Source organism: Amblyraja radiata, chromosome 2 (assembly GCF_010909765.2).
Source record: "Amblyraja radiata isolate CabotCenter1 chromosome 2, sAmbRad1.1.pri, whole genome shotgun sequence".
Classification (NCBI taxonomy): domain Eukaryota; kingdom Metazoa; phylum Chordata; class Chondrichthyes; order Rajiformes; family Rajidae; genus Amblyraja; species Amblyraja radiata.
Genome location: NC_045957.1, coordinates 129452997 through 129597175, shown reverse-complemented (window position 1 = coordinate 129597175; position 144179 = coordinate 129452997). Strand labels below are relative to the sequence as shown.

General features: G+C 43.6%; 3 protein-coding genes across 6 annotated transcripts; 1 reads left to right on the top strand and 2 right to left on the bottom strand.

The window, feature by feature from the left end:
• The first annotated feature begins 30979 nt into the window (after window positions 1-30979).
• Window positions 30980-38105, top strand: LOC116984678 (uncharacterized protein C17orf98-like). Its single transcript, XM_033038981.1, has 3 exons — window positions 30980-31253; window positions 32621-32720; window positions 37787-38105. Exons 1-3 carry the CDS (start codon window positions 31014-31016, stop codon window positions 37942-37944), a joined length of 498 nt encoding a protein of 165 aa, XP_032894872.1. The 5' UTR covers window positions 30980-31013; the 3' UTR covers window positions 37945-38105.
• A 3558-nt stretch (window positions 38106-41663) lies between these two features.
• On the bottom strand, window positions 41664-68369 carry msrb2 (methionine sulfoxide reductase B2). Its single transcript, XM_033015588.1, has 5 exons — window positions 68187-68369; window positions 63646-63752; window positions 51986-52062; window positions 43163-43310; window positions 41664-42577 (listed from the first exon to the last, which is right to left on the bottom strand). Exons 1-5 carry the CDS (start codon window positions 68296-68298, stop codon window positions 42470-42472), a joined length of 552 nt encoding a protein of 183 aa, XP_032871479.1. The 5' UTR covers window positions 68299-68369; the 3' UTR covers window positions 41664-42469.
• Window positions 68370-74435: 6066 nt separating this feature from the next.
• Window positions 74436-142867, bottom strand: armc3 (armadillo repeat containing 3). 4 transcript variants are annotated; one of them, XM_033015550.1, is made up of 18 exons: window positions 142511-142867; window positions 133975-134023; window positions 126088-126205; window positions 122879-123004; window positions 120944-121012; window positions 118533-118708; window positions 117237-117431; window positions 114681-114864; window positions 111750-111902; window positions 111527-111632; window positions 109063-109312; window positions 105665-105801; window positions 102167-102335; window positions 101081-101181; window positions 98123-98230; window positions 81496-81693; window positions 75015-75177; window positions 74436-74893 (listed from the first exon to the last, which is right to left on the bottom strand). In XM_033015550.1, the coding sequence occupies exons 1-18, from the start codon at window positions 142528-142530 to the stop codon at window positions 74609-74611; spliced, it is 2607 nt and encodes an 868-aa protein (XP_032871441.1). In that variant the 5' UTR covers window positions 142531-142867; the 3' UTR covers window positions 74436-74608. The 4 variants fall into 4 exon arrangements, with proteins under 4 accessions (XP_032871441.1, XP_032871449.1, XP_032871465.1 ...); XM_033015558.1 differs by having other exon boundaries at window positions 81496-81695; window positions 98128-98230; XM_033015574.1 differs by lacking the exon at window positions 111750-111902.
• Window positions 142868-144179: the final 1312 nt, after the last annotated feature.

Sequence of the window (144179 nt, the reverse complement as noted above, 5' to 3'; positions counted from 1 at the left end):
CCAGAGAGTTGTGAATTTGTGGAATTCCCTGCCACAGAGGGCAGTGGAGGCCAAGTCACTGGATGGATTTAAGAGAGAGTTAGATATAGCTCTAGGGGCTAGTGGAGTCAAGGGATATGGGGAGAAGGCAGGCACGGGTTATTGATAGGGGACGATCAGCCATGAACACAATGAATGGCGGTGCTGGCTCGAAGGGCCGAATGTACTCCTCCCGCAACTATTTTCTATGTTAATATACGTGTCTCTGACAATGACTCTCTAAACACGCCCAGTGGGGCGGCGTTGGCACCTTTGCTCTTTCCACTGTCCGCTAGGCGTGTAGTGTAACCCGGTGTGGGGCTGTGGTGGAGAGTGTTCTTTTCCTACAAGCAACTTTCTCCTTTTGTGATGTTACATTCTTTTTTTTCCTTTTTCTCTGGAACACTCCTTTATTTTCTTCATGCCCTCACAATGACAGCAACAAGTACACTCCAGACCTGTTGCAATCCTGTTGCCGCCGTTTGCTTTCAACAAACCTAACGCGACGCGCTTGCTCAGCTGACCTGTGCCAACGGGAGTATATGACCTCCAGTTAATTGCTGGTAATTCCCACCTATTTAACGCTACCCAGGGTACATATATTTTACAACAAACATTTGTAACCTACTGACCCAAATGAACTGTAAAGTTTTCATAGCAGTGCAGAGATAGCAGGAGTGAGATCATCAATCACAGTGGCCACAGCTCTGATCAATATTGTGTCGGTGATAACCGGCTGATGGTAAACAGTCAATGAGGCTGTTCACGCAGTAATGGGTGTAGAATGGGTATGCATTTCATTAACAAAGAAGGGCGTTCTTCGTCTTTCAAACGGAACTAGTTCCCAACCCGAAACATCTTTGTACAAAATGAGATATCCTCCCTTTCCCATTAAAATGTTGATGTAACATATGTAGAGATTTAACAAGAGGGAATCTAACAGCAAAGCCGACAATCCGGGCAGATGGTCAGAAATGAAAAGCCGAGTCAGATCCGACTGAAAAAAGCGGAGCATTCTTCGGATTACTGGTTAACCCTTTATCGCCGTCCCTGGTTATTCAGTCGCCAGGATGGTTAATGGCTTCGAACCCCGTTCTTATTTAACAAAGTAGTTTAGTTACAGCTGAATACAATCTTTGCAATTGTCGAATTTGGCCAACTTTTATTTTCGGGTTTGAACGAACTGAAGTATTTTAAATTGGGGATTATTTAAAAGTGAGCATTTTACTTACAGTGAATTGTGGAATTATTGGTAAGTATCAGCGGGTTTTTTTAAATATACACTCTTGAACAGTAATACCAAGGCCTGTGTTATTTCTGCGTCCGAACTTTCTCTGCTGTATCAGAGGAACTCGCGTTTGTTTCCTGAAATTGCTACCTTTTTTATTAATATGGAATAATCACAAAAGAAACAGTGCATCACAAAATTAATTAGGTAGTCTTCCGACACATTGTGGCAGTGATGTTTCAGACTGGAGCCCCTATCTGGCCTAACGGTAGGTGGAAATGACACAAAATGCTGGAGAAATTCAAGGGGTCAGACAGTATCGATGGAGAACCTGGATAGGTGACGGTAGACAAAAATGCTGGAGAAATTCAGCGGGTGAGCGAAGGAAATAGGCAACGTTTCGGGTCGAAACCGTTCTTCAGACCTTACGTGTCTGAACCCTTCTTCGGACCAACAGTAAGCGGACCTTACTGAATAGAATACAAACTTTCAAAAAGGAATAACTGCACGAATTCATTAATCACATCGGGCGATTATCATCACCAGGAATTTGCAGTGAGCTTTTTTCCCCCTTTATATTTCAATTAATTTCTCCGAACTTTCATTGCTGTTCCACTACATGTCCTACTCAAGAGTCAGGAGTGTGAAATTGTCGCATGTACAGACAACGGGACATTTTCACTTGATCCTAGATTGGCTTCTCCTCTATCTCGTTCACCGTAACTAAGTTTTACATTTTTATGTTTAAGAAGGAACTGCAGATGCGGGAAAATGGAAGGTAGACAAAAATGCTGGAGAAACTCAGCGGGTGCAGCAGCATCTATGGAGCGAAGGAAATAGGCGACGTTTCGGGTCGAAACTCTTCTTCAGACCAAAGATCCTATCGCAGGAGTGGACTATCTTGCTCGCTATAGGATCTTTGCTTCAGACTGATGTGAGTTTGGGGTTGGGGGGGAGAAGGAAGAAAGGAAGAGGTGGAGCCAGTGGGCTGAGGGAGAGCTGACAAGGGGATGAGAAAGTAAGGACTACCTGAAATTAGAGAAGTCAATGTTAATGCCGCTGGGGTGCAGACTGCCCAAGCGGTATATGAGGAGCTGCTCCTCCAATTTACGGTGGTCCTCACTGTAGCCATGGAGGAGGCCCAGGACAGAGAGGTCGGATTCGGAATGAGAGGGGGAGTTGAAGTGCTGAGCCACCGGGAGATCAGGTTGTTCGGCGAAACGATCGCCAAGCCTGCGCTTGGTCTCACCGATGTAGAAGAGTCAGGAGTGTTGTCTACCTTGACATTTTTATGTCTTTATTAACCTGATCTCATTGTTGGCACATGTAACTTTCATATCAAGGGAGTTCAGCGTTTATGTCCATCCCAACTTCCGTTGCCTGATGTTTCTGCTTTTCACACTTGCTACGCGTTCCCTTCTCGCCTCGTAGCTGAACATCCCGGATTTCCAATCTCTACGCTCACCGTTACCCCTTCATTGATTTGTAAACTGCTCACCTCGTTTCTTTAAGTCCACTTTGCATTCCGCGCTGGGGAGGTGGGTGGGTGGTACTGGGGTATTGGCGGGGTATAGTGTTGAAACAGCTGAGAATTATTCGAGAAGTGTTTACAACGTGGGAACGGGCCCCTCGGCCCACCGCGCCCAGGCAGGGTATCCATCACTTCTATTGTCATCATCGTCTCGCACAATAGCGGCAATTTACAGGAGTACAACTTTGCACGTCTTTTGAAAGTGAGAGTCGAACCAAAGGAAGGGTGCAGGCGGGAGGAACCTACTCACCCCGCACATACAGCAGTGTGTGGATTGAACCCGGGTCTCTGGAGCTGTAGAGGCAACAACTCTACCGCTGCACCACTACAGTATCCCACCGCATACGGGGAGGAAACCAACAGAATTGGCATTAGCAAGGACAATGAAACGGCTAAAATTCAGCAGGTTTGCGTAGAAGAATGGCAACGTTGGTTGAAAGTTTTAGCGCGAGAAGCTTTGGCAACAAACAAACATGCGGAGTGCTGGAGTAACTCGGCAGGTCAGGCAGTATCTCTGGAGAACACGGATAGACCATATTTCAGGGCGGGACACTTCAGACTGATTGTAGTAGAGAGAAAAAGCTGGAAGAGAGGTAGAGGTGGTCCCACCTCCCTTCCTGCTTTTTACCCTCAAAGTCTGAGAGATGCCACATTGGCTGCAGAATTACTCCAACACTTTGTGTCGTTTTTGGTAAACCAGCATCAGCTGTTCCTTGTGCCACCTTTGGCAAATGTAGAGGCTAGAAGGGGGGTAAGAGGGTGAAGGGTTAGGAGGAGAAAGCACCACCAGTCCATGGGGAGATTTGTCAAATCTTGCAATATAGGGTGTTGAGAAAGAAAACTATGAATGATGTAATGTAAAGATTATGAACCATTATAATTTATAAGCAGAGTATGACCAGTGGGATACTCAGCTGGTCATAGTGTCATACAGCATGGAAACAGGCCCTTCAGCCCAACTTGCCTACCACGAAAATGTGCCCCATCTACACTAGTCACGCCTACCTGCGTTTAGCTCATATTCCTTTAAACCTACCCTATTGATGTACATGTCCAAATGTCTTTTAAATGTTGAGATGGCGTCTGCCTCAACCACCACTTCTGGCAGCTTGTCCATATAACCTGTGAAAAGGTTATCCCTCAGATTCCTATTAAATCTTTCCCCTCTCACCTTAAACCTATGTCCTCTGGTTCTTGATTTCTCTACCCTGGGTAAAGAATGCATGTATCCTATCTGTTCCCCTCATTAATGTATAGCCCTCTATAAGATCACTCCTTATTCTCCTGCTCGCCAGGGAATAAAGTCCTAGCCTCCTCAACCTCTTCCTATCGCTGAGGCCCTTCTCTGCACCCTTTCCAACTGAACACCATTTCCCCTATAACAGGGTGGCCAAAACTGAACACAATACCCCAAATGTGGCCTCACAAATGTCTTGTGCAAGTGTGGCATTACATTCCAACTTCTCTACTCAGTACTCCGACTGATGAAGGCCAATGTGCCAAAAACCTTCTTGACCGCCCTATTTTCATGTGATGCCATGTTCAAGGAACTATGCAACGATGCCCAACTGATCAAGATCCTGCTGCTATTTTTAATAACCCTCTTCACTCTATATGGTGCTCCCCACTTTTGTGTCAACTGCAAACTTACAAATCAGGCCTTGCTTATTCTCATCCAAATCATTGATATAAACCACAATAGGCCCAGCACTGATCCCTAAAGGACATCACTAGTCACAGGCCCCCAGACTGAAAAACAACCTTCCACCATCACCCTTTGCTTCCATTCATGAAGAAAATTATCTATCTAGTCGGCTAGGTCTCGCTGCATCCCATACAATACAATATTTATTCATTGTCATTTGAACCTCAAATGAGGCCCAAATGAAACTCTGTTTCTACAGCCATACAAACAGAACAATTTCTACAAGACAAACAAACAATTCAATTGACACAAACATCCATCACAGCGAATCTCCTCCTCACTGTGATGGAAGGCAAAGTCTTTTCTCTCCCCTGTGTTCCATTTTTCTACCGATGTTGAAGCCCCAGGCGGGCGATGGTAAGTCCCACGGCTGTTAAGGCTGCGCCGGGCGATGTACGGCCCCGCCCCAGGTCTTAATGTCTCAATGTGGGAACCCCCGGCGGGTGTTGGCAGGTCCCGCGACCGTTAAAGCCGTGCCGGGCGATGTAAGGCTCCGCTCCGGGTCGTCCCAACCCCGCGACACGGGCTAGAGAAGTTGCGTTGCGGGAGCTCTGAAACGCGGTCTCCCACCAGAGACCCACGAGCTCCCGATGTCACCGTCCGCCGGGCCTGTGGCTGGAGCCTCCGAGCTCCGAGCAGCAGCGAGCCACCACCGCTCCCCACGCCCCGAGGCCGGCCAGCCCCACGATAGTGAGTAGTCTGCAGGCTCCGCGACTGGAGCCCCCAGGTCGTTCCGGTTGGAGGCCGCTCCACGGTGCTAGGTCATATCGACAACGGAGATCCGACAGGAAAAAGGTCGGGTCTCCCGTGCAGGGAAAAGATTTTAAAAGTCCCCGCCCCCCACATATACACAGCCAAAAACAGTAATAAAAGAACACAACAACTACATTTAACTGGACAAAAAAAGACAGACAGATATGCTGCAGGGGCCGCTGCAACAGTGTCGCACCGCCACCCAGTTCTGACAGTTTTTGCAACCCATGCAACCTAAAGGGAATATGATCTGAGTGATGGAAGGATAGAGGACTGGCAACTGATAAGTTGATGAAAAAGAGGAAATAGTACAGAAGTCCAGAAGATTTGAAGAGGCAGATTTTGTCTAAACAGAACCTCTGTTTCAAGAGATCACTTTACTGCATGTAATAAATAAGAACTGCTGATGCTGGTCTAAACAGTGGGTCAGACAACATCTCTGGAGAAAACTTCACCTATCTTTTTTCTCGAGAGATGCTGCCTGACCCGCTGAGTTACTCCAGCATTTTGTGTCCAACACTTTGCAGTATATCTATACACTATATCTTGTGCCCCTCTCCCTTGGGTATCACAAAATACTGTGTAAACATGTGAAGGACACCAGTGGCTCCTGAAGGAATGAATGTACGCAAGTGTTCTGTACATATAGTAGGCGTAGACCGGGTAATCTCAGCAGGAGCAGATGGTGAAGATGTTCTGCCCCCAATGTGTTTGCTTGTTTGTGCTGTCATTTCAGAGACATGGTGTAGGTTACTTTCTAAACCAAACAGGACTGTGCGGAGATAGAGTATCACATATCATAGGGGTGAAATTAAATGCATTCCAAATTTTATTGAGAAGGACCTCTTGTGGCCAGGAGAAGTTGATTTTCTATCTCCCCTAAATGTTATTTCCCTCTGCTGCGTGAAGGACTCCTGATCCCTCTCCTTCATAAATCTTATAAAAGACATAACCACCAGCTTCAACACAATGGGCTCTGCTGGGTATATCATGAAGAATTCCTCAAGGTCATTCCGGGGCTATGAATATTACCTTGCTCTGTCGCACATGTAGTACAATGGCCAATCGTCCAGAGGAATGTGTCCCTCAGCTGCTCCTCTGACAGTTTGCATAGGGTAACAGGGTGAATGCAGTTCATGAATCTCCATGCATGAATGCATTGTGGCAACTTCCAGGAACTCTGTCATTCTGAATCGGGTAAATCTGGTGGTGGGATTTCTATATATGTTGTCATCTTCTGTTCAGAAAGCTTCTGGGGATAAGCATACAAGAATACATATATATACTATCTACTGTGACAAAACTTCTGAAACTTCCTGCCTTATTCATCAGCTGAGATGTTTTTTTCTTACAGTAGCAATTATGTTGACATTAATTTGAATAGCAATAACTTGCCTATCGTTCTCCCCATTACTGTTCCTGATCAAATATACCATATTATGCCCATCATAAAACTGGGATAAAAATTAGCATTTTAGAGGTCTGAGAGTCATCAGCTATATTGCTGTTACATTCCTATATTTATCTCTATTTTAGATTTCCTATCAACATTTATCATTTTCACTCCTTATTATAGAAACATAGAAAATAGGTGCAGGAATAGGCCATTTGGCCCTTCGAGCCTGTACGAAGGGCCAATATGATCATTCAATATGATCATGGCTGATCATCCAACTCAGTATCCTGTACCTGCCTTCGCTCCATACCCACTGATCCCTTTAGCCACAAGGGCCACATCTAATTCCCTCTTAAATATAGCCAATGAACTGGCCTCAACTACCTTCTGTGGCAGAGAATTCCACAGATTCACCACTCTCTGTGTAAAAAATGATTTTCAACTATATTCTAATCAAATATTTTCTTTGCCCACCTCTTCACCCTCCAACTATAGCTTTTGCTTGACCTGTCCAACTCTTTGCATTAAATGTTGCACCCTTCACCTTTATCTGTGCACTCCGGACAACTTGATTGTATTAATGCATAATCGTATCTTTGACTGGATAGCACAAAAAACAAAAACTTTTCATGGGACCTCGGTACACGTGACAATAATAAACTAAGCAAGATTCCTATCAAAGATGTTTCTGTTTTTCTTTGAGTCCTATTCAACCAGACAGGACTGTTTAACGTGGTACCTTTGCTTTGCAGAGATATCCATCGGCCATTTCAATTAAAATAACATCCTTGCTGGAACTTCATGGCTGTGGCACTCTCTTTGGTTGTGGGTGATCCTCACTGGTAGATTACTGCCCAAGCAATGAAAAGTGAAATCTATCATTTGACATCATACAGTAACAACATGCATTTATTAAGCAGGAAATGTCCAAATCATTTCCTGAAGCAGGAAAATGTCCCAAGTAGCTTAATTGAAACATTTTTGGTCAAAATCAGACAAACCAATTCAGGCAGGTGACAAAAACATGGTCAAAGAGATGGATTTAAGAATGAGGATGGAAAGGTATAGGCATAAAGTGGTTATAAAGAGATTTCTGGAGTGTAAGACACTTGCAACTGAGGATGTCGTCTTAATGGTAGAATTTATTAATTTGGTGACACACAAGTAGAAATATAGTAGAGAGAGGTGTGTTGTTTCCACGGCAAGCAGACCCTGAGGTCCTGCAGGGCATTGATTATAAGGATGAGAATGGAGTTAGAAATGAGGAACTGCAGATGCTGGTTTACTAAAAAAGACACAAGCAGTTGGAGTAGCTCAGCGGGTCATGCAGCATCTCTGGAGAACATGGATAGGTGATGAAGGGTCCTGCCCTGAAACATAAGGCATACAGGTTCTCCAGAGATGCTGCTGACTGGCTAAGTTACTCAGAAACTTTGTGTCGTTTTTGATGAGAATGGAGGTGTTGCTGGAAGGATATCAACATCGGTCAGTGAGTGCAAGGATGGAGAACAATGTTGTAAAAAAATACTTGCTCCCCACTTCATGGAGTTTGGAAATGGGAGGGCAACCAGGAGATCATTGTGTTCATTGAGACCGGTGGTATGTTACAGAGAAAGAGAATGGAAGCCAGAGACGACTGTAAATATAATGGCATCTAGGAATAGACTGGGTGACAACCAAGAATAGTTTGGTGATTACTGGAGAGACAGTTGAAAGACGGCACCCGGGACAGGCTGGGTTAGCACCCCAGTCTGTGTCTTTCGTGAGAAAGTCACCCAACAAAGCTACGGAAAGGCCTAATGAACCACCGTGGCCTAAAAATCCATCAGGCGAGAATGAAATGCTCGGAGAAGGAGAAAGAGGTGCATCGCACAGGCCTTGAACCTGGTGAGACGCAGGATGAGCCCGGCCAGGACTCACCCCACAGAGCCCAGTCCCTCCACGCACTAGAATCTCCCAACCCCTGCAGAGTAGTTATTAAGTTGGCTGATCCGTGGGTGGTTGCTGCTGGGAAGCAAGTCGGGGCCTGATCAACCCCGGCTGGGTCGCCTGGGTGAGGGTGTCTGATGTTGTGAGACCCGAAACCCCTGATGACCCCAGGTCACATCACTGAGGATGTGTCCCAGCTCATCTAGAAGATGGATATTTTTTCACAGAAGTGCAGATTAGAAGTCTGGGGGATTGGGAAGAATTGGTGTGCTACAGAAGTGACAATTCTACCTGATCTATTCCTCCCATGTTCATGAGGCAGCAGAGTTTCAAATTGACTAAAGCCTGAATGCTTGCACCAACAGCATATGGCAGCGGTCAGCATGGAAACGAGTGACAGAGGTGGAAGTAAGTTGACTAGATAATGATGAGAATATGAAGATGGAAACTTGGCCGAGGGTTAAACGTAGCAAACATTCGGGGTCAGACTCAGTGATCAGAGAGTAACATACGAGGGTGTTGGTGACCAGGGAACAGCATTGTAACCATACTGAAAACAAGGTGTTTTAATTGAAAGAAATGTCCACTGTGTAAAATTGAATGTGAGGGAAACTGTTTAGCAAATCTCAGTTATAGAATCATGAAGTCATACAGCGTGGCAACAGGCCCTTCAGCCCAACTTGGCCACATTAACCAACATTTCCCATCTACATTAGTCCCACTATGTTTGGCCATATCCCTCTAAACCTTTCCTATCCATGTACCTGTTAACGTTTATTCAACGTTGCGATCGTAAAATGCTGCAATTAAATCTTTCCCCCCTCACCTTAAATCTATGTCTTCTGATTCTCAATTCCCCCATTCTGGGCAAGAGATGCTGTACCTGATCTATTCCTCTCATTATTTGTACACTTATATAAGATCTCCTCATCCCCTCATCCTCCTGCGCTCCAAGGAGTAGAGTCCAAGCCTGCTCTACCCCTCCCTGTAGCTCAGGCCCTCAAGGCCTGAAGGTTAGGCCCTCGACAGTTCATTTGAAGCCTCCGTGTGGAATCCAAGACTTTCAGATGATCCTAATGCGGAGGTCGGTGTAGTCCTGGAATGTCTAACATTTAGTTTTAACCATAATCCTTGCCACATGAACTATATCATTGTGAAAGGCAAATGATTGCCACATTACTATAGCAGCATGCTATCCATGGCTTGGATATTCGAACATGCAAACAAGGGCAGCAACATGATAATCAGCTATAACTATCCGTCACCTTTAAGGTGAAGGGGAAAAGATTTAATAGGAAGCCAAGGGGCAATCTTTGCACACAAAGGGTGGTGGGTGTATGGAAGGAGATGTCAGAGGAGGCAGGGACTAACCCAACGTTCAAGAAACAGCCAGGTACATGGATCGGACAGGTTTGGAGGGATATGGGCCAAAGGCGGGACTAGTGGAGTTGGCTGGTGTGGGAAAGTTGGGCAGAAGGGCCTGTTTCTACCCTGTATGACTCCATAGCAACGAGTGTGGGCATTAGTTGTGTGGTTTTTGGCACAGGGGATCGATCATACAACAGTAGTGCAGATCACTGCCCAATTCCTGCACGCAAGATCTTCCATTGAACACTTGCAGGAGCGATTCAAACGTGGTGTCCATGGCAGAATAGTCCACACTACCCACTGCTGAGCTGAAAGCTGGAGCAAAGAATGACAATACCCAGAATTTTGCTGCTAAATGTCACGGCATTTAACTGCATTAACCCCCACCCCTCTTCAGTGCCAAACCACCAAATATCCAAGGTACACAAAAATGCTGGAGAAACTGGACTTGAGAATCAAGGGACAGAAGTTTAGGGGCAACATGAGGGGGAACATCTTTACTCAGAGAGTGGTAGCTGTGTGGAATGAGCTTCCAGTGGAAATGGTGGAGGCAGGTTTGATTTTATCATTTAAAAATAAATTGGATAGTTATATGGACGGGAAAGGAATGGAGGGTTATGGTCTGAGTGCAGGTAGATGGGACTAGGGGAGAATAAGTGTTCGGCACGGACTAGAAGGGTCGAGATGGCCTGTTTCCGTGCTGTAATTGTTATATGGTTAACTCAGCGGGTGCAGCAGCATCTATGGAGTGAAGGAAATAGGCAACGTTTCGGGCCGAAACGTTGCCTATTTCCTTCGCTCCATAGATGCTGCTGCACCCGCTGAGTTTCTCCAGCATTTTTGTGTACCTTCGATTTTCCAGCATCTGCAGTTCCTTCTTAAACACCAAATACCTAATCCTCACAACCTACACTGATCCATCCTCTTGAGCTGGGCTCGCACGTTATGTCCGTTTGGTGACTTACAGGGGGGGGGGGGGGGGGGGGGGGTGACAGAGGAGGAAGGAGTTTGTCAGAGTCGAGTTTGGCTTTGTGTGGTCCGAGTCGGTGGTGCCTGAGGGCGACACCTGCCGGAGGCATTGACAGATTGCACAGTGCCCAAAGCTGGTACCCAGCATCTTCTGCCGGTTCTCACAACCAATGACGTGCTGCTCCACTCTCGTTCTGTCCGGAATCATGAAGGTCACGTTGTTAAAAACATGAAAACCCCTTTCAACCCAGCCTGGCAATGCCTGGAGAGAGGCAGGGAGAAGCGCTGGGAACCCCAACACATGCGCTCTTTCAAACCAGCAAGGGGGCTGGACGCTATTCACATCCAGAAAACCGGGACCGTACATCTGAATATTATGAATTATGCAGTCATTTCATATCGCTTCAGAGAGCGCCCAGCAATTAAATTAAATGTTTAGATGGCATGATTTCCACGCTGTGCAATCTTTAGAAGGTAACATGTTTAAAACTGTGAACAATTAACTTCCATTTCTTGGCGTCTCTCGGTTTCCGCATTATTAGCTTTAAGCGTTGTCCAGGGAATTCCCCATTTACACCGATTTTTTGCAACATTGCATTTGTCTAGACAATAGAAATCAACAATGAGTCTCCGGATTACTCAATATTGAAAATCAGCGTTTAATGCCGCCTGTGATCATGTCTTTTTTTTTTATTCCAATTTTTTTTTGAATTATCACGTTTTATTACCTTTATGTTTTGAGTCTTGAGGTTTTACAATTGGAGATATGTAATATAAAATTATTCCATAAATCTACCTCTGGATATTTAATTTGAACTAATTTAATCTCTTTACAGATTACAGTAACACTGACAACACATTTTATGTCGCCATTCATTAAAATCATAATTTGTAAAAAATCATATGTTCACCGAGCCGTGACGCCATACAGTACGTGAATATGGTCCGCTTTGTTTTTGCCTCGAATGACTTAATTGTATCATAACTTCTCCCCCTGTTCTCTTCCACTCATCGGACTTAATTACTCCACACACTATCTGTTGAAAAGGCAGATTTATTGCAAGTCGACCCTAACCCAAGGATAAGCGCGGACAACAGAGACTCAGCGGGCCGAACAGCACATGTGGAGAATGAAACGGAGTTCGCTGAACATTTTTGACCAGATGGATAATTATTCGACCCAAGTTAATGCTTACTCATAACTCTTATTCGATGATTTATAATTGACCTCGGACTATGATTTTTTTTTTAATTGAAATGATTGAGCTTTGAAAGATTCTCTGAATCAAATTAGCAAAAAAAAACCTATTAGTGCTAAATGGTGTTTCAAACAATATTACCGAAAGAGCAACATTTGCACAATAGCACCGATTTTGAAATACTCAGAATATGAACATCGAATCCCTCTATTAAAGGATCACCATTGATCAGGAGATAAAAATATCTTTGGTGTGAAACTCAGTGAATAAATCAATAAAATCAAGGCGAGGAATTTTATTCCGAACAAAGCATCCTTAATTAGTACAACATCCGATCAGGTTTCAGACAATTATAAGTTGTACACATCGACATGCACAGGCGGATTGAAAATTAAGTCGTTGTAATTTTATACGAACAAAGTCAGGTGCAATAAAATCAGAAATGAAGTTGTATGAAAATAAAACTTGAGTTGTGAGGCTATGTATTTGCTGTTGACGATTGAAGCGTCCTAGCGTGGCGAGTGTCTCCCCCTAGTGAACTGTCCGGGGACACTCAGGTTTCAGATTCAGGTTCAGATTCAATCTTTATTGTCATTGTGCAGTGTACAGTACAGAGACAACGAAATGCAATTAGCATCTTACCCAGAAGAGCAAACATAGAATAATGGAACAGTAAAATATTTATATGTACAACTCAAACAACTGAAAGTCAGTTGATACAAGTGATTACTCTGCAGAAAAAAAATTGCTTACATTGTAAACACAAAACTGTCACTATCCCGTTTCAAATCCACACTCACAAGGATCGCAGAATAGTTATGAATAATAGTGTGGGTTTTTTTAATGCGTGATAGTGGAAAATATGCGAACAGGAAAATATTTTTCAAAACTCCTATTTTAAGATATGTGTGTTACTCATTAATGAGACTTTTGAGTGGGCGATGATGGTTTGCACTCCATCACCATACTCAAGATGTACCCCGTAACCTGAAACAAACATTTTAACGCTGTTAGTTGGACATTCGTCATCATTACAAGTCGTAGAGGACAGGAATAACTGGATTGGGAGTGAGAATACGAGAATCAAGGAAACGTGTTATTTATCATTGCATGTTGTCAGGATTGCATCGACACTATTGGGCAAATATAAATTAATTCGTATTTTCAACAGGATTTTCTGATTCTGATATTAAGAGCCCCCCCCCCCCTCCCCATCTCCTATTGTTTGAACTGCACTTGGGTCAATAACCACATTATCCATATAAGAAATGATCAAATTTCTGTGAAAACTTCCTCACCAGGACTAGAGGGTCTGAGCTATTGGGAGAGGTTGAGTAGACTATTCATTGGCGTGCAGGAAGATGAGGGGTGATCTTATAAGGGTGTACAAGTCTCTTGGGAGTTTCTTTGTATTGCTTTTCATGGAAACATAGAAACATAGAAAATAAGTGCAGGAGTAGGCCATTCGGCCCTTCGAGCCTGCACCGCCATTCAATATGATCATGGTTGATCATCCAACTCACTATCCTGTACCTGCCTTCTCTCCATACCCCTTGATCCCTTTAGCCACAAGGGCCACATCTAACTCCCTCTTAAATATAGCCAATGAACTGGCCTCAACTACCTTCTGTGGCAGAGAATTCCACAGATTCACCACTCTCTGTGTGAAAAATGTTTTTCTCATCTCGGTCCTAAAAGATTTCCCCCTTATCCTTAAACTGTGACCCCTTGTTCTGGACTTCCCCAAAATCGGGAACAATCTTCCTGCATCTAGCCTGTCCAACCCCTTAAGAATTTTGTAAGTTTCTATAAGATCTTCCCTCAATCTTCTAAATTCTAGCGAGTACAAGCCGAGTCTGTCCAGTCTTTCTTCATATGAAAGTCCTGACATTCCAGGAATCAGTCTGGTGAACCTTCTCTGTACTCCCTCTATGGCAAGAATGTCTTTCCTCAGATTAGGAGACCAAAACTGTACGGAATACTCCAGGTGTGGTCTCACCAAGACCCTGTACAACTGCAGTAGAACCTCCCTGCTCCTATACTCAAATCCTTTTGCTATGAATGCTAACATACCATTCGCTTTCTTCACTGCCTGCTGCACCTGCATGCCTACTTTCAATGAGTGGTGTACCATGACACCCAGGTCTCGTTGCATCTCCCCTTTTCCTAATCGGCCACCATTCAGATAACAGTCTACTTTCCTGTTTTTGCCACCAAAGTGGATAACCTCACATTTATCCACATTATACTGCATCTGCCACGCATTTGCCCACTCACCCAGCCTATCCAAGTCACCTTGCAGCCTCCTAGCATCCTCCTCACAGCTAACATTGCCCCCCAGCTTCGTGTCATCCGCAAACTTAGAGATGTTGCATTCAATTCCCTCGTCCAAATCATTAATATATGTTGTAAATAGCTGGGGTCCCAGCACTGAGCCTTGCGGTACCCCACTAGTCACTGCCTGCCATTCTGAAAAGGACCCGTTTACTCCTACTCTTTGCTTCCTGTCTGCCAGCCAGTTCTCTATCCACATCAATACTGAACCCCTAATACCGTGTGCTTTAAATTTGTATACTAATCTCTTATGTGGGACCATAACCATATAACAATTACAGCACGGAAACAGGCCATCTCGACCCCTCTAGTCCGTGCCGAACACATAATCTCCCCTAGTCCCATATACCTGCGCTCAGACCATAACCCTCCATTCCTTTCCCATCCATATAACTATCCAATTTATTTTGAAATGATAAAAACGAACCTGCCTCCACCACCTTCACTGGAAGCTCATTCCACACAGCTACCACTCTCTGAGTAAAGAAGTTCCCCCTCATGTTACCCCTAAACTTCAGTCCCTTAATTCTCAAGTCATGTCCCCTTGTTTGAATCTTCCCTACTCTCAGTGGGAAAAGCTTTTCCACGTCAACTCTGTAAACTCGACAAGGGACCTTGTCGAAAGCCTTCTGAAAGTCCAGATATAACACATCCACTGGTTCTCCCTTATCCACTCTACTAGTTACATCCTCGAAAAAGTCTATAAGATTTGTCAGACATGATTTACCTTTCATAAATCCATGCTGACTTTGTCCAATGATTTCACCACTTTCCAAATGTGCTGCTGTCCCATCTTTAATAACTGACTCTAGCAGTTTCCCCACTACCGTTTTCTCTCTCCCTCTCTTTTTAAAAAGTGGTGTTACATTAGCTACCCTCCAATCCTCAGGAATTACTCCAGAATCTAAAGAGTTTTGAAAAATTATCACTAATGCATCCACTATTTCTGGGGCTATTTCCTTAAGTACGCTGGGATGTAGCCTATCTGGCCCTGGGGATTTATCGGCCTTTAATCCATTCAATTTACCTAACACCGCTTCCCGGCTAACCTGGATTTCACTCAGTTCCTCCATCTCATTTGACCCCCGGTCCCCTGCTATTTCCGGCAGATTATTTATGCCTTCCTTAGTGAAGACAGAACCAAAGTAGTTATTCATTTGGTCTGCCATGTCCTTGTTCCCCATGATCAATTCACCTGTTTCTGACTGCAAGGGACCTACATTTGTTTTAACTCATCTTTCAGGAGTGGTTAGTTTAAAACCAGGCGCGATCAGCTAAGAACAGGAGTTCAAGTTCAGGAGCAGCAGGAGGGAGTTCGGTGATTGAGGAATTCAATTCGCAAATTGGTTAAGTGGCAAATTGGGCAATTTGTCAGCCAATATAAGCGAGGTTTACTGTCGGGGAGCGACCAGTCGAGGGAAGTGCCTTGTGAGAAAAGTGCGAGTCTTTGGCTCGAGAGTCTTCCTGGAGGAGGCTGAGGAGAGGAGGCTACGCAAAAAGCTAGAGAGGACGGGACACGTTGAACACACGACGGTAAGATGATTCAGTGTCAGGCTTGCAGGATGTGGGAGGCCAGGGACACCGATGGAGCCTCTGGCTGCTATTACTGTGGTATGTGTGTCCAGGTTCAGCTCCTGGACAATGTTGGGGCACTGGAGAAGCAGCTGGATGACCTCAGGGCCATCCGGGATGATGAGAGTTTCCTGGACAGGACCGACAGTGAGGTTGTCACGCCAAGGATGCAGGAAGAACGAAGGTGAGTGACTGAGAGAAAGGGGAGTAACCGTGGAGTGCAGGAGACCCAGGTAGCTGTGCCTAATGAAAACAGGTACGCCCTCTTGGGAACTGTCGAGGCAGACGACACTTCCAGTCCGAGCGGCGGACACATCGGTGGCTCCAATCCTAGAGATGGGACTCGACCGGCGAGACCGACGTCGGGCAGAGCCCTAGTGGTGGGTGACTACATTGTCTGAGGTGCAGACTGGAGATTCTGTGGCGGCAGACGAGACGCGAGGATGGTCTGTTGCCTCCCTGGAGCCAGGGTTCAGGATGTCACAAACCAAATTCAGAACAATCTCACGAGGGAAACCGGCAGTAGTTGTGCACGTAGTCACAAACAACATCGGGAAGAAGAGGAAGGAGGTTCTCCAATGCGAGTTCAGAGAGTTATGAAGAAGACTGAAAAGCAGGACTTCTAGGGTGGTTATCTCTGGATTGCTTTCAGTACCTCGTGCTAGTGAGGACAGGAACAGGGAGATAGGGGATCTGAATGTGTGGCTGAGGGGCTGGTACAGGGAGCAAGGATTTAGATTTATAGACCACTGGGATCTCTTCTGTGGTAGGGGTGACCTGTACAAAAGGGATGGGTTACACCTTAACTGGTGGGGGACTGACGTTCTGGCAGGCAGGTTTGCTAAGGCTACTCGTGTGGGTTTAAACTAAATAGTGAGGGGAAGGGATTGACAAATTGGGAGTATAAAGATGGAGTTAAATGGGGAAGCGAGTGCAGGAAAAATTACAAAAGATTCTCGAATTAATGGGAAGGAAAGTTCGAGAAGGGATAACAGAGTAAGGTCAGGGCCAATTGTGAGTGGTGTGAGAGGGGAGGTGAATACCGATCAAAGTGCTGTATATGAATGTGCGAAGTATAAGAGAGAAAGTGGACGAGTTTGAGGCTCAGTATGATGCTGTGGAAATTACAAAGCATTACAGAGAATTATAGGCTGCAAGAGGGCCAGGGCTGGGAACTGAATATCCAAGGGTATACCTCCTATTAAAAAGACAGACAGGTGGGCAGAGGGGGTGGGGCAGCTCTGTTGGTGAGGAACGAAATTCAGTCCCTTGCAAGGGGTGACATTGAAACAGGAGATGTGGAGTCAGTATGGATAGAACTAAGGAATTGTGAGGGTAAAAAGACCCTAATGGGACTTATCTACAGGCCCCCAAACAGTAGCCTGGATATAGGGTGCAAGTTGAATCAAGAGTTAAAATTGGCATGTAGCAAAGGTAATGCTACGGTTGTTATGGGAGATTTCAACATGCAGGTAAACTGGGAAAATCAGGTTGGTACTGGACCCCAAGAAAGAGAGTTGTGGAGTGCCTCCGTGATGGATTCTTAGAGCAGCTTGTATTGGAGCCTACCAGGGAGAAGGCAATTCTGGATTTAGTGTTGTGTAATGAACTGGATTTGATAAGGGAACTTGAGGTTAAGGAGCCATTAGGAGATTAGGAGGTAGTGACCATACAATTTGAGAGGGAGAAGGGTAAATCGGAGGTGCCAGTGTTACAGTTGAACAAAGGGGACTATGAGGGAGGAACTGGTCAAAGTTGACTGGAAAGATACACTAGCAGGGATGACAGTGGAGCAACAATGGCAGGTATTTCTGGGATTAATACAGAAGGTGCAGGATCAGTTCATTCCAAAGAGGAAGAAAGATTCCAAGGGGAGTAAGGGGCGACCGTGGCTGACAAGGGACGTCAGGGACAGTATAAAAATAAAAGAGAAGAAGTACAACGTAGCAAAGATGAGCGGGAAACAAGAGGATTGAGTGATATTTAAAGAGCAACAGGAGATAACTAAAAAGGCAATACGGGGAGAAAAGATGAGGTGCGAAGGTAAGCTAGTCAAGAATATAAAGGAGGATAGTAAAAGCTTTAAGTATGTGAAGAGGGCCAAAGTTGGACCCTTGAAGAGTGAAATAGGTGAGTTTATTATGGGGAACAACGAAATGACAGATGAGTTGAACAGGTATTTTGGATCTGTCTTCACAAAGGAGGACACAAACAATCTCTCTGATATACTAGTGGCCAGAGGATCTGGGGTGACAGAGGAACTGAATGAAATCCACATTAGGCAGGAAATGGTGTTGGATAGACTGATGGGATTGAAGGCTGATAAATCCCCAGGGCCTGATGGTCTGCATCCCAGGGTACGTAAGGAAGTGGCTCTAGAAATCGTGGCTGCATTGGTGATAATTTTCCAATGTTCTATAGATTCAGGATCAGTTCCTGTGGATTGGAGGGTAGCTAATGTTATCCCACTTTTTAAGAAAGGCAGGATAGAGAAAACAGGGAATTATAGACCAGTTAGCCTGACATCGGTGGTGGGAAGATGCTGGAATCAGTCATAAAAGATGAAATAGCAGCACATTTGGATAGCAGTACCAGGATCAGTCTGAGTCAGCATGGATTTACGAAGGGGAAATCATGCTTGACTAATCTTCTGGAATGTTTTGAGGATGTAACTAAGAAAATGGACAAGGGAGAGCCAGTGGATGTAGTGTACCTGGACTTTCAGAAAGCATTTGATAAGGTCCCATATAGGAGATTAGTGGGCAAAATTAGGGCACATGGTATTAGGGGTAGAGTGCTGACATGGATAGAGAGGTGGTTGGCAGACAGGAAACAAAGAGTAGGGATTAACGGGCCCCTTTCAGAATGGCAGGCAGTGACTAGTGGGGTACCGCAAGGCTTGGTGCTTGGACTACAGCTATTTACAATATTCATCAATGATTTAGATGAAGGGATTCAAAGTAACATTAGCAAATTTGCAGATGACACAAAGCTGGGCGACAGTGTGAACTGTGAGGAGGATGCTATGAGAATGCAGGGTGACTGGGACAGGTTGGGGGAGTGGGCAGATGCATGGCAGATGCAGTTTAATGTGGATAAATGTGAGGTTATCCACTTTGGTAGCCAAAACAGGAAGGCAGATTATTATCGAAATGGTGTCAAGTTGGGAAAAGGGGAAGTACAACGGGATCTGGGGGTCCTTGTCCATCATCAATGAAAATAAACATGCAGGTACAACAGGCAGTGAAGAAAGCGAATGGCATGTTGGCCTTCATAACAAGAGTAGTTGAGTATAGGAGCAAAGAGGTCCTTCTGCAGTTGTACAAGGCCCTAGTGAGACCACACCTGGAGTATTGTGTGCAGTTTTGTACCCTAATTTGAGGAAGGACATTCTTGCTATTGAGGGAGTGCAGCGTAGGTTCACAAGTTTAATCCCTGGGATGGTGGGACTATCATATGCTGAGAGATTGGAGCGGCTGGGCTTGTATACTCTGGAATTTAGAAGGATCAGAGGGGATCTTATTGAGACATATAAGATTATTAAGGATTTGGACACGCTAGAGGCATGAAAAATGTTCCCGATGTTGGGGGAGTCCAGAGCCAGGGGCCACAGTTTAAGAATAAGGGGTAAGCCATTTAGAACGGAGATGAGGAAACACTTTTTCACACAGAGTTGTGGTCTGTGGAATTCTCTGCCTCAGAGGGCTGTGGAAGTTGGTTCTCTGGATACTTTCAACAGTGAGCTAGGTAGGGCTCTTGAAGATAGCGGAGTCAGGGGATATGGGGAGAAGGCAGAAACAGGGTACTTATTGGGGATGATCAGTCATGATCACATTGAATGGCGGTGCTGGCTCGAAGGACCTGCACCTTTTGTCTATTGTCTATCATGAGTGGAATAAATCGGGTAGATGCACAGAATCGCTTGCCTAGAGTAGGGGAATCGAGAACCTGAGGACATAGGCACAAGGTGAAAGGGATAGGAATAGGAATCTGAGGGGTAACGTTTTCATACAAAGTGTGGTGGGTGTTTGGAACAAGTTGCCAGAGGAGGTAGTTGAGGCTGGGACTATCCCAACGTTTAAGGAACAGTTAGACAGGTACATGGATAGGCCAAGTTTGGAGGGATATGGACCAAACGCAGGCAGATGGGACTAGTGTAGCTGGGCAAGTTGGCCGGTGTGGGCAAGTTGGGCCAAAGGGCCTGTTTCCATGTCACTGTGACTCTATGACTCTAATAAAGGCCATTTCACATTCCGTTATCTGAAAAGTCACCCATTCCTCGTCTCCAGAGATGCTGCCTGACCCGCTGAGTTGCTCCAGTAAATTATGTCTATCTGTGGTATTTTACATTTCTTAAGGATATGGGGGATAGCAGAGTGGTGCATCTGGTTGAGGTGCTGTCTTACAGGACCAGAAACCGGGGATCAACTGACCTCGGGTACTGTCTGTGTAGAGTTTTCCTGTTCTCGCTGTGGCAATGGGTTTGCTCGGGGTTCACCAGTTTCCTCCCACATTCTAAAGATGTGTAGGTCTATAGATTAATTTTCCGCTATAAGATTGGCCCAAATGTGTAGCTGAGTGATAGAATCTGGGGAGAGCTGACCACAATGTGGAGTGAATGAAAATGGTTTAGATTAGCGTGGATTAAGTGTAAAAGGGTGGTTGAAGGTTACTGTGGACTCACTGGGACTCAGGGCCTGTTTCCACGCCATTTCGTGGACGCACTGGAAAGAAAAAGAAAGATTTAACAGGATCTTGGAGTCATATTGATTAGTAAAATAAGAATCAATGGCTCATTTCTCTTGAAAAGAAAAAATTAAAGGGACACCCAATAAAAACCTCTTTAAAATCATGTTTGATTCTGACAAATAGATGGGAGAAAAGCGTTTCCATTTGCAGGGAGAGGAAAATTAGATGTCATCAATTTATAATTGCCAAAAAGTAATGACGGAAAAGTAAATGAGGAAAATAACTTTGCAAAAAATAGTGGAAATTGAGAACTTGGAAGCTTTAGAAACGGTAGGTGTAACAGTATAATCGTAGGTACACATCACCATTTCCTAAGGGTGTCATGTTCTTTATTCTAGGATTAACTATGATTATAACATTAAAATCGTAGCTAAGCAAATAAACAAAAACCTGAGTTACATGTGAAAATGTCAGAAAAAGCTTGGATCAAAATCAGAGAGGCGCTGGAAGAACATCTGTGGAGGGAAATGGGCAGTCAACGTTTCAGCTCAGAATCCTTCTGGTGTGGCCTGCTTTGTGGTCATATGTAGTTCTATGTGAAGTCTGTTATGGTGCAGTGAAGTCTGAGTGTGTGTATATATTTTTCATTTTGAATACTTACACAATTAGAGCAGATGAATGTTGCTGTTTTTAATGGGTTTGTATCATTTAAAAATCTGTGAACATTTTACAACTTATATTTGCAATATATTTTTAATTAGGAGTTGGTGCAATTGATATGCAGACACATGCCAGGCTGGTCCATCACGGGCACAGATCTCCCTTCGACTTAAAGCATCCACATGAGGTGCTGCCTCAAGAAGGCAGCATGTATCACCAAGGATTCTCACCACCCGGGGTCATGACCTCGCCTTGCATCTACCATCGGCAGGAGGTACAGACATCTTAAGTCCCACAGCACAAGATTCAAGAACAATACTTTCCTACAATTATCAAGTTCTTGAACTGACCTGCACAACCCTAATCTTACCTCAGCAGAGAAATAATTCCACTGATCGCCTTTGCACTACCATGGACTTGATTCTAATTATGTTTTGCACTGATCTTTTGTTTTGCAGTCTTTTCATTTTACTGTCTTATAAAATTTGTTCAATATATGCATAATTTATAGTCTGAAGAAGGGTTTTGACTGGAAACGTTGCCTATTTCCTTCGCTCCATAGATGCTGCCTCACCCGCTGAGTTTCTCCAGCATTTTTGTCTGCCTTCGATTTTCCAGCATCTGCAGTTCCTTCTTAAACATAATTTATTTTTTGCGTGTTTATACAAATGTGTGTGCCAGTGACGCCGCTGCAGACATGATTTTCATTCAACTTATGCATGCGACAATAAGTTTGTGTTGAGAGTGTTACAGTCATTTGTTTTGCTAATTTACTTCTAATTTTGCAGCGATCGCTTTGGTGTGTGGTGACCTCTGGTGGATTATAGGCAGCATTGCCGAATGAACAGAAACCTGCCTCAGCATAAATACAGTACTTCAAACGTCAAGAGTGTTTAATTGTCATATGTATTAACGACAGTACAATGAAATACTTGCTGCCGCTTAACAGGTCCTTAAACGCAATGTCACACCGAAAAATATATGACAATAGAAAATAACCATAATAGTGCAAAAACCAAAGTCTGATGGTTGCTGGGAAGAAACAGTTCTTGAACCCATCAGTCACAGTTTATCAGGTTCCTTTACTATCTTTCTGATGGTAGTAACAATATGAGAGTGTGAGCAGTAGGGTGGGTCTTGCTGAACCAGACCATGATGCAACCAGTCAGTATGTTCACTGACGTACACATGCACAAATTTGATAGATTATGCACCGAGCTACCGAATCTCACCCATCTTTAAAGGAAGTAGGGGCATTAATGAGATTACTTTGTGATTGCATCAATGTGCTGGGTCCAGGATAAATCTTCAATGGTAGGAATGCCATGGAGTATGAATGAGATAGGTATTGACTCCACCGCCGTTCCTTCAAAGTCAACAATCAGCTTCTTAGTTTTACTAATGTTGGTAAAGAAAGCTTCTTGTTGTGGCACCATCAATCAGATTTTCAATGTTGGGGGAGTCCAGAACCAGGGGTCACAGTTTAAGAATAAGGGGTAGCCATTTAGGACTGAGATGAGAAAATGTTTTTCACCCAGAGAGTTGTGAATCTGTGGAATTCTCTGCCACAGAAGGCAGTGGAGGCCAATTCACTGGATGTTTTCAAGAGATAGTTAGATTTAATACTTAGGTCTAAAGGATTCAAGGGATATGGGGAGAAAGTTGGATGATCAGCCATGATCATATTGAATGGCGGTGCAGGCTCGAAGGGCCGAATGGCCTACTCCTGCACCTGTTTTCTATGTTTCTATAAAGCAGGAATGGGGTACTGATTTTAGATGATCAGCCATGATCATATTGAATGACGGTGTTGGCTCAAAGGGCCGAATGGCCTACTCCTGCGCCTATTTTTCTATGCTTCTATTCTTCTAATCTCCCTCCTGTATTGTATGTGTTGTTGACGTCCACATTGTCCAGTGCAGAGTGGAGAGTCAGTAAGATTACATCCCTTGATGATATGTTGTGGCGGTAGGCGAATTAGAGTGGGTTCAGGTCCTTACTAAGGTAAGAGTGAATATGCGTCATAACCAACTTTTCAAATTATTTCATCACCACGGGTGATAGTGCAACTGGTTGGTGGTCATTTGGGCATATCGTCTTCCTCTTCTTGGGCACTGGTATTATTGATGTCCTTTTAAAGCAGATGAGAACCTTGAACATTCATCATGAAAGTTTGAAGATGTCCGCCAAGGTTTTAAGAATGCAGCCTGGTACACCAATAGGGCCAAATGCATTGCGAGGTTCACCCTCATGAAGAATCTTTTGATAGCGGCCTTGCTAAATGGGATTATAGTGTCAGTACTAATATGGGGGGGGCCTGAAGCAAATGTAGAAAGTATTGTGTTTGTCCAGGAGTGATGCCTCGCTGTCACTTGAGTTACTGCCACAGCTGGTTAACATCTGCCTCATCCTCCAGTTTAGACCAAAAGTGTCTCTTTGGTTTTCAGCATTATCATGGTCATAGCATCATAGAGTCTTACTGAGTGGAAACAGGCCCTTCGGCCCAACTTGCCCACACTGTCAGCATGTTCCATCTACATTAATCCCACCTGCCTGCATTTGGCCCGGACCCCTCTAAACCTGTCCTGTCCAGGTACTGTACCTGTCTAAATGTTTCTTAAACGTTGTGATAGTACCTGTCTGAACTACCTCCTCCGGCAGCTCGTTCCATACACCTAACACCCTTTGCGTGAAAAAGTTGCTCCTCAGGTTCCTATTAAAAGCTTCCTCCCTCACCTTAAACCAATGCCCCCTGGTTTTCGATTCACCTACTCTGGGTAAGAGACTCGTACAACATAGAAACAGGCTCTTTGGCCCAAATTGTCCATACTGACCAAGATGTCCATCTACACTACTCCCACTTGCCTGCCTACATTTCCTCTCCATATACTTGTCCAAATGTCTTTTAAATGTTGTAGTACCTGCCTCAACTACCTCCTGAGGCAGCTCATTCAATGTGTGAAAAAGTTGCCCATCAAGTTTCCATTAAATCATTCCCCTCTCACCTTAAACCTATCTATATTCTGGTTCTAGATTCGCTACTCTTCATAAAAGACTATACATTGACCCTATCTCACAGTTAAAGAGTCATAAAGTCATAGAGTGATATGGTGTGGAAACATGCCCTTCAGCCCAACTTGCCCACATCGGCCAACATGTCCCAGCTACACTAGTCCCACCTGCCTGTGCTTGGTCCATATCCCTCCAAACCTGTCCTATCCATGTACCTGTCTAACTGTTTCTTAAACATTGGGATAGTCCCAGTCTCAACTACCTCCTCTGGCAGCTTGTTCCATACACCCACCACCCTTTGTGTGAAAAAGTTACCCCTCAGATTCCTATTAAATCTTTTCCCCTTCACCTTGAACCTATCTCCTCTGGTCCTCAATTCCCCTACTCTGGGCAAGAGACTCTGTGAATCTACCCGATCTATTCCTCTCATGATTTTGTATGCCTCTATAAGGTCACCTCTCATCCTCCTGCGCTTCATGGAATAGAGACCCAGCCTACACAACCTCTCCCTATAGCTCACACCCTCTAGTCCTGGCAACATCCTAGTAAATCTTCTCTGAACCCTTTCAAGCTTGACAATGTCTTTTCTATAGCATGGTGCCCAGAACTGAACACAACATTCTAAATGCGGTCTCACCAACGTCTTATACAACTGCAACATGACCTCCCAACTTCTATACTCTGACTGACGAAAGCCAATGTCCGAAAAGCCTTTTTGACCACCTAATCTACCTGCGGCTAAGCCTTCAAGGAACCATGCACCTGCACTCCTAGATCCCTCTGCTCTACAACACTCCCCAGAGACCTACCATTCACTGTATTGATCCTGCCCTTGTTAGACGTCCAAAAATGCAACACCTCACACTTCTCTGTATTAGATTCCATCAACCATTTCTCAACCGATCTGGCCAATCGATCCAGATCCTGCTGCAATCTTTCACAACCACCTTCACTATCTGTAAAACCACCCACTTTAGTTTCATCAGCAAACTTGCTAATCTTGCCCTGTAGATGTAGATGACAAACAGCAACGGGCCCAGCACCGAACCCTGAGGCAAACCACTAGTCACAAGCCTCCAGTCGGAGATGCAACCTTCCACCATCACCCTCTGCTTCCTTCCATTGAGCCAATTTATTCAGCCATTTCACCTTGTATCCCATGCGATCTAACTTTCCAGAGCAGCCTACCATGAAAAACTTTGTCAAATGCCTTACTGACATCATGTATACAACATCTACAGCTCTGCCCTCATCGACCTTTTTGGTCATGTCTTCAAAAATCCAATCAGATTTGTGAGACATAACCTCCCACGTACAAAACCACGCTGACCAACCCTAATCAGCCCTTTCCCGTCCAAATGCCTGTATAACCTATCCTTCAGAATACTCTAGTAACTTTCCAACTACAGATGTTAAGCTAATCTATTCCCGTCATGATCTTATACACCTCTTTATGTTAGCCCCTCAGCCTCTTGCGCGCCAAGGAATAAAGTCCTAGGCTGCCCAAATGCTCTCTATAGCTCAGACTCTCGTCCTAGCAAACGCCTTGTAAATCTTCTCTGCACACTTTCCAGCTTAATGACATCCTTCTTATAGTAGCACCGCCACTCTCTGCAGCCTCTTGCATTCCTGTGCATGAGAATTGCCATACCAGGTCACAATGCCCTGAGTCAGGATACGTTGCACAGTGCATCTATAGAGATTTGTTAATGTCATTGGTGACATGCTGAATCTCTGTAAGAAAAGAGAGGCGCTGATGCGCTTTCTTCATGATTCAAAAACAGCAAGCGGGAAGTTTTTTGACATCTGAAGACGTCTCCAGTTGATGAAGTATTGGGAAAGCAGGCATCTGATACAGACCAACTGGCGAGTTTTATTTAGTTTAGTTTAGAGATACAGCATGCAAACATGCCCTTCGGCCCACCAAACCCATGCTGACCAACAATCACCATGCACTAGGTAAATGCTGCACACTGGGGACAATTTACAAACTTACAGGTCCCAATTAACCTACAGACTTGAACGTCTGTGGAGTCTGGGAGGAAACTAGAGCACCCAGTGAAAGACTGGCGATCACAGGGAGAATGTACACTCTGTACAGGCAGCATCCGCTGTCTCTGGCACTGAAAGGCAGCATCTGCTTCACCACTGTGCCGTCCTAGGTGTCAGCCATTGCACAAATGGTCACATTTAGAGTCAGGGAATCATAGTCATACAGCACAGAAACGGGTCCTTTGGTCCAATTCATCTCTGCTGACCAAGATGCCCATCCAAGCTTGTTCCAGTTATCCATTTGCATCAGTCTGAAGAAGGGTCCCGGCACAAAATATTGCCTGTCCATTCTTTCCGCGGGTGCTGCCTGAACAGCTAGATTCCACCAGCAATGTGTGTTTTGCCAAAGATTCCAGCATCAACAGTTTCTTGTATCCCCATTTGCCCGTGTTTGGCCCATATCCCCTTAATGCTTGTCTATCCACGTACCTGTTCAAATGTCTGTTTAAATGTTGTGATTGTATCTATCTCTACTATTTCCTCCAGCATATTCCACATACAAACCCTCCCTGTGTGAAAAAGTTGCTCCACAGGTTGCTCTTAAATCCTTTCCCTCCTACCTTAAACCTACGCACTCTAGTTTTAGACTCCCTTATCCTAGGGGGAGGGGGGGGGGAGTGACATTTTCACGGGTGGCATGACGACGCAGGCTGCCTTACAGCTCCAGAGACCCGGGTTCGATTCTGACTGCGGCTGCTTGTCTGTACTGAAAATCTCATGATGCTGCTTGAGAATAAGGTCTTACAGAATAGGAGAATATTCTCCCCCTGGTGTCCCAGTCGACATCTCTTCTCCAGGCATCAGCTGATTGTAGGAACTTGGCGTGCACAAAGTGATTGCTACATTTCCTGCATTTACAACAGTGAGCACATTCAACCCGATTCCACTGGCCTTGAGGCTCTTTGGGGAAAGTTGATATCAACACAATGATACTAAAGTCTTTCTTTTCTGTTTTTGAGGAGCTGAGGAGTGTATCCTTGTTAAATTGTGGAGATTACAGAGGGATGTGCTGGTAACAATGAACACTACAAAAGTAAAAGGTTGGGCACTAAGCAGAAACATGAAACAGTAAACCCTGGCTAAGATCAGTGAAGAATAGCATGGCATGAAACATAAAGCTGCTGGCAGTACAGTGACCAGAAATACACAGAACATGCCCTGCAATTGCACAAAGGATGTAGCTGCCACACAAAATCACCTAACCTGTAAATAAATGTGGAGTCAAAAGGAACTACAGATGTTGGAGTTTTCAGCTAAACACAAAATACTGGAGCAACTCAGTGGGTCAGGCAGCATTTTTGGAGGGAATCAACAGACAACAGCAACAATCTGCTGGAAGAGCTTTACTGAATCATCATTATCTGTGGGAGAAAAGGATGGCCAGCATTTCTGATGCAGGGATTCGACCCGAAACATTGACAGACTTTTGATTTCCTTCAGTAGATTGTTAGTTGCTCCAGATTCCTGCATTTCCAGCCTCTTACAAATGGCACCAAAACCTGGTAATTCTTGCACACTGTTTCCGTGTACTATTCCTATACCATATATATAACCATATAACAATTACAGCACGGAAACAGGCCATCTCGACCCTTCTAGTCCGTGCCGAACACGTATTCTCCCCTAGTCCCATATACCTGCGCTCAGACCATAACCCTCCATTCCTTTCCCGTCCATATAACTATCCAATTTATTTTTAAATGATAAAAACGAACCTGCCTCCACCACCTTCCCTGGAAGCTCATTCCACACAGCCACCACTCTCTGAGTAAAGACGTTCCCCCTCATGTTACCCCTAAACTTCTGTCCCTTAATTCTCAAGTCATGTCCCCTTGTTTGAATCTTCCCTACTCTCAGTGGGAAAAGCTTATCCACGTCAACTCTGTCTATCCCTCTCATCATTTTAAAGACCTCTATCAAGTACCCCCTTAACCTTCTGCGCTCCAAAGAATAAAGCCCTAACTTGTTCAACCTTTCTCTGTAACTTAGTTGCTGAAACCCAGGCAACATTCTAGTAAAACTCCTCTGTACGCTCTCTATTTTGTTGACATCCTTCCTATAATTAGGCGACCAAAATTGTACACCATACTCCAGAATTGGCCTCACCAATGCCTTGTACACTTTTAACATTACATCCCAACTTCTATACTCAATGCTCTGATTTATAAAGGCCAGCACACCAAAAGCTTTCTTTACCACCCTATCTACATGAGATTCCATTTTCAGGGAACTACGCACAGTTATTCCCAGATCCCTCTGTTCACCTGCATTCTTCAATTCCCTACCATTTACCATGTATACACTGGTACTTAATCTAAGATTGTGGCTATGTATAGTAATACGTTTACTGTATGCAAAAAATAATTTCACTGAACCTCGGTACATGTGACAAAAGTACCAATGAATCATTGAACTTGTGTCTCCATTAAAGAGAGTCCATTTCATGATAAGTTTTAGAACGCCCACATTTTGGTTCAGGATTTTGTTGTCTATGGTGAATAGACAATGGACAATAGACAATAGGTGCAGGAGTAGGCCATTCAGCCCTTCGAGCCAGCACCACCATTCAATGTGATCATGGCTGATCATCCCCAATCAGTACCCCGTTCCTGCCTTCTCCCCATATCCCCTGACTCCGCTATTTTTAAGAGCCCTATCTAGCTCTCTCTTGAAAGCATCCAGAGAACCGGCCTCCACCGCCCTCTGAGGCAGAGAATTCCACAGACTCACCACTCTCTGTGAGAAAAAGTGTTTCCTCGTCTCCGTTCTCAATCCTTATTCTTAAACAGTGGCCCCTGGTTCTGGACTCCCCCAACATCGGGAACATGTTTCCTGCCTCCAGCGTGTCCAAGCCCTTAACAATCTTATATGTTTCAATGAGATGCCCTCTCATCCTTCTAAACTCCAGAGTGTACAAGCCCAGCTGCTCCATTCTCTCAGCATATGACAGTTCCGCCATCCCGGGAATTAACCTTGTAAACCTACGCTGCACTCCCTCAATAACAAGAATGTCCTTCCTCAAATTAGGGGACCAAAACTGCACACGATACTCCAGGTGTGGTCTCACTAGGGCTCTGTACAACTGCAGAAGGACCTCTTTGCTCCTACATTCGATTCCTCTTGTTATAAATGGGGTGCCATTTAATGTGCACTGGTGTAGAAATGACTTCTGCTAACCAGAAAATATCATGAGGACCAACTGAATGGAAAATGAATGCTGACCATTTATGATCAGTTCTCCTTGCTGCAGGGTTCAAAAATAATTGTTGAGTATATCTAGACAAGAACAACGTAGAGAGAGTAAGTAAGGAGGATCCAGTTAACCTGGAATGCACAAGATGAACCAATTCGTCTGAATAAGAATCGAGAATGAAAGAATGGAGACCCGAGGAACTGGAGATGCTGGAATCTTGAGTAAAATACAAAGTGCTGGAGTAAATCAGTGGGCCAGGCAGCATCTGTGAAAGGAATGGACGGGCAAGAAACATCATCTATCCTTTCCCTCCAGAGATGCCGCCTGTGTTTTTTTGTTTTAATTTATTATTGTCACATGTACCGATGTACAGTGATAAGTTTTTTGTTGCATGCTATCCAGTTAAAAACAAACTATATACATGATAAAGGATAAAGGGTTCAACATTTAGTGTGAGATAAAATCCGATTAAAAATAGTTCAAATGTCTCCAATGAGGTAGACTGTGTTCAGGACCACACTCTAGCTGATGAGAAGATGGTTCAGTTGCCTGATGACAGATGGAAAGAAACTGTCCCTGAATCTGGAGGTATGCATTTTCGACCCTCTGTACCCTGGTGGGAGAGGGGAGAAGATGGTGAAACTAATCTATGATGGTGCTGCTGGCCTTGCCGAGGCAGCGTGAAGTGTGGATGGAGTCAATGGAAGGGAGATGGGTTTGTGTGACGCTCTCGGCTGTGTCACTCCTTGCGGTCTTGAATGGAGCTGTTCCCAAACCAGGCTTTGATGCATCCCGATAAAATGCTTTCTGCAGCGCACCTGCAAATGTTGGTGAGGGTTGTTGCGGACAGATTGACCAGATGAATGTCACCACCACCTTTATGAATGCAGGGCTGAAGGACGGGCTGTTACCCTGTTGAGGTCATTCGAGGACCGTGAAATCACAGTGGCGAAGTGTGCACAACACCCTTTTCCAATGGGCAATACTCCTGTCAGCATCCCTGTTACACCCCTTGCCTATAGTCGGGTCTGCATCTGCCCCCCTCCCTTATCTCTTTTCCAGCTTTCTCCCCCCTACTACAATCAGTACAAACATCGCCTGTCTATGTTCTCCAGATAAGTTGCATGACCCCACTGAGTTCCTCCAGTGGGTTTTTGTTGTTGTGAACCAGCATCTGCAAATCCTTGTGTCTTCATGTTTCAGCTCGACGTTGGCTTCCCAATGTGTTGGTTTACCAATCTCTACCTGTCTCTACAGCAACGCAAACAAAACCCTCTCCGGTTGCAGAATAGTTTCTAAGAAACTCTGCGCGGTGCCTCTGCTAATTCCCCTGCTCCCTCCCCCTGGCTCCCTGGACCGGCTCCCCGGCTCCCCGCGGCTGAGGGAAAGACCGGTGCCGAGGGCAATGTGGTTCGGTGGATGCCTCTCTCGTTTCGCCCCCTGTCCCCCGGCCGAGGAGCTGCGGCGGAGGGAGCAGGCTTTCCTGCTGGACTGCGTGGCCGTCAGCTCCATCTCCAGGGGCCACAGTCGCTCTGCGCCCCGAGCTGGAAGTGTCATCCCACCCTACAATCCGCAGAGAGACCGCCACGCCGCCGCCTACTTCACCACCAGACCCCTGTTGCCACTGTTGAGAAAAACCGGCCAAGTAAGTGGGCCACAGATTAGGGGGGCGGGGGGGGGGGTTGGATGTTGCTCAAGTTTTGCAAAAGGCCATTCAGCCAATCGAGCCCGTACCGCCGGCTGTTCCAATATTCCTGCCCCCTTCTCCTGCCCTCATAACACTCGGTTCCCTGAACAAAACACAAAGCGGGTCAGGCAGCATCTGGATAGGGAATGGACAGGCGACGTTTCGGGTTGGGACCCTCCTTCAGAGTGATCCTGGCTCGAAACGTCGCCCATCTATTTCCTCCACAAATGCCGCCTGACCCGCCGAGTTCCTGAGTCCAGCACTTTGTGTTTTGCTCAAGATCCCAGCGTCTGCAGTTTCACATGTTCCCCTCCCCTCCCCTCCCCTCCCCTCCCCTCGATTCTCTGGCTTTTTTATGATCCCGGCAATATTTGGGATAACGTATGATGATTGTTGAACGGCACTGGGCCTGTACTGACTGGAGTTCAGAAGCTAACCGAATAGAGTGGATGTGGAGAGGACATTTCACTCGTGGGAGAGTCGAGAACCAGAGGCTTCAGCCATATAACCATATAACCATATAACAATTACAGCACGGAAACAGGCCATCTCGGCCCTACAGGTCCGTGCCGAACAACTTTTTTCCCTTAGTCCCACCTGCCTGCACTCATACCATAACCCTCCATTCCCTTCTCATCCATATGCCTATCCAATTTATTTTTAAATGATACCAACGAACCTGCCGCCACCACTTCCACTGGAAGCTCATTCCACACCGCTACCACACTCTGAGTAAAGAAGTTCCCCCAGAATAGCCTCAGAATAAAAGGACGTACCATTGGAAAGATGAGGATGAATTCCTTTAGTAAAAGGGGGGTGAACCTGTGGCATTCATTGCCACAGACGGCCATAGAGGCCAGGTCGCAGGTTTTTTTTTAAGGCAGAGATTCTTGATTAGTACGTGTGTCAAGGGTTACGTGTAGTAGGCAGGAGAATGGGGTTATAGGGAGGAAAGATGGATCGGCCACAATTGAATGGCGGAGTAGACTTGATGGGTCGAATGTCCTAATTCTGCTCCTATAAATCTATCTCGGCTCTCAATACAACCGTTCAATTTTGGTTTTTAAAAAACCCACCCAGATTGGCGAGGCGGATTTGAAGGACGGCTCCAGCAGCGAACTTGTGGCCAGAGCTCCCCGATCCACCACCGCAGCTCAGGGCGGCGTTGCCTCACATTGCAGCATTTCCCGGGATATTTAACAAAGAGCCTCGAAAGCGATCACAAGAGCTGCATTAAAAAAGCAGTCTGCAGAGTAACTGCACTGCGCTTTATTGCACATTATATGATAGTTCTATTATATATTAATTGATGATTTTGTCCCAAGGCGGGCGGAGGGACCTCTGTCCACGGCGCGGTGGTCGATCGATTCCAGGTTCGTGGAGAGGCAGCCAGTTACCTGCGAACAAGGAACAATAACGGCGCAGGTACACGGGCAGCACGAACAGAAATCCCCATTAAACACACACACACAAAGCGCAGGAGTAACTGAGCGGGTCGGGCGGCATCTCTGGGGGAGAAGGTGACGTTTGCGGGTCGGGACCTTTCTTCAGCATTTTGTTTTCTAAATCATCATTCTTTATTTCTATAAAATCTCCATTAGTCGGGCGGGATCGATGGCCAAGAGCGCTACTGTTTCGCATCAAAACTGGGATTCGTAATATCTGGAGGAAGGGTGAAGATAGGGGAAAGGGGGGCCACACGAACACGTAGATTCCGGTTAAGGGCAGGGATTGATACAGTTTCAGATTAATGTATATACACCAGTGGGCAATGACATCCCCCGTTCACAAACGGTGCACATGTGGGCACGATCAAACACAATCCCCCAGAGAATGGTGACACGAAAAGAAAGGAACAAAAATAAGAATTAGAATGTAGGTGAGATTCGGTAGGTGCGACCGGCAAGATCATTTCTTCCCACCTCCAGCTGGAGATTTCATGTGAAGGCTTGTTTGGTCCATGGCGTAGAGACGGGGTTCGCCTGGCGACCTGCTGTGACCAATCTACCTCCACACGTCCGTGTGTAGGTCCACACCACCACCCTGTAACCCAGCGAATTATCCCAAGGTAATTGTGTTATCTCTGCAGGCAAAACTATTCTTTGTATGAACTGCAAACACCGGTTATAAAAAGCAGGCAGACCTGACTGATTTTGATGCACCGATAGAAAATGTCATGTTTTTTTCTGGAGGGTAGAAGACTAAAGAGAGACCTGACATAAGTATATAAAATTATGAGAGGCATAGATGAGATAGACAGTCAGAACCTTTTCCCTGGGTGGCAATGTCAAATATTAGAGTCTAATATTTGACATTAGACTGGTCACTCTCATAGCTTTAATAATGAGAGTTTAAAGGAGAAATAAAGTGGACGAGCTTGAAGCTCAGTTAGAAATTGGCAAGTATGATGTTGTGGGAATTACAGAGACATGGCTGCAAGAGGGCCAGGGCTGGGAACGGAATATTCAAGGGTATACATCCTATCAAAAGACAGACAGGTGGGCAGAGGGGGTGGGGTAGCTCTGTTGGTGAGGAATGAAATTCAGTCCCTTGCAAGGGGTGACATTGAAACAGGAGATGTGGAGTCAGTATGGATAGAACTAAGGAATTGTAAGGGTAAAAAGATCCTAATGGGACTTATCTACAGGCCCCCAAACAGTAATAATAATAATAAATTTAATTTTTATAGCGCTTTTCTAAGACTCAAAGTCGCTTTACAATAGTAACAGACAATAGCAAACGGAGAAGCGGCAAACAAACAGCGCCAGCGTCCTCTCCGTGCAGCACATAAAGAAAGAATACAGACATAACAATAATAAAGACATTTAAACATAAAAACATCCCCCCACAATGGTTCCCATTATGAGGGAAGGCACAAAGTCCAGTCCCCATCCCCAGTTCACCCATAGTCGGGCCCATTGAGGCCTCCACAGTTGCCTCTACGGAGGCCCGATGTTCCAGGCCGTTCTCGCCGGGTGGTGGTGCTCCGGCGTCAGGAGAATCCTCACAGCGGCTTGGGAACCCTGGAACGGCCGCTTCCGTACTGGAGACCGCGGCTTCCGAAGCCAACAAGGCCGCGCCGGTTGGAGCTCCACAACTGGTGATCTCATCGTGAGATCCCAGGCTCCCGATGTAAAGTCAGCGCCGCCGCCCGCAGCTGGCCGCTCCTCAGACCCGCAGCTCCGCGATGTTTTTTATCGCCGGTTCCAGCGCGGCGACCCGGGCAAGGCATCGCCCGCTCCGCGATAGCACTCCTGCGCTGTGCCGCCGCCGAAGCCGAGGTACTGGGCGGTCCCCGACAGGAAACGCCGCTCCAGGCCCGCTGGTAGGCCGCGAGGACGGTTCGAAACTGCATCCCCGGAGAAAAGCTGCCTCTCCGACCAGGCAGGGACCCTGAAGGACAGTTTCCCCCTTCCCCCCCCCCCCCCCCCCCCCCCCCCCCACCCCCCACAAAAAAAAGTCTAGGCCTCCAAACAAAACACTTTAACTAACTAAAAATTTAAAAAAAAGATGAAGAGACAGACAGCTGCTGGCAGGGCAGCCATGCACAGGACAGCGCACAGGGCAGCGCCCCCAACCGATCCCCAACCAGTAGCCTGGACATAGGGCGCAAGTTGAATCAAGAGTTAAAATTTGGCATGTCATAAATGCTACGGTTGTTATGGGAGATTTCAACATGTAGGTAGACTGGGAAAGTCAGGTTGGTACTGGACCCCAAGAAAGGGAGTCTGAGAAGTGCCTCCATGATGGATTCTAAGAGCAGATTGTATTGGAGTCTACCAGGGAGAAGGCAATTCTGGATTTAGTGTTGTGTAATGAACCGGATTTGATAAGGGAACTTGAGGTTAAGGAGCCATTAGGAGGTAGTGACCATAATATGATAAGTTTTAAACTATAATTGGAGAGGAAGAAGGCTAAATTGGAGGTGTCAGTATTACAGTTGAACAAAGGGGACTATGGAGCCATGAAGGAGGAGCTGGCCAAAGTTGACTGGAAAGATATCCTAGCTGGGATGACAGTGGAACAACAATGGCAGGTATTTCTGGGAATAATACAGAAGGTGCAGGATCAGTTCATTCCAAAGAGGAAGAAAGAATCCAGGGGGAATAAGGGGCAACCGTGGCTGACAAGGGATAAATCCCCAGGGCCTGATGGTCTGCATCCCAGGGTACCTAAGGAAGTGGCTCTAGAAAGCGTGGACACATTGGTGATCATTTTCCAATGTTCTATAGATTCAGGATCAGTTCCTGTGGATTGTAGGGTAGCTAATGTTATCCCACTATTTAAGGCAAGGCAGCGCCTTTACCACCTCAGGCAATTGAGGAAATTCAGAGTGTCTCCGAGGATCCTCCAGTGCTTCTACGCAGCGGCGGTGGAAAGCATCTTGTCCGGGAACATTACCATCTGGTTTGGGAATTGCTCTGCCAAGGACAAGAAGGCTCTGCAGAGAGTAGTGCGTTCGGCCAAACGCACTATGGGAACTTCACTTGCCCCCCTGCAGGAACTATACATCAGGAGGTGCAACTCCAGAGCCAACAATATCATGAGAGACCCCTTCCACCCCTGCAATGGACTGTTCCAGCTGCTACGGTCAGGCAAACGCCTCCGTTGCCATGTGGTGAGAACGGAGAGGTTGAGAAGGAGTTTCTTCCCAGAGGCCATTCGGACTGTAAACGCCTATCTCACCAGGGACTAACTCTACTGAACGTTTTTCCTTCCATTATTTATTATGTAAAAGAATATGTGTGTTATGATTGTGTTTATAGTTTGTTTGGTTGTTTGTCTTTTGCACAAAAGTCCGCGAGCATTGCCACTTTCATTTCACTGCACATCTCGTATGTGTATGTGACAAATAAACTTGACTTGACTTGACTTGACTTGACTTGAGAGAAAACAGGGATTATAGACCAGTTAGCCTGACATCAGTGGTGGGGAAGATGCTGGAGTCAATCATAAAAGATGAAATAGCGGCACATTTGGATAGCAGTAACAGGATCGGTCCGAGTCAGCATGGATTTACGAAGGGGAAATCATGCTTGACTAATTTTCTGGAATTAAAGGTTCCCTTTCAGAATGGCAGGCAGTGACTAGTGGGGTACCGCAAGGCTCGGTGCTGGGACCGCAGCTATTTACAATGTACATCAATGATTTAGATGAAGGGATTCAAAGTAACATTAGCAAATTTGCAGATGACACAAAGCTGGGTGGCAGTGTGAACTGTGAGGAGGATGCTATGAGAATTCCCTGGGAAACGTCTTCTCATTTTGCACTGTACAACTGTTGCTTTGCAAGATGACAATAAAGGTTGATTGGATTGATTGATTGATTGATTGAATGCAGGGTGACTTGGACAGGTTGGGTGAGTGGGCAGACGCATGACAGATGAAGTTTAATGTGGATAAATGTGAGGTTATCCACTTTGGTAGTAAAAACAGGAAGGCAGATTAATGGTGTCAAGTTGGGAAAAGGGGAAGTACAATGGGATCAGGGGGTCCTTGTTCATCAGTCAATGAAAGTAGGCCCCCCTCGGTCATGACTGACCATGGGTGATGCATCCTAGTTGTTGGCTGCTTGCTACAAAACTCAGCTAGAGCAGCGTCGCTTGTGGCTGAAGAAACCAATGCGGGAGTGACAGTCTCTGTGGCAAAGGTCACATTTGTGTGTGGTCTCTGGTTTGTTGAAGTTGCTGCTCTCCTTTCTGCGTGCCCGCTTGTCTGGGATATGGGGAGAAGGCAGGAACAGGGTACTCATGTTACTTCGAATGTGCAGCAGGCAGTGAAAGCAAATGGCATGTTAGCCTTCATTGCGAGAGGATTTGAGTTTATGAGCAAGGAGGTCCTACTGCAGTTGGACAGGACCCTGATGAGACAGCATCTGGAGTATTGTGTGCAATTTTGGTCTCCTAATTTGAGGAAGGACATTATTGCTATTGACGGAGTGCAGCGTAGGTTCACCAGGTTAATTCCCAGGATGGCGGGACTGACATATGATGAAAGAATAGGTCGACTGGACTTGTATTCACTGGAATTTAGAAGGATCAGAGGGGATCTTATAGAAACATATAAAATTCTTAAAGGGTTGGACAGGCTAGTTGCAGGAAAAATGTTCCCGATGTTGGGGGACTTCAGAACCAGGGGTCACAGTTTAAGAATAAGGGGTAGGCCATTTAAAACTGAGATGAGGAAAAACATTTTCACCCAGAGAGTTGTGAATCTGTGGAATTCTCTGCCACAGCAGGCAGTGGAGGCCAATTCACTGGATGTTTTCAAGAGAGTTAGATTTAGCTCTTTGGGCTAAAGGAATCAAGGGGTATGGGGGAAAAGCAGGAACGGGGTACTGATTTTAGATGATGAGCCATGATCATATTGAACGGTGGTGCTGGCTCGAATGGCTGAATGGCCTACTCCTGCAAGCTATTTTCCTATGTTTCCTTTTCTATGTTCTATGTTTTGAAAGAATCACTGAATCTCTTCGGGTGTGTTTGGTGGCAGGTTACTCTGCGGAGCAAGTGAAAAGCCATTCTCTCTTTCTGACTGGAATTAAACCTGTATTTGGATACAACGGTCTCTATGGCTACAGGAGGAACACGCCAACATTGCGAAGACTCCCATCGTCATTTGGTATGACCAGCCTGTCGCCTCGTTATTGAACAAATCTGTTGGCAGTCGCTCCCCCCTGTTGCGGCTAGTTCAGCGCACTGACGTTTGACAACACTGGGATATCACCATTGTTTGGATCTTTGGTATCACTGGTGCTTGGCTTGTCTCGTCTTGTTGATAGGTAGTAGAGTCATAGAGCACAGTCCAACACTTCATAGAAACATAGAAACATAGAAAATAGGTGCAGGAGTAGGCCATTCGGCCATTCAATATGATCATGGCTGATCATCCAACTCAGTATCCCATCCCTGCCTTCTCTCCATACCCCCTGATCCCTTTAGCCACAAGGGCCACATCTAACTCCCTCTTAAATATAGCCAATGAACTGGCCTCAACTACCTTCTGTGGCAGAGAATTCCACAGATTCACCACTCTCTGTGTAAAAAATGATTTTCTCATCTCGGTCCTAAAAGACTTCCCTCTTATCCTTAAACTGTGACCCCTAGTTCTGGACTTCCCCAACATCGGGAATAATCTTCCTGCATCTAGCCTGTCCAACCCCTTAAAATTTTTGTAAGTTTCTATAAGATCCCCCCTCAATCTTCTGAATTCTAGCGTGTACAAGCCGAGTCTATCCAGTCTTTCTTCATATGAAAGTCCTGCCATCCCAGGAATCAGTCTGGTGAACCTTCTCTGTACTCCCTCTATGGCAAGAATGTCTTTCCTCAGATTAGGAGACCAAAACTGTACGCAATACTCCAGGTGTGGTCTCACCAAGACCCTGTACAACTGCAGTAGAACTTCGGCCCAACTCGTCCATGCCGACCAAGATGTCCAATCTAAGCTGATCCCATTTGCTCACATTTGGTCCATATCCCCATAAATCTTTCCTATCCATTTGGAAACACACATCAGTCCCTACTGTAAAGATGTGGATTACAAACATGTCCGAGACACTACATTTGGAAAATATTAGGCTTGTCTTGGCAAGGGGCAGGTATATCTCCACTTTTTTCTTTTTTTCCCCTTTTTTTCTTTTCCTCTCTTATACCTTTCCTCACTCTTTGGCCACACTACTTTGGTTGTCTAGGGGTCCTGTCTTTTCACTTCTCACCTTTTCCTGTTCTTTCTCTCTTGTTTTCTCTCATTTTCAGGTTAAAAGATCAAAATTGAAGCTGAACAATAATTGTATAATTTTACATGCCGAATGTTTTATTCTTGTACAATTGCTTCTAATAAAAATAATTTAAAAAAAATATATTTCTTATCCATGTACCCGTCCAGTTGTCTTTTACATGTTGTTATTGTGCCTGCCACAGCTACCCCCTCTGGCAGCTTGCTCCATATACCCACCACCCTCTTATTGATTAAGTCGGCCCTCGGGTTACTATTAAATCTTTCCCCTTGCACCTTAAACCTATACCCTCTAGTTCTTGATTCCCATTCATCCTTTCAATTCCCCTCATGATTTTATACACCTCAATAAGGTCACTCCTTAGCCTCCTGAGCTCCAAGGGAAAAAATGTCCCAGCCTGCCCAATCTCTTCCATTAGCTCAGGCCCTCAAGTCCTGGCAACATCCTTGTAAATCTCACAATAATTCCCAATCTAAAACATGATTAGATAAATCCACCACAATACCTCTCCCTTAGAATACAAAATGCCAGAGTATCTCAGCGGGTTAGAAAGTATCACTGGATCCGAAACGTTGACTATCCATGTCCTTCAGGGATGATGCCTGGCCCATTGAAATAATCCTGCACTTTGTGTGCTATGCAAGATTCCAACATCTGCAGTCCCTTGTGTCTGCACAGTACCGCTCCCTGTTTGCATAGGTTGCTGGTAAATTGATTTGTTTGTGTTATTAACAAAAATCTGTGTATTGTACTTTCTAGTAACTGTGTGGTGAACTTTAAAATATCTGAGGGAAAGGTAAAGAGCAATCCATAATTTCAATATTGTTAACCAACGATTTACTAATACGATTATTTAGGCTTTGTTTCCATTGTAATGTGAATATATATAAGACACCTCTATTGTAGCTCCATGGGAATGCATTTGGTGTTTAGTTCTTGACCATGCTCACCTTTACGTTTTCCATTCAGTGATCAGAAAATGTTGCACATTACTAAACTCTACTAAAGGCGACCAGCTCCTGAACTACACTCTATAAAAGATTAACTCTCGATCAAACGAAGACTGTCTAACCTTTTGCTAACTCTACCTACATTTTAATATTTTCTTGATGTTTATACAAGGGAGTTTGTAAAAAATAAAAAAAAGATGAATTACGGTATTTTTGTCTCTTTACATTACTGGTAGCGAAACACCGTTTCGGCTCAAGTCAAGCCTCATGGCTTTGTGAGGTAATCTGCACAAGATTCACGAGGCACGTTTGCACTTCTAACACTGCCTATTGCAATTAATTACAGCTCATTGCACTTATTTCCAGTTCCTCTCACCCTTCATCTATCAATATACTTTTAAAACTGTGTGTGTGTGTCTTTATTTGTTTGTGTCTTTATTTGTTTGTGTCTTTATTTGTTTGTGGGTGTCAGATTTGGCCTTTGATTCCTTGGTCCGCCAAAACCACACGCAAAAACTCCGAGATTTTATCCATTTCGCTAGACATTTCACTTTTACATTCGTAAATCCAATCCTCATTAAATTTCGTCGTTTTAATCTACACATTTTTGCACTTGGTCTAGTATGAATTTAAAACAATTGAAAGTATAAACATTTGAATGTTTCCTCTTTTCATTATTGTCATAAAGACCCGATATGTTTTTGTGTGTGAAACTGAAGGATGCATCACCCAGATAGACACAAAAAGCTGGAGTAACTCAGCGGGTCATGCAGCATCTCTGGAGAAAAGGAATAAGTGACCTCACCTATTTCTTTTCTCCAGAAGTGCTGTCTGACCCGCTGAGTTACTCCAGCCTTTTGTTACTATCTTCGGTTTATACCAGCATTTGCAGTTCCATCCTACATGGTGCATCCCCCACTGGTATGTCACGGTGGTATTTGAACCTACAAAATTGACTCCTTATTGAGATTCCTAGTACATAAAGCACAACTGACACAGATGTGGTGATGAGTCCAAGGACGTGGGGGTAGAATGCATGAAGAGGTAATTTATAATGAACAATTTTTACAATTTATAGATACTAATTACACAATGTTCAATATAACTTATTTTGTTAAAAGCCAATGTATCTGAAACTATTATGCAGGAAAGATGTGACTGCACTGGAAATGCAGGAGAGTAAAGTTACCAGGGTGTCGCCAGGACAGGAAAGTCTTTTCAATGAGAAGAGATTGGATAACTTGGGATGGTTTACTTTGGTAAAGAGTTGGACGATGGGAAATATAGTCAGCGTAAGCAGGATGGAACAATTTCTCCAGGCAGTAAGGTCAGAAACCAAGGGTAATCGTGTTAAAAAGAAGGAATACAAGAATTATATGAGAGGGAAGGACTATTTTCACCGAGAGGCTGGCGCAGGCAGAATTCCCTTATCACATTTAAACAGTGCTTGTATATGCTTTTGAAAAGCTGTGCTGGGTAGGGTTACAGAGCTGATGCTGGAACGAGGCTAGGAACTGGAAAGCTGTTTCAATTGATATGAATGTATATTTTCTCTGATGCTATGATGTTTAATCTATTAAAGCAGATTTTATCAATACATATTCTGCCTAGTTCCAACTTTAATTTCCAGATAAATCGTTTTTTCTATTAAAGTCCATATGTGGTAAAATAAAGACAAAGTTCATTTACTGGAATCACCATTTTAATATATTACATGATATACCTGAATTAATGAAATAAATATGTACGGTCAATCAAAACTGCTTTTTAAATTATATGTAATTATTCACATTATAAATCATACAATAATCCTTTCACGTATAGCTGCAGATTGGGGAACCTCTGGTTTTCTTTAGAACCAGAAGATCATAGGCTTTTAAATGAATTTGAAGAAATGAAATCTAACTATAGTTTGGCCATTTTGAATACTGCAAAGAAATGTGATTGTCTCATCAATTATCAACACACTAATTAAAGCTGGGGTGTAGACGTGTAGACATTAGGTAGTTGAGGCTAGTAAACATGAGAGAAAATACAAAAGAAAATATATGAAATGCAAAAATTCTAGACATACATAATTTAAATAGCTCTACAGAGTTGGTTTATGGATTATGGGTTTCAACAAAGGACTCAAAACATTAACCTATCTTTTTTTATCTGTGTATATCTATCGTATTTTAAAATCTGTGAACTTTAAATAATTATTTGCAGACAATAAAGTCATTAATATTAATTTAACATTAGTTGATTTCTTAGATTAAAAAAATGAAAGGATCTTGCTTGAACTTTATGGAGCATTTGGGAAATATCTGGGCACAAACACTGGATATTTTACTCTCTGTTAAAAACACAATTAATATTTGTGTGAATGTAACACACAGATGATTTACAATAAAAACACCAGTGGTATTGATTATATATTACTGGGAACTCCGTCTAGGTTAAGTGAAGTATTATGTAACAAAATGCAACACCTTATTGTTTTTAAAATCACTGTATTGATTTAGGTTTGAAAGTTAAAGCCACACTGTTGATGCAAAATCGATGTCCTGTGGGTTCGGGTCCATCATCAAATACGTGGCCCAAGTGTGCATCACACTACATAATAAAAATAAAACAGAGAGTTCATTGTGCGCGTCACACCATATAAAGAATACTTGAAATGCATTCTTAAAATCAACATATTAATTTTTTTGTCAGATGCTTACCCAGTTTTAACGGTTAATCTCATGGAGAGGATTTATCAGCAAACGTCATGCACAGTTACTGTGCGGTGACATTAGCTAACACAGCAAACAATCAGAATCACTTTTAAATATAGCTACGTATGTTCAATATGCAGTTTTAGGACTTAGAAGTGCAGAATTTAACTAAAGTCCAAGAATATAGTGAAGGTCTCAATATTATCTTCAAAAGATAAAATTACGTCCTTGACCATTCGATACTTTTACTGAATTAACACAGACAGCATTTTAGACACAAAAGTTAAACTACGGAATGTGTCACTTGTTCACAATTTCCTTCACTGCATTAACCCACAGTGCTCAACCACTATTTTCATTGGGTGGAAATAATTGCTTCTGTTGATTTATATAGACAGACAATTCCCTGTTTTAACTACTGGTATGTTAAGGAAAGTTATCAAGGGACAGGCAAAATTCAATTCAGATCATTTCTGTCTACCTTTTTGCAAATAAGTTCAGTTCCCGTCGATCCCATGGAGTTGTCTGGACGACGCAGTGCATTCGTGTTGGATTCATCATTGTTCACCGCGCCGTGGATTTGCCAGAAAGACGGCCAACCGCTGCCAGAATCGTACTTCGTTTCAGAGCTATTGTTAACCATTTAAAGTGCAATAACATAATTAGCACCCAGTAACAATAACACACTTAATTTTTGCAAATTTCATCCAAATAGATAAAAGTTGCGGAAAAATGAATATTGCATCTGCATGAAATTAATCCAAATGATATATAATTTTTGCTTCAGCATGGTCGTGTAACTCAAAATCAAAAGAACTGCAGATACTAAAAATACCGGAAAAACAAATCCTTAGCTGCAATTCCACTCTCCTTTTAATGTCAAATATTTATTGTTAACATATTTATGCACTCCTAATCGACATTAATCACATGCTTCCTTCAGAACAGTTATCTGTTAGCTGGTTGCATAAATAAGTATCAGCCACTTTTGACATGGGTCTTACAGTTAGGCCTTCTGGCTACTAACTTACCATTTGTTGTGTTCTGGGAGTTTTACCGACAATCAACAGAATCATATTCAGTAAAAAGATGGAAAGTGCTCTGCAAAGTTCAAAGTGATGCTAGTCAAGAAGTTTTAAGTCAAATGTTTTCTTCTGGTATGAAATAATAAGATTAAACGAGCTTGCCAGTTTGATCTTTATTTTATGAGGAGTTACGTCGAGGGATTAGGTGAAGACCCCACCAGCACGCATGCGCGACATTCTTCAAAGCAGCGGTGTGGAATCACAGTAATAGTAATGAAATAAACATAGTAAGATAAGAAGAACTAGGATACCAGTTGACCTTTATAAGAGGGTGGGCGTGGAGGGCACGTAATCCCTCGACGTAACTCCTCATAAAATAAAGATCAAACTTCAAACTGGTAAGTTCTCGTTTAATTTTACTATTTTACTTCGGAGTCACGTGAGTGACTACGTGAAGATTTTAAAGATCTGTGATTTCATGCCGTGGAACAAATCCATGCTTCACTCACTGCCGAAGTCATCCAAGGGAGGAAGTATGTTATCGTAATTAAACATGAATCAATTTTTTTAAAACAATAACGATTTATTTTTTAACAAAGAAAATAACGCTCCTTCGGGCTAAATTATATTGCAGAACTTTAAATTATTTCTGCAAACACTGCAGGTCTGGCGATCGGCTTGTTATAAAATATTTGGAAAGTCTTTTCCGTAGACCATCCTGCTGTCGCCAGGATATGGTCCATTGGTACCTCCATATTTCTGGCCGCCGATGTTGCTGCTGCCCTGGTGGAGTGAGATTTAAAAATGTCAGTATCCACCCCAGCAGCCCCCAGAACCTGTCTGAGCCATCTTGAGATGGTCTGTACTGACACCCGTCCATGAGGCTGTTTGAAGCTAACCCATAATGCCATTTCGCTTCCTCTTAAGGCTTTTGTTGTCCTAAGATAAAGCAGTAGGTGTGTCATGACACACAAACGGGGGTCAGGTGGGTATGCCCGGAATTCCAAACTCAGTCCCGAAGTTCCCGGTCTGCTCTGTTTGACCAACTCCAAGATCCGGAAGGTTATCTTGTCAGTTGATTTCATATTGTCCAATCTTAATTTGTATAGGGACTGGACCCTTTGAGCTGAGACCAAAGCCATCAGCATGACTGTTTTGGTGCGAGTTGTTCCAGGGACAGGGACATTGCTGGTGACCAACCCATTAGCAATGTCAGTACAACACTGACGTCCCAGATCTGGGTGTACCTTGGTCTGGGGGGATTGGTGTTGTAGATACCCCTCATTAGTTTGGCAACTAGAGGGTGGGATCCCATGGACTGCTGTCCCGGTGCCTGCCATAAATATGCTGACAGAGCACTCCTAGCACTGTTAATAGTGCTGTAACTCAGTCCTTCATCAAAGTGAAGGCTGGATAGGAACTCCAGGACGTTGGTAATTGTAGCTGATTTGTATGCTACTCCAGTCCTTGAGCAGTACGCTTCCCACTTCCAAATGCTGGAGAGTTACCGCTTCTTAGTCAATTCTCGGTAGGCCGCCGTGATCATGTTCATGGTCCTGTCCGATAATCCCAGATCCAACAAAGGTCTTTTCAAATTCTGCAAGCCAACAGATTTATCCTGTCATGGCATGGATGACTTTCGCCCGTAACAGGATGGACCAAAAGATCTGGTCTTTTGGAAATGATCATGAGTGGTTCAGAGACCATGTCGAGGACCACAGGGAACCATGGCTGTGTAGGCCAATCAGGTACTACCAAAATACCTGAAGCTGAGTCCATTTTTATTTTGCGTAGGACCTGACTGATGAGGCAGAAGGGGGGAAAAGGCATAGAAAAACAAATTTCCCCAATTCAGCGAAAAAGCGTCCATCACTGCTGCCTCAGGGTCTGGTTCCCAAGCGACATATGTTGGTAACTGGTGATTCAGTCTGGATGCAAAGAGATCGATTACAGGTGTACCATACCGCATTGTAATATCAGCAAATACTTTGTGGTTCAACATCCATTCGGTGTTGTCATTAAATTTTCGTGACCTGGTGTCTGCCACTGTATTGAGCTTACCTGGTAGGTAAGTTGCTGATAGCCAAATATGTCTGTCGACACACCATTGCCAGATTGTGTTGACCAGATCGTCACACAATATCGATTTTATTCCACCCATATGATTAATATGCCACCACCGTGGTATTATCAATTTGTAGGCGGACATGCAAATGGTGCATAGCTGAACAGTAAGCTTTAGCCCATAAAACACACCATAAAACATCTGTAGTAGTGATGATTCTTGTATGTTCCATCTACCTCCAGTACTAGATATAGTGTTAGTTGCTCCCCAGCCCTGAGCACTGGCATCCGTTTGTAATGTAATGATGGGTTATTGATAACGATGGGGCTGGAACTATGCCAAATGTTTTCTTTCCACCATTGTAACTCCGAAATTGCTTTGGCTGGTAATTGCATAGGTCGATCAAAATGACCTGCATGTTGTTTTAGCGCTTGCATCTTTCCCCTTTGTAAATTTTGGTCATGCAAAGGTCCAAATTGAGTCGCTGGAAATGCTGCCACTAATTTCCCAATCACTTTTGCCACCTGTCGAATAGATGGTTGATTAGTAACAATCAATTTGTTGCAGGCTTCCACCAAATCTGCTGCTTTGTCCTTTGGCAATGTTACAGACATGTGGACAGAGTTAATTGTGAATCCCAGATAGTCCATAGTTGTGGATGGTGTCAACTTAGATTTATCTGGATGTATGATAAACCCCAGTGTTTCAAACAGATGTTTGGTAGCTAAAACCGCTGATTTAGCTCATTCCAGGGTTTCCCCACAATCAAAATATCATCAAGATATGCCATAACAATATGTTTTTGTTTCCTTAGTATTGCCAAGGCTGGTTTCAATATCTTGGTAAATAGTATTGGGGCTGATGTTAACCCATTAGGCAACGCTTTATACTGCCATAGTTGCCCCATCCAGTTAAATTTTAGGTATCGACGATGATCCTTATGAATGGGTACTGAGTAGTATGCATCTTTTAAATCGATGCATGCCATGAAGTATCCTTCGGAAACGAATTGTTTGGCAGTAACAAATGTTTCCATTTTGAAATGTATATACTTAACAAAAGTATTCAGTCTAGTTAAGTCAATGATGATGCGACATCCACCATCTTTCTTGGTTTTTGTAAAAATGTTCGATACAAATTCCAGAGAGTCATGCTCCGTTCTCTCTATAACTCCTTTAACATGTAACCTCACCAGTTCTGCATGTCCTTCGAATTTTTCCCGTTGTGAGAGTACAAACTCCCTGTCAGGTACATGTTGAACTGGTGGCATACTTTTTTGGATGAAATCAATTTTGTATCCCTGAATACTTTGTAGTATATATTTATCAAATGTAATAGTCCTCCATGCTTCCCAAAACAAGTGTAACCTTCCTCCTGTTAGTACAGGACCTACACCTTTTATGTTCTGGAAGGAACCAGACCCACCTACCTCCATGGTTACCGGTGGTATGTTCATTTCTTCGGCCTCTGTTTTTTCACTGGTCGATGCGCCGAAGTGTGGGGTTGGCGCATTTTCCATGAGGGCCGCTCTGGGCCTTGGCCTAAAAAAGACCTTTGTGGTAGATGTGCGGCCCTCATGCTTTCACCAGCACCCTGGTGTTGATGCCTGCTGGTGGTTGCATAGGGGTGCTGCCACCTGGGGTGTGTGGTTTTGCTCGATCCTGCAGCTGCCCTCATAAGCCCAATGGCTTTAGACTCTTCGTCCAGTTCTTTTACTTGCTTGGACAAGTATTTTCCAAACAGCAGTATCTGTGGCTGTGCAGTTGCAGTTTTGCACAACCCAGCGAATTTGGGGTTGAGGGCGTTCTTCCGCAGGCAGTTTATTTCATACTGTGTATTACACAGTAGGGCCAGTGTGTCCTGCTGGTTTTCTGTCATTTCGACACCATCAACGGAACGAGCGTAGGACGTTATGGCTGAAGTCAGAAGTTTTAATACTTTCTGAAGCTTCACCTCCTGGGCCCTTATGCCCAGCCCAATGTACCCCCCGATTTGGCTGTTGATGGCGGGTACATTTAGTGAGATGCAGTTCTCCGGAGGTATATATGTGTCCATTGTTTCATTGACTACCTGTTCCTGCAGTGGGTGGAAGGACAGGTAGTCTATACTGGCCGCCAGTTTGGCCTGCAATGGTTGTCCCGCTTGCGGTGGTACCGCAAACTTGTTGACCACTCCCAGCAGCTCTTCCTGGTCCTGCACCCCCAGCACACTGCTGGTATCTTCAGCCATGAACCCCTCTTCCAGGCCAGCCCAGCCCTTGCCCCCAACGCTCCCCTCTGTCGAGGGAGATGCGATGGACAGCGCCGAATACGGTGCTGTTGTGGGTGTGCGAGCACTCCCATGGCGAGCTTGCTCCATCTCCCGGAGCAAGTCTCGCTGGAGCATCTGCTCCATCAACCGCTCCATGCGGGATAGACGGTCACCTTTGCTGTTCTCGGGCAGCGCGTCCTCCTGGCCGGACTCGTCCAAGTCTATCGGCCGGGCCAACTTCTGCTTCGCCTTGCCTCCAACCCGCTGCGTTGGTTCGAGCTGAGCAGTGTTTGAGTCGGTGACCGTCGGTCGCCCCCCACTGCCGGAACCTTCCTGGTCCACCACAGTCGTACGGGACGCGACCTTCTCTATTTTCCTTCCCTTGTCCATGTTTGCTGAAATACAGAACACAGCAAGGGTTCGAAATAAACGACCTCAGAATAAGATTAACTTACCTGCAGGTCGCGTTTTAAACTTTGCCGCGGGAGAGCTCTTCCCCCGCCCGTCGCAGTTGCGCTGCGTGAGACGCTATGTCGCGCATGCGTGCTGGCGGGGTCTTCACGTAGTCACTCACGTGACTCCGAAGTAAAATGGCAGTATAGATGTTTATAAGGGAACAATGGGATACATTTCCCCTTCAGTGGATCAAATACATCATAATACGAACTTGCTTTTATGGACTGCTAATCATATAACAAAGAATCCCACATATTTCTAGAAACATAACAAGATCATAACCAGAGAACAGAGACCTAAACTTGGCCAATGGGGGGAGGGCAAAGGTGGCGCGGATGATGTTTCCAATGAAGGTATAGAGGACATCTGGTAGAGAGATTCAGGCAGCAAAAGCCATAGTTAGATAATTAGGTTGTACATTTATTAATGTGCTATTTTGAGTAGTGGTCACTAATACTTGATAGTTCCTAAAATAGCTCAGAGAGGAATGGACTTTAAGATTCATTTGTGAATTTTGCCAGTCTTCAATAAATGTAAAGGAACACATTTCTCAAAATCCTCATCACCGTGAGGCACACCACTAGTCACAGGCCTCCAGTCCAAGAAGCAACCTTCCACCTTCTGCATCCTTCCATAAAGCCAATTTTCTATCCATTCAGCTATTTTCCTTGGATCCCTTGCGATCTAACCTTCCAGAGCAGCCTACCATGCGGAACCTTGTCGAATGCTTTGCTGAAGTTAAAGGAGATGTTCAGAGCAGTCACCTGCCTTCTCCCTAAAACCCCTGACATCCGTACTACTCAAGAATCAATCTATCTCTGCCTTAGAAATGTCCATAGACTTGGCCTCCACAGCCTTCTTTGGCAAAGAATTCCACATATTCATCAGCCTCTGACTAAAGAAATTCCTCATCTCCTTCCTAAAGAAATGTCCTTTAATTCTGAGGCTATGACCTCTGGTCCTAGACTCTCCCACTTGTGGAAACATCCTCTCCACATCCGCTCTATCCAAGTCTTTCACTATTCAGTGCGTTTCAATGAGGTTCCCCTTCATTCTTACTCCAGCGAGTAAAGGCCCAGTGCTGTCAAACACTCATCATATGTTATCAAACACTCATCATGTTATATTAGTTTAAATATACAACTTAAAACTCAAATGAAGTTAAATGAAGCAAGCCACTGAAAGGAAATTAGATAAAATGGGCTCACAGTTTTAAAATGTATTTATGTGTAAATACGAATCTCTTTAGAGCCAAATGCTGATTCTGAAAATGGGGAGGAGCTGTAGAAAACATGGGTTGCCAAATCACTGTAAAAAGGTTATTAATTATTTTTATTAGTTCTGCAAGTTGGCAAACCTTAATCATGAATTTCTGTTAATTTTGGACCATGAGCCTGAAGATTTGGATATGGCTCTTCCCATAATTATTGCTTCATTAAATTCTAACACCAAGCTATGTTAATATTCACAGACTGAAATACATTCAGGCCAGCTGGTTTATTTTTCCTTATTTTATTGTCACGTACCGAGTTAGTGTGAAAAGCTTATCCAGTCGGGACACTGGAATTTTAACATTAGTCCAGCAGCAACACTGATTTTAACATTATCGGAGACCCATGAGAGACTAATACACACATAAATTCCTTACAAGGGCAACAACCAGACCTACTGTTGACTAATATTTTGCCTCTATTTAAGAAAGTCTGCAAGAAAAGCCAGGGAACTACAGACAGAGGTCTTACATCAGTGGTGGGTAACTTATTGGAGGGGATCTTCAGAGATAGGATCTACATGCATTTGGAAAGGCATGGACGGATTAGGGATAGTCAGTGCGGCTTTTATGCCTGGGAAATCACATTTTACCAATTTGATACCAATTCTTTTTGAAAAATTGACCAACAAGATTGGCGAGGGCAGTAAGGTAGGCATTATCTGCATGGACTTTAGCAAGGCCTTTGACCAGATACCACATGGTTGGCTGGTAAGGAAGGTTAGATCACATGGGATGAAGGGCAAGCTAGCCAAATGGCTACAAATTGGCCTTAAGGCAGAAGCAGAGGGTAATGGAGTTCTCTGCCACAGAAGGCAGTGGAGGCCAATTCACTGGATGTTTTCAAGAGAGAGTTAGATATAGCACATAAGGCTAATGGAATCAAGGGATATGGGGAGAAAGCAGGAACGGGGTACTGATTTTTGATGATCAGCCATGATCATATTGAATGGCAGTGCTGACTCGAAGGGCCGAATGGCCTACTCCTGCACCCATTTTCTATGTTTCTGTTTCTATGGTGGTAGAGGGACGTTTTTCAGACTGGAGGCTGGGTTCACCACTGGGCTTGATGCTGGCCCTACTGCTATTCCTTATTTACATTAATGATTTGGATGTGGATGTATAGTTGGTGGCATGGTAGTAAGTTTGCAGGTGATGCTAAAATTCATGGCATGATGAACATTGAAGAAAGTTATTTGTGATTATAATAAGATCTCAATCAACTGGGCAATGGGCCACGGAATGGAAGATGGTGTTTAATTCTGATGAATGCAAGGTATCCCATTTTGGTTGGACAAACCAGGGCAGGATTTACACAGTAAATGGCAGAGCTCGTGGAGTGTCGTAAAAAGGAGAGGCCAAGGGTGCAGAGACAATGTTACATGAAGGTGGCTATATACCGTAGATGGACAGGGCAGTGAAAAAGGTGTTTAGGACACTTGCCTTCATTGGTCAGGGTATGACCGATGGGACATTATGTTTCAGCTGTACAAGACATAGAAACATAGACATAGAAAATAGGTGCAGGAGGAGGCCATTCGACCCAGCACCGCCATTCATTGTGATCATGGCTAATCGCCCCCTATCAATAACCCGTGCCTGCCTTCTCCCCATATCCCTTGACTCCACTAGCCCCTAGACCTCTATCTAACTCACAGAGCTCTATCTAACTCACCGGACAAGACGGTGGTAAAGCCACATTTCGAATACCATGTACAGTTTTGTTCATCTTGCTATAGAAAGGATGTGATTAAACTGAAAAGTGCACAACATATATTTATGAGAACATTATCACATGTGGAGAGTTTCAGTTACATGGTTGGGTAGGATGTGTTTTCCCCCCTGGAGTATAGGATGCTGAGGGATAACCTCATAAAACCACGAGGGCCATAGATAAAGTGTATAGTCACAGTTTCTGCCCCAAGGCAGGGGAGTCGAAAAATAGAAGGCATATGTTTAAGGTGAGAGAAGAAAAGTTTAAAAAGGGACAATTTTTGAGAGGCTGGTGTGTATATGGAACGAGTTGCCAGAGGCAATGCTAGAGGCATTGAAAATACACTATGATTCTATGACTCTAGAGTATAGCTGTTTCCCATTAACTAGTTTTCATAGACTCATTTGAGTAAAAATACGTTCTTGTATCCAAACCAACTGGTCAGGTCAGCCTGAAAGGTGTGAGATGCTGCCAGTAAGTACATCAGTGTGGGTATGAGAATTGACTTTGCTCCAGTGTCTAACCTGAACAACACTGCTTCGCAGCACACACAGTGGTACGTGCCTTGCTCTGTATTAGTCAGATGGATTCCACTGAAAGGCTGCAAGATAAAAATGACATTTACTAATGTTAATAGGTAAAACTTACATACACAAAAAAATTAACTCACAGGTTGAAGTTAAATTAGTCCTTTAGAGTAACAAAGTGTCAGGTTTGTATACTGTTTTAATGGTTGCAAACCTCATTCAAATATATGTTGCAGCTAACTATTCAATTGATATGAAGTGTACATTCTCTCGCCATTAAAACATACACCGCCTGACCAATTCCAGGGGACACAGCAGCAGGCCAGCAAAACTAAGGCTGGGACATGGCAGTGATGGGGATAAAAAATAACTGCAAATGCATAATTTCCTACTGTGATAGATCTGGTTTATCTAAGCCCTGACATTTTGTACAGCTATAACATGGCATCCCTACTCCTATACTCAATACCCTGATAGGTGAAGGCAATATCTACCCCAGGTTATTGAGAGAGAGACAAGAGAGGAAATTACAGGGATCTTAACAAAGATCTTTGTATCCTCTCTAGCCATTGGCGAGGTTCCAGAGGATGGAGGGTAGCCAATATTGTTCCTTTTTTTTTTTAAGAAGGGAAGTAAAGATAATCCAGGAAATTATAGGCAGTGAGTCGCTTGTCAGTGGTAGGTAAGGGAATGGGACAGTCAAGGATGGGCGGCATGGCCTTGTCCATAACAGATCATGTCTTACAAGCTTGATTGAGATTTCGAGGAGGTGAAAAATGTCATTGGTGAGGATAGGGCGATAAATATTGTCTGTGTGGTTTTTAGAAAGGCATTTGTACAAGTCCATCACGGCAGGCGAATGTAGAACACATGGTGTGTATGGTAAGTTTGGATTCTGAACTGGTTGCTGACAGAAGACAGAGGTTGGTGGTGGAAAGATATTATTCTGGCTGGATATCTGTGACTACTGGTTTTCCGCAGGGGTATGTGCTTGGATCTCTGTTATATGTTATATATATAAATGACATGGATGTAAATGTATATGGGTAGGTTCATACATTTGTAGATGACACCAAAATTGGTGGATTTACAGACATTGGGGAAGACTATAAAATGGATTTAGATCAGTTACAGATTTGGGCAAAGAAATGGTGGATGGAATTTTATCAGTGTAAGTGCACTTTGGGAGGTCGAATGTACATAGAAACATAGAAACTAGGTGCAGGAGGAAGCCATTCGGCCCTTCGAGCCAGCACCGCCATTCATTGTGATAATCGCTGATCGTCCCCTATCAATAACCCGTGCCTGCCTTCTCTCCATATCCCTTGACTCCACTAGCCCCTAGAGCTCTATCTAATTCTCTCTTAAATACATCCAGTGACTTGGCCTCCACTGCCCTCTGTGGCAGGGAATTCCACAAATTCACAACTCTCGGGGTGAAAATAAAATGTTCTCACCTCAGTCTTAAATGACCTCCCCTTTATTCTAAGACTGTGGCCCCTGGTTCTGGACTCGCCCAACATTGGGAACATTTTTCCTGCATCTAGCTTGTCCAGTCCTTTTATAATTTTATATGTTTCTATAAGAACCCCCCTCATCCTTTTAAACTCCAGTGAATACAAGCCTAGTCTTTAGTAAGCGGAAAGTATACAATTAATGGTAGGACCCTTGACAACATTGCTGTATAGAGGGATTTTGGAGTCCATAGCTTCCTGAAAGTGGCAACTCAAATAGATGGAGGGGTAAAGAAGGCACATGGTATGCTTGCATTCATCAGTTGCGTTATTTATAGTCAAAATGTCATGCTGCAGCTTTCTAAAACTTTGGTTAGGCCATATTTGGAGTACTGTGTGCACTTCTCGTCAGAATGATGAGGAGGCTTAAGAGTATCTTGGACAAAACTTGGATTGTTTTCTCTGAAGCCTCAATGGTTAAGGGGAGACCTCATAGAAGCATAAATGTATGTCAATGAGTTATACGTCCTATATAAAGGACAGGCAGGTGGGCAGAGCAGGTGGGGTAGCTCTGCTGGTGAGGGATGAAATTCAGTCCCTTGCAAGGGGTGACGTAGGGACTGACGATGTAGTGTCACTTTGGATAGAATTGAGGATTTGTAAAGGTAAGAAGACACCAATGGGAGTTATCTACAGGCCCCCAAACAGTAGCCCGGATATAGGGTGCAAGTTTAATAGAGCAAAACCTTGCAAGGTATTTTGCAGGAGTTAAATTTGGCATGTAACAAAGGTAATGCCACTGTGGTTATGGGAGATTTCAAAATGCAGGTAGACTGGGAAAATCAGATTGGTTCTGGACCCCAAGAAAGGGAGTTTGTAGAGTGCATCCGAGATGAATCCCTAGAGCAGCTTGTATTGGAGCCTAGCAGAGTAGATCATTCTGGATTTAGTGTTGTCTAATGAACCAGATTTAATAAAGGGAACTCAATGTAAAGGAACTGCTAAAAGGTAGTGACCATAATATAATAAGTTTTAATCTGCAATTTCAGAGGGAGAAGGTTAAATCAGAAGTGTCAGTGTTGCAGTTGAACAAAGGGGACTATGAAGGCATGAGAGAGGAGCTGGCCAAAGGATCCGAGCAGGAATGACGGTGGAACAGCAATGGCATGAATCTCTGGGCATAATCCAAAAGATGCAGGATCATTTCATTCCAAAGAGGAAGAAAGATTCTAAGGGAAATAAGTGGCAACCTTGGCTGACAAGGGAAGTTAGCAGTGCTGCCAACTCTCACGCATTGAGCGTGAGAATCACGCATTCCACACAATTCTCAGGCTGATCACAGAATTTCTCATGCTTCCAGATCGCCTCCACACTCTGAGTGACTCACCAATGAGAATAGTTTTCTGTCGGCGGGTTTCCCGTAAAGAACGAGCAATTTGATTGGCTTAAGTCCAGCATCTGCAGTTCCTTCTTAAACTCTATAAATGAGAGTATACCAAAAGTGGAGTTTATAACACCAGTTTGTGTTAAAAACCAGGACTGACCCTCTCATTAATCGACTTTTGTTTTTAATTCAACAGTTTGGTACCCAGTCAACTTAACGTCAGTCTGAAGAAGGGTCTTAACTTACTCCTTCTCTCCAGAGATGCTGCCTGTTCCGCTGGGCAGAGATCCTTGGGGGGGGGGGAGCGGGGGGAGCGGAGGTCTGTCTCCCCCATGTTTTGAGAGGTAGGGGACAATCCCCCCCACTTTTGTGAAATGTTGCAGCAAAACCAAAGCCTCCGAAGTCGAGTCGAGTCGCAGTCGCAGTCGCAACGCCACCACAGCCTCCGAAGTCGGCCGTCTCGGTGATGGTAAGTCCACAGGCTCTGCGACTGGAGCCCTCAAATCCGATTCCAGTTGGAGGCCGCCAGCTCCTAGATTCTAGCAGCAATTCCGGGACTGGCTGCAATTCCCAGGTCGGCTCACCTGCCTGGGGACTGGCTGTAGCGACCAGGTCGCGAAAAACGAATTGAAAATTTGTTTGTGGGTCAGATGATTTTGGGTTACGTCTGGATGCAGCCCATGGGCCGTAGGTTGCCGACCCCTGTCCTACATGTTAGGCCTCATCGTTGCACTTTGGTGAATTTAGAAGTTCCGCGGCTTCACTGACAGTGACTTTGCACGGTAGGTATTTTGTTTATGATTTCTTTGTTTATTTATCTGTGAAGTGAGCGTGTCTTAACTTTATTTTCAGGAATTTAGTTTTAAATGGGCAGTAACAAAATAAAGAAGTATCAAGTTAGACTCCCAACCTCTTAGTTAAACGTCGTAGCTTGTCGTATCTTTTTGTGGGTGGACGTGTTGACTTCGGTTGTCACCTGTGTGGTCGTAGGTTGTCGTAAGTTGTCGTAGGTTTGGTCGTAGGTGGACATTCCAATTTACAAGGAATTGTGTCACCGGTCGACGTAGCTTGTCGTAGCTTGACATCGACTAGGTGGTAGCGTGTCGTAGACATTGTCGTAGGGTGGGTCCAGATTTCTCACTCTCTCAACTCTCAACCAATGTTGGCAGGTCTGAGTAAGGGACGGTGTAAAACTAAGAGAAAAGGTGTATAACATAGCAAAGAGTAGCGGGAAGCCAGAGGATTGGGAAACTTTCAAAGGACATCAGAAGGTAACAAAAAGGGCAATATGGGGTGAAAAGATGTAGTACGAAGGTAAGCTCGGCAAGAATATCAAGAAGGATAGTAAAAGCTTCTTTAGGTAAGTTAAGAGAAAAAGATTAGTAAAGACAAATGTGGGTCCCTTGAAGGCAGAAACAGGTGAAATATTTATGGGGAACAAGGAAATGGCAGAGGAGTTGAACAGGTACTTTGGTTCTGCCTTCACTAAGGAAGACAAACCAGTCCCCCAGATGGATTAGTGGACAGAGGATCTAGGGAGATACTAAAATAAATTTGTATTAGGTGAAAAATAGTATTCGGTAGACTGATGGGACTGAAGGCTGATAAATCCCCAGGGCCTGTTTGTCTGCATCCCAGGGTACTCAAGGAGGTGGCTCCAGAAATCGTGGATGTATTGGTGATCATTTTCCAATGTTCTATAGATTCAGGATCATTTCCTGTGGAATGGAGGGTAGCTAGTGTTATCCCAGGAGCAAGAGAGAAAACGGGGAATTATATGCCAGTTAGCCTGGAGCGCTAGCATGGGTGTTGTGGGTCAAGTCAAGTCAAGCACAGTGAGTGCAGGGCCAACAATCAATTTCAATCCATTTGAAGTCAGGTCAATCCATTTCAAGCTAAGTCAAGCCAAGTCAAGTCGAACAATTTCAAGTCAAATCAATCCAAGTCAGACAATTCAATCCATTTCAAGTCAAGTCAATCCATTTCAAGTCATCAAATCAAGTCAATCCATTTCAAGGGGAGGCCAAACAACTCATTGCATTGTCATTTCATTTCCATTTCCATTTTGCATTGCAGTTTCAAGCACAGGGCAGGCCAAACAACTCATTGCATTGTCATTTCATTTCCATTTTGCATTGCAGTTTCAAGCACAGGGCAGGCCAAACAACTCATTGCATTTTCATTAAGGGCTAACAAATCATTTATTGCAAGTACATTGCAGACTCACAGTTCAGTTGATTCACAGCTTAGAATCACAGTTGTGGCCTCTCCCTCACGATCCTGACTCGCGTCTAGTTATCCGGGGTTTTATAGTCCTGCCCCCCCCCCCCCCTCCCGCCCGGAAGGGGTATTACCTTTGTCATTGTGAATGACAGACGAGAGGACCAATCAGCTGATCTGAAGATTTTTTAAACATTCAGAACTTTTTTATTTTTCATTGATCGGAAAAATCCTTGGGGCTGCTACAACGGAGGAGGACTGTGAGTTAGATGGCCAAAAATCATAGCGATATAGGGTAGCGTCTTTTCTAAAATCAATATACAGCGCAGACAGGAAGTGGTCAAGATGAGACTTTTAGTTATATAGATGTGTTACAATATATATTAATGATTTAGATGATGGAATTAAAAGTAACACTCGCACATTTGCAGATGGGTGGGTGGCAGTGTGAACTGCGAAGAGGATGCTAGGAAGTTGCAAGGTGACTTGGACAGGTTGTGAGTGGGCAAATGCATGGCAGATGCAGTATAATGTAGATAATTGTGAGGTTATCCACTTTGGCGGCAAGAACAAGGAGGCAGATTATTATCTCAATGGTGTCAGATTAGGAAAAAGGGAAGTGCATCGAGACATGGGTGTCCTTGTACACCAGTCACTGAAAGTAAACATGCAGGTACAGCAGTCAGTGAAGAAAGCCTTCATAACGAGAGGATTTGAGTATAGGAGTAAAGAGGTCCTTCTGCAGTTGTACATGTCCCTGGTGAGACCACATCTGGAGTATTGTGTGCAGTTTTGGTCTCCTAATTTGAGAATGGGCATCCTTGCTATTGTGGGAGTGCAACATAGGTTCACGAGGTTAATCCCCAGGATGGCGGGACTGTCATATGAGGAAAGATTGGAAAAACTGGGCTTGTATTAACTGGAATTTAGGACGAGGGGGGATCTTATAGAAACATAAAATTATAAAAAGACTGGACAAGCTAGACGCAGGAAAAAAATTCCCAATGTTGGGGGAGTCCAGAACCAGGGGCCACAGTCTAAGAATAAAGGGGAGGCTATTTAAAACTGAGATGAGAAAAAACGTTTTCACCAGAGAGTTGTGAATTTGTGGAACTCTCTGCCACAGAAGGCAGTGGAGGACAATTCACTGTACGAATTTAAAAGAGAGTTAGATAGAGCTCTTGGGGCTAGCGGAATCAAGGGGTATGGGGAGAAGGCAGGCACGGGTTACTGATTGTGGATGATCAGCCATAATCACAATGAATGGCTCGAAGGGCTAAATGGCCTCCTCCTGCACCTATTTTCTATGTAGTCTATCTATGTATGATGGCAGAAGAATTTGAAGACGGGTCAAAGCAGAACTGACTACAGTCTGAAGAAGGGTCCCAACCCAAAACGTAACCTATCCGTGTTCTCCAGAGATGCTGCTTGACCTGCTGAGTTACTCCAGCACTATGTGTCTTTTTTTTTGGCAAAGCAGCACCAGCAGTTCCTTGTGTCTATATGGTATTGCAGCCATCTAATTAAAAGAGACTAACCGTAACATTCAGAACACAGCATTTTATGACGTTTGACCATTGCGATCAGTTCCAGGGTAATGACAGAGTGAAGACTGAAAACTAGTCTGAGGAGAAAGAAGGTGAAACTGCGCACGTGAAGAACTAATAAACAGCATTGAATAAATGTCCACCCAGTCCTGGTGCAGTAGGTTGACGACTGATTGTTGGGCAAGTAACTGGGATGACTCCATTCTTCAAAAAATAAAGGCCATGGGTTTTTTTGCATGCACCCAAGCCATCAGAAGGTCTTGAAAGCAAAAGCACAGAACATCAGCAGGTATGGAGAGGAATAGCTTGAAGAAAGACAGGATAGGCTGTGTTTGTGCTTATCAGAAGAATGGACGTTGAGGAGAGATACAACTCCTCAACCTGACATCTTGCAACCTGTAAATTACAAGAAGCCTGATAGGATGAATATAAAGGATCTACAACACACTATGATATTCCACATTTCGCAAACAAGTGGGATTGAGGCAGAAACAAAAGTGCAAGGCCAACAAAAGGACAATCAACAAAAACTGTGAAAATTCCAAATTCCACATTTTTCATACACGAAGATAGTTTTAGTATTCTTACCACTTTAAAGGCAATTTGAACTTACTCCAAAATTACTCCAAGGAAATTTGGATAAATAAATCTTTAGCTGCTTAACCTGCTGTGTTACTCCAGCAGATTATGTTTAGCTCATTGCTTCAGCAGCACATTTAATATTCATCTCCTGAGATATACACACTAAAATTGAGGCTGACACTCCGAGAGTGCTGCTCAGCTGGAAGTGTAACTTTTCGACGAGACATTAAGCAGAAATCCCGCCAACTCTCTCAGCACTAAGAGGTGCTCCCTCAGTGTCCTCATTAATATTCACCACTGAATGAAAAACAATAACACTTAATCATCTGCTTAGTATTCGATTGATTTCTGCAGGATATTGCCCTCTGCAAACTGCCTGCTATAGTTCCTGCATTAAAACATTGATTACATTTCAAAAGTACTTAACTTTTGAAGGGTAATCAGGAGCCCACACAGTGCTTCTGGACTCCTGCAAGGCATGCATTTGGCGTATGTCTAACATTTCTAACTTTAAAATATTTTTGGTTCTTAACTGAAATGTTATGTGAGAATCCAGCTGTTTATTTGACATTATATATGTCACAGTAACATAATCAATAACACGTGTTTGACTATGGAACGAGTAAATCTAATAATTTATCTCAAATTTTACAACCCTTGCAGACTATTTCTAACATTGGAATCACATCAGGATGTTATTCTGTTGCTGTATCCAATATTATTTCCATTTTTTAAATATCTTGCTTAGCGATCTGGATGCATTACCAGGAATGAGAGTGCTAAAGTAATCAGCATTGTTCCCCAGCCCCGCACGGCCCGATTTTACCTTCTCCCCAAAATCCACAAACCTGACTGTCCTGGTAGACCCATTGTCTCTGCCTGTTCGTGCTCTACTGAACTTATTTCCACATACCTTGACTCCATCCTATCCCCCTTGGTTAAATCCCTCCTGACCTATGTTCAAGACACCTCAGACACTCTCCGTCGTCTCCGGGCATTCCATTCTCTAGGCCCCCATCCCCTCATCTTCACCATGGATGTCCTGTCACTCTACACCTCCATCCCCCACCAGGAGGGTCTCAAAGCCCTCCAGTTCTTCCTCGACCGGAGAACCGACCTATCCCCATCTACTGATACTCTACTCCGCCTAGCGGAGCTGGTCCTTACCCTCAATAACTTATCGTTTGGCTCCTCCCATTTCCTCCAAATACAAGGCGTAGCTATGGGCACACGCATGGGCCCCAGCTACGCCTGCCTCTTTGTAAGGTACTTTGAACAATCCTTGTTCGAGACGTACCAGGGCCCTATCCCCGACCTCTACCTCCGCTACATTGACGACTGCATTGGTGCTACCTCTTGCACCCACACACAACTCACTGACTTCATCAACTTCACCACCAACTTCCATCCGGCACTCAAATACACCTGGACCATTTCCGACATTTCCCTACCATTTCTTGACCTCACTATCTCCATCGCAGGTGATAGACTACTGACCGACATCTACTATAAACCCACTGACTCCCGTGGCTATCTAGACTACACTTCTTCCCACCCTGCTTCCTGTAAGGACTCCATCCCCTACTCCCAATTCCTCCGTCTACGCTGCATCTGCTCCCAGGATGAGGCATTCCACACCAGGGCATCAGAGATGTCCTCATTCTTCAGGGAACGGGGCTTCCCCTCCCCTACTGATGAGGCTCTCACCAGGGTCTCTTCAATACCCCGCAACACTGCTCTCTCTCCCCATCCCCCCCACTCGGAACAAGGGCAGAGTCCCCCTAGTCCTCACCTTTCACTCCACCAGCCATCACATACAACAAATAGTCCTCCGTCATTTTCACCACCTCCAACGTGACCCCACCACTCGCCACATCTTCCCATCTCCCCTCCTGTCTGCTTCCCGCAAAGACCGCTCCCTCCGTAACTCCCTGGTCAATTCTTCCCGCACCACCCGAACCACCCCCTCCCCAGGCACTTTCCCTTGCAACCGCAGGAGATGCTACACTTGTCGCTTTACCTCCCTCCTCAACTCCATTCAAGGGCCCAAGCAGTCGTTCCAGGTTTACCTGCACCTCCTCCAACCTCATCCATTGCATCCGCTGCTCTAGGTGTCAGCTGATCTACATCGGTGAGACCAAGCGTAGACTTGGCGATCGCTTTGCCCAACACCTCAGCTCGGTCCGCATTAACCAACCTGATCTCCCGGTGGCTCAGCACTTCACCTCCCCCTCCCATTCCGAATCCGACCTTTCTGTCCTGGGCCTCCTCCATGGCCAGAGTGAGGACCACCGGAACCTGGAGGAGCAGCACCTCATATACCGCTTGGGCAGTCTGCACCCTGGCGGCTTGAGCATTGACTTCTCAAATTTCCGGTAGCCCTTGCTGTCTCCTCCACTTCCCAGCTCACTCTCAGCCCTCTGGCTCCTCCTCTTCCTTTCTTCTTCCTCTCCCCCCCCCCCCCCCACCCCCACCCCCACCCTACATCAGTCTGAAGAAGGGTTTTGGCCCGAAACGTTGCCTATTTCCTTCGCTCTATAGATGCTGCCGCACCCGCTGAGTTTCTCCAGCATTTTTGTCTACCTTCGATTTTCCAGCATCTGCAGTTCCTTCTTGAACAATACTGTATATAGAGATGTGTTACTGGCAACACAGCTGTACTGGGAACCTATGTGAATCCTACAGGTATTACTTACTTGCTGTTCGGTGTGTAGAGGCTGCCTGTGAAGGTGGGTGTTGGGCAGACTGGAGGAAGATGTGTCACTATTCAGGTGTCGAACTCAGCACGCCGTGGAATAGTCGAGGCCAGAGTCCCCCGCGGGTTGGGAGGGAAGGAACAAAGGAGAACCTGGTGTGGGGGGGACCACCGTGAGGGGGGGAGCGGTAGAACACTGGACAATGGGGACCTGGCGTGGGGGGCCCGTCGTGAAGAACAATGGACTATGAAGACCCAGCGTGGGGAGACCGTCAGGGAGGGGGGAAGGGGGAAGAACAAAGGGAGAACCTGCGCAGGGCAGGGTGTGGGGCAGATTTCTAACTTTGTAAGCACGCTCTGCAAGGTATGCAAGCAAAGAATTTCACTGTGACTTGTCACATGTGACAATAAGACAATAAAGTATTCAACTCAATTCAATTCAATTCACTGGTCTCCTGGCTTGCAAGATGGATGTGCAGGGAACTGGGATGACTGGATTTACATGTTGACAGACAGCTTGGATCCCACAAACTCTCATGTCACCCCCTGGTTAGTTGTGTTAGAAGCAGCTTCCCCTTTCCATGGCCCCAGTGTGGAGAATCCCCTAAAGGAACCAGCTCAAAGACAATGAGTGCACACAGGTGGCCCTCCACACCTAACTACAGGAGATTTGACTGGATAGACTCGGCTTGTACTCGCTAGAATTTAGAAGATTGAGAGGGGATCTTATAGAAACTTACAAAATTCTTAAAGGGTTGGACAGGCTAGATGCAGGAAGATTGTTCCCGATGTTGGGGAAGTCCAGGACAAGGGGTCACAGTTTAAGGATAAGGGGGAAATCCTTTAGGACCGAGAATAGAAAAACATTTTTCACACAGAGATTGGTGAATCTCTGGAACTCTCTGCCACAGAAGGTAGTTGAGGCCAGTTCATTGGCTACATTTAAAAGGAAGTTAGATGTGGCCCTTGTGGCTAAAGGGATCAGGGGGTATGGAGAGAAGGCAGGTACAGGATACCGAGTTGGATGATCAGCCATGGTCATATTGAATGGCAGTGCAGGCTCGAAGGGCTGAATGGCCTACTCCTGCACCTATTTTCCATGTTTCTATGCTTCTATGTTGACAGACAGCTTGGATCCCACAAACTCTCCTGTCACCCCCTGGTTAGTTGTGTTAGAAGTTGCTTCCCCTTTCCATGGCCCCAGTGTGCAGAATACCCTACAGGAACCAGCTCAAAGGCAATGAGTTCACACAGGTGGCCCCATCCACACCAAACTACAGGAGGTTTCTTGCTGGGGCAGTACCAGTGTAGATCAGGGATTCACACCAGATGCTGGCAATGCAGCGCAAAATCTTAACACGTCTTTTCAAAGTATGAGGACATGCACTCTTTGAATATTCAAACCAGGGAGCTAAGAGCATTGTAACAAATCAACACATCAGGATAGAGGCACCAGAGATGTAGATGCTGGAGTGCTGAATTTAAAAAAAACTGCTAGAGAAACTCAGCAGGTCAGGCAGCATCGTGGAGGGAAATGGGCAGATGGGGCTTTGGGTTGGGGCCTTTCTTCACACTCTGCAGGATGGAGCTGAGGAGGAGGGGGGAGGGGGTTGACTGACAATTTGTGATTGGATCAATACAGCTACCACATAAATATCTCTCAACTTGCTCCTGAGAGGAAGTCTTTAATGATTAATATTGCATTAAAAAAAACAATTAGAAGTCAAGAGTTGAAGTAAGCTAAAGCTTCAGATGCAGCTTTGAAACACACTCACCAGTTCTGTTCCCTTTTCTCGGGTGACGAAGTATTGCTCCGGAGTGAGCTTCTTTTGCCAATCGACATTGACTGTTGTTTCATCGTATCGGGTAAGTGACCTCAAGCCTAGGTGAAAATAAACACAGAAAAAATGCTGTGATCCGTTTTTAAGGCATTTGATTAAAAGAATAGCTGAAACAATCCTCCTGCCTAGATTACTGCAACTCTCTTTACACTGGCATCAGCCAATCCTCCCTGTCCCGCCTGCAACTGGTCCAAAACGCCGCAGCGAGACTCCTGACGGGCACCCGAAAAAGGGACCACATCACCCCGATCCTGGCCTCTCTCCACTGGCTCCCTGTGCGGTTCTGTATCCATTTCAAGACCCTCCTCTATGTCTACAAAGCCCTCAATGGGCTTGCCCCCTCCTACATAAAAAGTCTTCTAACCCACCACTCCACCTCCAGGTCCCTCAGATCGGCCGACTTGGGGTTGCTGAATATCCCGCGGTCTAGGCATAAGTTTAGGGGCGACCGCGCCTTTGCGGTTGCAGCTCCTAGACTGTGGAACAACATCCCCCTTCCCATCAGAACTGCCCCCTCCATCGACTCCTTTAAGTCAAGACTAAAAACTTATCTATACTCCCAAGCCTTTCCTGACGTCCACTCAGCGAGGGCTATATGTATAAATGTATGTAGTTTGTTTGTTTATACTATTCTTATAACAAATGTAAAGCACTTTGGCCAACGAGAGCTGTTTTTTAAATGTGCTATATAAATAAATGTGACTTGACTTGACCTGAATGGTATGGTTTAACCTCGAATATTCAAGTTCCAAATCCATCTCTTGTGCTGTTATGAGCAGCAAGTGGCAATACGGACTAGATAACATACAACTTGACCACACTGGTAACCAGAAATAAAATCGTTTCATATCTTAATGATTACACATCTTTATTTATTGCCAGATTCTTCAACGCTGTCAAAAGCTATACGCGCTCCAAACACGGAGACAACAAGAGCGCTGAAATGATCAAGGTCAGGGGACGTTAGTTAACGCTGAAGATAGACACAAAATGCTGGAGTAACTCAGCGGGTCAGACAGCATCTGTGGAGAAAAGGAATGGGTAACGTTTCGGGTCGAGACCCTTCGTCAGACTGAGGGTCCCCTGAGTCCCCTGTCCCTTTCCCCTGAATCACAGTCAGAAGAACTAGGGTCTCGACCCGAAACGTCACCTATTCCTTTTCTCCAGAGATGCTGTGTGACACGCTGAGTTACTCGAGCTTGTTGTGTCTATCTTCGGTTTACACCAACATCTGCAGTTCCTTCCTACAGCTAACTTTGTGGAATTCTCCGCCACAGAAGATAGTGGAGGCCAATTCACTGGATGTTTTCAAGAGAGAGTTAGATTGAATGGCAGTGCTGGCTCGAAGGGGCGAATGGCCTACTCCTGCAACTGTTTTTTTAATATGTTTCTAGTTAACGCTCACTGAAAAGGCATCAGAGACACACCCGGCCACAACCGTCACACTGGCCTTCATCTCTGGCGGATAACCAACTTATCCAGCCCATCCTTGCTGTCACTCCTGCCTGATAAGAAACTGAAAAGGTCATATTTCACATGAAAATATAACGGCTTCAGAGTGGAAAAGCTGACAGCTAATTCACGCAAGGCAAATCGTTTGATCTCAATTAAGTGAGCGGGAGAACTGGCCAGCTTCAAAGAGTGCTCAGGGATCTATCACAGAGCAGTTAACGTGTTTTTTTATTGCCTATAGGGTGATTTCACGAAAGGTCACTGGAGCGTAAATCCCCACTCACGTGACCGAAAATTTTAACTGGGGGACAAGCGTCACTTCCGGTACATGTTAGTGGATGGGAAAACACGCACTTTCACACCCGTTAAAAACATCGAAAACGGCCCGTTTTTGAGCTGCAATTAAGTGAGCCAGTCGGGGTGACCGTGAGGAACAGCTACCTAAATTTACAGTTAAAAAAAAAGATGGAAACTAAGGTAAATACAAGAGGGAGCTGAAGGTGTAAAAAAGGCGGAAGTTGATTGCCGACATTTTTTCGTGGAGATTTAAAGATCCAAAATATCGGGAATTATCGCGTTTGCTCGCTGCATTTCATCGAAAGTGGCATTATTGACTTTTTATCTTTATTCATTTGTTAGATGAAAAGTATTAAAAGTTAGAAACCCGTCAGTAAAATTGCAAAATCGCCCATGGTTCTCGGGTGGGTTTATCATGCAAAATGAAAACGCTTCTGAAGCTCCATTTACCATTTAAATAATCGTAAGATTGCATCTCAGTAAAATTGATTTCCAAACGCATTGAGAGTTTACGATTATTTAAATGGTAAATGGAGCTTCAGAAGCGTTTTCATTTTGCATGTTAAAACCCACCCGAGAACCATGGGCGATTTTGCAATTTTACTGACGGGTTTCTAACTTTTAATACTTTTCATCTAACAAATGAATAAAGATAACAAAGTCAATAATGCCACTTTTGATGAAATGCAGCGAGCAAACGCGATAATTCCCGATATTTTGGATCTTTAAATCTCCACGAAAAATGTCGGCAATCAACTTCCGCCGTTTTTACACCTTCAGCTCCCTCTTGTATTTACCTTAGTTTCTATCTTTTTTTTTAACTGTAAATTTAGGTAGCTGTTCCTCACGGTCACGCCGACTGGCTCACTTAATTGCAGCTCAAAAACGGGCCGTTTTCGATGTTTTTAACGGGTGTGAAAGTGCGTGTTTTCCCATCCACTAACATGTACCGGAAGTGACGCTTGTCCCCCAGTTAAAATTTTCGGTCACGTGAGTGGGGATTTACGCTCCAGTGACCTTTCGTGAAATCACCCTATAGCGTAGCAAGATGTCACAAGGTGCTGAATAGACACGGCCTGTGTGGTGTTTGACAGCATCTCCGAAGTGCTAGTCTAGCCCATTTCTAATTGGGGACTATGGACACAGGGAACTGCAGGTGCTGGATTACAGGGGGAGGGGGGGACGACGACAACGTGCTGGAGTAACTCAGCAGGCCAGGCAGCATCTTTGGAGAACATGGATCGGTGACGTTTGTCGAACATGGGTCGGACCCGTAATCAAATTAATAAAGTAAAGTAAAGTAAAGTAGCCTTTATTGTCATTCAGACCTTGCGGTCTGAACGAAATTTCGTTGCCTTGCAGTCCTACATATAGTAAAAAATGGCAAAAACACACACAAAAAACACAAATTAACATCCACCACAGTGAGTTGAATACTCCTCACTGTGATGGAAGGCAAAAGTCTTAAGCAGTAGGGGTAAGCTGGAACAAAACGTGGCAGGTGATGTGAGTATAACCACACGCAAACTGGACGAACAGCACCTCATATCCCACTTGGGCAGTTTACAAGCCAACGGTATAAACAATATATCCTCCAATTTTCGATAATCCCTATGACTCTAAGACCCTCTCCACTCTTTTTCCACTCTCTTCCCTGTACCCCACCCGGGTGCGTGCCAATTTCTCCCTCCAATCTCTTCAACCTATATCCCTTCCTCTAGCTTCACATTTCACACACCCCCTCCCCCTACTAATCCTACACATTTTTGTCTCACTTTTTGTCTCAAGCCTTTGTCCACCTTTCTGCCAAGGGTCTCGACCCGAAACGTCACCCATCCCTTCTCTCCAGCGATGCTGCCTGTCCTGCTGAGTTACTCCAGCTTTTTGTGTCTATCTTCACATCACTTGCCAGGCTTTGTCCCGCCCCCACCTCTTTTCCAGCTTTCCTTGCCCAACTACAATCAGTACAATCCTGCCTCGAAATGTCACCTATCCATGTTCTCCAGAGATGTTGCCTGACCCGCCGAGTTACTCCAGCACATTGTCTAATTTAGTGCCGTCATTTCCACCACGTTCAACGCCAACCCCATAACTCCATGCCTACAATTAAAACACATGACGGCTACAAGTGCCTCGTCCCTTTGTCGTTACCATATTTCTGACCGTAGTAACGGTTTCTACGCAACAACATAAAGATCGGGTTGAATGGGAAGTGAAACAACCTGTGCCCTGACTTTCCATCAAGGTCATTATTTCCACTCCAAACATCAAACCTTTTTTGTTTTGCAGATTTTTTTCGATCTGCGTTAAAAACTCAGCATTTCAAGCTGAACAAGGGGTGTTTATTCGAATTTAAGCAGATTGGCTGCCCTTTCGTAAAAAATAAATGGCAAATCCTCGTGCGCCGTAGTGCCAGGACATCCCAGTGCCACTTAGGGCTGCAGAACAAGCATAGGATAAGGTTACAGCCAGTGCCTGAGATCATGCATTGCACCGACCTTCGGTTTCTGCATTGAAATCTAAACTTTAAAACTAGGAATATCGCAATGCGAGGGAACGTCGCTGGAGGCTCACACTCGAGATCACGGTCATCATAACACGCTTCTTTTACCCGTTGAAGCGACTCCTCCGGATCCTTGCACACTGGGCAAGGTGGAAATTTCCACTCTGATCAGTAGCGCAGCTCACACAGACTGACTGAGGGTCCCAGCCCCTGCTCCACTTACCCACCCGTGCGTGGACACCTCGTGGCCTCGGGAAACTCTTCGGTGCCACGATGGCCTTGGGAAAGTTTTCCCTGAGGAAGACTCTGGAGAAGCGAGCGACAAGGCGAGCCATGTTCCACGTTATTGATCGATGCAGCGGCGCAGCCGCAACAAAACAAACCTCCCAGCGTTTCCCATCGGCTGCCTGACGTCGGCGGCTGATTAGCATGTTTTTACCATAAGTGGCAGGGTGTCAAGAAAGCAAAAACAGGAAAATAATCCACGGCATTAAAACCACAGTGCTGCTTTTTAAAGTTGAGTGTGACTCGATTACAGATTTGTGGCGTTAGTAGACCATCTACGGAGTCTAAGTAATAATAATAATAATAATGGATGGGATTTATATAGCGCCTTTCTAATACTCAAGGCGCTTTACATGGCATTATTCATTCACTCCTCAGTCACACTCGGTGGTGGTAAGCTACTTCTGTAGCCACAGCTGCCCTGGGGCAGACTGACGGAAGCGTGGCTGCCAATCTGCGCCTACGGCCCCTCCGACCACCACCAATCACTCACACACATTCACACACAGGCAAAGGCAGGTGAAGTGTCCTGCCCAAGGACACAACGACAGTATGCACTCCAAGCGGGATTCGAACCGGCTACCTTCCGGTTGCCAGCCGAACACTTAGCCCATTGTGCCATCTGTCGTCCCGACAAGTAGAAGAAGCTACTCTAGGAAGGGGACGTTTCGGGTTGACTGAGACCCTTCTTCAAACTGATCCCGAATAGAAACGTCGCCCATTCCTTCCACAGCCTGAAGAAGGGTCCTGACCCGAAAATTCCTCTATCAATGTTCTCCTGAGATGCAGCCCGACCCGCTGTGTTACTCCAACACAAACCGGCATCTGCAGTTCCTTGTTTCTACCTTCCACAGATGTTGCCTGGCCAGCCGAGTTACTCCCACTCTCTGTGTGTATCCGGCATCTGCAGTTCCTTGTATCTGCGTTAAACCCTTTTTCTGTCTTCACTTCTATAAGAAATACAGCGTTCACATTTGATCAAAGTTTAGCGTTATTAAATGATAATTGGATTCACTAGAAACCGCAGATGCTGGACTCATGAGCAAAACACAAAGTACTGCAGGAACTCAGCGGGTGAGGAGGGAAATTAACTGTAGCAATGTTACAAAATTTTGAGATTTTAAAAATCAAGTCTGTAATTTATCCCATCAGATAAAGCATAAAAATAAGTTTAATTTGACACCTAATTCACTTTCATATCTCAAGTATTTAAAAAGTTATGGCCATTTTCATACTCGGAAATGAGCATCTTGTTCCCTATTGATTTTCTATGGACATAACAAAAAAGCTGTGATCGTGAACAGTCAAAAGCCCATAACTTTCTTAAAAATTAAGAGAACTGAATGAAATTTTCAGTTATCATAGATAGAAGCATTCTGAAACAAATATAAAATAATCTTACTTGGATGACCTGAAATTAAAGCATATAATTAGTTAGTTACCTAATTGTAGCTAATTTCAGACTTCAATTACTAGATCTAAACATCTATCTATTTCTTAATAAATGATTAACATTTTTAAATAGCCTAAATGTCCAAATAATATTCACAAATAATTCACAATAAAACATGATTTTTAAATCTCATTTACATTAATTTATAGATCAAATGGAAGGAATTTAGTGTTCAATTGCTGTAAATAAATGCCCATTTAAATCAGCTTTCCAGTGGGTTCCTGTGGAACGCGCTGGTTTAGAACGTTCACATTGCGGTAGATTTGTGCCCTCAAATGCCCAGAAAAATACTGCGGGATATAATGGGCCCAAAATAAGCTACTCGCAATATTAAACTTTGTATAAGGGGATCTTTAGAAGCCCTTTTTAATGTAAAAATATACAACCTACCTTCTGCTATTTGCTTTATGAGACCCTGCGGTTGCTGGCGGTCGCGGGTTTAGAGATTGATTTTTAAACTACTATAACTATTATACGAGGCCTTTAAAACTAATAATAGCTTTTGCGACGGGGTCTTCCAGCGATTTTTCATTAATAATTAACTAGGCTGAACATCTTCGATTTGAACAGCCTAGAGAAAATCGCGTTTTAAACCCGCCCCCCTCTAAACGGCGCCAAAATCGCGCACACCCGTAGCGGCAGATTTTCAACGACGCTTCAGGTAGGCTTTGCAACATACCTATTAACTGGTGGTCATTTTGGGGAGCTTTCCAGAAAACAGGGATTTGGGAAAATTCTGTGTGTTCGGTGTCACGGTTATTGTTACAACTTACGTTGTCTAATCATAGCTGCATCTCAGGCATTCCCCGCGGACCCAGGGTGGATTGTGTCCACTTTGCTTTTGTGGATTCTGAGGTGGTCGATGAGGCCAATCTAGATTCCACCACAGAGAGGCTTGGAAATAATCACAAGAGACTACATGTGTTGGAATCCGGAGCAATGAAAAGAAGAAACATTGAAACATAGAAAATAGGTGCAGGAGTAGGCCATTCGGCCCTTCGAGCCTGCACCGCCATTCAATATGATCATGGCTGATCATCCAACTCAGTATCCCGTACCTGCCTTCTCTCCATACCACCTGATCCCTTTAGCCACAAGGGCCACATCTAACTCCCTCTTAAATACAGCCAATGAACTGGCCTCAACTACCTTCTGTGGCAGAGAGTTCCGGAGATTCACCATTCTCTGTGTGAAAAATGTTTTTCTCATCTCGGTCCTAAAGGATTTCCCCTCTATCCTCAAACTGTGACCCCATGTCCTGGACTTCCCCAACATTGGGAACAATCTTCTTGCATCTAGCAGGAGCAACTCAGCTGACCAGGGAGTGTCTGTGGAGGGAAATGGTCTGTCGACGTTTCGGGTTGAGACCATTTTTCTGTTGGAGTGGGCTGGAGCTGTCTGATGCGATGGGCGGGTGAGCAGTTCGGGAGATAGTGCTTTTCCTGTAATGACATCCCAGAGGAAGAGACTGGTCTATCGTCACAGACCGCCACACCTGGGCCATGCCCCCTTCTTGTACGTAAACTCAATTTGAACACTGTGCCAGGGGAGTTGGTGGAGGCAGATATGCTCGCGATGGAATTAAGAGGCTTTTAGATGGCATATGGATAGGCAGATAATTAATGGAGATGGTTCCGTGTTTATCTTGTCATCATGTTTGGCAGAGACATTATGGGCCATGGGGTCGGTTCCTGTGCCGTACACTATGTTCTATGCGGGAATAAGGATTGCGACGTTAATGAGAGCAAAGTTTTGTGAAACTTAACACTACCCAAAGCCCAGACTAGGAAGGCAAGCACATCAGTTGTCTTCTTTACCATTTCTTCAACACTAATTGTGTTGCTATCTTCAGGGAGCTATGGACATGGATCCTAATATCTCTCTATGTAATCAATTCTATTAAAGGTCCTGCCATTAACTGTATACATTCCCCTTTCATATGACCTTCCAAAGTGCAGCACTTTATATTTGCTTGGATTAAACTCCATTCTGCCATTTCTCTGCCCATATATGTAAAGGACCTATCCTACTTGGCAATTTTTTCGGAGTCATATCAGTGTCGCTAAAAGATTTGGAACATTTAAAAATCCAGCGGCGACAAAAAAAATGTTGAGTCATACGTCATCGCGCCGCGTCACCACGCGTCACCGATGCACCACGCCGCATCACGCTGTGACGTTTCGGTGACCTGATGCATCAGTCAATGATGCCGGCAGACGCTGAAAAAATTGCCAAGTGGGACAGGGCCTTTACTGTTCTAAATCCAGTTCTAGCCTTTGATAGCCTTTTCCACTGTCTGCATCGCCATCAAATTTTGAGTCGCCTGCGAACTAAATGACTAACACATATCTACATATCCATCCCAGTCATTTATACATGCCACAAACAGAGGTCCTAGCCCAAACTTCGAATGATACCCTTCCACTACCATCTTCTATGTGTGAGCCAGTTCTGAATCCATACTATCATATCATTATGGAAGACATGAATCTTTAGCTTCTGGTTCCGCTTATGATGTAAAATGCCTTAATGAAAAGATTTAGCACGCTGTTTTGGAGCCCAGGGCCCTGGCTGCTGAAGGCAGATCACTGGTTAAGGAACAATTAAGTTCACCGATAACAAAGAGCCTAGATTTAGAGTCATACAGAGTGTAAAAAGTCCCTTCAGCCTTATGCCCCTGTCCCACTTAGGAAACCTGAACGGAAACCTCTAGAGACTTTGCGCCCCACCCAAGGTTTCCGTGCGGTTCCCGGAGGTTTTTGTCAGTCTCCCTAATAGTCGAAAGTGGTTTCCGCTTCTTCTATGTTCAGGCGATTATTTCAAAAAATTAAAAACCGGCCACGACTAAAAATAGGTTGCCGTTTTAAAAATCGTTAATTTTTTAGTCGAAGCCGGTTGCGATGCTAGTTGAAGGTGGTTGCCGGAGGTTGCAGGTGGTTGCCGGAGGTTGCAGGTGGTTGTAGGTAGTGGAAGGTAAGACCTTCCACTACCTGCAACCTCTGGCAACCACCATCAACTAGCATCGCAACCGGCTTCGACTAAAAAATGACCGATTTTTAAAACGGCAACCTATTTTTAGTCGCGGCCGGTTTTGAATTTTTTGAAATAATCGCCGGATCATAGAAGAAGCGGAAACCACTTTCGACCATTAGGCAGACTGACAAAAACCTCCGGGAACTGCACGGAAACCTTGGGTGGGGCGCAAAGTCTCCAGAGGTTTCTGTTCAGGTTTCCTAAGTGGGACAGGGGCATAACTTGCCCATGCCAACCAACATGCCCCATCTACACTAGGCCCACCTGCCTGTGTTTGGCCCATATCTTATTAAATCTATCCTATCCGATCTACATACCTATCCAAATGTCTTTTAGACATTGTGATAGTACCTGCCTCAAATACCTCCTCTGGCAACTCGTTCCATACACCTACCAGCATTTGTATAAAAAAGTTGCCCCTCAGGTTCCTGTTCCCCCCTCATCTTAAACCTATGACCTCTGGATCTTGATTTCCCTACTCTGGGTAAAAAACGTTGTGTATTTCGCCTATCGAATCCTCTCATAATCTTATTCACCTCTCTAGGTGAATATTTCTAGGGATCGGCAACCTATGGGCCACGGGCCAGATCCGGCCCTTAACCCGAAATCATCCAGCCCGCAGGCGGTTTTTTTCCGTCATCTATACTTCTTTACAAAAAGTCGGAACTCCACGAACTGGGCAAAAGGTTGGTTGGATTGGTGGCCGTGGTTCCACTGATATAAAAGTGCAGTTGCAGTTGCAACGGCTGTGGTGCTTGGTGTTCAGCGCACCCTGGAACTATCCATCCCCGTGGTTCACCCAGGGGAGGGGGAGGGTCAGGGTCGGGGTCAGGGTCAGCTCCGCTCTATGATCTTTGATCATGGCCGCCCTCCTCAAAGATGACGGCGCTACTTGCTGTTGGTTCATGTGGACGCGGCAGACAGGAATAAAGTGGTAAATGGACGGGACTGGACCTTGGAGAGGATGGAGAGGGAGGTGGGGAGGGAGGGAGAGGTGGAGAGGTCATGGGGGGGAAGGGAAGGAGAGAGGAGCGGGGAAGGAGAGAGGGGGAGGAGAGATGGGGAGCGAGGGGAGTAGAGAGGGGGAGGAGAGGTGGAGAGAGGGGGGAGGAGAGGGAGTGGAGAGGGGGAGAGGTAGAGGAGAGAGGTAGAGGAGAGAAGGGGAGGAGAGGGGAAGGAGAGGTGAAGAGAGGGGGAGGAGAGAGAGAATGAGGATGGGGAAGAGAGGGTGGTAACAAAGGGGTCTGCATGAAATTTAGGACAGATAGGGATGAGGGTAGTTTCAATAGCAGTGTCTCAAACTACCTGCTATGTTCAGTAGACATAATATTGCTTAAATATATAAATATGTCAAAGTTTAGTTAGTAGGTATTATTATTTATTTATTAACTATGGCGATGGATGTGGCCCGCCATCCGCTCACAGACATGGGTCCTGGCCCCTATACAGACAAGGTTGCCGACCCCTGCATTCAACACATCCATAAATCACTCCTCATCCTCCTTTGGAGAAGCATACTTCATATTTAATTTAAAAAAACTTAATGATTAAAATATTACTTTATTATTTGGTGTACAATTTATAAAGTAGAATAAAATTCATACAAAACATGTTGAAATGTTAACAGAATAGACATGAATATTACTCTTTATGAAATCCAGTGGTACATAGGCATATCGGCTACATTCTAATATTCTTATACAGAAACAAGTCAACTACACAAAGTGATAAAGAATTAACATGAAAATGATAAGAATAAGAACCAAATAAATCTGAAAGGGTAATTTATTACATATTTTATCATGGAATTTTATGATTTATCAGCAACAACTTTAACATTTTTAAAACAATCATAAATGTAAAGATTTAACTACTTATTTGTTTTCCTCGATGTGTACTCGTCGATAAGATATTTGCTTGCAACATTTACAATGTCTATGATTACAACCGGTGCAAACTTTATAGTGTGCTGCTTCAGCACTGTCAACCATCAATAAATGGCCAACTTGGTGCATAAGATCCACTATGTAGGCCTTTGGCGGAATTAGATGTTCAATGCCATCTTGGGAAGGGGGGTCAATTAACATGACTTCATTCCAGGCTCGGTTATAATCTCCACGAACAAGACTACAATTGATTCCTATTCTATCTGCTAAAGCCTGAAGGAAAAAAATGGCAAACCAACCAAGTTAGTGCAGAAACTATAACTTAAATTCACTTTGGAAATTTCATAAGAGAGCGATTAAATTATTTACAAGATACAGTAATGATAATTGTTACCTTGAAAAGAAGTGCCCTATGATAGTAGATTCCTTTCTCAATTTTCCCAATAGGAATAATGTTCGATGTTAATTCGTGTTTCAGTTCAGCAATGTGAAGCTCCCAAAGGAAATCGTGCAACATTTCTAAGTCTACAGGTCCACCCATTTTATCAGAAACAAAACTAGAATTGAAAATTAAACATGATTTAAAAAATCAATGCAACCAAGAAGACCAAAGCATTGAACAAACATTGAAAAGGTAGACACAAAAGCTGAACTCAGCAGGACAGGCAGCATCTCTGGAGAGAAGAAACGGGTGACGTTCAGTCTGAAGAAGGGTCTCGACCTGAAATGTTACCCATTTCTTCTCTCCAGAGATGCTGCCTGTCCCGCTGAGTTGCTCCAGCGTTTTGTGTCCATCTTTGGTATTAACCAGCATCTGCAGTTCCTTCTTGCACGTTGAAGAGCAAGAGGCAGATTGAGAGGCAGGAGCGGGCAAGCCCTCGCCGGGGGTCGCCGGAAGGGAGCTCCAGCTGGCGTGGCGTCCGGAGCCTGGGATCCCTCTTTCGGGACCCCGGAGAAGAGCTCCAACCGCTGGCCCGCAGCCTACTCTAACCGTGGGCGCGGCGGGGACTTACCATCCGGAGCGGGATCCCTCGCCGGAGATCCCTGGAGAGAACCTCCAACCGCCGGCCCTGTGGTGCTTCTGGCTGCGGCGCGGCGGGGACTTTAGATCTTTGACCGCCGGCCTGCTGCCTACACCATCTTGGAGCCGTGGCCTCCGGTGGGGAGGAATTACCTTGTCTGCTCATCTGGCCACCCGCAGCGGCGAATGCGGAGCGCTGTGGTCCACTCCACGGGGGAAAATGGAAGAGGACTGACCAAATTTTGTGCCTTCCACCACAGTGATGAATGATGTGGCGGATGTTTGTGTTAAATATTTATTGTGTATTGTGTGTTTTTTTTATTGTACCGCTGCTGACAAATTCATTTCACTGCACTTTACGTGCACGTGACGAATAAAACTTGACTTGGCTTGACTTGAGAGGGTAGGTACTGGTGTTGGTACTGGGGATGGGGGAGGGGAGGGGGGGGGGGGGGGAAGAGGGAGGGTAGGGCGTGCTGTGGGGTTGGGGGGGGGGTGGGAATCTTTAGTACTAGGAACAATAAAACATAAGACGACAGATGGCACAATGGGCTAAGTGTTCGGCTGGCAACCGGAAGGTAGCTGGTTCGAATCCCGCTTGGAGTGCATACTGTCGTTGTGTCCTTGGGCAAGACACTTCACCCACCTTTGCCTGTGTGTGTCCTTGGGCAAGACACTTCACCCACCTTTGCCTGTCTGTATGGAAGTAATTGTGTGAAGCACTTTGGGGTCAATGCAAGTTGACTAAAAATGTGCTATATAAATAAAGACATTATTATAAATAAAGACATTATTATAAAACATGTAAATCTTTAAAAGGATCTTATAGAAACATATAAAATTATAAAAGGACTGGACAAGCTAGATGCAGGAAAAATGTTCCCATTTTTGGGCGAGCAGAACCAGGGGCCACAGTCTTAGAATAAAGGGGAGGTCATTTAAGGCTGAGGTTAGAAAAAACTTTTTCACCCAGAGAGTTGTGAATTTGTGGAATTCCCTGCCACAGAGGGCAGTGGAGGCCAAATCACTGGATGGATTTAAGAGAGAGTTAGATAGAGCTAGGGGCTGGTGGAATCAAGGGATATGGGGAGAAGGCAGGCACGGGTTATTGATTGGGGACGATCAGCCATGATCGCAATGAAGGGCCGAATGGCATCCTACTGCACCTATTTTCTACGTTTCTATAAACAATTTGTCAAAATCGAAGAAAAGGAAAATGTACAAAGATTCATGAATCTGAGCAAATTATATACACAAAATTGGTAAATTCTCCCAAGGAGTTTGAAATATGGCTAATGAGAAAACTGCCGCTTTCTGTGCTTCAGGCATTTACAGAAGGTACTGAAACACTTTAAAACTAGAAGGGAACGCTTACGTAGCACTGAAGGCACTGAGGTTAATTTTAGAATTCCAGATGAGGTTTGGCTGATGGATTCTGAGGCAAATTAGAAAATTGTCTGCTCAGCAGAAATTAGATTTAGACTAAGTGAATGCAACGGCCTGAAACTGACCACAAAGATGGTGTTTAGAACATAATTTATTGGGTTTCCGGAGAGCTGCGTGCGAAGCTCTCTAAGGGCAGCACAGGGTAGGATTCAGATTCAATTTAATTGTCATTGTCAGTGTACAGTACAGAGACAACGAAATGCATTTAGCATCTCCCTGGAAGAGCGACATAGCAAATGATTTGAATAAATAATAATAAGTGATAATAAGTGTCCGGGGGGCGGGGGGGTGATTGGCAGTCACCGAGGTACGTAGGAGCTCCCGAAGTGCCACAGGCTTCTGCATTACTCCAGCAGCAGGCCTGGCTTGCCCACAGTGGAATTGGGAACCCGCCTAGAGTGGGAGGATCATCTCCTGCACACTCCTGAAGACTGGGATCCGGAGAGGAGGGTAGAAAGAGTCGGCGATGGCAGAGGATGCTGGACAAAGGCCCAGTAAGAAGAACCAGGGTTTTAACTTCTGCGCCCTCAAGGGGCAGAGGCAGACATACAAAGTAGAACCAATAAGGCTAGGGTGGTGTTTAACATGCTCAGGAAGATCTGGAGCTCAAAACACATCTCAATCAACACCAAAATTCGCATCTTTAACTGAAATGTGAAACAGGTGTAAACACTGTAAAAACAGTAGTAAACACTGGCCAGTCCATCATATGCTCTGACCTTCCTTCCATCGAGGGGATTTATCGCAGTCGCTGCCTCAAAAAGGCTGGCAGTATCATCAAAGACCCACACCATCCTGGCCACACACTCATCTCCCTGCTACCTTCAGGTCTGAAGACTGCAACAACCAGGTTCAGGAATAGCTACTTCCCCACAGCCATCAGGCTATTAAACCTGGCTCGGACAAAACTTTGATTATTAATAACCAATTATCTGTTATTTGCACTTCATCAGTTTATTTATTCATGTGTGCATATATTTATATTATAGTATATGGACACACTGATCTGTTTTGTAGTAAATGCCTGCTATGTTCTGTGTGCTGAAGCAAAGCAAGAATTTCATTGTCCTATCAGGGACACATGACAATAAAATCATTTGAACTTGAGGTGATGCTGTATGGATCAGAGACATGGAAAACAACAAAACACACTACAGACAGGCTGCAAACATTCATTAACACCTGCCTTAGGAGAATACTTAACATCTGGTGGAGAGACAAAGTAAGCAATGTGGACCTGTGGAAAGGAACAAGCCAGGAGCCCATTGACTTACGAATTCGAAGGAGAAATTGGAGTTGGATTGGACACACCCTCAGGAAACCTGCCACAAACATCACCCGGCAAGCCCTGAAATGGAACACCACAAGGAAAAAGGAAAAGAGGTCGCCCCAGGAACAGCTGGAGAAGAGGTGTCCAAACAGAAATGTCTGAGAGTGGGTTCAACTGGGGAGATCTCGAAAGAACTGCCAACAACTGAGTGAGGTGGAGGACATTTGTTAATGGCCTATGCTCCCTGGAGGGGCAAAGGGCTTAAGAAGAAATAAGAAGAAGCCCTCAAGGTTGGTTGCGGAAGGCGCCTTCAGGGCAAGAACGCTGAATCATGGAGACTCTTGCGTATGGAGTCAGTGGGCTGTTTTTATGCATTCTGTACTTAATCGGGAATTGTACTTATATTTGTAAAACTGCCGCTGACTATTCACAATCTTGTTGGTATATTTCACATAATAAGCTTCAAATCACATGTTGCCTCTTTCCACTTTGTACTTGAACCCGTCTCAGCTCACCACTGCTGAAACACTCAATTATATCTTTATTAATTCTGGAGTTAATCATTCCAACGTACTCTCTCATTTTACCTGCCATAAATTTGAGCATCTGATAACCAATATATTTCCTTTATACAGTATGTATAACCTTGAACATAACCTTTTATGTATTTTCTTACAGCAAAGAAACGGCTTTCAGGCTCTCCCAACATCCATATTCCCTGATATTTCCCCGACACAAGAAAATCTATGAAAGCTGATCGTGGGATAAATTTTGGGTAAGTTACTGGAATAACCCTGCTGGTCTTTTTCTGAATTATTCTACATTGACCTTTATGTAGATCTAGGAGATTGTATGGGGCCTTGATTTAATATTCCATCCAATAATTGGGACCTCTGATATTGTAGCATTCCCTCAGTAGTGCACAAGACTGTCCACTTGGATTTTCATTGTTGAACCTGTGGTTGCCATTGCACCTACATTCTTTTGTCAACTCGAGTTTACCCAATGAGCCAAATTGACACTAAGGCGATAGGCCAGGCAATAATAGGCTTAAACAACCTGGTAAGTGGTAGGAAATCTTTTAGGATTGACAATTTGGGACAATGTTAATTGGGATTTGATAAAGAAAGGTCTAACAAATGGATTTGTTTAAAAGCTTGGTACAGTTGGCATTTTATACACTTACTTTCATAAGATGTTCAGTAAAATGTCATATAATAAACACATTAGCAAAATTAGACCACAAGGGATTAAAGGCACAGTTGCGGCATGAATACAAAATAGAATCCAGAGAGGAGAGATGAGCGGTTGTTCTCAGATTAAGGCATACCGTGGTATTTCCCTGGAGTCCGTCTCAGTATCATTATTCCTTTTGATTATATCAATGACCTGGTCTTGGGCGATCAGGGAATACTTTAAAAGCTTGGTAATTTTGGTAGCAAGAATGAGAAGAGACAATAAGAATTAAATAGTATGATTATAAAGGATTAGGGTTAGACAGACATTTGTGTATGTACACATTTTTTTTTAAGTGATAGGGCAGGTGAGAAGGCTGATGGAAAAACAATAGTGATCCTTGCCCTTAGAACTTACGATAAACTTTTTAAAAGTTTTGGTTAGGTCTCTCTGCTATACTATGTTCAATTTTAGGCACCACAATTTAGAGGCACTGTCAACACCTTATGGATGTTGCGTAACAAAAGTACATGAATAAAACATTGTAACTGGAGTAACCAGAGGTGTTCTTAAAGTAGGAAAGGTCGTGAAGAGATGTATAAGTATATATACACCATCATGAATGCTTCTGATTGAGTAAGGAAGGGAAGATTGTTTTAATTACCAGGGTGGCCAACATAGATAAAAGGTGATTGTCAAAAGAAGAAAAGGTGGCATTTTTTACAAATCCTAACCGTGGTTTTCAATGCACTGCCTGAAAGAGAGAAGAAAATAGATTGAATATAGAATTCAGACGTGCCCTGGTTAAATATGTGAAAGAAAAGAAAAAAAACAGGATTGAAAGAAAAGTGCAAAAGTGTAGGATTAATTGGAAAATGCCGCCAGACACAGTAATGATTGGTCAATGACCTTCCTTTGCTTTCAGACAGGTGTGAATGTGAAACGATTAAAGATAAAATATTTGCCAATATCATATAAGCAGCCATGGCATCGTTAAACCTCACATGGTCAGTATTTATTTTTGTCAAAATACTAGCAGCAAAGTTTTAGATATTTTAATGGTTGCGGAGAAGGATGGGTGTCAGTTAGGGGACCATATCCAGAGAAAGGAAGTGTAGATGGGGGAGGCTGTTAGCAGCTGCGATAAGGGTGGAATCTGAGCCAGGTGATGTGAAAATAGCCTTGGTGATAATATGGACGGATGGTCCAAAATTTAATCTATGATAAAGTTCAATAGAAACCTTTTACCATCAAAGACAAGAAGCAGGTTTATAAGAGCATGATCATCCAATTAATTCCCTACCAAGAGTCAAGTATTGTACTGTCTTTGAAATACATTGGTATTGCTTCATCATTGTTGATTCTCATCCTTTGAATTTACTTCCAAACAAAACTGTGGGATTATCCTCACCACAAACACTGAAGAAAGTTGAAGAAGATCAATTAGCAATGAACAATAATTTCTGGCTATGCTAACGATGCCTGAGCGCAAGAAAATGAATAAATAGAAAAGGAAAATTGATTGGAGTGATTCAAATTTGAAGATTAAATAATTCAATAAGCATGAATTTGCGAGGCTAGAACATTGGCGAAGACTTTGGTGAGGAAGGGGAGATGGGAACTGGTGCAGTAGTTTGCAAAGATGGAAGTATTGGGGATGTTTTGAGGGCAGAGGAATGATATCAGGATTGAAGGATAAGGGAGCAGTACTTAAGAACAAAAGGCTGCGGTACCAGAGCACAAAATGTTATCATCATCAGCTGACATTGAAGGAAGGAGAGTTGATTATCAATAGTTCAGGCAGAAGGCGTAGGTGGCTGTCATGGATGTGATGATTTTGCAGAAAGAATTAATGGAAATAGTGAGAAACACGAAATCTAGGGCTGGAGGGAGTGATGTGCAATTTTGCCAGATAATGACCAAGGAAAGGAAGCAGAATGGATCTTACTGTGCAATACTTACAATGCAAGGGATACCATTTGATCTCGTGTGCTGGGAAGTTGTAAAATATTTCTTGTGATTTCACCGATGTAAGAATCAAATGTTACATCGTAAGGTGCTTCCCAGGGTTTGTTTTTCTCTTCCTCCTCAGCTTTGAGTTGCAGCATTTCTCCCTCTTTCATTTTTTCTTCTTCTTTTTTTCCTCTACTCCTTCCTTTACTGTACATTTTAAAAAAAATAAAGCTCATTAAAAATGAGGACAAAAACACTGACATTCTTTCACTTATGTGATAGCACTCCACCAACATCTTTTTATGTATTAATTTCCCAAGGTGTGGGCATCACTGACAAGGTTTAGTACTTATTGTTCACTCATTACCTTTCCTTTTAACCAAGTGGCTTTCTGGGCTATTTCAGAGGACATTTTCACAGCCAAACACATTGCTGTGGGTCTGGAGTTACATATGTACTGGACTGAATACGAATGGCAGATTTCCTTCCCTAAGGAACATCAGTCTCCAGTATAGGTCACTGAATGACACAGGCAGGCCTCATGTGCTTTCAATTCTTACTAACCTGCCAAGAAAAATGCTGTAGGTGAACCTAATAGAATCAACAAGAAATTTCACTATAAATTTGAAATTACCTCACTCTTGTTTGATCCCTATGCAACAAACTGCTATTTAAAGAGTTCCCTGTGTAACACTATTGTACTTTACTATATTTTTAATACATTTTTAACTCAGGAAGCAAGTATTGCCCGTAAGGCATGTATTTATTTCCTATTCTTCTAACCCTGGAATAGCGAAATAATTATCACATTATGGGATTTTCAATTGCGACTGAGGGCTTCTAACTAATTAAAGGCACAAACATGCTGCGGTGATGGTGGGGATGTGGTGGAGGAGGGCAGGGAGGTGGATTGGACGACCCTTCAGTGTGTTGCTGATACACATCATGCAAATGGTAAACCCTGCGGTCATGGTATGCTGGTGGTGAATGGTGATACATTTAGGCAAATGGATGACTAACCAAATAAGCATGTTACTTTGGCCTGAACGACACTGAGCTTCTGGAATACTGTCACAGTTGTACCCATTGAGACATCGCAGAATGGTCCATCACACTTGTCATGTAGGTGATGGTAGGATTTTGGGGAGTCACGTGGTAAGTCACTTCCAGAGAAAACCCAGCACTGTAATAGCAGTGGAATTTGTATGTCTGGTGTAGATGTCTGGTGCGGATAGGCTACTGGTGATTGGTAAAAAAAACTGGATGGAGGCCAAAGCTTTCAGAGGATGATCAAGAATTGGCACTTTTAGGAGTAAGTTTTACGTGTGACAGAATAAAGCTGTCATTTTAAAAATTAACAGAGATTATCATCACACAGAATATATAAATTTATCTTATAGGCCGACTCAGAAATGATAGTCCTAGTTCAGTAAATCTCATGTTGTGAATAATGATTCATTGTGAATTTAATTTGGAAAATATTCTTTCTGACTAACAAAATGGATTCAGAAAACCCGACAATTTGTGGCAACATTTTCAATTAAAACTAACAAATCTCTTTTGGTATAGTTTGCAAGAAATTGCAATAAATAGTTTAGTTAAGTTTAGAGATACAGTGTGGAACCAGGCTCTTCGGCGCATCGAGCCCGCACCAACCAGCGATCATCCATACACTAGTTCTATCCGACACACTAGGGACAATTTACAGAAGCCAATTAACCTACAAACCTGTACGTCTTTGGAATGTTCAATGTAAAATGCTCAATCTCTTTCCTTTACGATAATTCTTAAAACCTAGCTCTTTGACCAAGATTTTTATCATGATATTCAGCTTGCACCAACATTCCCATTCACAGAAAAAAAAGAAAAGTTGCTATGTACAGGGCAAATAATAGTTAGGTGACAAAAATGTTCCTTCTACCATATTAGAATGATTGTATGCAACTACCTGTTTTTAACATAGGCAGTAAACAAACATTCAGAACAACTCTCAACATTTCCTTTGAATCCCAATCAAAACTTGAGAATACTACTGTATTATGCCTATAACTAGTCAGATAGTACACAGCAAAACATAACAGAACTGCTCTGCTGGAGTTAGATAAAATAATGAGTAACTGGACACACTTTTGTCAATTATTAAATTTGTTACACAATAGTATCTTTTCAATTTTACTAAAGCAGGACATATTTAATTTGTTTCCAATAGGTCGGTAGATTATTTTCTGACTGCCCCTTCCCTCAACAGTTATTGCAGATTGGTATTGAGAAACACAGGAACTAAGAGAAAATCTGAGATTCGTGTATAATTCATATACAATGTGAAATCTAATCAATGTGAGACTATTATCTGAATGGTGGCCGATTAGGAAAAGGGGAGATGCAACGAGACCTGGGTGTCATGGTACACCAGTCATTAAAAGTAGGTGCAGCAGGCAGTGAAGAAAGCGAATGGTATGTTAGCATTCATAGCAAAAGGATTTGAGTATAGGAGCAGGGAGGTTCTTCTGCAGTTGTACAGGGTCTTGGTGAGACCACACCTGGAGTATTGAATACAGTTTTGGTCTCCTAATCTGAGGAAAGACATTCTTGCCATAGAGGGAGTACAGAGAAGGTTCACCAGACTGATTCCTGGGATGTCAGGACTTTCATATGAAGAAAGACTGGATAGACTCGGCTTGTACTCGCTAGAATTTAGAAGATTGAGGGGGGATCTTATAGAAACCTACAAAATTCTTAAGGGGTTGGACAGGCTAGATGCAGGAAGATTGTTCCCAATGTTGGGAAAGTCCAGAACAAGGGGTCACAGTTTAAGGATAAGGGGGAAATCATTTAGGACCGAGATGAGGAAAACATTTTTCATACAGAGAGTGGTGAATCTCTGGAATTCTCTGCCACAGAAGGTAGTTGAGGCTAGTTCATTGGCTATATTTAAGAGGGAGTTAGATGTGGCCCTTGTGGCTAAAGGGATCAGGGGGTATGGAGAGAAGGCAGGTACAGGATACTGAATTGGATGATCAGCCATGATCACAGTGAATGGCGGTGCAGGCTCGAAGGCCCTGCACCTATTTTCTATGTTTCTAACTGGTTATGAACTTACTTTCAGCTTACAACCAGCAGTATGAATATTTATTTCTCTAACTTCAAGTAACCCTTGCATCCGCTCTCTCTATCTCACAGCTATCTCTATCTCTATCTCTATCTCTCTATATCACCATTTTATATCTCTTGTTTCCCTTTCCCTTTACTCAATCTGAAGAAGGGTCCCCATCCGAAACGTCACCTATTCCTTTTCTCCAGAGATGCTGTCTGATTCGCTGAAATACTCCAGCATTTGTGTCTATCTTTAATTAGTAACCAACTAGGCTATAGCTACTGAGTTGGTAGAGGATTGAGGTATTTGAGTCTGGATACTTGGAAATGTTTCCAAACACCTTTCAAACACTGTAGCAAATTTGCACAGCTAACAGAGCTGTTGCCTCACAGGTCCAGCAAATTGGATTCTGTCTTGCCCTGAAGTGCCCTCTGTATGGAATTTACATGTTCTCCGATGTTCCGGTTACCTCCCACACCCCAAAGCTGTGCAGATTGGTATCAAAAGACTACAGTAAATTTCCATTAGAGCATTGGTGAATTTGAATCCAAGGGAATTGATGGGAATGTGGAAAGAAAAAGGTCAGATTAGTGTACATGAGCATTTGATAGTTTGATAATTTGCATGAAAGCAGGGAGTCAAAGAGGCTGTCTCCATGCTGTTTGTCTCGATGACAATTTGCATTGGAAATTTTAGGGACCGATATGACAACTAAATATCTGTCCTTAACTGTCTTCCTTAACTGTGGCTGTCCTTAATAATATAGTTGATAAGGTTCTCCACCATGTCTTTCTTATTTCCCAGAATTCAACAGCTCTTCCCAGCTAGAGCAAGGATAGGGTTCCTCTTATTCTCGACATCAATTGCCCTAACAACCTCTTTCAAGACAATCCAATGGATCTTTCTACATATTTTTCCCACCTTCAGCAGTATTCCACCACCAAACGTGCTCCCCTCTGCACCTTTCAGCTGTGAGAGAATAGGCTAAGGAGCAGATAGTGCAGAGAAAGCAGGGACTCTGCAGAAGGTTGGGACTGGTTGGGAGAGTGGGCTGGGAAGTGGCAGACGGAATATAATGTAGCAAAGTGTGGGATCTTGCATTTTGGTAGTAGGAATAAAGGCATTACTATTTTCTAATGAGGGGAGAATCCAGAAATCAGAGGCCGGGGGGGGGGGGGGATAAGCAGCCCGGGTGGCTGCGAGCGGCCGCCGGGCCGGACAGAGGAACCGGCCGCCACCTCAGCGCCTTCTGCCAAACCCCGCTCACCTCTGGCAGCTCTCCGTCTAAAAACCTCTCTCCTGCCGGTCGCTGGCCTCACTCATGTCAGCTGCTTCCCGCAAATCCTTAAATTCCGACAGCGCGATTGAGGTTACTCGGCTGTGGGAATTTAAGGATTTGCAGGAAGCGGCTGACATGAACGAGCGGCGGGTGAGAGATGTTCAGACAGTGTGCTGGACCACATTCTGTTTACATGTATTAATGCCACCTGCTGGATATTCAGGTTCATACAGCTTTGAGTTACCTTTCCTGTTATACAGGAAGTTATCATAAACTAGTCCAGCTCAGAGAGGGCACCTCATGGTGTTTAGACAGTGTAATTCTCAGTGTGTAATCTATTGCCATCCTACCCCACCAGTTTGTTAGATGCAATGTCTGTGAATAATTATGTTTGTTAACAACATCTTTATATGCTATAAACGTTATTGAGCAGGATTGTTATTATTAACACAATTAAGAATGTTTCATGTACCCTGGCTGGTTTCTCACATAGCAGCACTGTATTTGGTGGTGGCATCATAGTTTATGTTCCTATAACAAGTGTATAACATAACTAAATATGCTGTTTCCTTTTCTGCTTGTATGTTACAGTTTCACAGTTGAATACAGTAAAGCATCAACGACATCTCGTGTCTACGGGTTAATTGTTTAACTTGCTAGATAGCTGGATAGGAACATTCAGCGAGTCCAGAATAGTGAAAAGACAGCACCACAACAAGCTGTGCTACAGGGTGGTTCACGTCATCACATTGTCCGTCCACACCTCAACGCCATGGCAACAAGCAACCAAGACAACGCTTCACAGAATGAAGCCAAGTCTCTCAGCGTTCGTTCTTACCGCTCTGCAGCCAGTTCCAGTGCCAGCATGGCCGCCCTTAAAGCACGGGCTGAAGCAAAAGCAGCGAAAGCCAGAGCAGCATTCGCTCAGAGAGAGATAGATATGAAGGTCGAGGCTGCGCGGATGCAGGCAGAGATGATGGTCGAGGCTACGCGGATGCAGGCGACCTTAGAGGCCTTGCAGCAAGAAAAAGAGATGAAAGCAGCCATTGCAGAGCCCGACACCATAGAAGCAGGTTTATTAGCAGAACAAGGGCCACGTAATAGATCACCAAGCCCTGTTCATCTTCAAAACCAACACGAGCGTACTCTGGACTACGTCATAGAGCAAGCCAGCATAAAGTCAAGCCAACATGTCACCGATTATGATATCGAGAGGGGTAGCATACTATTTGGCCCGTTCATCTGACCAAATCTAATCTGGCCAGTTCATTTCATAGTCACAATCCCAGTAATGTGCAAGGAAACATGGAGCCTAAATTTGAGGACAATAAACCAACTTCAACCTTTCTGCATGGCGGCTTTATCAATTATCCTCGAGCCACCAACAATATCAATCCCACCACCATAGACCTCGCCAGATACCTCGCCCACAGCCAGCTTGTTACAACGGAATTGACGGCCAAGAATTACTGGGCTTCTTCCTCCTTCCAAATCGCCATAGCAGGCCTGGGCCTTTCACCCGGAGAAGAGCTAGATCTTTTGATAAAATGGCTTGGAAAATAATCCTCGGAGCAGGCAACAAGAATTAAGGCTGTCAACATCAGGAATCCATAAGCAGGTTTAAGGATGGCTTGGCAGAGGCTCTCCCCCCAATTCGTCCCTTGAACAAGTGTTGTCATTCAATTAGATGACAACTGATTCAACTTTTCCCTGTGCTCACGTTTTTCCCACCACCTCTGCACCTGCCATCACCCTTCATCCCCCCACCCATTCAGTAATTCAGAATAAAGGAGACTAGGAAGCCTTGGGTAAATTGAATTGTTACCGTTTTTATTTTTATTTTTTATTTTTATGGAGAGAACAATCTGCGCATGCGCGGTTTAAGTTTTTTTTAAAAAGCGACTGACTGCCTACCCTGAGTAATTACTCATGGCACGTGCCTGGTCTAGGACTAGAGGTCATAGCCTCAGAATTAAAGAACGTTCGTTTAGGAAGGACATGAGGAGAGATTTACTTAGCCAGAGGGTGGTGAATATGTGAATTATTTGCTACAGAAGGCTGTGGAGGCCAAGTCAATGGATATTTTTAAGGCAGTAGATAGATTCTTGATTAGTACAGGTGTCAAGGGCTATTAATAATTTTAATAAGGCAAACCTCAAAAAAGTTATGCCTAACTTCCGCCAACACATCACGTGTCACCAGGGGGAAAGAACTTTGGACCACTGCTACACATCGTTCAGGAAAGGATACAAGGCCGTTTCTCTTCCTCCTTTTTGAAAATCTGACCACGCTGCCATTTTCCTGCTGCCAGAGTATAAACAACGGATAGTACGGGCAGCGGCAGTGACAAAGAAAGTAAAGCGGTGGTCTGACCATTCAGTGGCCATGTTTCAGGATGCACTGAGTAATGTCGACTGGAATATGTTCCAATCAATTTCTAGAGACGTCAGTGAGTTTGCGGAAGCTGTCACGGACTTCATAGGAACAATAACCGGCAACATCTTCCCCACGGTAAGGGTTAGCCTCTTTCCTAATCAAAACCCTGGGTGGACAGGTCCATTTGCGTTGCTTTGAATGTTCGCACCGCTGCTTACAACTCCGGCCTGGCATCCGGCAACATAGATAACTACAAGGCAGAGTCCTACAGACTGTGAAGGGCGGTGAAGGACGCACAAAGGAGGTGCAGGGACAGGATGGAGTCGCAGATGGAGCAGCATGTCACCAGACGCCTATGGCAGGGGCTACGGACTGTAACAAATTAACAGAGCAGCCACCCCTCAACCGGTAGTGCCGGCGCCTCCTTGGCTGATCACCTGAACTATTTTTATGCATGATTTGAGGCGTGCAACAACACCCCTAGCTCGCCGGCTAACAACAACATCGTCAGCGCGTTGGTTAGCGAGGCTGGAGTGAGGTACACTGCTGGGGATGTGCACACATTCTCGGTGTCCGAACATGACCTGAGGAGGGCTCTGAGGCGTGTGACCACAAGGAAAGCTGTAGGCCCAGATGGTTTATCTGGGAGAGTACTAAAGTCTTGTGCTAATCAGCTAGCTCCAGTGTTCACCACAATATTCAACCTCTCCCTGGCCACGTCCGTGGTCCCTGCCTGCTTCAAGACATCCACTAATGTACCAGTGCCGAAGAATGCCTCTCCAGCCTGCTTGAATGACTACCGACCGGTGGCCCTCACCTCAGTGGTCATGAAATGCTTCAAGAGGCTGATCAAGAACTACATCTGCGCCTTCCTCCCTCGCACCATGGATCCACTGCAGTTCGCATACCGTCCAAACAGATCCACAGATGATGCGGTCTCCCAGGTTCTGCACATCACCCTCTCTCACCTTGACAGCCAGGAGGGGGGCGATGTGAGGATGCGGTTCATTGACTTCAGTTCAGTGTTCAACACCATAGTCCCGACCAGTCTTACTGATAAACTGCTGGAACTGGGACTGAACACTCCCGTGTGCCTGGGTCCTGGACTTTCTGACCACCAGACCCCAGATGGTCAAGATGGGGAGACATACCTCCATCCCCCTCACCAGGATCCCCCCAGGGTTGCGTCCTCACCCCCTACTGTACTCCATATACACACATGACTGTGTGGCCAGGTTCAGCTCCAACTCCATCATCAAGTTTGCTGATGACACAATGGTGGTTGGTGGGCCTGATCTCCAATAATGATGAGAAGGCCTACATGGAGGGGGTGGCTGACCTGGCACTCTGGTGTCAGAACAACAGCTTCCTCTTGAATGTCACTAAAACTAAGGAGCTGATTGTGGACTTTAGAAAGGGACAACAGCCGAGGACTTACACGCCACTGGGGATAAATGGGACTACTGTGGATTGGGTAAGCAGCTTTAAATATCTGGGAGTCCACATCACAGAGGATCTTACATGGAACACACACTGCCGCACTGGTGAGAAAGGCAAGGCAGCGCCTTTACCACCTCAGGCAGCTGAGGAAATTCAGAGTCTCTCTGAGGATTCTTCAATCCTTCTACTCTGGTGCTGTAGAAAGTATCCTGACCAGAAACATCTCGATCTGGTTTGACAACAGCTCTGCCCAGGACAGGAAGGCTCTGCAGAGAGTAGTGCGTTCGGTCGAACGCACCATGGGAACTACACTCCCCCCCCCCCCCCCTTGCAGGACCTATACACCAGGAGGTGCAGATCCAGAGCCAGCAAGATCATGAAGGACCCCTACCACCCCAGCAACGGACTGTTCCAGCTGCTACGGTCAGGCAAGCGCCTCCGCTGTCACACTGCGAAAACAGAGAGGATGAAATGGAGTTTCTTCAAGTCAAGTCAAGTTTATTCATCACATACACATACGAGATGTGCAGTGAAATGAAAAGTGCCAATGCTCGCGAATTGTGCAAAAAACAAACAAACTACCAACAGAATGGAACATAATCACATATTCACATATTACATATTTGTGGGAGGGAGGGAAGAAAAAGGAAAAAAACAGCAATTTAAAAAAGATACCCCACAACAGTAGAATGGTTCAGTAAAGTTAGTCCCTGGTGAGATAGGGGTTTACAGTCCTAATGGCCTCTGGGAAGAAACTCCTTCTCAACCTCTCCATTCTCACCGCATGGCAACGGAGGCGTTTGCCTGACCGTAGCAGCTGAAACAGTCCGTTGCTGGGGTGGAAGGGGTCTCCCATGATCTTGTTGGCTCTGGAGTTGCACCTCCTGATATATAGTTCCTGCAGGGGGGCGAGTGTAGTTCCCATAGTGCGTTGGCCGAACACACTACTCTCTGCAGAGCCTTCTTGCCTGTGCAGAGCAGTTCCCAAATCAAATCGTGATATTTCCGAACAAGACGCTTTCCACAGCCGCTGAGTAGAAGCACTGGAGGATCCTCGGAGACACTCTGAATTTCCTCAATTGCCTGAGGTGGTAAAGGCACTGCCTTGCCTTACTCACGAGTGCTGCAGCGTGTGATGTCCATGTCATATCCTCAGAGATGTGGACTCCCACGTATTTAAAACAGCTCACCCTATCCACAGGATCCCCATTTATCCTCAATGGTGTGTACGTCCTCGGATGATGTGCCCTCCTAAAGTCCATGATCAGCTCCTTAGTTTTTTTGATATTCAAGAGGAGGCTGTTGTCCTAACACCAGAGTGCCAGATCAGCCACCTCCTTCTCATCGTTATCTGAGATCAGGCCCACCACCACAGTGTCATCAGCAAACTTGATTATCGAGTTGGAACTGAACCTGGCCCCACAGTCATGTGTGTACAGGGAGTACAGTAGGGGGCTGAGGACGCAACCCTGGGGGGATCCTGTGCTCAGGGTGAAGGATTTTGATGTATTTCCCCCCATTTTGACTACCTGGGGCCTGGTGGTGAGAAAGTCCAGGACCCAGGCACACGGGGGTGTTGAGCCCCAATTCCAGCAGCTTCTCAGCAAGTCTGGTGGGGACTATCGTGTTGAAGGCTGAACTGTGGTCTATGAACAGCATCCTTACATAGCTCCCCTTCTGGCTGTCAAGATGAGAGAGGCCATCAAGACTGTAATCCCACAATCCCACAGGCCATCAGGACTGTAAACTCTGATGTCACCGGGGTGTAATTTTACTTCGGAGTCACGTGAGTGACTACGTGAAGAACCCGCTCAGTGCGCAGGCGCGGCATTACGCCAGCAGTGCAACAGCGGCTGCCACGGGAGTTAGGCTCTCCCGCTACAGAATGAACCGGACCGTCAGGTGAGTATCCTGAGGTCGGGTTTTCTTTTACAGGTGAGCCTTTTTCTGCTTGTGTTTTTTACAGGCAGAGAAAAAGGCTCTGGAACAAAACTGTCCCCCGTTCAAGGAGGAACGTTTTCCGTCGGGGAGGGGGGCAGCAACAGGCGGTAGGAGCGACCCGGTGTTCCGTAATTCCCCGACACCGTGCCGAGGCCAGCCCGCTAATACCTGAGCAGCGGGCTGGATGCATAGCCACTCGAGAGGCATCCGGCAGGTGTTCCCGATGTCGGACGGGACGTCTCTCCACCCGCACGGGGGGAGAGAGAGCCGCTGGAGCGGCTCACGGAGCAGGTGCCTGCGAGACGCGCTGCTTGAGGGGCGCTCTCGCTACTACAAGGCACAAAAGCTCCAGAAGAAGGCGGTAGGAACAATTACCGGGCGCTCCGCTATCCCCATCACCGCGCCGAACCCAGTCCCGCTAGTGCCTGAACTGCGGGCTGGATGTCTAGCCATCCGAACAGGCATCCGGCCGGTGGCGTCCGATTCGTCGGACGGGGACATGTCTCCACCTAAATGGAGGAGAGACAGCCGCCTGAGCTGCATCCAACAGCTATTGGAGCAGCTCCAGCGAGATGCGCAGAAAGAGCGCTCTCGCGGAGGGAGGTCAGGCACCCCCTCCACAGTGTTTCATGCACTGCCCTCTGCTCCCTCATTACTGGAGGCTAGCATTGGTGACCAGGGCTGGGCTGGTCTGGAACAGGGGCAGGCGGACGAATTCGGGAGTATGCCAGGGGTGCAGGAACATGAAGAGCTGTTGGGTGTGATGGACCGCTTGTAGCAACCCCACGGGCTGGAGCACCGCTGGAACCAAGAATGGCGGCCAGCATCAACCATTACTGGAAAAGGTGCTCGCTGAGGTGCTGAAACAACACACAGCACCAGAAAACTGTGAGGCCCTCAAAGTAAAAAGTGTCAACAGCCAAATCTGGGGGCATGTGGGTCACACATCCGGACCCAAGAACTCAAGCTACAGCGGATCCTAAGGCTCCTGACGTCGGCCATCACAGCATTTGCTCGTCCCGTGGAGACCACGGAGATGGATACCTGCCAGCAGGATGTGCTGGCATTAATGTGTACCACACAATTTGAGATCAACAATCTCCGGAGGGAAACATAAGACCTGCCCTCAATCCCAAATTTGCTGGCTTGTGTAAAGCCCCAGCTGCGGAGACGGACGCACTGCTATTTGGGAAAGATTTCAATAAAAAACTGAAGGAGATGCAGGAAGCATCAAAAACCTTTGGCCTAATGAGGGGAGGCCCCGGGACGAGCAAACCAAGACCTCCGATACCCAAGCGGCAGCACCCCACGGCATCCACCAGTCGACGTCCGCAATATGGGACTGGTGAACGCTTGGGGTCCGCACATTATCCCCAAAGATCTTTTTAGATCAGGGCCCGCAGCGGACCCTCTGGAAAATGCGCCTCCCCCCAACATCGCCAGCACGTCAGAACAAAATCTTCAGGAAAATGAAGAAACAGAATCGCCAATAACCATGGAGGTAGGTGGGTCTGGTCCCTACCAGCATATAGAGAATAAGGGTGCTTTATTAACAGGGGGGAGATTACACTTGTTTAAAGAAGCATGGGGTATGGTCACGAGTGACAAGTATATACTCAACAGCATTAGTGGATATAAAATACAATTCATGTCAGAAAAAACGCCGCCAGTTCAACAATGGCCCCAAAGGGTATTTCTCCCTTCGTCAAAGAGAAACGTGAGGGACAAGCTGAACTGGTGAGACTTATCACAAAGGAGGTCATCGAAAAGACCAAACATGAACCTTTGGAATTTGTATCGAATATATTCACTAAAACCAAAAAAGATGGTGGCTGTCGCATCATCATTGACTTAACATCACTAAACAAATTTGTTAAGTATATACATTTCAAAATGGAGACTTATGTTACTGCCAAACAACTGAATTCCAAAGGACACTTCATGGCAAGCATTTATCTTAAAGATGCCTACTATCTAGTACCCATATACAAGGATCATCGCAGATACCTAAAATTTATCTGGATGGTACAAAGCATTGCCCTATGGGCTAACTTCAGCCCAAGATTATTCACCAAAATATTGAACCCAGCCATGGCAATACTAAGAAAACAAAAACATATTGTCATGGCATATCTGGAGGATATTCTGATAGTAGGGAAAACGATGGAATTGGCTGTGGCAGCAGTATCAGCTACAAAACAGCTCCTCGAAACTCTGGGGTTCGTCCTACATCCAGATAAATCTAAGTTGAAGCCATCCACTATCATGGACTACCTGGGCTTCACAATTAACTCAGTCCATATGACTGTTACCTTGCCAAAGGCAAAAATGGTTGAATTAGCACAATCATGCAACAAATTAATGGTCAACGAGCGACCAACTATTCGACAAGTAGCAAGAGTAATTGGGGAAATGGTAGCAGCATTTCCGGCTACACAATTCGGACTTTTGCACTATCAAAAAATTTACAGAGAGCAAAGGTACGGGCAATAAAACGACATACAGGTCACTATGATCGTGTCATGAACTTACCCACTGAAGCAATATCAGAGCTACAGTGGTGGGCAGAAAACGTTTGGCATAGTTTCAGCCCTATCTTTATCACTATCCCTACTTTAGTTATTCAAACAGATGCCAGTGCTCAAGGCTGGGGAGCGACTAACTCCATATCCAGCACAAGTGGTAGATGGACTAACCTAGAGTCATCATTACTACTTACACTGGGCATTAACTATCTAGAGATATTGGGCGCCTTTTATGGTTTAAAAGCATATGTATCTAATATGCAGCACTTGCATGTTTGGTTACAAATTGATAAATACTACGGTGATGGCTTATATTAACCATATGGGTGGCATAAAATCATTATCATGCGACAAATTGGTCAACATGATTTGGCAATGGTGTGTCGAAAGACATATTTGGCTATCAGCTACTTACCTACCAGGTAAGCTAAACACCCATGCCATGAGAAAATTAAACGCCTGGGTTGCAAGTTTGAACAGACCTTACCTGGAACTGGGATTGTCCAAACAAACCATCACCACCATGTCGGCATCCCTTCGAACATCCACCAAGAGGCAGTACTTAACCAGCATCAAAAAAGGGAGAAGTACTGGCAGGAAACAGGGACAACATACGCAACAGCTACAGCCACCAACATACTGGAGTTCCTGGCCTATCTACACCACGATGTAGGGATCAGCTACAGTGCCATCAACACAGCGCAGAGTGCTCTTTCTGCTTATCTCAAACCAGCGCCAGGACAACAGGCGATGGGATCCCATCCACTGGTGGTAAAACTGATGAAGGGCATTTACAATATCAAGCCCTAAGCCCAGGTATACCCATATTTGGGATATCAGTGTGGTCCTGACATATCTCAGGGAATGGCCACCAGCCAGATCCCCCGGCCTCGAGCAAGCTACACTAAAGACGCTCATGTTGATGGCACTTGTATCCGCTCAGAGGGTCCAGTCACTACACCTATTGCGACTGGACAACATGATCACAGCTCCAGACCAGATTTGTCGTTATCCAGCGACTGGTCAAACAGAGCAGACCAGGAACACCTAATCCAGTCGTGGCTTACCCACCAGAACCACGGTTATGTGCCATGACCCACCTACTATCCTACATAGACACAACCAGAATATTCGAGGGAGATGAAAAGCCTTGTGGGTCAGTCACAAAAACCTTATGGTGGGGTACGAGCCAAACCATTGCGAGATGGCTCAAGCAGGTGCTAGAAACTGCTGGGATAAACACTAACATGTACAAATTTTATGCCACCAGGGCAGCATCCATGTCGACGGCTAAAGAATGGACATGCCTATAGACCACATCCTGGCTACAGCAGGATGGTGGGAAGGGAAAAGACCATTCAGAAATTTTATAATAAGCCGTTGGCAAAACCTGGTTTATTTGCAGTAAAGATTTACGAACTGCAAATATTTAATTTAAGCCCAGGGGAGCAACTTAATTCTTTGTTGTTATTGTTTAAAAAATACCATTGTGTTTTTCTACAAATAGACTCATTGGTTCATTACGATAACACTTCCTCCCTCAAGAACTTCGGCAGTGAGTGAAATGAAACTGTTACACGGTTTGAAATCACAGAGCTTTGAAATCTTCACGTAGTCACTCACGTGACTCCGAAGTAAAATAGTAAGATTAAACGAGAACTTACCAGTTTGAAGTTTGATCTGTATTTTATGAGGAGTTACGATGAGGGTATTACGTGCCCTCCGCTCCCACCCTCATTATATGGATCAAACTAATAAATTGATGTCTCCTTATCTTTACTATGTTTACTTCAAAATAACTGTCTATCTGTGATTCCACACCGCTGCTTGGAAGTATGCCGCGCCTGCGCACTGAGCGGGTTCTTCACGTAATACCCTCATCGTAACTCCTCATAAAATACAGATCAAACTTCAAGCTGGTAAGTTCTCGTTTAATCTTACTATTACTGCTGAGTCTTTAAAAAAAAAATGTAAATACTGGTTCTGTTCTGTTGTTTTGCACAATCCCGCAGCCATTGTCACTTTCATTTCACTGTACATCTTGTAAGTGTATGTGACAAATAAACTTAACTTGACTTGACTATGGGGAGAAGGCAGGACAATGGGGTTAGGAGGGAGATCGATCAGCCGTGATTGAATGGCAGAGTAGACTTGATGGGCTGAATGACTTAATTCTGCTCCTATCATTTATAACCTTATTGTCTTATAATCTATGCTTCAGAACTAACTATATTTCTGGCTCTGCATCTCCAATATAGTTAGAATACTGATGGTTGCCTATCAGCATAGGTGATGTGAATATAAACAAAAAGTGCTGGAGTAACTCAGCGGGACAGGCAGCATTTCTGGAGAGAAGGAATGGGTGATGTTTCGGGTCGAGAAAAATGGCTTAAGTACGTTCTGTTTATAAAAAGCACAACAAATCCCATCAGACTAATTAATTCCCAATCAGTCTACTTTCAATTGTCAATGGAAGTAAAGGAATGTCATCAACAATACTTTCAAGTGACAACATTCTCCAGTAACCTGCTTGTTAATGTCTAGTTTGGATCTCACCAAGATCAGTCAGCTCTAATGTTATGCACTAAAATTCTGTATGCATCTATTCAATTTTGATAGATAGATAGATAGATAGATATAATTTATTGCCACACAACCAGGGTCGGTGGAATTTTGGGTTGTCAGCAGCAGTACAATAATAAAGAACACACAATAAAACTGTAACACAAACATCCACCACAGCATTCATCACCGTGGTGGAAGGCACAAAAATTTGGCCAGTCCTCCTCCATTTCCCCCCCCCGTGTACAGGACCAGAGTCCAGAGTCAGTCCAGGATCGGCTCTTCCTCACCGGAGACCGCGGCTTTAAGTTGTTGTAGGCCGCAGGCCGGCGGTCGAGATTTAAAGTCCCCGCCGCAGCCAGAAGCACCGTAGACTGCAGGGCCGGCGGTCGAAGCTCCCCTCCAGGGGTGATGGTAAGTCCATGCCGGCCCCGCGGTAGAAGTTGGCCGCAGGCCGGCAGTGGTGGCTTCTTCTTCCCCCGGGTCCCCCACGAGGGATCCCGGGCTGTAGACGCCGCACCAGCTGGAGCTCTGCAGACCGCGGCTTCAGGCTGCGACTTCAGGCTGCCGGCTGCCCCAGGCCAGCGAAACGGAGCGCTCCCCTCCAGCGAGGGCTTACCCGCTCCACGCCGAGAGTCCACGCTGCGACCGCCGCTGAAGCCCCGGGCACGTCTCCGGGAAAGGCCGCGCCGATCCTTGATGTTAGGCCACGGGGGAGGCGACCTGGAAAAAGTCGCCTCTCCATGGAGGAGGCGACCGAAGCGGTTTCCTCCTCACCCCCCCACACCACCCCCCACACAAAACACACGAAGGAACATTAAATACATACTTTAAAACATACTAAAAAATAAAATAAAAAGTTGAAAAAACTGACGCGCTGCTGACATGGCTGCACACAGAGGAGCGCCCCCCCTCAATACTTGATGTGGAAATCCACCCTAATTTGCAATGAATTGCGCTGGATTTTGCTTAAACTGGTTTGTGCAATATGTTTGCCCAGCTTTCCTCACATTCCCCATCCCGCTGCATGAACCTCGTGGTCACATTTAGCCTTTGTGGTGCAAAGATCCAATTGAGCCAATCTGTGCTCAAGTGGTAACTGAGTCTCAGATGACAGATCAGGTGCCCTTGGCACAAGCCATCTGATGACCATACTGACAGTATTTATATCTCTGAAGTTTAAAGTCTAGAGTAATCCATTAAAAAAACAAGAGTATCTTGTACTTAGTGGCAACATAATCATCATTGACATCTTGATCAGTGAATCCAGTTTGGCAGTTATGAATTTTTTGAAGCTAGGTCCTATAAATTTAGATTATCCTCCCAAAAATCTTGATAAAATTAAAGTTCCATTACCATTCATTTAAAGATAACATTTAAACATCTGCAGAAAAATAAGTAATAAGAGGAAAGACAGACCTTGATGATTTATCTCGACTGCTCAATCTGCTGGGAACATTGCGGCCACTGGCAGTTGCTAGAACCTCAACAACTTTGTCATCAGCTGATGTTATTGCCATTTGGATTCTGCAAAATAAGTTACAAAATTCTGTAACATCTATCTGCACAGAATGAAAGGAAAAGAAGCAGCAAATATATTTTATTTAAAAATGTTTCGAATTTTGAAAAAATGTAATTTCAGAAGAAAATTTCACATCCTGCATGTTTTCCCACATTGTAAAGATGTTCATTTCTCAAATCAAAATCTTTTTATTTAGTTTTCAAGACATAACAAGGTGCAAAGTTGTCCATTTGTTACAGACAGAGTGTATGAAAAGAATAAATAAAAAACAACTTATGCCAACATATAACAAGAAAATGACAATAAAAGAAAAATAAGATACCAAAAATAATCCCCCCCCCCAGTCACTGCCAGTGAGCATTTGCAAATATCAGCCTGTCACAGCAATAATCCCCGATAAATGAATGGGTAGACTGTTAATGTTAAATGCTTGATGATCAAGCATTTACAAAGTCTGGAATGCATTTAAAAAAGCTCCCCACGCTTTCTGAAACCTTCCATTTGAATGTTGAAGTGTGTACCTAATTTTCTCGAACTTTAGGCAGGACATAATATCTGTCAGCCATTGTGTATGAGTGGGCGGGGTAGGTTCTGTCCACCTGAGCAGGATTGTTCGCCGAGCCAGAAGAGAAGCAAAAGATATAGTGCGTCGTTTATCTGCAGTTAATCTAACCTCCTCACCAGTGACCCCAAAAAGAGCGATTAGAGGCTTTGGTTCCAATTTGATGTTTAACACCTGAGATAATGTATGAAAGACCTCTAGCCAGAACTTGTTAAGGCTGGGGCATGACCAATACATATGGATAAGAGAGGCTTCAGAAATTTGACATTTAACACAGAATGGACTAACCTCAGGGTAAAAAGTAGATAATTTGGCTTTTGAGATATGGACCCTATGTACCACTTTGAATTGAATCAGACAATGACGAGCACATAGAGAGGTGGAATTAACCAGATCAAGAATGGAACTCCATGTATCTTCTGAGGGAGAGGAGCCCAAGTCTTCCTCCCATGCTGCCTTGAGCTTGCCCATGGACAAGATGTTCATTTCTAATATTTATCATCAAATACCATGTAATAACCAAATAATTATTATGACTAAGTATCGTGTAATTATACTTACATAATAAGTAAAATTATTATGTTTACTTATATTAAGTAAACACTAATTATTTATACTTAAATAAAACATACTAATTATTTATATTTAAATAAAACATTGAAAGGAGAATCAATGATATGTGTAAGAAAGTACTACAGATGCTGGTTTAAATCAAAGATAGACACAAAAAGCTGGAGTAACTCAGCCGGACAGGCAGCATCTCTGGAGAGAAGGAATGGGTGACGTTAAGGGTCGAGACCCTTCTTCAGACTGGTTAGGGAGTGTTCCTTTTGATCGGCGAGTGCTTTTAGCGTGATACATTCTGGCTATTCATAAATTATCAAAAAAATTGCTAAATTTATCAAATAAATTATACTGCAATTCCAAATAAGTATATTGGCATCAGAGAGAAAAAAAAATTAGTATATTGGTTTATTATTGTCATGTTATCTGAGATACACCAAAAAGATTTTTGTTTGTGTGGCATCCTACTAAATTAGGTAATACTATACTTGAATACACACAAGTGCAACTGGTAGAACAAAAATATCATAGTGCAGGTTATAGTTTTTAGCATTGTACCAGAACAGTTCCAGAGAAAAAGTTTAATGAGGAAGTTTGGAAGATTGGGACCACACTATCTTATGGGAGAACCATGCAGAAGTCTGATAACAGAGAGAAAAAAAGGTATTCCTGAGTCTGTTGGTACGTGTTATCCAGATGTTCCAACGATATGTGTAGGAACAAGGAGATAGCATCTGCCATGGACTTGATGCGACAGTAAGGGAACAGCAGTGAATCAAGGCTGTGTGGAAGACTGGTGTTAGTGTGTGCCATGACTAGCCTCTCGAAGCACTTCAGGATGTGAAGGTCAGAGCCATTAGACAATTGTCATGAAGGCACGTTACCTTGCTTTTCTTTGGTACAGGCTTGATAGTGGTCGACTTAAAGCATAGGGGATCCTCAAAATGAAGTAGGGAAAGATTAAAGATATCCCTGAATCCTCCTGCCAGCTAGTCGGTGCAAGTCCTGAGGATGTGGCTGGGGACTCCATCCGAACCAATTCCTTTCTGCGGGTTCAAGCTTAGAATCTGACATCTGATGGTCTTCTTTATTGCCATAACAATTCTATGATTCTATGGGGACTTCAATAATCAGATTCTTAGCTGGAATTTCCCTTTCTTGATGTCACTGTAGTGTACATAGAACAGGACAGCACAGGAACAGGCCAGCAACCAGACTGTACATTATACTCCAAATGTGGCCTAACCAATATGCTATTGAGCTACATCATAACTTTCTGACTCAAATACTCAATGCCCCGAACAATGCAGGCAAGCGTATTATACACCTTCCGTACCATTCTACCTACTTGCATTACCACTTTCATGGAGCCCAAGATCACTTTGTACATTGATGCTGTTGAGGATGTTATCATTAACTGTATACTTTCCCCTTACGTTTGACCTCCTAAAGTGCAGCATCTCACCTTGCTGGCTTTAAACTCCATCTGCCATTTCTCTGTCCATTAAATGTTACTTATTAAATAGGGGGGTGGGGGGTGGGGCATACAGAGAGGAAGGAATCGGCACTTTCTCTACTCACTGTTAATTCAGTAAAAATATGTGAAAGTAGATAAAACCTTAAACACCCATCGATCCAAACCCATAAGGTCCTTTAATATATTAAATGTCAAGCAACAATTTGTCATTTGCAAATTAAATTGTAAATACTAAGATGAAATGCAACTTACTCGTTTGTTTTTTTTGCGTTAATTAAAAGTATTGGCCGGTGCTGGTTTAAGTCTTGATTACTGAATTCTTCAAGAGTGAAGATTTTCTCATTTGGTTTTGGCTATAATGATAAATATTTCAGTTAGCTAAATCTTGATGTGCAATACTCCATGGTTTTTACTTTTTTTAAAGTTTAGTTTAGAGATACAGCGTGGAAACAGGCCCTTCGGCCCACCGGGTCCATACCGACCAGCGATCCCTGCACACTATCACTATCTCCACACACTCGGGACAATCTTTATATTTACCAAGCCAATTAACCTACAAACCTGTACGTCTTTGGAGTGTGGGAGGAAAGCGAAGATCTCGGGGAAAACCCACACGGGTCACAGGGAGAACGTACAAACTCCGTACAGACAGTACCCCTAGTCGGGATCGAACCCGGATCTCCGGCACTGCAAGGCAGCAGCTCTACCGCTGTGCCACCATGACCGCCCTTATATTGGCTAAGGGAGACATCACCCTATCTGAGCATGAAGACATCATTAAATATGTTGATAAATTAGCCAGGTGTACTTGGGTTTTAGGATAATGATGAGTCAGAGCACATGATTGAATGGTGTCAGAACAACAATCCTGCTCTGAACATTAGCAAGGCCAAGGAGCTGATTGTCGACTTCAACAATGTACGGACCTTGTATATCATGAAAATACAAAGCAATGTGCATTTTCAACAAGAGAAACCTCCCTTTTACATTCAATGGCTTCACCACAATCTGTGCGTACCATTTACCAGCTGCAGTAACCACCAAAACTTCACAAACTCAAACTTTACCATTTTGAAGGATGAGCACTGAAGGTCAATGTGATGTCCCCTCAAGTTGCCTTCCAAGTCATTAATGCAGCAGCAGGTCTAAGTGGTGGGTCATCATCATCTTTTCCAAACAATTAGGTGTGCTCAGTAAATTGTGGCCTTTTAATAAAACCTCATTTCACATGAATGAGTAAATAAATTATACCCAGAGAATCCAGTTGCCTATTATTTATTTACGTGATTGTTAATTAGCCAAAAGTGATATGGATATACAAGGTAATATATTTTTTACCCGACCAGGATCATAGAAACCATCCCCAATGATGTCGTTCGATGACAAGTATCCATTTAGAATATATTTGAGAGATGCATTATGGTCAAGTAGTCTGCTCACAGCTACTTCACTAAAATTATTCCGGCGACTTGAAGACTGATTTATTTCTTGCAGAATTTCCAGTGCCCTGTAGAATAATAGTAATGTTATAGCCACTCGCAAGAATATATAAAATACATATATAAAATACTGATTATGAAGGTTGTCTCTACTGATTGTATCTGATATTCACCCTAATTTAAAATATAGCAGGTTTATCCGATTAAAATTAAGAATTTCAAGTACAATAAATAGCAACTCTAGAGATACAGAATAACTCAGTGAATAATTTTCACACAGAGAGTGGTGAATCTCTGGAATTCTCTGCCAGAAGGTAGTTGAGGCCAGTTCATTGGCTATATTTAAGAGGGAGTTAGATGTGGCCCTTGTGGCTAAAGGGATCAGAGGGTATGGAGAGAAGGCAGGTACAGGATACTGAGTTGGATGATCAGCCATGATCATATTGAATGGCGGTGCAGGCTCGAAGGGCCGAATGGCCTACTCCTGCACCTATTGTCTATGTTTCTAACTCACTGGGTTATACCCGTACATTGTGTTTTTTTTAATGTTTTATCTGTAAACCAGCATCTGCGGTTTCGTGGTCTGCCTTTTACAAATCTATTCTGGCTCTTTTTGATTACTTCATCTTTTCCATGTGCCAGTTAATTTCTTATCCTGATTATTATTTCTAAAATGTTACCGACTGGCAACTTTAAAGTGTTGCTATCGCTGGTCAGTCGAGATAGGGCCCTAAATAATAATAATAATAATAATATATAATAATAATATATCTTTTATTGTCATTGCACGTCAGTGCAACGAGATTTAGTGTGCAGCTCCACTGATGTACAAGAAAGGTAAATAAATACAATACATAAATAAACAAGCTGAATTGATTGACGTGACCATCTGAGGGAGACTGTCCAAAGGGGGTGGGTGGGGGGGCACTCATTAGGGCCGGTTCAGAGCCGCTATAGCTCTTGGGATAAAACTGTTCCTGAGTCTGGAGGTTCGGGCGTAGAAGGCCTTGTAACGTCTGCCGGAGGGAAGTAGTTGAAACAGACCGTGGCAGGGGTGTGAGGAGTCCTTATGGATGCTGAGGGCCTTCCTGAGGCACCGCGTGTGGTAGACAGATGTGATGGCAGGCAGATATCAATAGTGTAAGACAGGACCTGATGGAAGAAGACTGGGAGCAATTGCTAGAGGGGTAACCAACACCCAAATGTCAGAGGCATTTAAAAGCACAATGGTAAGAGTTCAAAGTCAGCCTGCCCCAGTAGGAATAAGAAGCAAAGATGATTGGTTTGGGGAAGATGTAGAGTTAAGGAACTGCAGCCGGTTTACAAATTGCTGAAGTAACTCAGTGGGTCAGGCAGCATCTCTGAAGAACATGGGTAGGTGATATTTCGGGCCAAGACCCTTCTTCAGTTTGATTGAGGTGTGGGGGAAGTAAGCTGGAAGAGAGAAGGGCAAGGACAAAGTCTGACAGATAATAGATGGATACAGGTGAGGGGACAGGAAGGCGAATGGGAGAGGAAAAGTAGATGCAAGTCCAGGTGGGGCATGGTGGGGGGAGGTGGGGGGAGGGGTGGACAGTTTGTAGTTAACTTGAATTGGAGAATTGAATGTTCTTACCGTTGGGTTGTACGCTACCCAACCAGAGTGTGAGGTGCTGTTCCTCCAGTTTACGTGTGACCTCACTCTGGCACAGGAGGAAGCCCAGGATAGAGAGGTCAGTATGAGAATGGCAAGGAGAATTAAAGTGTTTAGCAACAGGGGGATTATGTAGGTCCAGGCAGACTGAGCGAAGGTGTTCAGAGAAACGATTGCCCAGTCTACACTTGGTCTCGCCGATGCACGATTCCACATTTTGAACAACGGATACAGTAGATGTGGTTGGAGGAGGTTCAAGTGAACCTCTGCCTAACCTGAAAGGACCGTAGGGGTCCCTGGACAGAGTCGAGGGAGGAGGTATAGGGGCAGATGTTGGAGGCAGGAGAAGATACCCGGGGAGAGGGTGGTTTGTGTGTGAAGGGATGAGGTAACCAGGGAGTTGCGGAGGGAATGGTCTATGTGGAAGGTGGAAAGAAGTGGACGATGGGAAGATGTGACTAATGGTGGGACCTCGTTGGAGGTGGCGAAAATGTCGGAGGATTATGTGTTGTATGGGACAGCTGATGGGATGAAAGATAAGGATGAGGGGGGGTTCTGTCCCTGTTGCGACTAGGGGGAGGGGAAGCAAGGGAGTTCCATGTAATGGAATGCTAGGAAGCAGAAAGAGCAGGAAACTCAGTTTTTACAGGTGGCTTAAACCTCACGTCTGTGGAAAAAGAGTCTGCATGTACTTGTGAATGAGTGCGCGGCGAGCAACAGTGCTCAGTTTTCAAAAAGCAGATGAATGCACCAAAAATAGTTATACTGCAGCAAAACGATGAGCTACACCACACAAACATTCCAATGTAGTCATTTCCAATCAGATGTTTAGGCTTTTAACTTGTAAAAATTAGGTGCAGAGACATATGACAAGGACTCAAAATTTGGAACAATCTCAATGATATCAAGGCATTCCACTCACGGTTAGATGAGACGACGCCCTGTGATGGTGTGAGGTTTCTAAGAAGACTACACTGGTGGAGAACTTGTTTCTTTCCTCATTGTGAGGATGGAAAGTCAATGAAAGAATCATATAGTCAGGTCCCAGCAACAATTTACATAATAGCCTTGCCAGAGGCTTGAGAGCTGACAGTGCAACACATGTTTTGTTTGAGAAATGTAGCTCATGGTTACCAAAAATAATGAAAGGAAACGAGGCAAATGATTTTAAATATTTTGAAAAATTTGCAATCGGTTTTCAATCATACATATATTTTATCACTGATAGTATAATTTACAATTATTGGAGTTGATTATGATGGTGATGAGTAACACCCAGTGAATAATATAATACATTTAATATGGTAATTACAGTACAACCCATATTGCATTTGTTGCTACTCTTTGTTAATAATAATTATGTGCATTACCCCCTGTATGTAGTTCTATTAAAATAAATTAAATTTAAGCTGTTTTATAATACTTAGTACGTACAGCATAATAGTGCACAATTGCAAAAACACACAAACATTTATTCCACTCAGAGATTATTTTTAATGACTATCTGTTGCAGTAATTTGTAATTAGTGGAAGCCATGAAAAGCTATTTAAATGCTGTTTCCTCACAGTAATGTGCAAAAATCAATAAAAGACATTGAAAGGGTAAATGTAATCTAGGTTTTATCTACTGTTTTACATTATAGTTGATTTATTACAGTTTAATAAATGACTTCAAGGATATTTGAAATCTGGGAGTCATTTGCATCATTTTTTAATCATTTCCGAATATCTAAAAATAAGACGTCTATTGATCTCGATACATACCCAAGTTTACAAAGTTCATGTGTTGTTGGCTCATCTTTCCCGCAGACAAGAACAGCCCAACAAGCATTGCGTCTCACTTCATTATTATCCGAATGTAATAGTTCAACAAGTGGTTCCAATCCACCAGCATTTCTCAGCTGTGGGAACAAACTCAATAATGCATCATTTCAATCTAATAGTCCTTTGTCTCCCATAAATATCAGTTTAAATTACCATATAGCTAGAAAATAACAAACACTAGTCGACTCTCAATGAAAGTTTAGACCTTAAGGCAGCTGATACTCAAAGGATATTGACTTCTACCCAATCCAGTTCCAAATCTAAAGAGAGACAAATTCATAGTCTTGTGATAAGAATTTTTAGAAATTGATTTTATTCCAAAAGACTCAAGCAAGGCCTTTACCAAGGGTCACGTGGTACGCTGATCTGGAAGGTTTGATCATATGGAATGGAATATGGTGAGCTAGACAGTTGGATAGAAAATTGGCTTGTTGATAGAAGTGAGGAGGTGGTGATGGAGAGTTGCTAGTTAGGCTGGTGGCCTGTGACCTGTGGTGTGCCGCAGGGATTTGTGCTGGCTCCATTACTGTTTGTCATCTATATTGGATGAGAATGCAGTGGGCATGTTTTGTGGATGACACCAAAATCAGTGGTACAGTGGACAGTGAAGGAGGGTATCTAAGATTACAACAGGATCTAGATCAATCAGTAAAACTGCATCTACCTTTGTAGTTTCCTGAAGCAATGCTTTTGGTTACCTTCCTAATATTATGGGAAACTTCAAAAACATTAGATATCTATCCACTTGGTTATCTTATTGTGCAACAATAATTGGAAGAAAACAAAATATTTTACAATGGAAATAAATCAGGTACCAGCAGCAACAAAAATGTCATATCAATGATTATCCCTAAAGATAAAGCAATATCCAATAGTTTAATTTAGTTATTAAAAAAAACCTAAAGCCAATGAACCACCTCAAATGCTTAAGTTGCTCAAATAACATCAGTATCTAACATGATGTGATGACCAACAGCATAGGTTAAACATTTCTTAGCTTTTCTTCCTTTTGCAGTTAGTGTCATGCATGCACGATTGCAATGACTATAGACCACAGACAAAAGGTGCAGGACGAGGCCATTCGGCCATTCGAGCCAGCACCGCCATTCAATGTGATCATGGCTGATCATCCCCAATCAGTACCCCATTCCTGCCTACTCCCCATATTCCCTTATACTGCTAACTTTAAGAGCCCTATCTAGCTCTCTTGAAAGTATGCAGAGAATCGGCCTCCACGGCACTCTGAGGCAGAGAATTCCACAGACTCACAACTCTGTGTGTGAAAAAGTGTTTCATCATCGTTCTAAATGCCTTACCCCTTATTCTTAAACTGTGGCCCCTGGTTTTGGACTCCCCCAACATCGGGAACATGTTTCCTGTCTCTAGGGTGTCCAAATCCTTAATAATCTTATATGTTTCGCATGGAGGATGGCCGTATTCCAAAAGACATCCTCTATGGAGAGCTGACATCTGGGAGGAGAACCATCGGCCGCCCCCAGCTACGTTACAAGGATGTCTGCAAGAGGGATATGAAGGCCCTCGATATCGATGTGGAGTCCTGGGAGAGCCTTGCAGTTGACCGCACGAAGTGGAGAGGTACCCTGAACCAACATCTCAAAACGGGGGAAGAGAAACTGTTGAACGCAGCGGCAGGCAAGCGGGCACGCAGAATGGAGAGCAGCAACTTCAACAGACCAGAGACCCCACACAAATGTGACCTTTGCCACAGAGACTGTCACTCCCGCATTGGTCTCTTCAGCCACAAGCGACGCTGCTCTAGCTGAGGTTTGTAGCAAGCAGCCAATAACTAGGATGCATCACCCATGGTCAGTCATGACCGAGGGGGGGGGGGGGGGTCTACTTTAATTGACTGATGAACAAGGACCCCCAGATCCCGTTCTACTTCCCCTTTTCCCAACTTGACACCATTAATCTGCCTTCCTGTTTTTGCTATCAAAGTGGATAACCTCACATTTATCCACATTAAACTGCATCTGCCATGCATCTGCCCACTCACCCAACCTATCCAGGTCACCCTGCATTCTCATAGCATCCTCCTCACAGTTCACACTGCCACCCAGCTTTGTGTCATCTGCAAATCTGCTAATGTTACTTTGAATCCCTTCATCTAAATCTTTGATGTATATTGTAAATAGCTGCGGTCCCAGCACCGAGACTTGCGGTACCCCACTCGTCGCTGCCTGCCATGCTGAAAGGGACCCGTTAATCCCTACTCTGTGTTTCCTGTCTGCCAACCAATTTTCTATCCATGTCAGCACTCTACCCCCAATACCATGTGCCCTAATTTTGCCCACTAATCTCCTATGTGGGACTTTATCAAATGCTTTCTGAAAGTTCAGGTACACTACATCCACTGGCTCTCCCTTGTCCGTTTTCCTAGTTACATCTTCAAAAAATACCAGAAGATTAGTTAAGCATGATTTCCCCTTCGTAAATCCATGCTGACTCAAACCGATCCTGGTACTGCTATCCAAATGTGCTGTTATTTCGTCTTTTATGATTGACTCCAACATCTTCCCCACCACTGATGTCAGGCTAACTGGTCTATAATTCCCTGTTTTCTTTCTCCCGGCTTTCTTAAAAAGGGGGATATCATTAGCTACCCACCAATCCACAGTAACTGATCCTGAATCCAAAGAACATTGGAAAATGATCACCAATGTGTCAACGAATGCTCATGCTTTCCACTAAAGTTGTCTGTTGTGACAAAACTGAAGCATTTTGTTTGCTTTATTATGTATCACATTCTTCATGCTGGTTACACGATAGAGTTAATATTACATTTAAGATAGACACAAAAAGCTGGAGTAACTCAGTGTGTCAGGCAGCACTTTGGAGACCCTTCTTCAAATTGAGAGTCAGGGGAGAGGGAAACGAGAGATATGAAAAGTTACATAGGTCAAATGAATGAAAGGTATGTAAAAGGACAAATCAATAGACAATAGACAATGGGTGCAGGAGTAGGCCATTCGGCCCTTCGAGCCAGCACTGCCATTCAATGTGATCATGGCTGATCATCCCCAATCAGTACCCCATTCCTGCCTTCTCCCCATATCCCCTGACTCTGCTATCTTTAAGGAAGACAAAAATGCTGGAGAAACTCAGCAGGTGAGGCAGCATCTATGGAGCAAAGGAAATAGGCGACATTTCGGGTCGAGACCCTTCTTCAGACCGCTATCTTTAAGAGTCAACACTTTAAAAATCAACGGCAGCAACGATGATCAAGGAAAGGTGGCGCCACATTGATCCATTGTTACATTTATTTTTATAAGTACATTTAACACAATGCTATCACTATTTAGAATCTCACAGCTTACCTCTGTTCTTCCATTCACGTCACATGCCAGTGAAGCCACAACGAGTGCAGCCTTGCTCTGCACTAGGGTATTGTTTGACCTCAGTGGTTCCACAATCATTGTCATGGCCCCATGACTCAGAATACTGCCACGTATATGTTCCTGTAGAGCTAGATTAGTAATTGTAGTAGCAGCACTGGCAACAATAGTATCGTTTGAATCATGCAGTGATTTCACCAATGGCTCCACTCCTTTGGTGTCAAAAACGGCACTGTACAAATAAAATACATATCACAATCAAGCTTTTATTTTTATGCATGGTCATAATTAAACAGGTACAGCTTGGAAGAAATGGTTTCATCTGAAGATAGACACAAAAAGCTGGAGTAACTCAGCTGGGTCACACAGCATCTCTGGAGAATAGGAATAGGTTCAGTCTGAAGAAAAGTCTCGACCCGACACGTCACCTATTCCTTTTCTCTAAAGATGCTGTCTGACCCACTGAGTTACTCCAGCTTTTTGAGTCCATCATCGGAAGATAAACAGTTATTGTTTCAGCTTAAAGACCTGATGAAGGGTCTTCAACCTGAAAGACGGGCTCTATTTATCTTCCTACAGGTACAGTCTGACTTGCTGAGCATTTCTACCATTTTCTGTTCCTGCTTTAGCATCTGCAGTTTTTTGATTTTCATGTCAATGTTCTGATAAAAGGCCATTTACTTGAAACACTGACTTTGTTTTTCCCTCCATAAATGCTGCCTAATTCTGGCAGTTTTTGTTTTATCCCATATAAGAGTGAATGGGCATGACTAAGAGACGTATGAAATAAATGGTATTTTCCAAGCCATACATTAAGATTTTGGAGTTCTGTTGAGCTGGCACAATAGACAATAGGTGCAGGAGTAGGAAATTCGGCCCTTCGAGCCAGCACCGCCATTCAATGTGATCATGGCTGATCATCCCCAATCAGTACCCCGTTCCTGCCTTCTCCCCATATCCCCTGACTCCGCTATCTTTAAGAGCCCTTCTAGCTCTCTCTTGAAAGTATCCCGAGAACCGGCCTCCACCGCCCTCTGAAGCAGAGAATTCCACAGACTCACAACTATCTGTGTGAAAAAGTGTTTCCTCCTCTCCGTTCTAAATGGCTTACCCCTTATTCTTAAACTGTGGCCCCTGGTTCTGGACTCCCCCAACATCAGGAACATGTTTCCTGCCTCTAGCGTGTCCAAACCCTTAACAATCTTATATGTTTCAATAAGATTGCCTCTCATCCTTCTAAATTCCAGAGTATACAAGCCCAGCCATTTCATTCTCTCAGCATATGACAGTCCTACCATTCCGGGAATTAACCTTGTGAACCCTCAATAGCAAGAATGTCCTTCCTCAAATCTGGAGACACAAGTATAGTAGATAACTATTTCTATCTGTTCATGGGTACAGCTACATACTCCATTCCAATATGCAGGCTGGAATCATCCACTTGTTAAACCTAGTATCTTTGGAAAGTGAGAGGCAACCTGATTGAGGCACAGAAGAGGGCCTTGACAGGATGTGTATGGAGAGGATATTTATTTTGGGAAGAGAATCAAGAATAAAGGTACACATGTGTTAATAAGAAGTTGCCTATTTTAAGATAGATATGATGTGATATTTTTTTCTCTCAGAACTCTCATGAACTCTCTTTTTTAACAGGCAGGAGAATCAGAGAAATGTACTATTTTCAGGCGGAGGTACATGGATTTAAAAGATACCATGGGTCAGCGGGAATGTAGAGTTAAGTTTTCAATCAGATCAGCCATGGTCTTCTTGAATGATGGCGCAGGCTCGAAGGGGCAAGTGCCTCCTCCTGCTTTTAATGTCCATTCCCATCAGGACACATAGACAATTCCAATAGTTTACCAGCAGGTGGCAGAATGACACTCAAAGAAAAAAACACCTAACAAATGGAAATTTAATTAAAAAAACATTTTTCTACAGCATCAATTTTGAAAGACCAATAAAATACTCAAATTAACTTCCTTAAGCTTTAAAATATCAAAATAGCCTAAGAATTTCCCTGTTAAGTGAATAGATGTGTCATTTCCTGACTTTAATTTGTTGAATTTACAGAGAGAGGGATGTTCAAACCCTAACAAGTACCACAGATCCCCACCTTTATAAATTTCTATCTGGCAGTGTTTTCTGTCTCAGGAATTTCAGCCCTTTGTCTATATTTGATGACAGTAAGATGACAGTAATTCACGCTAAACTTGAGTATTGAGTACAACTATAAGCCCAAGCCTACAATATAAATCTACCTTGTCAAAATACCGTTCAAAATCAAACTATGGTCTAATAAATTACAGGCATTCTTTTTAAAATGGTGCACCAGATGTGTGCTTCATTCATAACAGGGAGATTGTTGAAGAACATCTAAATTCACAGCAAAAATTATTCGATAAATTGAGTGTCAAATAAGAATATCATTAATAATAAAACTGCTTACTCAATATTGTTGGAATTATCAGTTGTCAGATTTGCTACAGCTACATTAACAGCTTCTCTCAGTTCCTCATTGTCACTCATCAGCATTGGAACCAGGCGAAAAATACCTTTGGCAAACAATATTTTAGAAATCGAGTTAATCTGTGTACACATGTAGTTGACGACTTTATTATGCAAAGAAAAGCGAATTATCATTTGAATAATGTTATATCATTCATGTTTACCGTGGGCTCTGAAAGATTCTTTGCTAGCTTCATCTTCACACATGACTGATATGGCTTCAGCAGCTGCAGCTCTGATTTCATCATTGTTAACTTCCAAAAGTAACTCCAATGCTTTTTCCACACCCTCTTGATGTAAAATCTGCCTAATTTCACCTTATATCATTAGGAGACAAATCAATGCAAAATAAATTACAAAACAAAAATGCCTTCTACGGAAGAATTCTTTGTACAACTGATAACTGCAATAGCTGAGGAAATGTATGAAGAAAGCATCATTAATGAGCTACAGAAAGAATGTACATCTTTGAGAATCACATCTTCTAAGTTATCTAAAATACTTGCATTATTCTTAATTCACTGCAGGGTACTTCCTGTACAAGCCTACCATAAGGGAATAACTTAATTAATTCCAATGATGCTGGGAGACAGCAACAGCCATATATTCTACCAGTTATCTACCACAAACATTTATGTTTAGTTAACTCCAACTCATCTGAAGTTTTTGTACCCTTCACAAAAGATATATTGCATTGTCAACCACAGAATGATTTTATTGAATGATTCTAAATAAAATAAAATGTTCATATTACATAGGAATGAATACTAAATATTGCAAGTACTCAGAAGATGAGGCAGCATCTACAGGGATGGGAACAGAGTTAATGATTCAGGATGACAATCATCAGAACTAGAAAATGTTAGAAAATGAGCATGTTTTACTTGAGAGGAGCCTGGTGGAGAGAGCGAAGATTGTGATAGGGTAGAAACTTTTTAAAAATGACACAGATGTTGCTGGTGTGTTCCAAAGAAGGCTGTTACTTGCAAATAACCTTGACTCTGTATTGTCCAGAATTTTATTTCAACCGTTAAAATATTGTTGAAATAATTATACCAATGAGTCAGCCTCCACAATTCTCTAGATTTCAAAGATTCCCAATCATCTTGGAGTAGTTATGGACCGTAATTCTATATATGACTAAGATACTGTATAGTATATGAGGGTTTTTTCTTTTCTTTTTCATTTTTTCTTTTTTGTATGGCTTTGTAAATATTTGATTAGTGTATAAATGTAAATAATTTGGTGTACATATAGCTGCTAAATTTGTATAAGATAATTACAAGCAGTTGAATAAGGGGTGGGAATTAATAAGCTTTGGCTTCTTCCTGCTCCTTTTCGGACACATACGATTTCATTTATTTATAGATATTGTTTATGACATTTTATAAATATTCTTGTTTTGTTTTTTGTATGCTGTTTCACACTTGCTTTTTATTCTTTTATTCTGTTCGAAATAAATAATAAAATAATAAAAATAATAAGGGCTCTGCACAACTGAAGCACACATTTCACTTTGGAATTTGAATAGCTGAGAATAAAGTCCAATATCCTGGTGGACATGGATGCTGGAATCTTGAGCAAGAAAAATGCCCATTTCCCTCCACATATACTCCCTAATCCATTGACTTCCACCAGCAGTTTGACATTTAAGGTGTTCTGCTTACTTCTGCATTAAACTTTAGTGAATTGCAAATAGGACCACCAGCAGGGCATGAATCCATAAAATAGTACATGAAAAGTTGTGATACGGTAATCACGAGGGCTTTTAAACTGCATATAGAATATAGACGCAAAATAGCAGCAGTAAGGAAATGGATGAAATGAGGGAATGCATATGAGATGGGTTTCTTGGTCAAAAACTGCAAGGATTAAATTATAATCTTCTTATAAAGAAAAGTTTTCATATTGCATTAACATTTTGTATTCAGCTTGAAGGTGATGTAATTTATTCCAAAACTGGCATCTCAAATCTAATAAAAAACAATAAATGTATGAGAGGTGAATTGGTTATGACTTTGGGGAAAATGCATTAGAAGTAATGGAGGTAGACTGGCAATGCCTAGTGCCTCAAGAATTAATACATTATGTGTAAAACAAAAACAAAATTATTTCTGGAAAATTGTTTGATTTGTGATTAACAGGAGAAATTAAAGCTAGCAATAAATCAGAGGTTTAATGAAATTTCCACAAGTATAGTGAGGTTGAAACTGGGAGCATTTTACAATTCAGACTGGATGGGCCAGTGTCTGTGATGTATTTCTCTGTGAATCTATGAAAACAGATTGCATAATTGTGGTTGTATTCCTTTAACTATGGAAGATGGGGGTCAGCGGGAAGGAGAACTACGAATGTTGAAGATGAGGACTGGGATTGTTATTTCAATTCAAAGGACTGTTACAAATACAACCCGTGATACTTGCAAGGCCAAACTTGCAAATGTTAAAGAAAAAACTGCAAGTGCTGGAAAAATCAAAGGTAGACAAAAATGCTGGAGAAACTCAGCGGGTGAGGCAGCATCTATGGAGCGAAGGAATAGGTGACGTTTCGGGTCGAGACCCTTCTTCAGACTGATGTGGGGGGAGGGGGGGCGCGGGAGGAAGAAAGGAAGAGGCGGAGACAGTAGGCTGTTGGAGAGCTGAGAAGGGGAGGGGATGGAAGGAGAAAGCAAGGACTACCTGAAATTGGAGGTCAATGTTCATACGACTGGGGTGTCAACTGCCCAAGCGAAATAATGAGATGCTGCTCCTCCAATTTGCGGTGGGACTCACTCTGGCCATGGAGGAGGCCCAGGGCAGAAAGGTCGGATTCGGAATGGGAGGGGGAGTTGAAGTGCTGAGCCACCGGGAGATCAGGTTGGTTAATGTGAACTGAATGGAGAACTTGCAAATGTTTATGACTTTGACATCTTTCATTCAGTGTTTGAAGAAAATCTAGTAATATATAATGTAAACTAAAATATACATATATAATGTTAAGCAAGAGACCTGAAAAATAATTTTGATCTTAATTAATAACTAACGTTTACTTAAGATTACTAATTTTAGGTACTGCATTTTAATATCTATCTTGTGAAATTCAGTTCTCTGACATACGGTTAAGAGCTGATCGTGCTATTGCTTTAACTGCATGCTTCTGGGCCTCTGGATGAATGGATGAAGTGACAAATAATAAAAACTTTTCCAGGGCTCCCGATTGACGGATATACATTACGTTATCTGGCTCTTCCAGACAATTTGCCAGCACTTGCAAAATGTCTGCATGAAGATCAGTAAATTCCTAAGTTGAGAAAAATAATTTTAATGAAATCACATAGAATTAAATTAGAATTTCAGCTGTACAAAATTGTAATATATAAATTATCAAAGCTATTTTATTTACAACTTTGTAACATTTTTCTTTGGTCTCCGAATAATAGAACATCGAATCATGCAGAGTAAACTCTAGCAAAAATAATAATCATCTGTAAGTGGAAATAAATTGGAATTGTACTCACTAAATATTGTACTCGCTAATTATGAGAAGTAGCCAGTGAGCTGGCATCTACCAGAATAAATAATTAGCACAGTGAGCTATATTTAAATGCTTCAATAACATGGTACACACAAGCATGTGAGAAAAAAATCTTAATTCAGTTAGAGTGGCTTACATACAGAGCCTAACATTCCAGTCCAATGTATCAAAAATCAAGTTATTTCAGAGAGCCAGTCATACAGTTGTGTGGGTTAATTCAAGAACCTGATAGTTATAGCAAAGTAACTGTACAAGTTGGCTGTGAAGCCACACTGTGTGCAGTTCTAGTCACCCAGCTACAGAATGTTACTAAATTAGAAATGGTGCAGAAGAGATTCAACAGCACGTTTCCTGGGCTTGTGGGCTTGAGATATAGGGAGGCGTTGGATAATAGACAATAGACATTAGGTGCAGGAGTAGGCCATTCGGCCCTTCAAGCCAGCACCACCATTCAATGTGATCATGGCTGATCATCCCCAATCAGTACCCCGTTCCTACCTTCTCCCCATATCCCCTGACTCCACTATTTTTAAGAGCCCTTTCTAGGTCTCTTTTGAAAGTATCCAGAGAACCGGCCTCCACCACCCTCTGAGGCAGAGAATTCCACAAACTCACAACTCTCTGTGTGAAAAAGTGTTTCCTCATCTCCGTTCTAAATGGCTTACCCCTTATTCCTAAACTGTGGCCCCTGGTACTGGACTCCCCCAACATCGGGAACATGTTTCCTGCCTCTAGCGTGTCCAAACCCTTAATAATCTTATGTTTCAATAAGATTCCCTCTCATCCTTCTAAACTCAGTATACAAGCCCAGCCGCTCCATTCTCTCAGCACAGTCCCGCCATCCTGGGAATTAACCTTGTAAACCTACGCTGCACTCCCTCAATAGCAAGAATATCCTTCCTCAAAATTAAGGGACCAAAACTGCACACAAAATGAGACTATTTTCATGACTACACCAAATCATTAACAAAGATGGACACAAAGTGCTAGAATAACTCAGCGGGTCAGGCAGCATATCTGGTGATGAAGGATGGGTGATATTTCAGTGAAACCCTCCTTCAGACTGAATGTAGGTGGTGGGAAGGGGGGGCGGGGGGGGGAAGAGGTGAAAAGCTGGAGATGAGGTCCTGGACAATTCAGGGCCAACCACAAATGACCTCAGGTAGGGAGGTTACCTGGTACGTCCATCATTAGCTTGGAAAGGTGTGATCTCAAGAAAAATAAGGTGGAGAACTGTGGGACAGTGAAAACGACTAGGGGGGAGGACGGGGGCAAGGAGGGGAGGGGATTATGATATGAAGCTACTTAAAAAGAGAGAATTCAATGGTCATATCGCTGGGTTGTAAGCTGTTCCTCCTATTTGCATGTTGTCTCAATCTGGGAATGGGGGAGGCCCAGGACAGAAAGGTCAGTACAGGAATGGGAAGGGGAGTTGAATTGGTTGACAATCGATAGATCCCGTAGGTCTTTGCGGACCGAATGTAAGTGTTCAGCAAAACAGTCGGCAAGTCTACGTTTGGTCTTGCTAATGTACAGGAGCCCATATCGGGAATACTGGATGCAGTAGATGAGGTTAGAGGAGGTATCTGTGAACCTGTCTAACCTGAAAGGATAACCTGAAACAGGACTGTTGGGGCCCCTGGATAGAGTCGAGGGAGCAGATATTTCACTTGGGCAGCATACAACCCAGCAGGATGAACATCAAATTCTCTCATTTTAAGTAACTTCATCTCATTCTCCCCTCCCCTCGCCCCTCCCTCCTTGCTGCCTTCCTCCTCCCTAGTCATTTGTACCTATGCCAGTTCTCTACATTGTTTCCCTTGAGATCACGCTTTCCCTAGCCAACAACGGACATTCCAGGCCTGAGGTCAGTCGTGGCTGACCCTGATTGGTCCTGATCTTTTCCCGCCTCCAGCACTTCACCTCCCCCCACCCTCTACTTTCAGTCTGAATAAGGGTTCCCACCCAAAACATCACCCTTCCCTTTTCTCCAGATATCCTGTCTGACCCACTGAGTTACTCCAGCACTTTGGGATAAACCAATATCTGCAGTTCTTTGCTTCTTCATACAGTCGGATTAAACATTACATATTTATCTAAAACATAACTGACAAAAAGTTACCGCATAGATTTATTACCGGGTTGTCAAGAACTCGTAGGAAGTTTTCATGGCCTTCATTCTGAAACAGTGCCGTTCTGCTGTCCGAATCCCTGGACATGGTTATCAGGGTCTGCAATGTCAAGTGCTGAATGACAGGGTATTCAGAGCTCAATAGATCCAACAGAGGAATAATTCCAGTCATTTCAGTAAATGCAGCACGAACCAGAACTTCCTAAAATATATGGTCAAATGACAAATAGAGTTCAATAGTCTGACAGTTTCAATTTATGATTGAAAAAAAAAACTATGCATGAAGAGCATGCAAGCATTTCACAACTGCACCCACTCCACACACATCTGGATCTCCTGCCATCAGGCAAGAGATACCGTAGTATCAAACCCCGGACAACCAGACTGCTAAACAGCTTCTTTCCACAGGCTGTGAGGCTGCTAAACAGTCACTCCACCTGATTCTGCTGCTTTTGCACTGACAATTTAATAACTCTGGCACTGGCCACTTAAATCAGCTGCCCTGGACATTTTATGACTGTTTTTACTGTATTTTAATGTTGCTGTTTTTACCTGCACTTTTTAACTATTCGTACTGTTTTATCAGGGACTGGATTGTTTTTATTGTTTTTATTTTATGTGTGAAATGTTTAAGTTTTATGTGCGATGCTCCGGTATTCCCTGGGAAACGTCTTCTCATTTTGCACTGTACAACTGTTGCTTTGCAAGATGACTACAAAGGTTGATTGATTGATTCAAATTGGCTTTATTTGAGCCTATGTTTAAACAATTAGAACAACAATCTTGTGACAGGGTGGCACAGTGGTGCTGGTGGTCGAGCTGCCGTTTCACAGGGCCAGAGACAGCAGGTTCGATTCTGACCTTGGGTGCCAAGTGTGTGGAGTTTGTACGTTCTCCCCGTGACCATGTAGGTTTCCTCTGGGTGCTTCAGTTTTAACTTAGTTTATTATTGTCACATGTACTGAGGTACAGTGAAACATTTTACTTGATTACAATCGAGCCATCCACTGTACACAGATAAGGGTTAAAGTCATTTAGTGCAAGATAAAGTCCGATTAAAGATAGTTCAATGGTCTCCAATGAAGTAGATAGGAGGTCAGGGCTGCACTCTAGCTGATGAGTGGCCCATTCAGTTCCCTGATAGCTGGGAACTGTCCATGAATCTGAATTTCCTCTCACATGCCAAAGACATGCAGGTTAATATCCCTCTGTAAATTGCTAGTTGTAGAATTTAAGAAATCAGTATTACAGCATTAAGTCTCAAAATATATTTTAATTGTAAATAGAAAAATAGATACACTACCTGAATTAAATTTGAGATGCACTCAATGGAGTTCTTCTGAACATCTGGATCAGGGCTTGAAAGAAGACTAACGAGTGGTCCCAACCCACCTTTTTCGAAAATTTCTATTTTACTGGTGTAATCGATGGACATGGAGGCTAGGCACAATGTAGCAAGCTCCTGAACAACAACATCTTCTATGGTGAAGGGGAAAAAAACAAATCTCTTACAGTCTTTCCTCCTTCGTCTGCCTTAGTCCCACAGTTCAAAGTGTCACAGATTGTTGTTGATGCAAAAAATACAAAGATCTTTAAAAAGTACAGATTTCACACGGTTATGAAAGCCTCTGCTAAAAATTTCCTTCTGATTTATTTCAAGATTTTAAAAGGAGGTATAAATACCTACATTTGCTATCAGGTCATCTTTTACAAAACAGTGACTAGGGGGAGACTAAATCGAACAGCAATACATCACACATGATTCAGATCCAGTTTACCTGTGAATAACGCCATTATTATGAGCTTAAATTTTGTACTTGGAGGGAGATAAGTTTCCATATTAGCGCAAAGCATCAGCATTTTAACATCTAGTATAGATATTTCATGGGGAATGTTAAAATATAAGGGACTGGATTTTGAGAACAAGATGGTACTTGCAACTGGGGGGAGGATTTAGCAGATGAGGGGGGGAAGATTTATATGCAGCAATGAATCATAAATTGAAAGACTTTAGGGATGGACCCATTATAAATCAGCGAGTATAGGGATCTGGGAGAGAGTGTTTTTTTTTTAAAGGGAGCTGTTGTGGCATCGATTTAGAGGGTTGATCAATGGCCTATTGTACAGAATAGTATTAAAAGCAGTAACATCAAAGATTATGACCATAGGAATGTTAGATCTATTTTCTTTGTGATCCTGCCCCTGGAAAGCTTAGTGTTTAATGTTGTCCCTGATTCTACCAGAGGAAGTTGCTTTTTATCTATTTGTGAAATCCTTTCAAAACTGGAACAGCCAAAGTGGAATCAAGTACTCCTGACAATTGTGAGCTCCTCATTATCTAAAGAAAACTGCAAATTTGTATTCCTTAGGTCCAAAATGGACAATTTCACACTTCTCATTTATTCAGGCTGGATCACACAAGAAGCCATCAAATTGAACGCTGAAGAAAATGGATTTTGAAATGACATTCAAAGGTTTTCCATGGCATTTGATCTCTGAGAAGACAGAAGGGCAATGCTATTCAGATAAATTTAGTTGTATTTGATAGAAAGCTTGACGTCGAGTTGAACGAGATAAGTTGTATTTGATGGAAAGCTTGACGTCGAGTTGAACGAGATATTAAGTTGCAAAAGGTCTGGTTCGGCCCTAGCAATGGAGCAGAATTTCTGTCAGAGGCATAAGATCATGAATGCTGCCCATCTAATAATCAACTGATGAAATTAACTCATCTAACAAAACAGGGAAAGATGGGATTTTTGATAGAGAAACTAAACTTCATCTAGAGCACATTCTATGCACCTGGAGTCAAAAAGAGCAATTGATTAATCAGGTAATCAATTCCAATAAATTATTCTGCGACAAACCTAGATATTTGAGATGAATAAAAGCTCTTTGTGGAAGCCTTTAGCAACCATTTGCCCAAAAGTAGAAGCAGTATGTGTAATGTTTTTGGATTTTATAAAGGCTGTCAACAGGTTTAGAAGGATGAGAGGAGATCTTATAGAAACATCTAAAATTCTTAAAGGATTGGACCGGCTAGATGCAGGAAAAATGTTCCCGATGTTGGGGGGGAATCCAGAACCAGGGGTCACAGTTGAAGAATAAGGGGTAGGTCATTTAGGACTGAGATGAGGAAAAATGTTTTCACCCAGAGAGTTGTGAATCTGTGGAATTCTCTGCCACAGAAGCAGTGGAGGCCAATCCACTGGATGTTTTCAAGAGAGAGTTAGATTTACCTCTTCGGGCTAATGAAATCTAGGGATATGGGGAAAAAACAGGAACTGATTTTGGATGATCAGCCATGAGCATATTGAATGGCGGTGCTAGCTCAAAGGGCGAATGGCCTACTCCTGCACCTATTTTCTATGTTTCTATGTTATTCCACAAAGTAAGAGCTCACCTTATTCGAGCTAATATATTACTATGCATAAGGATTAACTAAACAATGAAAAAGAGATGGAATAAATGGATTACTTTCAGTTCAGCTACTGTAGTGTCACTGGGATCAGTGAGAGGGATGTTAAAAAAAGAGATTTGAAAAATAACAAAAATATATTCATTGAAACTTTGGAGAGGATGGCAAACTAATCACAGAAGCAACCACTTGGATAAAATTCAATGTATCTTACGCAAATGATAGTCATTGATTAGTCAGTCTTATGAGAGAAAGTTTGTTTAAAAATTCCTTGGCATACAAATAGAACATCGAATTACCATCTGGAGCTAGACATGCGATAATTGATGGTAGGAAATCTAGTTGCCTCAGTGATTTTCGAACTTCACCTGAAAAACAATGAAAACATCAACATGGAGAAATTACAAAAACAAGAAAATAGAAGCCTGATTTAGCCATTCTGTCGCTTGTGTCTGTTCCACTATTCATTAAGATTGTGCCAGATCTCCAACCTTGGCACCACATTCGTACTAACTCGATGTACCTTCATTTAGAACCATGTGTGGCTTACAACATGATAACAGACTTTTTGGCACACAAAGTCTGAGCCAGCCTTTAACCACCCAAAGACATAAACCCATTTTATTCTCCCAATTTCCCACTAATTTCACACTCACCTACAGACTAAGGGCAAATTACAGTTTTTACCATTTGTTTTAGCGTTTAACTTTATCATTTAGAAACTTAGAAAATAGGTGCAGGAGTAGGCCATTCGGCCCTTCGAGCCTGCACCGTCATTCGATATGATCATGGCTGATCATCCAACTCAGTATCCCATCCCTGCCTTCTCTCCATACCCCCTGATCCCTTTAGCCACAAGGGCCACATCTAACTCCCTCTTAAATATAGCCAATGAACTGGCCTCAACTACCTTCTGTGGCAGAGAATTCCACAGATTCACCACTCTCTGTAAAAAATGATTTTCTCATCTCGGTCCTAAAAGATTTCCCTCTTACCCTTAAACTGTGACCCCTAGTTCTGGACTTCCCCAACATCGGGAACAATCTTCCTGCATCTAGCCTGTCCAACCCCTTAAGAATTTCTACCTTTTTTTCTAAAACTGCAAATAATAACTTGTTTCTGTTAACGCTGTTCAGTGTTTTTTTTTCCTTTACATTTTAAACAGATGTCTCCGAAGAAGAAATGCAAAATTGTCAATCCAAATGCCCAGCAAAAGAGAGTGATTTAGACAGCATTCGCAGAGATTATCTGAATTTGGACTACTCCAAATGTGATGATCTATTCTACAGGACATTCTTAATGGGAAAGTAGTGGGCAGAAAGGCATGTCATGCGTGGTTTGAAGAGCAAAAACTTGTAGTGTACAATGCCAAAATTGAAAAGTTGAGGAATAACAAGGTGTACAGAGTTGCTTATTGGTTACAATCTGAGGAGTATGATGATGCTACTGATTATGATATGCCAATGTACCAACTAGCAACTGATCTTCTCCATAAAGACTTGGTCTATAGCTAGAAACTGTAATTTATTTACCTATCTGTTATGGACTTACAGCATCATCACATTTTTGAATTTTCAAGGCAGTCTGGGTGTTTATTACTATTTCCGTCACAACGGTCAATTTTGTAATTAGCTACAATTAGGTAACGAACTAATTATATGCTTTAATTTCAGGTCATTCAAGTAAGATGTTTTATATTTGTTTCAGAATACTTCAATCTATAATAACCGAAAATTTCATTCAGTTCTCTTAATTTTTAAGAAATCTATGCGCTTTTGACTGTCCTCGATCACAGCTTTTGTGTTAAGTCAATGGAAAAGCAATAGGGAACAAGATGCTAATTTCTGAGTATGAAAATGACCATAACGTTTTTAATGCTGAAGATATGAAAGTGAATTAGGTATCAAATTAAACTTCTATTTATGCTTTATCTGATGGGATAAATTGCAGACTTGATTTTTAAAATCTCAAAATGTTGTAACATTGCTACTGTAAGCACCTACATTTTCTTTTGATCTCTTCTCCTAAAATCCTGCCGGAAACAAATAATTGGGTTTGCATCCACCAAATATGATCTGCTGTTAATCACAATATTTGGAGTTTTATGTGACGTTATCAATATTGACAGAAATTTTTAATCTTTTGTTTTACTTTTCCTTAACTTTTTCAGTCTTGCGCTTTGGTTTTTATTTTATCTTTTGGCAAAATTATTAAAACTAGTTACATATACTTACTATGAGTAGCCATCACTCCAATTGTCATTGTGGCATACTTGTGGATTTGCTTATCTTCATGAGCTATTAATCTAGTCAGTTTTGGAATCGCTCCAAGTGTGAGGAGAGTCAGCTTGTTTTCATCCCCTGTGACGAAACACAATATCTTCAATGATAAACGTTCTTCACTAATCCTTTGGCTGTATATGTTATAAATAAGTTAATTCTACTAACTTAATTATAGTATAGTGGGCTGAAACAACTCATGGGGGCCCATCAACTACACCTGATCTCGCTCACAGCAGTTCCCTGAATGACTATGGATGCTCCACTCTTGAGACTCTATGGCGGCCATGAGAGGTGACAAAGCACCATCCTAGCTTAGCTCTCCGTCAAACTCAATTACGTTTTATATGTTTCTGACATTCAGAAACAATCAAAAACTAATCAAAATTAAATACATCGATTAGATAGGTTATTTATGAAATAATTAACAACAACTAAGAATACTTATAACATGTTTTAATAAAACAATAAACCATTCCCAAATAATTAAGAAACACATTACGTAAACATCATGGTCTCAATAGTCAATAGTCAGATCCATTCGTCACGTGCACAGTAAAGAGCAGTGAAATGAACTTGCCAGCAGCGATACAATAAAAACAAACATACAATAAACAAATAAAAAATGTAACACAAACATCCACCACATCATTCATCACTGTGGAGGAAGGCACAAAGTTTAGTCAGTCCTCCTCCGCTTTCCTCCCATGGTCGGAACCACCAACCTCCGCAGTCGCCGCTGCGGCCAGCCAGGTGTACAGACGAGGAAGTCCCGAATCGATGCTTCCCTACCGGAGACCGCGGCTTCAAGATGGTGTAGGCCGCAGGCCGGCGTTCGAAGATCTAAAGTCCCCGCCGCGCCGCAGTTAGAGGCACGGCAGACCGCGGCTTCAAAAGATGTTGTAGGCTGCAGGCTGGCAGTCGGAGCTCTTCTCCTCCGGGGTCCCCAACGAGGGATCCCAGGCTCCGGACACCGCTCCTGCGGCCCCTGGCTGGTGTAGGCCGCGGGCTGGTGGTCGGTGCTCTTCTCCTCCGGGGTCCCCAACGAGGGATCACAGGCTCCGGAAGCCGCGCCAGCTGGAGCTCCGCAGACCGCAGCTTCAGGCTGCCGCGGGCCAGCAATCGGAGCGCTCCCTTCTGGCGACCCCCGGCGAGGGCTTGCCTGCTCCACGATGAAAAAGTCTACGCTGCGCCCGCTGCTGAAGGCCACAACGATCCTCTGTGTTAGGCCGCGAGGGAGGCGACACCACCCCCCAACACAAGATACACCGAGAAACATTAAAAACATACATTGGGACACACTAAAAAAACAAAAAAGTAGAAAATGACTAACGCTGCTGGCAGGGCAGCCGGCTCACAGCGCCCCCACTGGCCAATCTGGTGGTCGGTAACCATCATTGGGAAATTCTCTCAAATCCTCTTTTAAAAAGGTATTTTGCAGCATTATATTCCATCTGCCATGTTTTTGCCCTCTCCGTCAGCTTCTCCAGATCTCCTTGAATCTTCTATTAGCCTCCTTCCTAGTGACAATCTCACCAGGTATAGTATTGTCAGCGAACCTTGAGCAATTAACATTTGTCACCTCAGCCATTCCAGAGATAAAGATGGTAAAACTGTGGACCAACTACTGATCCTTGCAGTGGCTCCAGTAATCACAATATGCCAACCTGAGAATGATCATTTTATTTCCATTCTTTGACTCTGTCCATGATTAATTCTTATCCCCCTTTTCAAAATCAATTTCAGTATATTACTTACAATTCCACATGCTCCAACCTTGTTTACCAACTTCACAATGAAACCTTTTAAAAAGTGTTCTGCAAATCCAAACGCACCACATCCACTCTCCTTTTGATTGGTCTGGTTGGTTACAACCAAATATCATTGTGCCCTCCTTTACACCCTACGCATTTCAATATAAATCATCTACAACTGAAAAAAACATGCAGCAACAAAATAGTAATGCAATTAAATACATTTTCCAAATAAAATGTGATTATTATGCATTTCATTCATTTGTACGACGGAATGCTTCCACTTTTCATTGTTTTTAGCTATTGCATTATCCCAGTGAATATAGATTTTAGACCAAAACTAGGTAGATGCTGAAAATCTGAAATAAAATAATAATTGCTGGAGGTACACAGCAAGTTAGGTAAAATCTGGAAAGAGAAAAACAAAATTACGATTTCAGGCTGAGTACCTTTCATCTTGACTTAAAACTACATTTTACGTAAAACACTATAATGCCATGTAGAAAACACATATATTTCCCTTGAACAAAAAGCAAGATATCCAAACTAAAGCATATATTTAAATTTTGTTCCATAAAATTAATGCAAAAATGGCATGCCATGATAAACCCTGTGATCAAAATGGCAATAAGGTGATTGAAATAAACATAATTTAAGGCACATTTGAGAAATTGAGGCTCTGGTCAAGAATTAGGAAGAGGCATTGGGTTGGTATATGCATCTGGGATGTGAAAATAGGACAAAGGGGATGGGGATCAAGGAAAGTGTAGAATAGATCATTTTTAGCTGGGAGAAGCTAACAACATAGCAAACAGAGATAAAATGTAGTCTGAGACAGTAAGACTGGTCGGAGATCTGGCAAGGGGGAGAGATGGAGATAGTGGGAAAGATGTTGTTAAGCTGGAAAGGATGCAGAGAAGATTTACGACGATATTTCCAGGACTCGAGGGTCTGAGCTTTAGGGAGAGGTTGAGCAGGTTAGGATTTTATTCCTTGGAGTGCAGGAGGATGAAGGGTGATCTTATAAAGATATATGATCATGAGAGGAATAGATAGAGTAAGTGCCTAGAGTTTTTTGCTCAGAGCAGGGGAATCAAGAACCAGAGGACATAGGTTTAAGGTGAGGGGGGGGGGGGAAAGATTTAATAGGAACCTGAGGAACTGTTTTTTTACACAGTGGGTGTATATGGAACGAGTTTCCAGAGGAGGCAGATGATGCATTGCTATAACAACCTTTAAAAAATGTTTGGATGGGTACATGAATAGGATATGTTTAGAAGGATACGTGAAAAATGCAGGCAGGTGGGACTAGTGTAGATGGGGCATGTTGGCCGGCGTGTGCCACTGGGGTCGAAAGGCCTGTTTACACATTGTATGACTCTAGGACTTTATCTGTGAAAATAAACTTACCTTTCTCAGCAAATTTGTACATAGCTTCACAGGCTTTAAGCAAAATGTCATCCTCTGGAGAATCCAACATAAGTACCACTGTCTGTACATTCTTGCTCTCAATAATAAGTGAATTAAACTGCATAAGAAAATCAAATATTTTTAGTGTGAATTTTAATATTCAGCATTGAAATTAAATAGCCCTTTTAATGCAATATCATTCATATCAAGATGATTTTGTCAAGAATAGTACTCATGAGCAAGTATACTTAGTTCAAAGTCAATCATGATTACTGGATAACATTGGCTCCTTTATCTATCTTCTATCTACCCATACATAACTAAAACTCTGATCTTGTTATCTTCCGGTTAGCGCAGTCTTTCTATTTGCGAAAAAATGGTTTGTGATAGCTCTATGATTTTTTTGCCAGTTCACTCACTGTTCTCCTGTGCTGCGAGTGTACCAAGTTTCGTTCCGATTGGTTGAATGTCGTAAAAGTTAGCGGGGTTTAAAAAATCTTAAAAACCGTGCATGCGCAGATTGATCTCTGTCCTGCCAGTCAGCGGCGCATGGATTAGTCTCTTCCCCTGTCACTCCCCGGGACGGTATGCACTTCCTGCTCCATCGTGTCTTTACTGGAGCTGAGGATGGCCGACGGAGGTTTCCAACTGGACACAATTTTCGGAGGGACCCGAAGCAGCCCAGCCCAGCCCCAAGCAGCCCAACCCCAAGCAGCCCAGCCCCAAGCAGCCCAGCCCCAAGCAGCCCAGCCCCAAGCAGCCCAGCCCCAAGCAGCTCAGCCCCAACAGCCCAGCGTTGGAGATCTAATCCAACCCAGTCCAGCATCAGAGACCCAGCCCAGCGCAGAGTCGGAGACCCAGCCCAGCCCAGAGTCGGAGACCCAGACCCGCCTAGAGTATAAAGCTTTTATCTCAAACCAAAAAAGACAGTGAAATATTCTCTCCAGATAAAAAACGGTGCCCAGAAATACAAGGAACAATTTAGGTAAATTGATTATTGCTCAAAGTTAGGTTAGCTTCCTTGCTATTGCCAGGAAACTCTCAATAACCACCACTGTGTTTGCACACTGGTTATCAATCCATGATATGTCAAATTGCTCTCCAGCCAAGTTCAAAAAAGGATCATGGGATCTTTTAGTTCTCATCAACATACTTTCTTCCACCTCTGCAGCACTAAATTACGAAGTATACACAAACAAGGAGTCAGTTTCTCGAGCAGAGCTTTATATTCAATTATGTCCATTATATATGCACAATATTCATCTTTGAAAAAACGCCAGCTTCCTTCCGTTCCTAAATGCTTCCATTGTGAAAGGACAAACATTTCTTCTTCATCAACAGATTTGATCAAAGATAGCAGCCATTTTCTGGCCTCCCATTCTCCATTAATTCTGGTTTGTCAAAAACTCTTCCTGTCTCACAAGATATCCATAGTGCCCATCATTGATGCCTTCACTGGACTGTGACTTATTTCCCCAAACTAAAAAGTCATAATTCTTATCCACATGCTATTCATGAAGTTGTTCTGTTTTATTAATTTACTTTTCTCTGTCCCAAATTTATAATTCTCCGACTCTGACGTCTTGTGCTTTCCCCTAAACTTTATCTAAGTTTTCTAACTAACCACTAGCATTGCTACATTCAGCCATCTTACACTCTGGAATTCCCTGTCTAAATGATTTGTTTCTCTTTAGGTATCTCCTGAAACTCATCCTTGTTCACGGGAGGAGGAGGAGGATGCTCAAGGACTCATTTATTCCTCATTCATAATTTTCCAGGAAATATGATGTTGAGCAATTGTTCAAACAACCAAAGTGTGGCATTAATGCTTTCATACAGATATTTTCACAAAAGCCACCAGAATACTGATCCAACACTGAAGAAGCCACAGCAACTTTTCTCCAGTGCAGAGGATGTGCAACTTGGTCACAGGTTTGAAAGTGATGATGTTTCCTAACTTAGGTGATCTTCTTTCTCTTGATGATAGACAACATAGCGGGTGCTCTCCGCACAGTCTTGCAAATTGCTACTTTCCATTCGAATAGCATACCTTGCAGATGTAGATGTGTACTTTTATGTAGATATGGAGAATACGGATATTAATTCTAGTAGCAGTGCCACTACTTAAACTCAATGCTCTACTTCAGATGATTATCAAGATTATTGACTTCTATTGCACATTCATGCAGGCTGGTGATGAATTAGTCTTTTAGAAACGTAGAAACACAGCAAATACGTGCAGGAGTAGGCCATTCGGCCCTTCGAGCCTGCACTGCCATTCAATATAGAATAGAATAGAATAGAATCTTTAATTGCCACGCAACCAGGGTTGGTGGTATTTGGGTTCGGTACATGATGGTACACTGCTTTTGTTACATACCAATAATAACACAGATCACCGTAATAAAGTGCATCCATACCACATTACAAATCACAAATCTCACCAACAATACATAGTGCAAAGAACAAACAAAGACCATAGACAAGACACTGTATACATCAAAAGTCATATTATTGTCTGATTATTGGACGGAATTGAGAGTTCTTATTGCTGAGGGGAAGAAACTGTTTTTAAAGCGGGTGGTTTTAGTAGCAAGTGACCTGAGGCGCCTCCCCGAAGGGAGAGACTGAAAAAGGTGATTTGCTGGATGGGAGTGGTCCGAGATGATCTTTTTTGCCCGTTGTGAGGTACGTTGGAGATAACTTGAATGGATTGAGGGGAGGGGGGAGTTGATGATCCTGGAGGCCTTGGAGACAATGCGTTGTATTCTGTGTAGTGAGTGACTATCGGTGTTACCGTACCAGACTGTGATTGAGGAGGTGATGATGCTTTCAATGATTGATTGATAGAAACGGACCAGGAGGTGTTTATCAACTCTGAACTTTTTGAGCTGTCTGAGGAAATATAGACGTTGTTGACCTTTCTTGATGACGTGGTCTGCATTGATGTGCCATTTTAGATTATTGGAGATATAGGTGCCTAGAAACTTAAATGAGTTCGTGGAGGTTATGGGGTGAGAGTTGACATGGACCGGGGGTTTGTGGTTTTGATTGCGTCTAAAATCTATGATGATTTCTAAGGTTTTTGAAATATTAAGCTGGAGGTTGTTGTCTGCGCACCATTTGACTGCGCTATCGACTGTTAGATGGTATTGTGATTCTTTGTTGTCTGAGATAAGGCCAATTATTGTTGTGTCGTCTGCATATTTAAAATTTTTAACTGAGCTGCATTGGGATGTGAGGTTGTTGGTGTAAAGTGAGAAGAGCTGGGGTGACAGAACGCACCCTTGGGGGGCTCCTATGTTGAGAGTCAAAGGGCTGGAGAGTTTTTCACCCACCTTGACTCTTTGCTGTCTGTTTGTTAGAAAGTGTAGAATCCAATGGCACATGGCTGGGTGGATGCTCATGTCCAACATTTTATTGTAGAGTTTAATCGGGTGTATAGTATTAAAGGCCGAGCTAAAATCTATAAACAGGATGCGTGCATAGGTGTTCGGTGATTCCAGATGATGAAGGGAATAGTGAAGAGCTAAGTTGATAGCATCCTCAACAGACCGGTTGGCCCTATATGCAAATTGGAAAGGGTCCATGATGGGGGCAGTGTGGGTTTTGAGATGGGTGAGGATATGATCATGGCTGATCATCCAAATCAGTATCCAGAGATGCAGGATGTGTGTGTGTGTGTGAGAGAGAGATGGAGGGTGTGTGTGTGTGTGTGTGTGTGAGATGGAGGGTGTGTGTGTGAGATGGAGGGTGTGTGTGTGTGAGATGGAGTGTGTGTGTGAGAGATGGAGGGTGTGTGTGTGATGGAGGGTGTGTGTGTGTGAGAGAGAGATGGAGGGTGTGTGTGATGGAGGGTGTGTGTGTGTGTGTGTGTGAGAGAGAGATGGAGGGTGTGTGTGTGAGATGGAGGGTGTGTGTGTGTGAGATGGAGGGTGTGTGTGTGTGTGAGATGGAGGGTGTGTTTGAGATGGAGGGTGTGTGTGTGTGTGTGTGTGAGATGGGCGGTGTGGGTGTGATGAAGGGTGCGTATGTGTGTGTGTGTGATGGAGGTTGTGTGTGTGTGATGGAGGGTGGGTGACTGAGTGCACTGCGAGCCCACCAGCCGTGAGTAGGTGAACTGCAAGCCCACCAGCCGTGAGTGAATGAACTGCGAGCCCACCAGCTGTGAGTGACTGAACTGCGAGCCCACCAGCCGTGAGTGAGTGAACTGCGAGCCGACCAGCCCTGAGTGAGTGAACTGCGAGCCCACCAGCCGTGAGTGAGTGAACTGTGAGCCCACCAGCCGTGACTGAGTGAACTGCGAGCCCACCAGTCGTGAGTGACTGAACTGCGAGCCCACCAGCCGTGAGTGAGTGAACTGCGAGCCCACTAGTCGTGAGTGGACTGCGAGCCCACCAGCCCTGAGTGAGTGAACTGCGAGTCCACTAGCCGTGACTGACTGAACTGCGAGTCCACCAGCCGTGCCTGACTGAACTGTGAGTCCACCAGCTGTGACTGACTGAACTGTGAGTCCACCAGCCATGACTGACTGAACTATGAGTCCACCAGCCGTGACTGACTGAGTCCAAGAATCCATTTGGCCCACAATGTCCATACTAGCTCCCCCCCCCCCCCCCCCCCCCCCCCCCCCCAATGGGTCCCACTTAGTCAAGTTTAGTACTAAATTGCTGGATGTACATATTGTGAATGTAAATGTCCTTAATAATTTGTTAGGATGCCAACAGTATGAATGTAAAATCTTTTCATGGCTATTAAGGAGAATATATTTAGAATAAAATGGGCTCATCGCTCAATTATTTAAAACAATTACCATGGAACAGAATGAAGGCTATCCTGTGGGTACAACTTTTAGGCTTTTAATAAATATCCTCATGAGGTGTTTTAGAAATAAATTAAACTGCACCGATATGTTAGATGAAAATTGACTTAGCAACAGAAACAAAGTTGAGAATAATTACGGGAAATTGGATTTTCATGGGAAATTAATAGGGGATTCCTTTGATGGCTGTTGAGTCTCCTGCTGTTTACACAATTCAGAAACATAAAAATGTTCCCGATGACTCTGTGAATTTGTTTAATTCTAAATAATAACTACAAACTGAGCTTTCTGGTATTGCAAAAATATTACCCGGTGCTTGGAGTTAGCAGAAAACAAAAATCGAAACATAATATTAGCTTATGCTCATCATACCTTGATCTCAGGTATCATTCAACCAATTTAGCATTCAATAAGGAGAAAGGGATAAACACAAAAAGCTGGAGTAACTCAGCGGGACAGGCAGCATCTCTGGAGAGAAGGAATGGGTGACGTTTTGGGTCGAGACCTTCCACTCCCCTTACCTGCTCCAACCTACACCAGCCTTCCGCTCACACATTTACTTTCAAGGAGAAAGGGAACATGGTTGTAGATTTCAGAGAGGAGGAGGGCTATTCGAGAGCATGTTTAAGGAGGATGTATTAGCCAAGATTACCCCGGAACCTAGGCTGCTATGGAAACTAAAGGAAGAGTATGCTAAAGTCCTAATGGAGATGTTTAACTGTGGCCGCAAATGAAATGCCAGGCAACTGGAGGGCAGCAAATCTTGTGCCATTAATCAAGAAGATTAATGCTATGAGAATGCAGGGTGACTTGGACAGGTTGGGGGAGTGGGCAGATGCATGGCAGATGTAGTTTAATGCGGATAAATGCGAGGTTATCCACTTTGGTAGCAAAAACAAGAAGGCAGATTACTATCTAAATGGCGTCAAGTTGGGAAAAGGGGAAGTACAGCGGGATCTGGGGGTCCTTGTACATCAGTCTATGAAAGTAAGCATGCAGGTACAGCAGGCAGTGAAGAAAGCGAGTGGCATGTTGGCCTTTATAACAAGAGGAATCGAATATCGGAGCAAAGAGATCCTTCTGCAGTTGTACAGAGCCCTAGTGAGACCAAACCTGGAGTATTGTGTGCACTTTTGGTCCCCTAATTTGAGGAAGGACATTCTTGCCATTGAGGGAGTGCAGTGTAGATTTACAAGATTAATTCCTGGGATGGCGGGACTGTCTTATGCTGAGAGAATGGAGCAGTTGGGCTTGTACACTCTGGAGTTTAGAAGGATGAGAGGAAATCTCATTGAAACATATAAGATTGTTAAGGGCTTGGACACGCTAGAGGCAGGAAACATGTTCCCGATGTTGGGGGAGTCCAGAACCAGGGGCCACAGTTAACGAAGAAGGAGTAAGCCATTTAGAACGGAGACGAGGAAACACTTTTTCTCACAGAGAGTGGTGAGTCTGTGGAATTCTCTGTCTCAGAGGGCGGTGGAGGCAGGTTCTCTGGATGCTTTCAAGAGAGAGCTAGACAGGGCTCTTAAAAATAGCGGAGTCAGGGGATATGGGGAGAAGGCAGAAACAGGGTACTGATTGTGGATGATCAGCCACGATCACATTGAATGGCATAGCTGGCTCGAAGGGCCAAATGGCCTACTCCTGCACCTATTGTCTATTGTCTATTGTCTAAGAAGGGCAGCATCCAGATAATACTGGCTAGTGAGTTTCATCTCGCAGGAAGTTCTGGAAAAAACTTTGAGCAATTGTACTAATCCATATTTAGAAAGGCAGGGATTGATTGACCGTGGTCAGCGCAGCTTTGTTCATGGGAGATCCTATCTGATTAATATGACTGAGTTTATGAATAAGTAACAAAACATATTGGTGAGGACAATATGGATAATATAGTGTATGTGGCCCAGTAATGCCATTGACAAGGTCCCATCTTGAAGGCTCGTCCAATAGGCTTGAGCCCAGAATATCCTACATTGGATCCAATAGCTAATAGGATACAGAGGATAATGATGCAGGGTTAATTTTATAATTTTGTAACATTTTAATCAGTGTTATACCATAACGATCAGTGCCGAGACCTTAATAATTTTTTTCCTACATATTAATAACTTGAATGTAGGAGATATGATCAGTAAATTTTCGATCGCACAAAAAATGGTGGCATTGTTAATAGTGTGGATAGACTTAGGTCTCTGAAAAACAATGATAAACTGGTAAATTGGGCAAAGCAATGGAAGATGGAATCTTGATTGATGCGAGCTGAGGCATTTTGGGAGATCTAATAAGGATAGGACCTGGACCGCGATGCTTGTCTTTGTACTAACTTTGCCTTTATTTGCTAGAGCATAGAATATATGGAAATGGAGATCATGGTACAATTTTATAAAACTTTGGGTAGATCACAGCTTGAATAATGTGTGTAGTTCTAGTCGCCAAATTAGTAGAAGAATATGATTATATTCATGAGCCTTTACAGGATATGGTCCACATTGCAACATTTCAGATATATGGAGAAACTAGATTGAAATGGGTACTGATTGCCATTGCCTTCAGCCATGATCACATTGAATGGTGGTGCTGGCTCAAAGGGCCTCCTCCTGCACCTATTGTCTATTGTCTATTGACAGGGTTTGTTTATTTTGGGGTGGAGGAAACCAAGGTGGAGGAGGTGGACATTAATAGCAGCAAGCTTTTCCCCATTGTTGAGATGTTTAAAATCAGAGGCCAGAGATTTAGAGATGATCCGAGGAAGAAGAGTTTCACCCAGAAGATGGGTGCAATCTGGATGTGCTAGACGTGTTTTCTGTATCTGTATCAGAAGTATCTGGACATGTACTGGAATTGCCAAGACAAAGTAGGTTACAGACCAAGTCCTGCAAAATGGGATTTGGACAGATGGCTACTAAATTGACTATCGACATGGACATGGCAAGCCAAAATGCTTGTTTCGCTGTACTGTGACTATGACTTCAAACCTGTTAAACTAAATAGTCACCACAATAAATATTTCACTCAGCAGTTTATGATTACTTGAAGATTCTATGTTTAAAACTATAACTTACTGTATCTTTTGGAGATTGCTCAACTTCCTTCTTTTGTTTCTTACCCACCCTATGTCAAATCAAAAATAAAGATATATTTTAAAGAGGAAATACATAAATAAATTGTCATAGATGCATTTTGTCTTCCAATCTGAATGTTGAAATTATTTGACATAAGAGTATTTCACAAAAATGTCCTTAAAGTTATTTCTGAAATCTCCATTGGGAAAGATTGAGCACTGTTTCAATCTTTTGTTATTCGAAATGTGGCTTTGAACAAAGTAACTGTTTATTTTATATTTTTATTAATAGTGAATGAAGTAGCAACACTGTCCCCAATCAGAATGGAGATGGCTGGGTAATTCTGATCAATCAAGATTAGTAACTGCTCTGATAGAAACAGAGAAACATAGAAATAGAGGTGCAGGAGTAGGCCATTCGGCCCTTCGAGCCAGCACCACCATTCAATATGATCATGGCTGATCATGTAAAATCAGTACCCCGTTCCTGCTTTTGATAAGGTCCCACAGGAGATTAGTGGGCAAAATTAGGGCACATGGTATTTGGGGTAGAGTAGGGATTAACGGGTCCCTTTCAGAATGGCAGGCAGTGACGAGTGGGGTACCGCAAGGCTCGGTGCTGGGACCGCAGCTATTTACAATATACATCAATGATTTAGATGAAGGGATTCAAAGTAACATTAGCAAATTTGCAGATGGCACAAAGCTGGGTGGCAGTGTGAACTGTGAGGAGGATGCTCTATGAGAATGCAGGGTGACTTGGACAGGTTGGGGGAGTGGGCAGATGCATGGCAGATGCAGTTTGATGTGGATAAATGTGAGGTTATCCACTTTGGTAGCAAAAACAGGAAGGAAGATTATTATCTAAATGGTGTCATGTTGGGAAAAGGGGAAGTACAATGGGATCTGGGGATCCTTGTTCATCAGCCAATGAAAGTAAGCATGCAGGTACAGCAGGCAGTGAAGAAAGCGACTGGCATGTTGGCCTTCATAACATGAGAAGTTGAGTATAGGAGCAAAGAAATCCTTCTGCAGTTATATAGGGCCCCAATGAGACCACACCTGGAGTATTGTGTGCACTTTTGCTCCACTAATTTGAGAAATGACATTCTTGCTATTAAGGGAGTGCAGCGTAGGTTCACAAGGTTAATTCCCGGGATGGCGGGACTGTCATATGCTGAGAGAATGGAGCGGCTGGGCTTGTATACTCTGGAATTTAGAAGGATGAAAGGGAATCTTATTGAAACATATAAGATTATTAAGGGTTTGGACACGTTAGAGGCAGGAAACATGTTCCTGATGTTGTGGGAGTCCAGAACCAGGGGCCACAGTTTAAGAATAAGGGGAAAGCCATTTAGAACGGAGATGAGGAAACACTTTTTCACACAGAGAGTTGTGAGTGTGGAATTCTCTGCCTCAGAGGGCGGTGGAGGCCGGTTCTCTGGATACTTTCAAGAAAGAGCTAGATATGGCTCTTGAAGATAGCGGAGTCAGGGGATAATGGTAGAAGGCAGGAATGGGGTACTGATTGTGGATGATCAATCATGATCACATTGAATGGCAGTGCTGGCTCGAAGGGCAGAATGGCCTACTCCTGCACCTATTGTCCCCATATCCCTTGATTCCTTTATCCCAAGGAGCTACATTTAAATTTCTTGAAAATATACAGTGAATTGGCCTCCGCTGCCTCCACAGATTCATATCTCTCTGGGTAAAAAGGTTTTTCTTCATCTCAGTCCTAAATGGCCTACCACGTAATCTTAAACTGTGACCCTTGGTTCTGGACTCTCCCAACATCAGGAACATTTTTCCTGCATTTTTCCGAGCCTATCCAATCCTTTAAGAATTGTATATGTTTCTATAAGATGCCCGCTCATCCTTCTAAATTCCTGTGAATACAAGCCCGGTCGACCCATTCTTTCATCATATGACAGTCCCGCCATCCCGGGAATTAACCTGGTGAACCCACGCTTGCACTCCCTCAATAGCAACAATGTAATTCCTCAAATTAAGAGACCAAAATTGCACACAATACTCCAGGTGCGTTCTGTACAACTGCCGTAGGATCTCCTTGCTACTAAACTCAAATCCTCTCGCAATGAAGGCCAACATGCTATTAGCTTTCTTTACTGCATGCTTACTTTCAGTGACTGATGTACAAGCACACCCAGGTCTTGTTGCACCCTTCCTTTTCCTAATCTGACACCATTCTGATAATAATCTGCCTTCTGTTCTTGCCACCAAAGTGAATAACCTCACATTTATCAACATGATATTGTATCTGCCATGCATCTGCCCATTCACCCAACCTATCCAAGTCACCCTGCAGCCTTATAGAATCCTCCTCGCAGCTCATACTGCCACCCAGCTTTGTGTCATCCGCAAATTTGGAGATGTCACATTTAATTCCCTCGTCTAAATCGTGAATATACAGTGCATTCAGACCTCTTCACTTTTTCCACGTTACAGCCTTATTCTAAAATGGATTATGTATATATTTTTTTATCATCAATCTACTCACAATACCCCATAATAGAAAAGCGAAAACAGGTGTTTAGAATTTTTTGCTAAGTATTACAAAAGAAATAACTGAAACATCACATTTACATAAGTATTCAGACCCTTTACTCAGTACTTTGTTGAGGCACCTATGGCAGCGATTACAGCCTCAAGTCTTGTTGGGTATGATACTACAAGCTTGGCATACCTGTATTTGGGTCATTCTCCCATTCTTCTCTGCAAAGCCTCTCAAGCTCTGTCAGGTTGGATGCACAGCTATGTTCAGGTCCCTCCAGAGATGTTCGATCGGATTCATGTCCGGGCTCTGGCTGGGTTGCTCAAAGACACTCACAGACTTGTCATGAAGCCACTTCTGCATTGTCTTGGCTGTGTGTTTCGTGTCGTTGTCCTGTTGGAAGGTGAACCTCCGCCCCAGTCTGAGGTCCAGAATGCTCTGGAATAGGTTTTCATCAAGGATCTCTCTGTACTTTGCTCCGCTCATCATTTCCTCGATCCTGACTGGTCTCCCAGTTCCTGCTGCTGAAAAACATCCCCACAGCATGATGCTGCCACCACCATGCTTCACCGTAGGTATGGTATTGGCCAGGTGATGAGCGGTACCTGGTTTCCTCCAGACGTCACACTTGGCATTCAGGCCAAAAAGTTGGATCTTGGTTTCATCAGACCAGAGGATCTTGTTTCTCATGCCTTTTGGCAAACTACAAGTAGGCTGTCGTGTGCCTTTTAATGAGGAGTGGCTTCTGTCCGGCCACTCTACCATAAAGGCCTAAATGGTGGAGTGCTGCAGATATAGTGGTCCTTCTGGAAGGTTCTCCCATCTTGACAGAGGAACTCTGGAGCTCTGTCATAGTGACCATCGGGTTCTTGGTCACCTCCCTGACCAAAGCCCTTCTCCCGTGATTGCTCAGTTTGGCCAGGCAGCCAGCTCTATGAAGAGTCCTGGTGGTTCCAAAGTTCTTCCATTTGAGAATGACAGAGGCCACTGTGCTCTTTGGGACCTGCAATGCTGCTGAAATTATTTTATACCCTTCCCCAGAACTGTGTCTCGACGCAATATTGTCTTGGAGGTCTACGGACAATTCCTTCATCTTCATGGCTTGGTTTTTGCTCTGACATGCATTGTCAACTATGGGACCTTATATAGACGGGTGTGTGCCTTTCTAAACCACTCGATTTTAATTTGGACTCTAATCAAGTTGTAGAAACATCTCAAGGATAATTAATGGAAACAGGACGAACCTAAGCTCAATTTTGAGTGTCATAGCAAAGAGGCTGAATACTTATGTAAATGTGATATTTCAGTTATTTCTTTTTAATTACTTTGCAAACATTTCTAGACACCTGTTTTCAATTCTTCATTCTGGGGTATTGTGTGTAGGTTGATGATAAAAATAAAATAATTTAATCCATTTTAAAATAAGGCAGTAACGTAACAAAATGTGGAAAAAATGAAGGGGTCTGAATACTTTCTGAATGCACTGAATATTGTAAATAACTGGAGTCCCAGCACCGAGCCTTGCGACATCCCACTAGTCACTGTCTGCCATTCTGAAAAGGACCAGTTAATTCCTACTCTTTGCTTCCTGTCTGCCAACCAGTTCTCTATCCATGTCAATACCATATCCCCAATACTATGTGTTCTAATTTTGCACACTAATCTCTTACGTGGGGCCTTGTCAAAGGCTTTTTGAAAGTCCAGATACACCATATCCACTGGCTCTCCCTTATCCATTCTACTTGTTACATTCTCAAAAAATTTCAGAAGATTAGTCAAGCATATTTTCCCCTTCATAAATCCATTCTGATTTTGGCTGATCCTGTCATTGCTTTCCAAATGTGCTGCTATAACATCTTTAATAGTGGACTCAAGCATCTTCCCCACTACCCGTCTATAATTCCCCATTTTCTCTCTCCCTCCTTTCTGAAAAAGTGGAGTTACATTGGCTATCCTCCAGTCCACAGAAATTGATCCAGTCAAGAGAACATTGGAAAATGATCACCAATGCATCCACGGTTTCCAGGGCACCCTCCTTGAGTACTCTGGGATGCAGACCGTCAGGCACTGCAAATTTATCTGCCTTCAGTCCCAACAGTTACCTAATACCATTTCCTGACTATTTCCTGATGTTAGGTAATTCAGATTGTAGTTCTATGCACCTGTAAATATGTTCTGTTTCTTTGAATAAACAAGTCCATCGTTATTGGGAAAAGATACCAGTTTCTGAAATAAATTTTATGCCCACCCCCCCCCCACCGATGTCTTTGAATCAACTCTTCTCTAAATATGTTTTTGTCTTGCTGTTCACTGGAATGTTTGCTGTGAGACCAATCCAGATGCATCCAAATCAGTGCCAGGCACAGTCTATCAGACAAAAGAACGAACAGCCATGGGATTTTGCAATTGAAATTAAGGTGAATACATAGCATATGTCCGTGTTAAATTGGAAACTGATAGCAAACTCCTAAATCAATCTCAGAAATTGCCATCAGCTATACCCTAGTTCTCCTTTTGAAGTAAAAGCCGATGAAAGTCTTTTCGAAATCACTTAATTTTTAAATCAAAAATGTAATTAAAAAAAAAACACTTCCTCACTTCCACTCCAGCTTTATGTGTTCTGAGGTAGTTAATGAGGTCAATTGTGGGAACCGCAGATTCTCACAGATGGAGTAAATGGTGGCTGGAAGGGCAGAGGTAGATAAGTGTTGAGGCCGTTCCTTATGCAGAGCCACTGTGTGCCTCAAGGTTTAGGTACCTCTACAAAAGCTCCTTCACTACTTTGACTGGTCAAAGGCCAGAGATTCCCAGGAATCGGCAGTAATGTTGCATTTCTTCTCAGGAGGCTTTCAGCATAGATATCTACTTCAGGAGTCTGGTGTTGGCCATGCGGATAACATAACCTGCTCAATTAAGCTGACTGAGGTAACTATGGCCTCAGTACTGGGGATGTCGTCCTGAGAGAGGACACGGATGTTAATTCACGTTATTCGGGTAAATTGGGATTTTGTGGAGTCTGCAGAGTCAGGATTTTGCCAGTGCCCTGAGATGCCTGCTGTAGGTAATTCAAATGTCAGAAGCATCTAGGAGGGCTCATGGCAGACCATAAATTTGTGCTTTGTCCATGATCTTGATGATCAAACACTTATTCCACTGTCGACAAACGCTGTACTGGCTCAATAAAGGCAAAGCTGAATTTCATCATCAATGTTTGTTTTCACTGAGAGATGGCTCCTGCCATCCAGGAAGTGGTCCACCATTCCCATCGTAAACCTTTATTGTTGGAGAGACTGCGGTACAGCGGGACAGGTTGAGTGGAGCCAGAACAACAATTTTGCTCTCAACGTTAGCAAAAACAAGGAGCTAATTGTTGACTTCAGGTAGTGGAACCTAACATACCATGCACCTATTTACTTTGATGAGATAGCAGTGGAGAGAGTCAAAAACTTCAAGTTGATGAAAAAATCAAGTTAGCTTGAACAAAAATGTAACATATCATGAAAGACCCACACCGCCCTGGCCATGCTCTCTTCTCCTTGCTTCCATCAGGACCGTTATCTCTAGGTTCAAGAACAGCTTCCTCCCATCAACCATGACATTCCTTAGCCACCCTGCATAACCCTACCTCAGCACCAAACCACTGGGAACTTTGGTTGCTCCATATACTTTGGTTTTTGCAGTATCACGGTCCAGTTTACTTAGAATCCTATGTTAGACTCTGATTTATCAACCATTATTCCATGCAAACTCATCTCCAAACTCCTGGACCTAAGAATCAGCTCCCTGTTCTGCAATTGGATCCTTACCCACAGACCTCAATCAATACCACTGTATTTGGGCCAAATCACAAATAATTATGAGATGGAGCATAGGAAGTAGGTAGAGAATTTTGTGACATGGTGTCAAGACAATAACTTCTTCCTCAATGTCAGCAAGATGATTGAGCTAGTTATTGACTTCAGGAAGCATGGTGGAGTATATGCCCAAATCAGCATCAATGATGTGGAAGTGGAAATGGTTGAGAGCTTCGTTCCTTTACATTATCTTAGATTTGTCATGAATCAAACACATTGATGTGACAGCCAATAAGGCACACCAATGGCTCTATTTCCGGAGGAGACTGAGGAAATGTGTCATGTCTCCAATGTCTCTTACAAACTTCTACAGATGCACCACAGAAGCCTACTGTCGGAGTGCATCACAGCTTGGTTTGGGAACAGTTATGCCCAAGACCACAAGAAATCACAGAGGGTTGTAGATTTAGCCCAGTCCTTCACACAGAGGAGACATCCGCCATTGACTCCATCGCCGCTTCGCGCTGCCAGAACAGCAGCCAAACATAACCAAAAACTTGTCTTACCCCAGTTATTCCTTCTTCTCCCTGCTACGGTCCTTCAGAAGATAGATACTAGAAAGCACGCACAACCAGACTCAGGAACATCTTCTCCCCCTCTCTTATCAGGCTTCTGAATGGTCCTTCCATATGCTAGGGTACTATCTGATTAATCTCTCCCCCAATGAGGACATTGGACTTTGCCAATTAAACTGCTGCGCTGCGATGCTGAGAACTATATTTTACAGTCTGTTTCTTCCCTTTGCTTTTGCTCTAGCTATTGTGCATAGGTTTGACGATTATGTATAGTATTATCTGACTTGCTGAAACCTTTTCATTGTACTTCAGTACTTGTGTCAATAATAAACCTAAATCTAAATAACTCATACTTTATTGTCCATTTATTTTTTTTGCTTTCGTTGCATCGAATGTGCCTGTACAGCTGCAGCAAATAAAAATGGAATTACTCCAGTTCATATCCAGTGCATATGACTAATAAGCACTTGATTCTAGGGATAAATTGAGAACTCAAATGCGTAGTGCGGATGGAATTACATTTTGTATCGCAAAAATGGGAAATTAACAGAGTGCACCTTTCAAATGTAGGAAAATATGAATTGCTGGCGCAACTGCGTGGATGGGAATGGAAATCAACATTTCAGGTCAGGATTCTTCCACCGCACTGAAAGAGTGTAGGAATCAGATCTCTCATCAGATCAGCATCATTTTAGATATTTTTAATGATGACAACATTGTTTTATATCTGGAAAAGGCGCTCATCTGGATAAATAATTTATGTGGCGAAAGACTTATCATGCCTTTTCACTTGATTCTGAAATATGACCTCATGTCAGTCTCTCTCCGCATGTACAATTTGATCAGCTGAATATTTCCAGCGAAATTTGTTTTGATTTCAGATTGCACTCGTTATTTTTCATCCATCTAATTATCTTTTCTCGAGGTATAACCATATAACAATTACAGCACGGAAACAGGCCATCTCGGCCCTACAAGTCCGTGCCGAACAATTATTTTCCCTTAGTCCCACCTGCCTGCACTCATACCATAACCCTCCATTCCCTTCTCATCCATATGCCTATCCAATTTATTTTTAAATGATACCAACGAACCTGCCTCCACCACTTCCACTGGAAGCTCATTCCACACCGCTACCACTCTCTGAGTAAAGAAGTTCCCCCTCATGTTACCCCTAAACTTCTGTCCCTTAATTCTGAAGTCATGTCCTCTTGTTTGATGTATGCCTGGGCTCACTGTTCATCTAGTTTTAAAAGAGGCTTACTTACACGGTTTTAGTTTAATTCATATCCCTTTAATAATTTTTAATATTTTAATATAACTTTAAAAATCTGCCTAAGAATAGTACCTATTCATCCTTCACCATTTTGCCTTTATAGATATGTATATAGCGCCGCAGAATTGTGCACCTATCCCCCCCCCCCCTTGTTTTGTTTTGTTTCTTGTTTTTTGTACTAAATTATATGTATGCACTGAGTACGAGATGCTTTTAATCTCATTGTACATGTATAGTGACAATAAATGGCATATCTATATCTATCTATCTATCAAGGTAAAAAGAATAATTCATAATGTTCTACAGAGCAATTTGACTGGAAAACCTGCAACCCAGGGACTAAACCAAATGCTATTTGTATTACTGATTTTTCTCACCTTTGATTTGCTGGCTTCATTCTCCCCCTAAAAATAACGACGTTTTCCAGCAGAATCAAGGTAAGTTTACGTCGAGAAGGTACACAATAAATGTGGTTTATTGGCTAGAAGGCCACATTCATGCCTCCCATCTAGAATGACAACCGTCCGGCATCAATCAGTGGCTGCACAGCACCACAGGCTTCGTCGAAGGTCCAGGATGAGGAATGGAAACCAAACGATAACTACTAGCGGCAGTAAAATACAACAAAATCCGAGAAAGAATAACTCAATGGGAGCCTTTCAGATAGATGCCTTTTGCAGAGTTAGGACGGGCCCAGAGGCTGTGGGTCCCGGGCGGTGGTTGCTGGGCGACGGGTGAACACAGCGCGAGCCGGTCACGTGAGCTGCCTTCCCCGGGCGGGCGGATCCCGGGACAGGCGCTGGTGCTGGTGCTCGCTTTGCCCGCAGCCGCATCAGCCCCCTTTGCACAGGAAGGAACTGCAGAAGGTACACAAAAATGCTGGAGAAACTCAGCGGGTGCAGCAGCATCTATGGAGCGAAGGAACTGCAGATGCTGGAAAATCGAAGGTACACAAAAATGCTGGAGAAACTCAGCGGGTGCAGCAGCATCTATGGAGCGAAGGTTTCCTTCGCTACATAGATGCTGCAGCACCCGCTGAGTTTCTCCAGCATTTTTGTGTACCTTCGATTTTCCAGCATCTGCAGTTCCTTCTTGAACACAAGGAACTACAGATGCTGGTTTAAGCCGAAGACAGACATAAAAAGTTGTCGGGCAGCATCTCTGGAGAAAAGGAGGAATAGGTGACGTTTCGAATCGAGACCCCTCTTCAGACTGAGTGTCAGGGGAATGGGAAACGAGAGATATAGAACGAATGAATTAAAGATATGCAAAAAATAACGACGATCAATAGCGAAGGTAGAGTCCACAATGGTCCATTGTTGGCTGTGGGCTAAAGTTATTCAGACAGTGAAATTTAACAGGAAGACAGTGAAACGCAGAGGGTGAGAGAGGGACGGGGAGAGGGGAAGCAAGGGTTACTTGAAGTTAGATAAATCAATATTCATACTGCTGGCTTGAAAGTTGCACAAGCGTTTTGTATCTAAGTGTATGTTCGGATTGAAAGGTGCTTTCACAAAATCTTGCATCCCTGCAGCAACATTGCAAATCACATGTTCGCTATTTGGGTGACGTCTTGCGGGTTATTTTTTTAATCGCGCAAAAATGTGATTTCCTCTGGAATACATGGTGCTAGCTCCTCTATAATCTTTGCTAGTGATCATTTGCAGTTGAGATCACACCAATTACAAACATGCATTTTTTGTACTCGATCCTCATTAGCATGTCTGAACTTTTCCTGGCTTGATGATTTAATATTTGCACCTCACCCGTAATTGAATGCAAAGTTACACACAGCGACCATCATTGAACTGACTAAGTGGAAACCACACCACAAATAACTAATTTATTGTTTTTACTTATATTGACATACAAAGATGCCTTTCAGTCCATTGGATCTGTACCCGCTCTCAAAACAGTTTAGTATAGTTTAGTATTGTCATGTGCGCCAAGGTCCAGTGAAAAGCTTTTTGTTATGTGCTATCCACACAACGTAAATACTATACATGATTACAGTACACAGTGTACAGATACAGGATAAAGGGTATA

What these genes read in the sequence shown, in the direction of transcription:
- armc3 (XM_033015550.1), bottom strand. Translation starts at nt 142,530, where the DNA reads ATGAAGCCAGCAAATCAAAG. An exon ending in AGCAATCTCCAAAAGATACA is followed by an intron (nt 126,206 to 133,974) that starts GTAAGTTATAGT and finishes TTTCTTATGCAG; the next exon opens with TTTAATTCACTTATTATTGA. An exon ending in CAAATGGTATCCCTTGCATT is followed by an intron (nt 75,178 to 81,495) that starts GTAAGTATTGCA and finishes TTTCAATTCTAG; the next exon opens with TTTTGTTTCTGATAAAATGG.
- msrb2 (XM_033015588.1), bottom strand. Translation starts at nt 68,298, where the DNA reads ATGGCTCGCCTTGTCGCTCGCTTCTCCAGAGTCTTCCTCAGGGAAAAC. An exon ending in AGGTGTCCACGCACGGGTGG is followed by an intron (nt 63,753 to 68,186) that starts GTAAGTGGAGCA and finishes ATTTTCACCTAG; the next exon opens with GCTTGAGGTCACTTACCCGA. An exon ending in GAGAAAAGGGAACAGAACTG is followed by an intron (nt 52,063 to 63,645) that starts GTGAGTGTGTTT and finishes TTTATCTTGCAG; the next exon opens with CCTTTCAGTGGAATCCATCT.
- LOC116984678 (XM_033038981.1), top strand. Translation starts at nt 31,014, where the DNA reads ATGTGGTTCGGTGGATGCCTCTCTCGTTTCGCCCCCTGTCCCCCGGCC. An exon ending in TGTTGAGAAAAACCGGCCAA is followed by an intron (nt 31,254 to 32,620) that starts GTAAGTGGGCCA and finishes TTTTGTCCCAAG; the next exon opens with GCGGGCGGAGGGACCTCTGT. An exon ending in AAGGAACAATAACGGCGCAG is followed by an intron (nt 32,721 to 37,786) that starts GTACACGGGCAG and finishes GTTTGGTGGCAG; the next exon opens with GTTACTCTGCGGAGCAAGTG.